The sequence below is a fragment of the Lacerta agilis genome, chromosome 1 (genome assembly GCF_009819535.1).
Source record: "Lacerta agilis isolate rLacAgi1 chromosome 1, rLacAgi1.pri, whole genome shotgun sequence".
Classification (NCBI taxonomy): Eukaryota; Metazoa; Chordata; class Lepidosauria; order Squamata; family Lacertidae; genus Lacerta; species Lacerta agilis.
In genome coordinates this window covers 9,541,217-9,685,395 of record NC_046312.1, presented here as the reverse complement: position 1 = coordinate 9,685,395, position 144,179 = coordinate 9,541,217, and the positions used below count along the sequence as shown (strand labels likewise).

The 144,179-nt window shown below is 44.1% G+C and overlaps 2 protein-coding genes across 10 annotated transcripts; both read left to right on the top strand.

Moving 5' to 3' along the window:
• The first annotated feature begins 17,437 nt into the window (after positions 1-17,437).
• Positions 17,438-33,136, top strand: WDR89 (WD repeat domain 89). 4 transcript variants are annotated; one of them, XM_033136196.1, is made up of 3 exons: positions 17,456-17,519; positions 23,883-23,993; positions 31,485-33,136. In XM_033136196.1, exon 3 carries the CDS (start codon positions 31,526-31,528, stop codon positions 32,687-32,689), a length of 1,164 nt encoding a protein of 387 aa, XP_032992087.1. In that variant the 5' UTR covers positions 17,456-17,519; positions 23,883-23,993; positions 31,485-31,525; the 3' UTR covers positions 32,690-33,136. The 4 variants fall into 4 exon arrangements, with proteins under 4 accessions (XP_032991939.1, XP_032992087.1, XP_032992006.1 ...); XM_033136048.1 differs by lacking the exon at positions 23,883-23,993 and having other exon boundaries at positions 17,438-17,519; XM_033136115.1 differs by lacking the exon at positions 23,883-23,993 and having other exon boundaries at positions 17,464-17,543.
• A 15,264-nt stretch (positions 33,137-48,400) lies between these two features.
• On the top strand, positions 48,401-137,886 carry PPP2R5E (protein phosphatase 2 regulatory subunit B'epsilon). 6 transcript variants are annotated; one of them, XM_033174876.1, is made up of 16 exons: positions 48,401-48,506; positions 51,002-51,104; positions 63,242-63,402; positions 102,360-102,556; positions 117,044-117,145; positions 120,650-120,742; positions 122,172-122,302; positions 122,553-122,612; positions 125,679-125,787; positions 127,677-127,730; positions 127,837-127,887; positions 128,959-129,078; positions 130,453-130,580; positions 133,302-133,403; positions 134,109-134,252; positions 136,694-137,886. In XM_033174876.1, the coding sequence occupies exons 2-16, from the start codon at positions 51,016-51,018 to the stop codon at positions 136,791-136,793; spliced, it is 1,641 nt and encodes a 546-aa protein (XP_033030767.1). In that variant the 5' UTR covers positions 48,401-48,506; positions 51,002-51,015; the 3' UTR covers positions 136,794-137,886. The 6 variants fall into 6 exon arrangements, with proteins under 6 accessions (XP_033030767.1, XP_033030695.1, XP_032991664.1 ...); XM_033174804.1 differs by having other exon boundaries at positions 63,239-63,402; XM_033135773.1 differs by lacking the exon at positions 134,109-134,252 and having other exon boundaries at positions 48,402-48,506; positions 63,239-63,402.
• The last annotated feature ends 6,293 nt before the right edge of the window (positions 137,887-144,179 follow it).

Below are 144,179 nucleotides of genomic sequence, written 5' to 3'. Positions count from 1 at the left end.
ATGTGTGTTGGAAGAAAACATTCAGAAGGCGTTCAAAAATTGTACAATTCTCTGCTTCACTTGACAGTTCCCAGCAATCAGTTGAGCAACAGATAAGCATTTGCTTGCATCCTTGAATACTGCATTTAATCTTAAATGAAAGCACAGCAGTGAGGGAAAATAATGTTTATAGACATCTTTTTTTTGTTACAGTCGCATTGACTTTTCTCCTCCAATAATGTTAATGTAAGTACAGTAGTTGAAAGGGCTAAACAGGGAAAGGACTGTTGCAAGTAAGACGCTTGCAATCTGTGGGATTACTTTTTCATGCTGTTTTAACAATTTAATGCAGAAAGAAATGGTTTTGCAGAAAGAGCTCATTTAATTGTGCATATACTAGTGTGCAAATCATGTTCTCCAAAGTTTAAAAAGCATGCACTGTAGTATATTCTACTGTTACTCTGTATATTTTTTTACACTGCCTGTAGTTCTCTTGAAATGAAATATCACGTCCAAATTTTAAATTTAGTCTGTATTATTACTCTGTTTAAGTTGGACTTGAAAGCACTAAACACAGATCACGAATCCATTTATATGATTTCAAAATAAAGTGAAGTTCCAGAATCTGTTTTTTTTTAAACAATATCATGTGATCTGCAACCCAGTTCTGTGGTTATTACTATTTTTTCCAAAGTTTCATAAAAAAATGTTTCCCTTTGAAAGCTTCTGTTGAACAATACATAAATGAATAAGATTAATAGCTTATATAATAAATACTGGCAGTAATAAAACTAATAATAATAATACAACAACAACAAATACAACAGCTTTTAAAAAGGTGGCAGGACAGTTCACACATGTTACTTTTAGGAGTGAAACTGAAGTTTTGGTTTCGCAGTGCTGAAATCCACGAGGCGAATTTCCTGCAGAAACTGGAATATATCCAGCACGTTCCGTTACAGGGACGGCTAACAAATGCAATATAAAGGCATAACAAATATGAAATGTTTTATTGGGGAAACAATACACCCACCCCACCTCCAAGCAAAAATGTCCATAAAGCTTCGTTGTGTAAAAGCATAAAATACATTTTGGAAAAAGAAAGTTGTCTTTACTTTTGTCTGCTTAAAACATCAAGAGCATGTGCCAGCCAACCTGTTGCACCTCAGAAGGTGAGGGCACGTGGATGAGAACCTTGAATTAAGACTGATCTCGGGGACTTTGAGTGGGCCTGAAGCTGTGTAGGCTCTTAAAGGTCCAAACAGCACTCTGATTAAGCCTGGCAATGAATGGGGAGCCCGGGAAGGTGCTTCAAAACAAATGTTATCTGGTCATCACCCGGCTTCCATTATGACTTGCACAAGCGGTAGCCTCAGGGCCAAGCTACTTGTGTGGTGGAATGAGCTGGCCACCTCAGGCTATTGATTTTGGGTGTCATGACAGGTCAGCAAGTGGTTGGCTAAGTGTTGTGTTTTTACTGACTGGGAGCAATGCTTGTCAGGTTTTCTGCCTAGGGTGCCAGAATAACTTCACTGGCCTTACTATGCCCCTTGACCTGGTAAGGAGGAAGTGGGACTTTTGGATGCTCTGCTGAAGGCAAACTAAACACCATTTTACTCTTAATACCCCTGCCCCCACAAGGTGATAGTCCTATGTTGACCTAAAAGACATTATTACCTATGGTTTGTTTGCTAGCCAAACACAATCCCAATAAACCTATAGGATAGAATGAAATAAAACGGCATTTTACTGTGCTTTGAGAGGGGGAAGGAATTGATGCAATCTCCGTGAACGTGTCCTGTCCTATAAAGAGATGGTCACAGCCCCAAATGTTTGTGCACCTGCTGAGGTAGACGATCCTGATCGTGTTCCCCTCCGCTGTAAAATAATTTGAAAGAAATTGACTTGGGCAGTCTCGCTGCCTGAGCTGACAGATCTGGTCTCGGAGGCGGTGCTGAGGACTCCCAAACTGCTGGTTCTGGAGGACTTCAACATCCATATCTGAAAGTGGGAGGTATTGACATCAGCCACTTGTCATGATCAGATTACCAGTACCCCCTGTTTAGATTTAGGCTCCAGCACCTTTTCCCCTCCGCAGAGGCAGGAGAACTATTAGGATGGCCCACCCTCGGAGGCTGATGGATCAAGTGGGTTTCCAGATGGCTGGGGGGGGGGGGTTCCGGCTGATGCAACTGGCACTCCTGTCAAAGCCCTGGCTGACCTCTGGAACATCTGAATGGCTGAGGCTGTTGACATGCTTGCTCCTGAATGCCCTCTCCCACTTCGTGGAGCCCTTTTGGTTCCCTAGTATACTCCAGAGCTTGGGTGAGGAAACAGGCTGCGAGATGGTTCAGGTGTGAGTAGAGGAAAACTTTGGTCGAATGCAACCGACCACTTGCACTCTGGACCCTTGCCCCTCTTGGCTGATAAAAACTAGCAGGGAAGGGACAGCTGGCTTGACCAGGGAGGTGATTAATGCCTCCTTGAGAGAGGGGACGGTCTCTGCCTTGTTGAAGGAGGCAGTCTTAAGGCCACTTCTCAAGAAACCCTCCCTGGATTCCCAAAATCTAAGCAACCTCTGGCCAGTTGCTAATCTCCCCTTCTTGGGCAAGACTCTTGAGCGGGTGGCTGCAGACCAGATCCAGGCACTCTTGGAGGAAACTGATTTTCTAGATCCATTTCCATTGGGGTTTAGGCCTGTTTTTGGCACAGAAACTGCTTTGGTCGCCCTCTGTTGCGAGAGCGACGGAAAATGTGTCCTTGTTAATTCTTCTCAACGTCTCAGCAACTTTCGATGCCATTGACCATGGTGTCTTTCTGGAGCGGGTGTCCGAGTTAGGTGTGATGGCACCGCTTTGCGGTGGCTCTGGTCCTATTTGGATGGTTGTTTCCAGAGGATGATGCTTGCAGGGCAGGTATGATCTTCGGGTTCTGTGGCGCTTTCAATGTGGGGATCCTCAGAGTTTGATTTTATCCCCTATGCTGTTTAACATCCACATGAAACCACTGAGTGGGGTCAGCTGGAGTTTTAGAATACATTGCCAGCAGTGTGCTGCTGACACACAACTCTACTCCTTTTCATCTGCAGGTGAGGCAGTGGAAGTGCTGGACGGTTGTCTTGCCTTGGTAGTGGACTGGATGTGAGCCAACAAACTGGAGCTCAGTCCACTATTAGTGATGGATGAGAAGTTGCCTGCTCTTAAGGGGGTTAAATTCCCTCTGAAGGAGCAGGGATGTAGCTTGGGGGTCCTCCTGGATCCTTTGCTGTATAGCTTGAGGCTCAGGTGGTCTCAGTGGCACAGAGTACCTTCTGTCATCTTTGCCCGGTGGCCCAGCTGTGCCTTTTAAACCAAGCCTTTGACTGATTAACATCCTATATGCCAGGCATGTTCAACAGGTAGATTGTGATCTACCGGTAGATCACTAGACATCTGCGGTAGATCACTGGTAGATCATTGGCTCCCCCCCAAGAAACTGAACAACTGTGGCTCCCCTTAAAAAAGCTCAACATTTTACCTCCTCCCTGAAAAAAGTGAACAACTTTGACCCCAACCCCCAAAAAGGGGGTAGATCACTGCCACTTTTTAACTCTGTGAGTAGATCACAGTCTTTTGGGAGTTGGCCACCCCTGCTATATCCTTTTAAATGTGTTTGTTTTGTTCTTGTTTTCATTCTGTATTTTGTGTTTTTTATCTTGTATGCTCCGAACTGCCCTGAGATCTTGGGAGCAAGGGCAGTATACAAATTTAATAAATAATATAAAATAAATACTTATTACAGTTTTAATGGCAATCAAAAACCTGCCACTTTATGCAATGGCACTGGCCACAAAGAACTCCATTGGACATTTTCCTTTCATATAAATGTTGGGAGTGTAGCCTTGCCTGCTAGCTGGAGTGCTTGCCAGCCAGGTTCTCCCCCAGGATATTAAAATCTACCAGAGGCTCAAGCTGGGTCCTCTTCCCTCACACACCCCTTGTACAATTCCCCATTTCCCCATTCTTATTTATTAACTTTGTCACTTTATATCACCCAAGGCAACCCAATGCGACCTACAACCAAACAACGGACCTCAATACTTTGCAGCTACAGAGAATACCCAATCCTCATTGGGCTGGTTTTTTTCCCCTTTTGCTCAAAAATTTAATATTAGTACCTCTGCAAAACTTGGTTGTGCCTCTTGCTTTGGCTGTCTGCTATCAGCACCCGCCACCTGAGTTTGCTGCTAGAGGGAGTTGTAACGCCAACCCCTTGGGTGGCATCCAGCCAAGTCATCCTCGCGAGAATATTAGATCTAGAGATCTAAGCGAGCCACATCCATCGATTTCAGTGGGTAATATACTCAGAGAATAACCTAGGTAGACGCACAAGCTGTTGTTTTGTGCCGGGTGCATTTTGTGTAAAGGAAGGAAGTGGAGCTCTTGGGGAAATGCTATATAAAATAAGGCCAGGAGCCGCGTGGGCCTGTTCGCAGCTAAAATAGAAGTTGGGTCTTTCCTGGTGCTAGAAGCCCTGACAGATTTATTGTGAAATGAGCTTCTGTCAGTTCGACTCGCAATGCATGAGAGCTGCTGCATACGTTCCCCTCCCTGTGCGGCACTGTATTATGTCTTCTGCCAACAGAGAACGCTTCCATGCATTTGACAAACAAGGCAGCTTACGCAACAGTCAAGATTGTTGATTGTTCCAAGTGCCACAAAACTTGCTGGTTTCGCCAGAGTAGGGAGTGGGCCCATTTCATTAAGACCTTCGCACCTGTGAGTTTACAGTAATTGAATGCAAATTTTTCATTATCGCCTGTGGAAGACTGGGTAGGATTTCTTCCTTCATGTAGAAATGAAGCCGATGATGAAATGCGCGCATAATATCAAGTTTTTCAATCTGCTGGGAGCCAAATAATTGTGAAACAGGTTCCGTGTGTCCTGGAGGGCTTTAGGGCTTGTCGTTCTGGAATGCCCACCCCTTCATGTCAATTTGGCATCCCTGTTTCCTTTTGAGATGGCTCGGCTCCCTAGCATTCAGAGAGCAGTAGCTGTTGTTACTTGTTGAAAACCCACTGGGAGCAACTGCGCCTTCCAGCATCTCCCATACAATCATCATCAGCAGCAGCATAATTTTATTATTTATGCCCCGCCCATCTGGCTGGGTTTCCCATTATAGATTTGCAAGGGACCTTAGGGTCATCTAGTCCAACCCCCTGCAATGCAGGAATAAAGAACCCCTGGCAGATGGCCCTCCAACCTGCTTTAAAACCTCCAGTGAAGGAACTCTCATGCCTCCTTCCAGGCCATTGGCCATACTTGTTGGGGCTGATGGGAGCTGGAGTTCTGTGACAGCTGGTGGGCCCAAAGGGAGGTCCTTACCTTTGGTCAAGTGCAGGGTGGTCCGACGCGCGGGCTGAGGGCCGCATGTGGCCCTCGAGGCATTTTTGGCAGCCCTCGGCAACATTTCATAGAATCATAGAATCATAGAATCATAGAGTTGGAAGAGGCAACCAGGGCCATCCAGTCCAACCCCCTGCCAAGCAGGAAACACCATCAAAGCATTCCTGACAGATGGCTGTCAAGCCTCTGCTTAAAGACCTCCAAAGAAGGAGACTCCACCACACTCCTTGGCAGCAAATTCCACTGCCGAACAGCTCTCACTGTCAGGAAGTTCTTCCTAATGTTTAGGTGGAATCTTCTTTCTTGTAGTTTGAATCCATTGCTCCGTGTCCGCTTCTCTGGAGCAGCAGAAAACAACCTTTCACCCTCCTCTATATGACATCCTTTGATATATTTGAACATGGCTATCATATCACCCCTTAGCCTTCTCTTCTCCAGGCTAAACATACCCAGCTCCCTAAGCCGTTCCTCATAAGGCATTGTTTCCAGGCCTTTGACCATTTTGGTTGCCCTCTTCTGGACACGTTCCAGCTTGTCAGTATCCTTGAACTGTGGTGCCCAGAACTGGACACAGTATTCCAGGTGAGGTCTGACCAGAGCAGAATATAGTGGTACTATTACCTCCCTTGATCTAGACGCTATACTCCTATTGATGCAGCCCAGAATTGCATTGGCTTTTTTAGCTGCTGCATCACACTGTTGACTCATGTCAAGTTTATGGTCTACCAAGACTCCTAGATCCTTTTCACATGTACTGCTCTCAAGCCAGGGGTCACCCATCCTGTATTTGTGCCTTTGACGCCCCCTCCAGCCCTGGCGCTGCTTTCCCAAACCCCGGTAAGTGAGGCACTAGGAAGCTGGTGCGAGGGCAGCAATTTCTGACTTCCGGGTTGGGTTTTTTGAAAGGGTTGGGGTAGGATAAAAAGATTGGACTTATTATATGGTATTTTAGTTATATATGGTTTTGACAAATGGATATGGACACTGTGACAATGGAAAATGTTAAAAAATAAAAATCAGCCAGGTTTTTGAGGCCGAAAGGAGGGAAGGGGGATAAAATTGCTTCAGGAATCAGGAAAGTGCAGAAGTACAATGAAGCTTAGGTAGAAAAGAAAATGTTAGTAATTAATTGCGGAATATAAATGTTTATAAAAGTGTTAAGGAGGAAAGAAACGTGGTTTAAATTAGATTTGGAAGATGAGAGGAAAACTGGAAATTATATGTTACTTTGAAGTCAATGGGGGGGGGGGAATCCGGGGAAGTCAGTTTAAAAGATGGATTTGTTGAATGAATACCTGGCCCAGGAAAGGGGTTGGGCTTAAGCAATGATTTTAGTACAATATGAGGTTAAACGTGGAATGGTTTTATGTACTCCTGTGAGAGGGGGGGTTTGGATGAAGAAGAAGAAGAAGAGTTTGGATTTGATATCCCGCTTTATCACTACCCGAAGGAGTCTCAAAGCGGCTAACATTCTCCTTTCCCTTCCTCCCCCACAACAAACACTCTGTGAGGTGAGTGGGGCTGAGAGACTTCAGAGAAGTGTGACTAGCCCAAGGTCACCCAGCAGCTGCATGTGGAGGAGCGGAGACACGAACCCGGTTCCCCAGATTACGAGTCTACCACTCTTAACCACTACACCACACTGGCTCTCAGTGGATATTTTGTTCCCCTCGGTGGGAGAGGGGGGAGTATGAAAAGTTTAACCATGAAATGATTTGTGCTTGTAATTGGAAAATCTTATACATTTTTAATAAAAAATAAAATAAAAATAGGAAGGTGGTGCGAGGGCTCTGACAGGGTCCTTAGACCGTCCCATAGCTGTCAAGTCTCCCTTTTTTTGCGGGAAACTCCCTTATTCCAAGCCGTTTTCCGCAGCTATCCCTTATTGTTGATATCCCTTAAATTTCCCTTATTTCTGGGAAGGAGAGTTGGAGTCCGGGGATTCCTTGGGTCCCTGCCTTTCTCAGCCCTGCCTGCCTACCTCACAGGACTGTTGTGGGGATTAAATGAGGACTAGGACCAGGGAGCTCCTTGGAGAAAAAGGTGGAATATAAATACCTAATAACAGACAGACCAATATATAAAGAAGATAAAATAGACGAATGTTTCTCGGCAACAGGTGCTCAGATTAAGCATTGCTGCCCCTAACTGGAGGCAGAGCAGAGCCAACCTGGCCAGAAGCCATCAGTGGTCCTCTCCTCCTGCATGAATTTGCCTAATCCTTTTCTAAAGCCATCCAAGTTGGTGGCCATCGCTGCTCCCTGTGGCAGGGAGTTCCAGAGGTTAACCGTGTGCTGCGTGAATAAGTGCTTTCTTTTCTCTGCCCTGATTTCTCTTTCCTGGGAGGTCTTTCCTGGTGTAAATTTATTTGTAGCCTGGGGGGATTACCGCGGCGTGGACGGTCCCCGAGAACTGTAGACTGTCCCCAGGACAGGTGAGGGTGCTGATCCCTTATTTTCAAATCCGAAACTTGACAGCTATGGACCGTCCTCCTGCCTCCTTCCCAAAGCCTAGTTAGCACTTGCCCAGCTTTGCGAAGGAGGTAGGAGGGCGCTAGGACCCTGCCAGAGCCTCATGCCTCCTTCGAAGGAGGAATGAGGCTAGGGGGGCTCTGGGAGGCGGCAGAAAGCCCCTTGTAGAGGCATGGCAGGCAGGTCTGCGCAGGTAGCTGGAAATCCCCCCCCCCCCCGCCTCCAAACAAAAACCCCCAGCCCCGCACAGACTGGCTTTCCTCTTGCGGTTGAGACCAGCTGTTCTTTGAATATCAAACCTAAACTTCACCTTCTGAATCAACTGCTGAAAACTTGTCGATAAAATCTTCTCAAGTCTTCCCTTTTTTCAGGACGTGCCTGGACGTCCTCACCGACCCACCCACCCCTTGCATAATCCCTGCGGGACAATTTAGCTGTTCACACCTGCCTTTCTATTTAAGATTATTCATTTAGCTCCCTTTCCTGCCCTAACCTAAGGGTTGCGAGTAGGCTGCGGTGAACCCTTATAGCCACTAACTCGCTGAGAGAGGCAGGAGAACGACTTGCCCCAAACCAGATGCTGAGCTTTGCGGCTAGCTTCCATGAGCTTCAGAAGGCTTGGCTCCTTTGCGCAATGAGACTGCTCCGCTACTGCAATTCATACTGTCTGTTTTATTTAATTGCCATTTTATCTTGTCTTTCCTCCAAGAACAGGGGTCCCCCAAACCAAGGCCCAGGGGCCGGATGCAGCCCAATCGCCTTCTAAATCCGGACTGTCCAGGAGTCAGCGTGTTTTTACATGAGTAGAATGTGTGCTTTTATTTAAAATGCATCTCTGGGTTATTTGTGGGGCAGGGGAATTCGTTCATATTTTTTTTCCAAAATATAGTCCGGTCCACCACAAGGCCTGAGGGACAGTGGACCAGCCCCCTGCTGAAAAAGTTTGCTGACCCCTGTCCAAAAACAACAACCTTTTGAGGTAGGCTGAGAGAGAGCGATTGAAGCAGGAGTTCAGCAGGATAAACTTTAAAGGTAAAGGTAAAGGGACCCCTGTGTGGTGTAGTGGTTAAGAGCAGTAGACTCGTAATCTGGGGAACCGGGTTCGTGTCTCCGCTCCTCCACATGCAGCTGCTGGGTGACCTTGGGCTAGTCACACTTCTCTGAAGTCTCTCAGCCCCACTCACCTCACAGAGTGTTTGTTGTGGGGGAGGAAGGGAAAGGAGAATGTTAGCCGCTTTGAGACTCCTTCGGGTAGTGAAAAGCGGGATATCAAATCCAAACTCTTCTTCTTCTTCTTCTTCTTCTTCTTCTTCTTCTTCTTCTTCTTCTTCCTCTTCTTTGGCTTCAGGAAGAAGGGTGGGATATCAGTTCTGTAAATATATCTGTAACTGAATCAGAGGGCAGCATCTAAACACCCCTTGGGAAGCCTTGGCTAACAACGACACCATGAGGTGGCTCCAGAGAGACATCAGATGCTCAGGTGAAGAGCGCACTTTTACTGTGGAAGCAAATAATGTGCAACTCTTCCGGGCTTATGAATGCAGGCCATTGCTACGAGCAGGAAAGGCGGGAGCTGGGAAGAGTTCTGCAGATGTAGGGCCCAAGTGCTACAGAAGGGGAAGGATGGAGAAGGTGTGTTGCGTCTGCTGAAACCAAGGGGAGAAAGAATCCCAGGGGGGAGCAGCAAAGAAGAAAGGAGGCATAGGAAGTGGCCTTACACCAACTCGGACCACTGGCCCACCTAACTTGTTAGTGCCTACACTGGCTGGCAGCAGCAGCTCTTCAGGGTTTCAAGTAGGGGACATTCCCAGCCCTACTGGGAGATGTCAGGGGCAGGACCGGTGCTAGGGCTTCTGGCGCCCTAGGCGAACCACCTTATGGCGCGCCCCCGCCCCCGCCCCCCCCTCGCCCAAGCCTGCTTTAGCGGGAGGTGGGGGTGGTGGAGAGGCAAGCAGCAGTTTCTCCGCTGTAGCAGAGGAGCTGCTGCTCGCCCGCCCCGCCCCCCGCCAAAGCCTGCTTTAGCGGGAGCCGGGGGGTGGTGTAGGGGGAAAGCAGCACCTCTCTGCTACAGCAGAGAAGCTGCTGCTAGCCCGTCCCGCCCAAGCCTGGCCAGTGCCCCCTCCATTTTGGCGCCCTAGGCAATTGCCTGTTGTTGTTGTTCAGTTGTTCAGTCGTGTCCGACTCTTCGTGACCCCATGGACCAGAGCACGCCAGGCACGCCTATCCTTCACTGCCTCTCGCAATTGCCTAGTTCGCCTAAATGGACATGCCGGCCCTGGTCAGGGGTTCAACTTGAGGCGTTCAACATGCAATGTAGATGCTCCAACTTTTTGTTTTTGTTTCCCTTAAGAATGATAGCAATATCCCAAACCCCTTTGCTGTGGAGAAAAGGCCGGTTGAAATAAGAGCGCAGGAAGCTGCATAAACTGAGCCGGACCACTGATCTATCTTGCTCTATATTGCCTACACTGACTGGCAGCAGCTCCTTAGGGTTTCAGATAGAGGAAGGACCCAGCACAACCTGGCGAAGCCGGGGATCAAACCTGGGACCTTCTGCACGAAAAGCAGGTGCTGTGCCCCTGAGCCGCAGTCCTTAACATAAGCTGCAGGCAGGAGTCTCTTTGTGTCTGAGAAGAAGCTGCCGCTTTAAGCCCCAGACGGGGTGCTGGAAGGAACGAGGGTGAGGTTCCACCTGCTGCAAAAGTTTGTTGTATCAATAAACTTCTCCTTGGAATCCGGCTGACACTGTCCTTTGTGGAGTAAAGGCAAGCAGACGTGCTTCTGGCTAGCTGGAAGATGACCCTGTGTTAGAGAGCCAGCGTGGTGTAGTGGTTAAGAGCGGTAGACTTGTAATCTGGTGAACTGGATTCGCTTCCCCGCTCCTCCACATGCAGCTGCTGGGTGCCCTTGGGCTAGTCACACTTCTCTGAAGTCTCTCAGCCCCACTCACCTCACAGAGTGTTTGTTGTGGGGGAGCAAGGGAAAGGAGAGGCCTTGCATAAAGCGCCATGGCATGGCATGGCAGGGTCGTCTCCAGGTTTGCCCACAGCATCTCTTTGTCAAGATGCAGGGAGCACTTCATCACCCCCACCTGACCCACGTTGGTGGTCTCCCAAACTTCTGTTTCTTCCCCACCCCCCTTCAGACCCCCCCTGCACATAACAAAAAAACCCCACTCTAACCCAGGAACTGTCGTTTAGGCAATGCATGCGGAAGTGAAGTCAAACCGCTGTGTTAGCAGTACCAAAGTGACCTCTCCAGGGCGCAAGACTGGGCAGTGTGTCTGGAGGTCCTGGGCTGCCCAAAACACACACACAAACCCCTTGGCTTCACTAATGTGGTCCAAAGGAAAGCAGAGCAATACATTTGGCACCAGTTTGGCTGCAGGAGCTGCTGGAAGGAGGGGTACAAGGCACCATCCAGCTGCCTTAGGGACTCCACTCTGGATTTGTTTAGGGTTTACTCCCTAGCCCTTTCTTCTCCCGAAGATAGCCTGCAAGGCAGTGGAAGTTTCAGATGAGTCTTCCTTCTAGATAGGCTACTTCCCTCTATAGCAGGCTTCCTCAATCCCGGCCCTCCAGATGTTTTTGGCCTACAACTCCCATGATCCCTAGCTAGCAGGACCAGTGGTCAGGCATGATGGGAATTGTAGTCTCAAAACATCTGGAGGGCCAAGTTTGAGGAAGCCTGCTCTACAGCCTGTGCAGAAACTGCCTTATTGACCATCCGACCCACTATTGTTTTCGTCCACTCAATCCGCCGGAGCCTGTCTTCACATGCAGGGGAAGTTCCTAACTCATCAAGGGTTCGAGAGCCATTGGCTACCCTCACCTGGTTAAGCTGGCCAGTAGATGCCATTACCTAGAGTGTGGCCTCTGTCACATGCTGACCGCTTCCCAGGTGGACGAGCCCCATCTGCCCCTCATGCAGAAACTACCTTCTTGACCGTTCGACCCATTATTGCTTTCGTCTGCTCAATCCACCAGAGCCTGTCTCCGCATGCAGGGAAGCCCCTAAATCCCTGAGGGTTTGAGACACATCGGCTGCCCTCTCCTGGTTTAGCCGCCCAGTCAAAGCCGTTCCCTGGGTGTGGCCAGTGCCAAATGCTGACATCTTCAAGGAGCCACACGTGACAGCTGAGCGCAGGGTGGGGACCAAAGGTGGGCAAACTACCCCAGAAGAAGCACAGTGTGTTCCCCTGCCAGCTCCCCCAAGAAGCTGTGATGGCTGCCATCTTGGATGGCTTTGAAAGAAGACTCACTAGAGAAATTCATGGGGGATTTGACTGTCGATGGGTACCAGCCACGATGGATGCGCTCTGCTTCCACAGTCAGAGGCAGGGATGCGTCTCATTGCCAGTCGCTGGAAACCACAGTGTGCTGGCCCCGGGGGTTTGTTTTGTCCGTGAAGCGAGGTCCAAGTCCAGTCCTGGGTCTAGGGGTCCAAAGGAGGTCAGTCCGGTGGGGAGTAAGGCAGGGAGCAGGTCAAGGTCCAAGGCAGGTTCAGGCACGAGGTTGCAGGTCAAGCATACATTTGCAACTAAGTTGCTCACGCAACTTGGGCTGGGTCTGGCTGGCTTTTATCTGGCCCTATGCTTAGGGCGGCCCCGATCCTCCAGAGACTCGCCTCTCCTCCGGGCCTGGAGGCAAGCACTCCTCCTGTAAGCACTTAGCTCTCTTCGCCTCTCTGCCCTGAGCCTCTGTAGCTCAGGAGAGGCTGGTGGGTTACAGGACCCAGGGGATGCCTCAGCTTCCTCTGAAGAGGCTGGGAGTGGAGCACCTGCAGGCAATGGGTCCTCCCTCCCATCAGGAGCCAGAGCAGACTCCGCTGATGCCTGCACCTGGGGATCCAGCACAGGTAGGGATCCTTCAGGCTCAAGCCCTGGTCCCCGGCTCAGCTGGTTCTGGAGGCGGGGAATCCTGTGCAGGCTGGGATCCCTCAGGTTCAGCATCAGAGTCTGACTCCCAGGCCATCACACACAGGAAGGGGCCTGGCAGTGCCACAGCAAAAGCCGCCGGGTCCTGCAGGGCTGCTCTCTTTGGCACACTGGCAGCACTTCTGGTTTCGCACGGCCTCCGTCCACCTGCCTGCCACCTGCATGGGGATCCCAAGCTTACGTTTTCCCATCACGAGCCTGTTGAGAACAGTCCTGCCAACTCCACTCTCGGAAAGCGTTGCGACACTGCTGCTGCAGGCACTCTGGGTCTTATTCATGCAGCGAGCCTGTGGCACCGGTTTGCTGTTGCTCAAGACATCCAAGGTGGATGGCAGCGGAGGACTTTCTTATCAGAAAGCAAAAAAGCCTTAACCTGCAGGGAGAGGTCCAGAGGTTTGGGGTTGTTGTTTATTTTAGCAGGAACTCGGGGAACTGAGTTCCCATACTTTAAAATAATAAATGATTGGTTTTTGTTTTTGGTCTAGGGGTGCTGGAACACCCAGTGCCTGAGCCAAACCTGTATCTGTAGTTGTGGCGATCCAGACCATTGTCTGCTTGAGTTTATTAACCACATCTTACATTCAGCTATTGCTGGGGGCGGGGGGGGGGGGCGGGGGCGGGTTGACACAGCGACTGGGCCTGCAACAAACAAACAAACAAACAAACTTTGTGGTGAGTTTCCCCACCTTTTTCACCCAGAAAAAAAATCACCGGACAGATCGGGAAGGAATAGTTCACACCCCACATTTCACGTGGGCGGGGGAATATATATTTAGAGGGGTTGGGTACACTACTTGGTTACGCCTGTGGGGATGTCTCAGTTGCCCAGAAGGCAGAACAATAAAATTAGAGCATAAGATAAAAGTCTGTGGCCAACCAGATGCCTGTGGGGAACCAGCAGGCAGGATTCGAACACAAGAGCCCTCTCTCCTCCTGTGACTTCCAGCAACTGGATTAGGAAAGAAGGAAACGAGGAAACTATTCAAATTAACCACACAATCATTCAATTTACGTACCACCCTTTATCAGATGTTCCCAGGATCAATGATAAAAATCATAATAATAAGCATACTGGCAGACAGCCGAATAATAAAATTGTCGTCATAATAACAGTCCTCTCCCCCACACTTTCACAGACCATAGATTATTTAATAGCCTGGGTAAAGGAGGAATGTTTTTGCCTGGCTCCTAAAAATTTGTAATGATGGCGCCAAGCAAGCCTCTCTGGGGAGAGGATTTGTCCTACTCACAAGAAGAACCTTGGCAGAGAACATGCCCGACTGGCATGTTCCCTTCCTCCTGGACAATTGTTCGGGAGCTTCAAAAGCGTGCCTCAGCCCGAACATCACAGCGACTGATGCCAGGAGACATCAGCACACTTAAGGATCTGCAGAGATTTGCGCAGTTGCGTAACAGAACTCAGCATTTGGGCTAATCTACTTTATTGACATATAAATACACATGGAGCACTGCAACATGGCTCCCCCTCTCTCTATCATCACACAGCAAAGAGAAAGAACAAAGGACAATAGTCCCGCTTCAGGAAACACAATAATACAAACATCCTGTATTCGTCACTTCCCATTCCTGTGGAATCAAAACACACACCGTCATATGATAGACAACAAACCCATGACTGCACACGGGGAATGAATCTCAACACCTTCCACAACTGCGGGGCCACCACAGAAAAGGCCCTGTTCTCGTGTTGCCACCCTCCGAACCTCTCTGGGATGGGGGGGCATAAAGGAGGGCCTTGGACGATAAGTGCAGGGTCCAGGTCACTTCGTATGGGTAGAGGCAGTGCTTAAGGTATTGAGGTCCTGAGCCCTGTAAGGCTTTCTAGGTCAACATCAGCACTTTGAATTGGGCCTGGAAACTAATCGGTAGCCAGTGCAGTTGTGCCAGGATTGGTGTTCTGTGCTCAAACCGTCTTATTCTGGTGAGCAATTTGGCCATTGCATTTTGTACCAAGCTGAATTTTCCAAACTGTCTTCAGAGGCAGCCCCCTCCCCCTGTATAATGTGTTGCAGTAACCTGACTCCATCAACGGTGTCTCCGAAAAATTTCACACATCACTTGGGAAGACAGACGAACTAATGCCAGTGTACTGGAAGAAGCAAAGATCACCAGCGTCGAAGCAATGATTCTTCAATATCAACTTTGTTGGACTGGTCATGTTGTGCGGATGCCTGATGGTCATCTTCGAAAGCAACTGCTCTATTCCGAACTTAAAAATGGAAAGCGTAATGCTGGCGGTCAACAAAAGGGGTTTAAAGACTGTCTGAAGGCAAATCTAACAAAATGTAGTATAAACACCCACAACGGGGGAACACTGGCCTGAGAGCGCTCCAGTTGGAGAACAGCCTTTAGCAAAGGTGTCATGGGCTTTGAAGACACTCGAACTCAGGACAAAAGAGAGAAACGTGCTAAGAGGAAGGCATGTTTGGCAAACCCTCACCGTGATCAACTCCCACCCGGAAACCTATGTCCCCACTGTGGAAGGACGTGTGGATCCAGAATTGGCCTCCACAGTCACTTGCGGACTGATTGTTAAAACCGTGTTCATGGAAGACAATCCTACTTGGCTACGAGGGACTCTGCACCACCGAGGCCACCTGGACCTCAAGCGACAGAAGTGGACCCAGGAGCAGCCCCAAGCTGCATACCTGTTCCTTAAGAGGTAGTGTAAACCGCCCCGCCCCCAGCAGTGCCTCTGTCTTAGCTGGTTTGAGCTTCTGCTTTTTGGCTCTCATCCAGTCCATTGCCGAGGAAAGACACTGGTCCAGCATTTCCACCGCCTCACCTGCAGATGTAAAGGAGAAACAGCTATATGAAGTGAAATGATAATTAAAAAGGGTTCACCAAGCACTAGATGTTCATCTAGTCTGATCTCAGCTGGGACGGAGTGCCACAGAAATGGACTCAAGCACGTAGCTCCTGGGAGGTGCGAGTTGTCTGTCAAAAGCATGTGGGAGACATTTGTCAGTTTCAGTTCTCCATCTCCACAGGGCCGTCTTAAGCATATCCGGCGCCGTGGTGCGAAGATCCCTCCGGCATCCCCCCCCCCCATTTCCCAGAATTGTCAACCTATTTTAGGCGGAGGGACCCCCAAAGTTGTTGACCATTTTTAGGAAAGGTTCCCCACGGGGGTGCATAGAGTGCAATGTGCATGTCCAAATGGCGAGAAGGCGTGTGTGCGGGGAGGGGGGGGAAGGAATACTTCTGGAGTCGTTCCTCTCCTGGCCTCCCCACAACTCTCTCGCAGAACCCTCCAAGCTCCTCCCCGCATCGCCTGTTGCTTCACAGTTGCAGCCATGCAAAGGCAGAGCGGGGATATGGATTCTCTCCCCCCCCCCCCCCGTTGCTGGCCAAATGCTCAGCCTGACTGCCCGGCCACAGTGCCTGGCTGGGGGAGGGCAAGGAGGGAGGGAGGCTGCCAAGGCAGCCAGCAATAGAGGCACCAGTCTCGCTCACTCTCTGCAGCCAGCCAGCCAGTCGAGCCCGGCACACAAGCACAAGGGAGGCACAGCAGAGCATGCAGTCAGGATCCCAGAAGGTTATGGATTCGCCGGGTCCTGCACCTCCTCATATTTGATGTTAGCCACCCTGAGCCCAGTCTCAGCTGGGGAGGGCGGGGTACAAATAAAAGTTTATTATTATTATTATTATTATTATTATTATTATTATCATCATCATCCTGAATTTGCTCTGCTTTGCCCTCCTCATTCCTTTTGTATCTTGTATTGGGAGCTTGTGCAGGTAAGGGCTATCTCTTCTTTTAAAAAGTGTAGGTGCCTTAATAAATACCACCACCACCTGGTTCTGTTATTATTGGGTCTGATGCCTGGTTCAAATTAAACCCCTCCTAATGATCCTCCCGTTTCTTCCACCCTTTCCAATTTGCATCTTCTTTCCATTTTCTTGCATATAAAATAAATAGACACAGTACTGCGGGCTGCACAATGAAATAATTCACGTCGTTAGGAAAAGCAGTACGGCAGCTCCCTCTGGCGGCCACGCTACGCAGCAGCAGGCCTCTCCATTTGCTCGCGCTGTCCGCTTGCATCCTTCCCCCTCTTGCCTCCAAGGGGGTGAGTCGTTGCAAAACCAATTGACGCTACACAAACTACATTTCCGGCTCCCCATCGAATATGTGGGGCAGAGTCAAGTCAGAACAAAAAGATAGGATCGGGGACGCCTGGCTGGATCTGGACAGGTCAAAGAAGCGATTCAATTAAACGCGTTGTAAACTCATACAGGGAAATAAGGTAGGGAAAGACAGGGCTCCACAGCGCCATCTGGTGTCACAGTGTCACATCGCATATACAACGCATATAAAACGCTCTTTTTTACCAATCTAGCTGAGAAACGGAGCAAAAGCAAGTTACAAATAAAAGCGCAGGAGCTGCAATGCTGCTGATAGCACACACGGAGGTCGGTGAGTAAATTCTATGCATTCTACTCGTGCGCCCCTCAAATGGCGGCGTTTTGGTGTAACCCGGAAGTACTGGCCGTCCGCTGCCCTTGCCTTTCTTAACTCAATAACCGATGTGGGCGAGGCGTTCGGAAAGTCACTCCCTCGCTGCTGCCTTGACCAATCTTATCAGCGCAGGAGTCTGTCGTCGTCGTTGCGTCGTGAGCAACCGACCAATGGGGCTGCGCTGAGAGGAGGCAGCTGCTGGAGCAGGAAGGAAAAGTAGAGCACGCGGGAAGGGAGTCGCTTCTTCTTTAACCCGCCTGCGCCAGGTAATACACGTGTCTTTCCGTTTGATACGTGTGAATTGTGCGTGTCTTGTTTATTGCTTGTTTGTTCCGCATAATTTCTCCCCCCCCTCTTTTCATTTGTAAATTACATTATTTATTTAAGTTGGGTTAGTAAAATAAAGTTATATACTCCCTGCTCAGTTAAATAATTTTGCACTACGAATTTCCAGAAATTCCTGGGCCGCCCTTGCATGTTCCTTCATGACCATCATCATTATTACTACTTTTTTGTTTTTGTTTTTAAAAAAAACATTTCTCACAACGGTATCTCTAAAACGATCCCTTCCTGAAATTACTTCGGTGGTGTAGGAAGTTGGGCCTTGGCTTGTGCACGTGTGAAAAGGATTAGGCAGTTGGTTTTGTTGTTCCCCATGTGTGCATGGGGGTCCATGGTGGGGGAGCGGGCTCAGTTGCCCTTCCTGTTGCCCCAAACTATAATTCTCAGATTCCCAGGTTTCATTTTTTTTTTAGAAAGTAACGTTCTCGTTTTAGTAGAACTTTTTTTCTTTTGAAATGTTTTAGATTTTTGTTTTTGTTAACTTTGCTGCGATAAATGTGCATTTAATTCCCTGTTAATTGTGTTGCTTTGAACGTAGACTTTCTATTTTAGGTTCTTCAGTAAGTTTTTATTCTGGCTTGTTTTATTTGATGTTTCAATGTGTTGAGAAGCGTGCTGACAATTTTTCTTAAAAATATAAAGCAGCATAGCAGAGACATGAATAATAATAATAATGATAACTTGAAATATGAAAAATGTAAGGCACTGTTCTCCTTTGTCTGTGTGTATCAGAAAATATCCTGGTCCCCCACTTTACTTTGTTCCTACCCCTTGGGAAAAATACCTGCAAATTCCCGTGTATTTTTTTATAATTTTACATATATAGATTTTGTATTTTAATAATTTAGCTATATACTGTCTTCCCCACATCTCTCTCTCATGTGTAAGACTCCATGCTCCGATTGTCTCAGCTACTGCTGTTACCCGAGCGATGTGAGTAGCAGCTCCTGTGAAATTGCAGACTGCAAAAGTGGTGGTTGAAGGTGTCCTAAGATGTATTGAATTCATCCAGGGGCACACACGTTCATGGCATGTGCGATTTGCAGTATCTCCCTACGTGGCCACAGTTTCCACGTAGAGAAAGCCTATCTGGGCCCTGCATTCCAGTCAAGGGTGTCACCACTAAGAAGGCCCTCTCCTTGGTAGCTGCCAACCTCGCTTAACTTGGCTACAGCACCTGAATCTGAGCCTGTGAAGAAACTCAAGATTTGGGTAGGTATATATGGTTTCCAGCAACTGGTTTTCAGAAGCATTGCTGCCTCTAACCACAGGGAAGTCACTTTGCCTCTCCTGATAAGTGAACTTAAGTAACATACTTTACAGGGTTTTCAGGAGGACAGCATAAAAAGAGCTTTGTACCCCTCCCCACAATTTCACTATATATAAGGGTCTGGTAACTTCTGTTTCAGTGTATCTGAAGAAGTGTGCATGCACACAAAAGCTCATACCAAGAACAAACTTAGTTGGTCTCTAAGGTGCTACTGGAAGGATTATTTTTTTTTGTTTCGACTATGGCAGACCAACACGGCTACCTACCTTTCTATGAATGATTATAGTAGCGTCATCTCTCCCGAAGCTCTTCAGCCAGATCTTTTGCTTCCTAGCGGTTTCATTCTGCTCTTATCACCCAGATCCATGTCCGTAGTGACAGGTCTTGAAACTGGTAAGATATTGTTAAACTAGTAAAATGACAACTGCAAAATTCAAACTTGAGCTTTGCAAACCGCTCCCGATTTACACAGGGATTATGTTCCAAGGCACCACACGTTTAAGTAAAATCATGTATATTTGGAACACCATGAGAAAAGCTTGCAGACACCCCGTTCCTGCCATGTTCTGCCCCTTTTTGTGACGTTGTTGGGTCACTCGTGGGTTTGGTGCAATGCACATATTGAATGCGCGTAAATGGCGCTTAGTGATTGTTGCATACAGCAGTGGCTCCTTATCCAAAATTAAGTATGATCATTTCTATACAGGGTCACAAAGGACACACAAGATACACATTTTTGCTTAAGCAAGTATTTTATAATTTATATCTTTTCCTTTTGGTCAATTTTGTTGCCTTCCAGTTGGTTTGGGGGTTGTATTCCAAGTATGTTGACAGTTACAGTCCTAACTGATCTGGGGATATCTCGGGAATCGTACACGCACGCTCAAGTTTCTTACTTACTGGTAGTTATTGAGGCTCTCCTTACTGCATTGCCGACAGAAAAAGTTGGAGGTCTTTTTTCAGCAGAGGGAATCTTTATCTGTGGCGGTGCTTAAATAAAGGAATACAGTAATCACCCAAGTGATTATTCATTTGATTGTGCCCAGCTCTCTTTCTTTTGCTTGTTTCTAAACAGGCTTTTACAAGTATTTTAGGCATTTCCCCTGTTGGAGTCCTTGTTAGTTATATAGGGCTGTACAAAACGCCGTTCATCTGCTAGTGCAAGACCTCTTGTGCTAGCGGACGGGCGAGTTTTATTATTGCACAGCCGACGAACCCAGCGTAACAGTTGCACCAGCAGAAGCTCGCCGTGCAACCGATTGCCGGGTCTTGTGTGCACCAAAGTTCACAGCAACGTTCCCCAGTGCAGGACGTTTTGCCAGTGGAACAAGCATGCTGTAGTTTAACACAGTGCTACGCTGGATAGCACCCTTAGTCTGCCTTTGCCGTTTCCTTTCTTATGATTCTGTTTTCGCTGTTCCTTTCGTTTATCTAGCTTCATCATTGCGGCCGTTTTAAAATTTTGCTTGGTTCTTTTTGTTTCTGGTGTTAAGGGACCTGGAGGTGCAGAGCGGTGGCTTAAAATGTCCGAGCTGTGAATCGGGAAGTCCCTGGTCTGAATCACACCTCTGCCAGGAACTTATTAGGTGGCCTTCAGTCAAGCCCCTGTCTCTCGGCCTCAGTCTGCCCATCAGAAGTATGGGGGTAATAATACTCACCTTGCAAGGCCCTATCTCTCGGCCTCAGTCTGCCCATCAGAAGTATGGGGGTAATAATACTTACCTTGCAGGGATTTAAGAATTGGGACTAGATAGTGCATGCAAAGCGCTTTGGAGAGAAAAAATAGAATTGTAGAATTGTTGGATGGGACCCTAAGGGTCATCTAGTCCAGCCCCCTGCAATTTAGCCAGGCTATCTTTTGGCAGACTATTCCGTTCCCCACCCCCGTCGTCGTCCTATTGTAATTTAACATTTCAGGACTACTAATCATTTTCAGTCCTCATTGGGCTTCTTGTCACCTTATGTTTGTTTTAAAAACGGGTGGTTTCTTTTAGCGCTTCTATAACCCTTGGGGTTACTTCCCTGCACGCCTTCCAAGTGTGCTGATGCCTCTCTCTTGATTTGCAGAGTCCCTATTTGTACTCCAAGCCGGTCAGTGCTCAGCAACTGCATTCATTATCAGAACAATTTATAATTTCACTCGTAAGTTGCTCTGAGTTCGAATTCAGCCTACAAAGGTGCGTGCCTGCAGTTAATGATACATTTGGTCTTAGCTGTCCTTCGGGCTGGAAGCTGTTACTGGACACAGCTCTGTTCTTCGAAGGCATAAAGATCTTCCTTTCCTCCAAGATAGATTCCAGAGGTGCCGAGCAAATGGGCTGCCAATTGCGTTGCTTCTCCAGGTCCTATTGCCTTGGAAACCTGGCTTCTAAAATAACACATGTGCATTAGTGTGGGAATCGCAAGAGAGATGGAAGGCCCAGCCAGAGAAATAATTAAATGCAGAAAATGAGTCACACTCAAGACTTATTTTTTAAATAAGAATTGTTTTCTTGTTCTGGAGTTTGCTTTGAGCTGTTGATTCCAACCTTGGGATTGTTTTACCTGTTGTTTTGGTGGCTCTTTCCTTGAAATAGCCCAGTGTTGAAATGCTTGGTGTCTGCATTTTTGCAAAGCGCTTAAAAAGCTTCAAAGTATTATTTTCCGTAGTCAGGATGTTCAGGCTTCCCTTCCGGGCTACCGTGGAAAAGCAGTGGCCTATTCTTCTGACTGCATGGCTTAGGTCAAAGGTGGGGTAAACTCTAGCCTGCAGGCCAAAGGTAGTCTGCCAAGACCTCTTGATTCGTCCTTGAGGCTGTTTTGAAGAAGCCAGGCCCTCTGCCCTACATGACATCAAGTGTGGGTGGGTGGGCTTCAACGGAACAGCCTGGATCTTAAGTGAGCTCCTGATTGTCCCTTTCCTTGGAGCAAGACACGCTCTCATCTGCCCCTTAGCCGTCAGGAGTAAACCAGCAGTAAATCACACTGTGCTGGTTTCAGTTAACTCCTTACTAGTCGAAACATGATATGCACAGACTTGGCAGGGCGTCAGGCCCAATGAGTACAGGAACACATCTCTTGCCCCCATGAATCAGTTGCTGAGACTGAAAGTCCCCACCTCCCCACAGCTGCCTGAGTCCTCTCCTCTCCAGGACTTTCCCCAGTCAATCAGAGACTGCGCCTGCATGCAGCCAACCTCTCCTCTGCCCTTTTCATGCCTCTTCTGGTTCTGGGCGACAAGTAGGGCAGGGAGCTTGTCACAGCAGGAGAAGGAGAGGCCCGTGACTCTTCCTCAGGCGGACTCATCTCTGCCTCTTGGCCTCCCTCCTCCCGCCCTCCTGCTTCTGCCTCTGTTTCTGGACTCCTCTCTGCCACAGACTCTCTCAGCTCACTAAACCCTGTTACCTCCTCAGCTTCCCAAACCTCCTCCTCCCTGTCTCCTCCCTCTGACCGCTCATTGTCATCCCACCACCAATTCCTAGGCTCTGAGCCATCTTCCCTTGGGGGTTCTCTAGCTGGTGCCCCCCACTGTTCCTCTGCAGCCAGCTGGTCCATAACATCGTCTGATGGGGGACATGGAGCTTCTCCCTCCCAGCATTGCTTTGTGAAGCCGCCCTGTGCTGCTCCTTCCAACCGCTGACTTTGAGGGTGGAAAGGAGCAGCGAGTGGGCTGGGCCCGTGAGGTTTGCCTGTGTCGGTGTCTCCATTTCCTTGTGGACGGAGATGCTGGCTTAGTCTTTATTAACTTACTGGTGCCTCCCTAGGCAGAAGCTCCTTTAACAGTGGCCCTTGAGGAGGTGCCTGATTAGAGGCATCCGATATCACAGACACCTCCCTGGTGATCTGCTCCCTGGTGAACAGGCACCCCCAACCTTTGGCCCTCCATAAGTTTTGGACTACAATTCCCATCATCCCTGACCACTGGTCCTGTTAGCTAGGGATCATGGGAGTTGTAGGCCAAAACATATGGAGGGCCGCAGGTTGGGGATGCCTGTGCTTGAGCCTTTCCCAGGATTTATTGCCTGGCTCTCTTGATTACAGGCCTCCTCCTCCGACGCTCCTTGAGGCTCCAGTTTCGCCTCCCTCATCCCCCTCTGCGAATCATTTTGAATCCCCTTTTGTCTTAATCTGCACAGCCTGCACAGTAGGATATATGCAGTGACTGCCTCCCCCACCCCAGGAGGAAAACATAGGTATTTTTTTTTCTTTTCCAACCAGATTTTAACAGCCAGATGAAAGTGGATGGGCAAGTTAGGCCTTTGCTTATGAACAGATCCAACACATGATGAAAAGGAGCCCAAAACACCTATTTGCTTTTAATGCTTATTTCTCTCTCTCTCTCTTTTTACATTTAAATCCCCACCTTTCCTCTGAGGAGCTCAAGGTAACCTACCTAGATCTGCTTTGTCCCCTTCATAACTCTTAAGATTTAGTGTCAGGAGACGCAGACTTTTCTGGAAGCTTCTGGCTGTTGTGAAATTGACTAGACAGCTCAACGCAGGAACTCAGCAACTCACTGGATAACTATATACAGTATTTATTGATTGAAGCAACTAGTTTCCATAAAGTTACTATTTACAGACTTTACAAATAAAAGAAACAAAACATAAAATCTTTCCTCTCTGTCTCTCTCTCTCTCTATACTGACCACGTTCTCTACACCAACCACACACTAACCACAAAGCTCTCACACAGAGCTCAGTTCTTTAGGAACTCAATTGACCAATCACAGGTCGTTGCTAAGGGTCTGAGAGAGAGCAGATCTGGGCTTTCTGCCAACTACTAATTGCTTGGAGATAGACAGCTGCAATTCTGCACGTAGGCAACTCTGAAATCTCCAACAATAACTGAGTGGGGATTTGATCCCTGGTCCCAGTCCAACACTTTAACCACAATAGTCCACCCATTTCAGATACGTGTATCCTCGTTTATAAATGGGGGAAATTGTATCCTCAACTACACTGAACAGTCCTGGGTTTCTTTTCCTGTCTGAAGGGCAACGTAGATGATGATCCAAGCCTGTTTTCTGCCTTTGCAGATGGGATGACCTGAACCAACGGATCCAAAAGACAAGAAAGGAGATTCCGACTGAGCATTTTAGGAAGATCTTTCCGCAAGTGTTCGACAGTGGAGAAGATCCCCTTGGGAGGTGATGGACTCTTCTTCCTTGGCGATATTTAAACAGGTTGGGTGGCCATCTGCCAGGGATGCTTCAGCGTCGCTTGGGGTTGGACTAGATGGCCCTTGGGGGTACCTTCCAGCTTTACAGCTTAGCGATTTATTCTGCAGCCTAAAGTTATGCCAACATTCGGATCTGCCTTGAAGTGGGAGCAAACAAGTAAAAATGCATGTTGAGAATCCAATCTTCATAGAGTTCCTTCATGGGGAGTTTGTTATTCTCTCTTCTTCTCTTTATCACTTTGCTTGAGCTACACTTAAAAAAAACCCCACCTGTGTACTTTGCCGCATCTTCCCTGGTGCCTCTGCCTCCTTCCCCTTTTCTGAGATCTTCCAGTTGCCTCATCCCTATAGCACATAAGCATTCAGGCTGTGGCTCGGCTAGGTTTTTGCATTTTTGGACATTGCTTGGTGTGACTTAAGCTGGATTCGGGAAGCTGTGGCCTTCCAGATGTTGTTGGATTGAAGCTCCCATTGGTCCTGCCGCCTGGGGCCGGTGGGAGTTGGAGTCCAGCCATGTCTGGAGGACCACAGGTTCCCCATACCTGCTCATAAAACAATTCAACAATATTAGATTGTTTGGTCTGGTTCCTTACTAAACTTGCATTGGCGATGCCAGTTTTCTAGAAAATGTTGAGCAGACCCTGTGCAAACTAGGGTCGTTTGCACAGGGAAATTGCTGGTTTGCATCCCTGCAGAGGGTTCAGCTTTAGTATTGTCAGGGAAAGAGGGACTACTCGGGAGGAGCAGGGAGAGAGAGAGGAGCAAGCTAGAGCTGGGAGGGAAGATAGCGATTCCTCCAGTGAAGGGGGGGTCACTGGGCTATAGAGAACAGCCACCCATAATCTCCACAGATTCATCTTCCTCCTCCAGCCCCTGTCAGGAAATGTCTCCGGAAGAGAGGGAGATGCCAGGCCTGGGGATGACAGAGCAGAGACCCAGCACCGTCAGGCACAGACAGGAAGATGAGCCGGGGGGGGGGTAGGAGGAGACGCAGACGTCATTTTAGGGTGCCGAGCCGTTGGTTGTGTTGGCGGGTGCACGAAAGCCCGCCACTCCGAGAAACTGAAACTGACTGAGCAGTCATGGCTGCAGAGACTCTGTAATTCCATTATGGACAATAAATAGTTTTAGCTTACCTAAAGGCTTGTTGTTTACTCATGAGCAACATCCAAGGGAAGGAGTAAATCCCTGACAGTATGTTTATTTTTACCTGCATTTACTAAGCAAAGCTGAACACACCGCAAACCACCAAGCTTGCCTCGTATTGTCCTAGCAACTGCTATTATCCCTGCATTCCAGGGAGTTGGAGCAGATGTCTCTTGGGGTCCCTCCCAACTCTAGGATTCTATGATCCATTCCTTGTTGCTAAGTGGCTTGAGGAAATGGACCCGTTTTCTGTGGAATAATAATAATAATATTTATTATTTGTACCCCGCCCATCTGGCTGGATTTCCCCAGCCACTCTGGGCGGCTTCCAACAGAAATCAAATACAAAAATATCAAACATTAAAAACTTCCCTAAAAAGGGCTGCCTTCAGATTTTTTCTGAATGTCAGGTAGTTAGTTATTTATTTATTTATTTATTTATTTATTTATTTATTATGGAAGGATAAGGCCCTGGGGATCTTTCATCCACATGTCTGGGGTGCATATGAGCAGAGCAATAGTCTCTAAGAAAAAGGCATGCTCTTTCATTTGGCATGAAGCGCAAGTGTTGCAGCAGCACCTTAGAAGAGGATGAAGAAGAGAAGAAGAAGAGTTTGGATTTGATATCCCACTTTATCACTACCCTAAGGAGTGGCTAACATTCTCCTTTCCCTTCCTCCCCCACAAGAAACACTCTGTGAGGTGAGTGGGGCTGAGAGACTTCAAAGAAGTGTGACTAGCCCAAGGTCACCCAGCAGCTGCATGTGGAGGAGCAGGGAAGCGAACCCGGTTCACCAGATTACGAGCCTACCGCTCTTAACCACTACACCACACTGGCTCTCTATAGGATGCTCGCTATTAGCAGATTTTATAAGGTCTTGCATTGAAAATAACTTGTGGGCCTTGCCTGATTAATTGGGGCAACATCGCTGTCAGAAGATTTTAAACTTTAACCAGCGACTTGATCTGCAGCTCATTGTTTTGTATGTTTACTCAGAAGAAGACTAGAATTCCAAATTCGCCAGGCTACCGGCCACTTGTGACCAAGTGCAGATGCCGGGGTGCTAGGATGGCGCCTGATACTTCCAAAATCTGGAGGTGCAAGCCGAGGGATCCTTGGGTCTGGACTGTTTTCACGCAGTAGCAACACATCCTGTGGAGAATTCTATCCATTATATTTTATCTGCACAATCACAATGGATTTCAGGAACCAAAATGCTTTTTCTGTGCAGCCTGAGCAGGAGAAGTGAACAATGTTAGAGCTAATTGTTGCAGCTTGTCTTCACTTAGCCCACCCCAGTGTCCTGCTCACAGCTGTGAGGATTATTCTGACGTTATGAATGGTCCGTGTCAACATTAAGAAAAAGAGGCAGGAATTGGCCAGATACCTTTGTGGACAGTCCGTAGATCAAGTGACTATTCTTCCTCAAGTTCTCAAGGTTCTTAACCTAGCTCAGGATTGTCATCTGAACTAGCCAGATGCTTAACGGATAACCAATCGCAGTCAGTCCATCATTTGGAAAATAAGACTTTAGAGCCGTCTTGCCCCCAAATGGCGACTAGACATTCCGTTTTGGCGACTGCAGCCCTGGTTTAAGGTGCCATTTGGCATCTAGCTTATATACCTGAGTTTCTAATGTGCTCTGAGCTTCGGGTGCCTGTTGTGGACAGAAGCAAATGAAGGTGATGTGTTTCCTTTACTTCTCAGCATCCTTGAACGGCCTGTGTCCTCCTTTCTGGGCTAAAAGCATCCTTCAGAGGCAGAGCAAATTGACACGCCTTGTTCTACCCCCTCCAGACGCATTGGCGTCTCTGCACCTGGAGATGGGCTGTAGCTTAGGGGGTAGAACATCTGCTTTGCATGCAGAAGGTCCTTGGTTTGATTCCCAGCACCTCCATTTTGGGGGGACGGACAGACGGAAATCCCTGCCTGAAACCCCAGGAAACTGCTTCTCAACATGGTAGACAACACTGAACTTGGTGAACTCATGGCTTGACTTTGCATCGGGTTCCTGTGTTCCTATGCGATACATGGGTGTCGTTAGTAGGTTGGGAGAGCCCTTAAGGACTAGAAACTTGGAAATGATGTGCCAAAAATAGTGAGATGCCCAGGGCAGGCACTAAAAAAGCCAGGACAAAGTGGTAGCAGTAGAAACAGGGAAGAGGTTTTTTTTAGCAGCAGTTCTGAGCCACCTGATGGTGAGGGAGGGTGAGAGACAGCAGGAGAGAGAAAGCAAAGAGATTGTGTGGTCTTGGTGGCTCAACGCAGGCAGACGCAAGCCGTGCTTGGCATAAATATGACGACACCGCTGCTTTGCGTGGGGTTTGCTCTCCAGCGGTTACTTGCCGCAGTGGCCTTGCTCTCGGGAGACAGCAACCATTGTGAAAACCGCTTCGTTGCCAAAAGATTCTCTGGTAGGAGGAAGAATGCAATTCATGAATCACCGGTCTATTTTTGAAAACCTTGTAGGATTTTAATGACTCACTGATCTCTCTTTAGCCTAAGAAATGCTGTTTATAACTAGTGTGTCAAAGACTGAACATCTATATCTATATTCCAGTAGCATTAAAAGTTATGCGGACCGATATTTCAAGCCTGCCATGGAAGGTTTTATGGTCCTTTAGCACCTCCAATATACTCTTGGAGAAAATGGTGTTTCAAATACTACTTTGCGATCAGTAATTAAATAATTGAATTCCAATTAATTCTCCTAGTCCCCCTGTGCAACATTTGGAGGTCTTGTACGGGTGCATCATCTTCTCCCTGTGAACCGTGGTTTGCAAACTGGAAGCTAAGCTTTGCATCTCTTTGGAGCAAATTTTACTTCCAGCCACGGTTTCACATGTCACGTCCATCCATTCAAACCATAGTTTCTTTGAATTGATGGCTTGAAGCAGTTTTGCAAGCCACGTTCGCTAGGAGAGTGCCGTGGTGGCTTTAGAGGCAAGGCTAGGGGGAGGATAGTTTGTTTATTTATTTCATAGTGACTTCAGGAGAGTAGAAAGGGATGTCCCCTCTCCCAAGACAAGAGGCCTGGCTGTGGTTTGACAGTACAGCTTGGCTCCTCTACCATGGTGGGAGTTCATTTGGGCTGTGGTGAGAGAGACAAGCCCCAAACTTGGGGGGAAGCATGGAAATTGGTTGTAGTTCCACACTTTGCAAGATGCAAGTAGAGATCTAGAGCAAACCTCTGCCACCTCTCTTTGGCTCCAGTGGATACATGGGGGCTTGTTTCTGTCCCTTCCAGGTCACTGTAGTTCCAGGCTGAAGGGAGAAAACGAGGCTGTTTCAGAGATGTAGCATAAGGGGAAGAAATGGAGGCAGTGAGAGATTTTACTTTCTTGGGCTCCATGGTCACTGCAGATGGTGACAGCAGTCACAAAATTAAAAGACGCCTGCTTCTTGGGAGGAAAGCAATGACAAACCTAGACAGCATCTTAAAAAGCAGAGACATCACCTTGCCAACAAAGGTCCGTATAGTTAAAGCTATGGTTTTCCCAGTAGTAATGTATGGAAGTGAGAGCTGGACCATAAAGAAGACTGATCGCCGAAGAATTGATGCTTTTGAATTATGGTGCTGGAGGAGACTCTTGAGAGTCCCATGGACTGCAAAAAGATCAGACTTATCCATCCTTAAAGAAATCAGCCCTGAGTGCTCACTAGAAGGACAGATCCTGAAGTTGAGGCTCCAGTACTTTGGCCACCTCATGAGAAGAGAAGACTCCCTGGAAAAGACCCTGATGTTGGGAAAGATGGAGGGCACAAGGAGAAGGGGACGACAGAGGATGAGATGGTTGGACAGTGTTCTCGAAGCGACTGGTATGAGTTTGGCCAAACTGCGGGAGGCAGTGGAGGATAGGGGTGCCTGGTGTGCTCTGGTCCATGGGGTCACGAAGAGTCGGACACGACTGAACGACTGAACAACAACAACAAGCACAAGATCAGGGGCATGTGCTGATGAAGACAAACCTTTTGTTGGTCACTAAGGCAACCCCAAATTTGTTGACCTCTGAACATGCCCCTGTCCGTGGCAGAGAGAGGCTCTGGTCCCACGGTTGAGTGCTGCAGGTGCCTTCCTTAACCTTGTGATGGATGACCTTTGAGTTCCCTCCTGATTCGATGACAGTCTGATTGAAACGGGGGGGGGGGGAGCAGGGGATGTGTGGAAAGCAGTATTTAAGCCAGTATTGTTGGGCTACAACTCCCATCATCCATGCCCATTGGCCATGCTGGGGCCTGTTGGGAATCGCAGTCCAACAACAGTGGGAGGGGCAGCTGGTTTCCGCCGCCCATGATTTACAGGGATAGAGGTTGCCGAAGCGAGTTGCTCAACTCAACGGCCGGACATTGCGCCAAAGGAACAGGACCCAGAGTTGGGACTCTGGGTGCAGTTTAACCCTGCCCTGTCTGGTCTGAGGACTGAACGTGAGCCCTGAGCCATTAACCCTTTGCCATGTATTCTTTCCCTGACACAGCCACCCACTCCCTCTCGCATAACATCCAGAAACTGCATTTTGCCCAGAAAAACTTGATGTATATGAAAGGGGGGGGAATGCAGGGAAAAAGGGGAGCCGAGCTATTAACAACCCTGGGATTAATCGCATTGGGATTAATAAGTGAAAACAGCAGCCACGGGCTAGATCCTGCATTTGTAGGCTTCCCATCTGCCCTGACAATGTCTGCAGCTGGCTGCCTCCCAGCTCTTTAATTTCCCATTGTGCATGGAAGATCACGACTTCCCCACTTCTCCCATAAATGTGACCCAGTGGGTAGAAGGGGGGAGGGAGGGCCTTCTCCTGCCTCCTATTGAAACTCTTCCCATCAAAGTCTCCCAGCGGCTTCCTCTTCCAAAGAGGAAGAACCTCTGGCTACACCCTGGACTCTCTGCCTGCTCTGTTTGTTTAACCTTCAGCCGGGCATTCCTAATGAGAGGTAGGGTTCCATTTTCGCCAGCTGACATTTCGCCACATGTCCGCGGCGCGACTTAATGAGATGTGGCAGTCGACAAAAATACACCCTCGTCGGTTATTACCCCATTGTGTGGGATGCTGCCCTTTCCTCTGGAAGGCGGTGCCCTCCGACGGCAAGGACATGTAAACATTGCCCCAGAAAATGTGGAAATGACTTTATTATTATCATTATTATTTTAAGGAACATAGATGCAGATTTATACAATAGTACCCTGGAAGAGCTCCAGGTCTGTTCTCCTTCCAGATCTCCACAATGTCTCTTGAGGAAGTCCAGGGAAATGCTCCTCAAATGTCTGATGGCTTCATTGCTTCTTTTTCTTCTGAATGGAAACTGGAGATTTGGCTGGAGGTGCCTTAGGGACGGGCAGGTGGGGCTACCCACCCACCTGTCAATCACCTAACATCACAGTGATGTCAGTTGGCTTGTCTTTGCCTGTGTGGTTTGCTAGTAGCACATCATCTTTTAATGAGTGATGGTGTTATGCTGATGATGATTTGGGTTGTATTGTGTTGCATTGCATTGGTTTTATTCATACCCGGGTCTTAGCAGTGTTTTCAAACTGGCCTTTAGGAGTATTTACTTCTATGCTGACTTGTAAACTAGGAATGGCCAATTTCATCTAGCCGAATAAAGACTCTGGATAATTTCTGGTTAAAGTTTGCCCCAAACCTCAAGCATAAGGGAAAAAAATGCTTGAAAATGTTGATATCTATCTCTGTTGGATTTTATTTGTAATGCCCTGGGTATGCCTCAACAGAGGACATACTCCAAACTGCTGGATGACACCAACTTTATTATGGCACTTGAAAAGGTCAGTTTCCAGAGCGCAATGCTTCCTCCATCCCCAAAACCACTGTCAGGATAGTAAGAACAGCTCTCAAGCATAAACACGCTGACTACCCTTGATTAAACCACAGAGCCTAGGGCTTGCCGATCAGAAGGTCAGCGGTTCAAATCCCCGCGACGGGGTGAGCTCCCGTTGTTCGGTCCCAGCTCCTGCCAACCTAGCAGTTCGAAAGCACATCAAAGTGCAAGTAGATAAATAGGTACTGCTCTGGCGGGAAGGTAAATGGCGTTTCCATGTGCTGCTCTGGTTCGCCAGAAGTGGCTTAGTCATGCTGGCCACATGACCCAGAAGCTGTACGCTGGCTCCCTCGGCCAATAAAGCGAGATCAGCGTCGCAACCCCAGAGTCGTCCACGACTGGACCTAACGGTCAGGTGTCCCTTTACTTTTATCCTTGATTTAAACCACTAGCGGAACCTTTCTTGTGCCGAAAACTGCTCTTGAAAGGATTAACAGTGGAGACTTTATTTAATTTGGCCTTATTTCTATTTTCCAGACCTCTACCTTCTTGAGGATGCAGTTTTAGTCGCAGTTGCTATGGAGAAGATCAAGGAGCAGTTTTCCAGTCTCCAAATAGCAAAACGGTGTGCACTGGCAAAAGACCCCACTTATCTGTTGGACTTGGATATTTCAAGAGGCGGAGGGAGGCAGCTGGTGGCCGTTTTGTGTTCCGATAAATCAATCAGGGTTTACGACAGAGAGGCGCTCACTTTGCTGCGGGAATATAGCAGCCGTCCCGGGCTGCTCAGCGGCGTCCGATTCGCACACACGTGTGAAAGTGTGTTGTTCTCCGCTTGCAGCGACGGAACAGTGAAATGCTGGGATACGCGCCTGGCGACTGCAGGGCCAGCGCAGTTGTTCTGTGGCTCCCTTTCAAATGTCTTCGTTAGCTTTGACATAAGCTGCAACGACCTCATAGTCTGCGCTGGAACAGAAAAAGTGGGGGACGATGTTTTCATGGCCTTCTGGGATGCCCGGAGCTGCACGGGGAGTGTAGCTTCCAGCAAAGAGCCTCTGGGCTTCTACTCGGAGACCCACAACGATGACATCACCAGAATTCGTTTCCACCCCATCAAGCAGAACCTGCTAGTTTCCGGGTCGACCGACGGGCTGGTGAACGTTTTCGACATCAACAAGGACAGCGAAGAAGATGCGCTGGTTGCTACCTGCAACTCCGACTCGTCGGTCAGTTCCGTCGGGTGGTCCGGGAAAGATTACCGGCAGGTCTACTGCACGACGCACGATGAAGGGTTTTGTCAGTGGGATCTCGCCCAGCTGGAGACCGAGGAGCCAGTCACATTGCTGCATGTTCCAGACGCCCGAGAAGCAGGACGTGGAGAAAGCACCAAGCTGGACTACTTAATCGGTGGCTTGTACCATGAAACGATGGACACGTTGCTTGTTGTCGGGGGAACGTCAACAGGAAGCATCTGCCTCCTGGACTGTGGGGTTGGTGGCCTGAGTTCTGTAGGGGTCCTTCAGGATGGGCACTCTGCTCCTGTCCGCTCATTCTGCTGGAACGTGGCAGATGACTCTTTGCTGACCGGTGGAGAGGATGCGCAGCTGTTGCTATGGAAACCTGGAGCCGTGGGGAAAGCCTTTGGAAAGAAGACTTCTATGAAGACTGCTTCCTCTGTTCACCAGCGGCTGAGAGTTCACCAGCACGCTTTCAAGAGCAAGAAAAAACAGGCGTCTTTGTAAAGAGGTGGCGGCGATGGGGAGTGAGGAGGCCTCTACCTGAAAGTGATTCCAGAAGGGTACCTGCCTTAGCCCGTTTCAGGGGGATTAACAAGTCTTGCAGCACCTTGAAGACTTAATTTATTATGGCATAATGTTTCGTGGACTAAGATCTGCTTCATCACACACGGAAGCTTATGCCATAATTAATTAGTTGGTCTTTAGGGTGCTGCAGTTTCCACTCGTAGAGAGTTGACCTTTCGAAAAGTTGCAACACTTTGGGAGTGTGTGTGCATGCATGTGCGAGTTCCTTGCAGGTATTTGACGTGTACGGCTCCACAGCCGTGGCCTTGTTTACTCGGAAAATATCCTCTCCGTGTCAGTGGGGACCCCAACTTCTAGCAAAGTTGGCACGGGACCGGTGCCTCGATACGAGAAGCCTGCCAAGCAAAATCAAAAGGTATCGTTCTTTTGTCTGAAGCTGCTTATGACAACCTTTCCTCTCTAGATTCCAGCAGCCCGAATTATATTTTGCTATAGATGGAATTTTCTTAAAACGATGCCTGAAGTCACGGGGAGTGGAGGAAGAGGGAGATAAGCCTACTAAAGGGGGCACAAGGGACAAACCGAGAATGGCAAGATCAGAAAGTTCCCTTCTGCACCCTCTCAGTTCTGTGAAACTTGATATTTGTCACACAAGTCCTCCTCTCCGATGTATGAACTGGATGCACACAGCATCTAATTTTGGGGTGGGGACTAGCCTGTGGTCTCCTACCATCCCTGACCATTTGCTATAGTAGCTGCAGCTGACAGATGTTGTAGTCCTTGCCTGCTTCCGATTTCATCCATTTTCTGCCGGTGGGAAGGGAACTGGTCTCCATTTGGAAATACTACAAGCTGAATACATGGTTCCCATGATTTGGGATGCACACACCCAGTTCCTTATTTGTTATCAGAGGCCATTGTGCATTTATGCGCATTGTGCAAACATGACTGTTATGACTGGAGACATTTATTGTGGATCTTGAAGGGGAGTCTTACCAGTCATGGAAGTTTCTGATTTTTTTGGTAGTTGAACCATTTTTTTGAGGTCTTGGGTGATGCCCAACTAAATCTTACTGAAAAGTAGACCCGCTGAAATTACTTAAGCCCATTGATTTTACTGGATCTACTCTGATCATAGCTAATTCGCTCATTCCCTTTAGTTCCTCTTCTGAATGAGTTGTTTTTCGAACTTTGGTCCAGATGAGGAACTGAAAACTGGGAACTGCTAGCTAACTTTAGCACCGCGTATCTCATAAAGACACAAGGTAGTTTCCTTCGATCTCTGCAGACTTTCAGTTCCCTGAAATCCATGGATATAAAAATGAAAGCCTGGAATTTGAAGCTATGCATCTTCAAAAACTGATTATTATTAGAGAAAACGTCTTACTTATTTTGTAAATGATACATGGATTCATGTGGCTGATTTTGTAGGCACACCGTTGCTTTGAAGTTGTGTACGATACCCAGATTTACCCAGATCTGTCAAGGCTGGAGACAGGCACTGATTGGTGTCTCTCCCTCACCCCCACCTCGAGAGCTGGCACCAGTTTGAAACCAGGACTGTGTCTTGTATGTTTCTCCCCATCACTTGGCAGTAAACAGGTGTTGCGGATTTTTTAAAAATATAGTTTCTTTTCTTTCTGGATTGATGCTGGCAGTAAGAATAACAGATTAAGTCTAGATAATAAAAACTTCCTTTTGTTTACTACAGTGTGGGCGGTTTCTGTAACCAACTCTTCGATTTCCCCCGACTTGCAAAAGCTTAGTTTTCAAAAACGAAAGTGGTTTTGTACATTTTGTATTCCATAAATATACTATGCAATATCCATCACAGTCATTCTGTTAGCACAAGGACCTTCAGCTGTGCAATGAGTCTTTCCTTCCCTCTTTTCTCCCCATGCACCCCCAACAAAATATTAAGAACACGATACAGCCTCAGCCACTTAAAACTTCCCTAAACAGGGCAGCCTTCAGATGTCTTCTAAAAGTCAGATACTGTATTTTTCGCTCCATAGGGCGCACCTCGTTTTTAGAGGAGGAAACAAGAAAATTTTTTTTTCTGGTTTTCCTCCTCTAAAAGCCCTGTTTTTTTGAGGATCAGCTAAAAGTTTTGCAGCTTTTTTTGCAAAGGGAAAAGCCCTGGGGTTTTTTTGAGGATCAGCTAAAGGTTTTGCAGCTTTGTTTGCAAAGGGAAAAGCCCTGGTTTTTTTGAGGATCAGCTAAAAGTTTTGCAGCTTTTTTGCAAAGGGAGAAAAGCAAAGCTCCTTTTGCAAAGGGGGAAAAGCAAAGAGGAAAAGCCTGATTTTTTATGGGGTTCAACTCACATTTCTGCAGCTTCTGAAGGAAAGGGAGCCATTTCTACAGTTTCCAGACATATAATCTAATCAGCCAGTCACATGTCGCTGGGGAAACAAACAACCTCCCTCTGCAGCGCATTCAACAATGGAGGGTGGGGCTGAAAGGGAGCTGGGACTCTTATCTCTCTCCCGATCTCTTGCTGATCAGCTGCTGAGCGGGGTCCATTCAACACCCCTTTTTCTCTTTGTAAAATAAAAAGCACTATCTGCTTTTGGCCCCAGGGACCACAATTCGCTCCATAAGACGCACATATATTTCCCCTTAATTTTTAGGAGGAAAAAAGTGCATCTTATGGAGCGAAAATTCTGGCAGTTCTTTATTTCCTTAACATCTGATGGGAGGGCGCCACCACCGAGAAGGCCCTCTGCCTGTTTCCCTGTAGCTTCACTTCTTGCAGTGAGGGAACTGCCAGAAGGACCTCGGAGCTGAACCTCGGTATGCGGGCTGAACGATGGAGGTGGAGACGCTCCTTTGTGGGTATAAAAGGCTGTGGCTGTTTAGGGCTTTAAAGGTCAAAGCTAGTGCCTGTCAACATCAAGAATACTCAGCTAGGTAGAACAGCGGTCTTGATTCATGCTTTTTCATCATCAGTACAGCAGTATCTTCTGCCTACAGCATTTCATGTTCTGGCTACAATTGACCTCCGAAGATTCTGGGTTGGAGAATGTTCCCTTCAGGGTACAGATCCAGGTTTGGCTTCCTGCAGACTTGAGCCAGCTCCAACCCCTTGGACAGAAATACTGCAATGCTTTTTGGCTATTGCTTGTGTCCCTGAACTTCTCTTTTATTTAAAGAAGATTGAAAAAGACGTGCAACCTAAATTTACCTCCCTTTTGGGATCTGTAGATCGGCACGGTGGTGGGTGGGATGAACTGACATTTTCCTTTCCTTATCCATATGGCGATGCCGTCACAAAACCTGGCATGTGGACGGTTGCTCGCTGTGCGATGAACTTTGCTACTGCCATACGTACAGCAGACACGATGTTGGCAGTTGTCAAGTACATGGGGGTGTCGGAGTTCGTCGCTCGCTGGACCTCTTCAGACAACTTCATCTGCTTGACTTGTCAGCTTTTAAGTGGCCTTGGGTTGGGCTCAGCATTTGAAGGATTCCACACGCCCCAACCGTGGGAAGACAAAGCATCACTTCTGGAAAATGGCCAGGTAAAATAGAAAGCCGTCAACCTTAGGTTTGCAATCCTGTACACATTTACCTGGGAGGACGTCCCACTGAACTCAATGGTGTTTAACCTCTGAACTTCTGGAGAAGGGCCATAGCTCAATGGCAGCGTGCAGGCAGAAGGGCCCTGGTTCAATTCTCGGCATCCCCAGGGAAGGTTGGGAGAGGCACCTGCTTGAAATCCTGGAGAGCTGCTGCCAGTCAGTGTAGGCAATACTGAGCTAGATGGACCTCTGGTTTGACTCTGCTGAAGCATATTTCTTCTTCCTCCTCCTCCTCCTCCCCTCTGACTGGGTGTCAAGTATGGGAGTTCCCCTCTTCCTTCTGGTAGCTCACCAATAACAATTAACAAGCATTTGGTAGAGTTATAGTCCTTTTATTACAGCATTATGTGTGCCAAAGGGAAGTCCCTCCCCCCACGTCTCTTTTGTTCTCTGACACGCTTGGACCTCCAAGTTCGAGGGGAGGGAGGGGGTTCCCCCCACTCTCTATTGATGTATCACCCAGCTGCTCCCTTCTGGTTGCTTAGCTACTATCTCCTAGCTGGGTAACTCCCTCAATTGTGCAGCTTCTGAGTTTGCCTGTCTCTCTGCTTCTGGAAATGCTGGAAGTGGGGGGGGGGGCATTCACCCTCCTCTTCTGTTAGGAGCTGATCTCCCTGCGATTGCATTGCCCAGTCTTCCAATCCAGCCCAGCCCCTGACACTGGGTTGCCCTAGCCACTCTGGGCAGCTTCCAGTGACATATAAAAACACAATCAAACTGCAAACATTAAAAACGTCCCAATACAGGGCTGCCTTCAGATGTTTGGACCTCAGTGTCCGAGCCAATTGATGTGGGTGGAGATGCTCCTTCAGGTATAAGGCAGCTTCCTATGTCACAGACATGTCTAGGATTGAAGCTAACCTGTCAAAAGTGTTGTGCCGAATCTGTCAAAGAACAAACGTGGCAATCACAGTGGACATAAACAAGTTTCAAGAACCATGCTATGTAGACACATGCATTGACAAATGATACCAGCCATTCTTTTATAGACAGTGAACTTAATGGTACTGTAAAGGTAAAGGTCCAGTTGCAGATGACTCTGGGGTTGCAGCGCTCATCTCGCATTACTGGCCGAGGGAGCCGGCGTACAGCTTCCGGGTCATGTGGCCAGCATGACTAAGCCGCTTCTAGCGAACCCGAGCAGCGCACGGAAATGCTGTTTACCTTCCCACTGGAGCGGTACCTATTTATTTACTTGCACTTCGTGCTTTCATACTGCTAGGTTGGCAGGAGCAAGGACCGAGCAATGGGAGCTCACCCCGTCGCGGGGATTCGAACCGCCGACCTTCCGATCAGCAAGCCCTGTGGGTTTAACCCACAGCACCACCCGGTACTGTAGCTGGAAACAATTCAGATCCGTGGAGAACAATAGAAGAAGCGCCTGCATGTTGTGTAGCGGAATTTTTAATGATTAAAAAAAAAAAATCGGCAAGGACTGATGTTTGCGGCAGACGTACAGGAGGACCCCCATATTTAGCAGTGTCACCCCCACCTCCCACGTTCCTTTCTCTATGCATGTAAAGGCTTTCCTTGCATTTCTCCAGGAAGTGCCTCACTTAGCAGGAAGGTGGCTGCAACCACAGACGGCTGCACCAACTACATTAGCATTTCCCCATGCAGCTTAGCATCTAGAACGTGACTGCGTGAAGAGCAAGCCATTGTTTAAAGATCTGAGCTGGCATAGAAACTGAACTGGCATAGAAACTGGCTCCCCTAACCCCTAGGAATAAAATCAATTACAGAAGTTCTTGGATTTTATTATCTTTATTTTAGTTTATTTATATGCAACTTACTAGCCGCTTGTCACCTGAAGGTCTCCAAGTGACTCACAGCAAATAAAAATATACAGTACATAATACCATAAGGAGAAAAACAGGAGGGGGGGATTATAGACTTGGAGGGTGCCCCCAAGGGCCATCCAGTCCACCCTCCTGAAATGCAGGAATCTTTTGCCCAAGGTGGGGCTTGAACCCCTGACCCTGAGATTTAAGTGTCTCTCACTCTACCGACTGAGCTATCCCTGCTGCCATGGGGAATCGTGTTAATATTTAATATCACATCCATGGAAAAGCAAAAGAAAAGAAAAGTGTACCAGCCGCATAAACAGTGGCAAACAATATTAACAATACTTAAATACCAAAGAAGGCAATACTTTATTTTATGTTACTGCAATGAATTGAAGGAACCCTCGGGGCAGATATAGGGGGCATGCAGAGAATGGAAGCAGAAAAAGTTACCCTAAAAGTTGAAAGTTTTAGCTAAAAGTTACAGCTAAAAGTTGTGCAAGGGTAACTGGCTGAATCCTGCCCCTTGATGCCATGCATGCTGTTGAGAGGCTGAACTTTCTTTGGCTTATAACAAGCCAGCCTTTGCCACAGTAGTAGGAGCCTGCCTGCTGCCTGCAGTGCTGTGTTTCGGGAAAGCCTACCTAGTGCCAAATTATTCATAGTAAGGCTCTGGTCTCTGATTAAAGCTCTGCATGCTGTGCTTATCCGAGTAGGAAAGGGGGGGGGGGGAAACCATCTTCTGGAATAATCCCACAACCTGTGTATCAAGGGGTTGTCATCCATTTATGGAAGCATTAATTTGCCAGTCTATTTTTAAAGTTTCGTTCTGAGCATGCTGGGGAATCTGCGCCGTGCCCAAACGATGCACCAGAGAAGCTGCAGGAAGGCCTTCCAGTTGCATTATCAAAACATCGAAACCCGTGTTAACGGGACAACTTATCAAAGCCCCCCAAAACTGGGTGGTCTTATATGGGATGGAATTTAAAGGGAAAAGTTAAAGGGAATTAGGAAGGTTGGAGGTTATCTCACCACCACCCAAATGCTACAGGCGTTCCGGTCACTGCAACAGTTTCTCTGTGATATAACATACCAATATTCCCAGTAGTTAGAGCAGGGGTAGTCAGCCTTTTTATACCTACTGCCCACTAATGCATCTTTCTTGATGGTAAAATTTCCTTACTGCCCACCAGTGCTCAATGGAAGGTGGATTCAGCTTGTGCCGTAGAACCCCCTACCGCCCACCTAGAATCCTGAAACGCCCACTAGTGGGCAGTAGGGACCAGGTTGACAACCCCCGAGTTAGAGTAAGGCAATTTCCTCTGTTCCTATGGAAAGGCAGGTTGGTTCAGGTGTGATGAAGAAGAGGCGTTACATTGAACGGAGCCTGCCTCTGCCTGATTGTTTTCGCAGCTGACCTCTGGAGTGTGTGCAGCATTCTCGATTGCATGTGCGTGCAACCAATTTTCTTTTCGGAAGCTGAGTGTGCACATTTGTATTTTGCTGAACTCTTGCCCTCTGCACGTTCATTCTCCCATCTTGTGAACACTGTTTTATAGGTTTCCCTTTACGAAATGATTGCTTTTATACCTCCTGTGACTGCTCACCCGCCGGGGGTTTCATTCCCATGGTACAGAATCTAGTAGATCTTGTATTTGCATGGATGGGAGCAAACCTTGATTACTCCAGTCTCTTGCAGCACAGTTAACCCCCCATGTTGCAGGTTTGCGAATCGGCAATGGATGGATGAGCCTCTTTAATGAACACAGTACTTTAACATTAATGGGATGTTTAAACACAAAATAAACCCCAGGCTCCTGGGAACTTCTCATCAGGCTACCAGCAATATTACTATTGATCTTGATTACAGAAGGACTAGATATGCAAGGAATATTGAAGCTGCAAGTTCCCTTTAAGCCAGGTAGAGAACAGGATGTGGCTGGCAGACCCCACGCCAGGCCGTGCTGACTGATGGGCCCACCCACCTGTCAATCTCCTGTGACATCACCATGCTATCAGGTGACCAGACTTCAAAGGAAAGGATTGGGAGGGCAACAGAATAAGGTGCCAAATTTAGGTTACGTTTAAAGCCATGGCTGGACGTTTCTGGCTCCTGACGTCTTAGATGACGTCAGGCATGGGAAAGGTGGACCACATCATACATGCAGGCAGGCTGGAGGTTCCTTCAAGCAAGTATAACACATCCTTTAAGTTGATTTTACTAATTGGGAAGTACAGAAAACAACATGGGTGAAATAGCTGCCATTTAACGATGGATATCAGAAATCTGTGAATCTGGCAGTCCGAGAGGACCCTAAGGCCTCTGCTTTCCCTTCTCCTTTATGCAGCTGTTTAAAGAGGAGGACATTGTATTGCGAGATTTGTTATTGAGAATATTTGGGTACAATTTTACCCAGAGCTAGCCAACATATATCGTTTTCCTAAGGTTTTGTCCTCATCAGCACAGAGCACAATAACTGCTTTTCAAAAAACTGAGTCATGCCTGTGGAAAGGGATACACGTTTTAATCAGCCTGGAGCAATGCCTATCACGCATCTTTCACAGCAACAGATTACCATTTTGCTAGAGACACCCCCACAATAGCCAGCTTCTTTTGACTGGGACTGCTTCCTACCTCCTTGTGACAATGACCTCTGTCTTTAGGTTGTTTCCCAAAATGCTGGCCCTGCCCTGCTGCAGGGTGAAGCTCAGACAGAACCATGAAGGCAGTAGGGGTGGAGGATGGGAATAGATGAAAGCAGGAATCGGTGTGTGGATGGTACAGCAAGACTTTAAAAAAGAGAGGAAGGGGTGGTTCTTGCTGGGTGGGTGTGCTAAAAGGTAAAGGTAAAGGACCCCTGACAGTTAAGTCCAGTTGCAAATGACTCTGGGGTTGCGGCGCTCACCTCACTCTATAGGCCAAGGGAGCCGGCGTTTCTCCGCAGGCAGTTTTTCCGGGTCATGTGGCCAGCATGACTAAGCCGCTTCTGGCGAAACCAGAGCAGCGCACGGAAACGCCGTTTACCTTACTGCTGGAGCGGTACCTATTTATCTACTTGCACTTTGACGTGCTTTCGAACTGCTAGGTTGGCAGGAGCTGGGACTGATCCCCGTCACGGGGATTCGAACCGCCGACCTTCTGATCGGCAGGCCCAAGAGGCTCAGTGGTTTAGACCGCAGCGCCACCCGCGTCCTGTGTGCGTGCTACTTGGGCACCACTCAAACAACATGTCATGGGCTGGTACTGAGGCTGGCACACATCATCAGATCTCTGGCAATTTCTTCCACCTGAAGACAGGTTATTCTCCAGTAAAGCATTTCCAGGATTGTTGGGGAAGACTTGGGTGGGTCAGATGTGGTTGGCTGGCTTCGCATTGCCTAGTGTCGGCTAAATAAACGAAACAAAGGTTCAAGAAGGGTGGGGTGGGGTAATAATTCTATGTTCAGCAAATGAGGAAATGCAAAAACAGGCTACTTGTGAAAGCAAACAAAATGACCACCATCAATTATCCCTGCAGAGTGAGAAGAGGAAGCTCTTTGACTCAGGAACTCTTGGGTTTGTGAATGGTAGAAGATTTCTACTGCAGGAGCAACACCGAAGGGCACCAGCCCTTTGATTCATTCTTTTGGAGAGCAGCAAGAGCAAAGATGTTATCAGCTGGTGGTCCCTGGAAGAACTAACTTGCCCTGGGAGTTGGTTACTTAGGTGGCAGTTTAATAACAACAACAACAACAACAACAACAACAACAACAACAACAACAACAACAACAACAATGTATTATTGATACCCCGCCCAACTGGCTGGGTTTCCCCAGCCACTCTGGGCGGCTTCCAACAAAACAAAACAAAACAAAACAAAACAAAACAAAACAAAACGCACAGATATTTAGTAGCATCTTTTGGAAGAAATGCTTTAGGCCTCTTGGGAATGGCTATTTTGAACATGTTTTAAAAATTCATTATGTATCATTTCCCAGAAGCCTATTGTATTTATAGATTTAGATTTTATTTTTATTTGCATTGCAAGAGATTAGGGAGTCCAGAGTTTGGTTGTTTGTGTTCGCTTGGTTGCTGTGTCGTTTGTTTGCATGTGTGAAGGGGTGTGTGTGTTGTTGGCTCAGATAAGCCATATTGATTCATATTCTGTTGGGGGGGGGGAATAGGTCATTGTCTTGTTGTGCTGTATATGTGATATAGGGGAGCCACACCAGGATGAAGGCATTCTCCTTTGTTTGTCCCCGTGCTAGTTAAAGTTGGTTAAATTCCCTAGTAGGGCAGTTTCCCATACATTTTTGTACAAGGGGGTCTATATTCACTCCTGATGGGTCCTTCCAGTGTCTAGTTCCAGTATGTAGCTGCTGAGAGTGTCTTATGAGCCATGTGATCCTTGAAACCAAATGTCCATCATCACACATGATGGACACTCAAGTCACACACCAAACAAGCCTTGCTGCTGCTTGTATATCGTAAACCGGATGTGATGTCACATGACAATTACAGTTACATACCCTCCAGCAGTTTGTTGTTGTTTAGTCGTTCAGTCGTGTCCGACTCTTTGTGACCCCATGGACCAGAGCACACCAGGCACGCCTATCCTTCACTGCCTCTCGCAGTTTGGCCAAACTCATGTTAGTAGCTTCGAGAACACTGTCCAACCATCTCATCCAACCATCCAGCAGTTACCCGATTAAAATAGGGACATCCTATTCCACACCCTCCAGCATTTCTTGGGTGAAAATAGGGACATCCTAAGGAAAAGCAGGTCATTCCAGGATCAAATCAGAAACCAGGACAGGTTCTGTAAATCTGGGAGTGTCCCTGTAAAATAGGGACCCTTGGAGGGTCTGCAAATTTCCCCATGTTATCTGTTCAGGAGATATAGTTGCATAGGAGTGTGAGGTGGCCCCGAATGTCTGTTCCTAGTAGGCAAATCTTTTATTCCTGACGTTCACACGAGGGAGGAACTCATTGTACATTGACTACTGCAAGTTTCACATTTCGCTTAGGCCACTTTGGAATTCTGAAATTGTCGTGCTGGTGTCACTGGAAGAGGGGGAACATGGAGAAACTGGAAAGTGTAGCCTCTGTTGCTGTGTACATGTTCCCTGTGGAGATGCAGAGGCAAGAAGGCAGGTTTGTGTTTTGTTGAAACTTGACAGAACTATGGAAACCCTCCAACCAGGTCTTCTTGGGTCAATGCAAGCTTAACTACATTTTGCTTCGTGTGCTGGAGGTACTGACAAGCCTTGAAAAATAACCCCCTTTGAAACAATGCCTGGGACCTGGAAAAAACAACAACCGTACACAGTTCCTGCTAACATAAAGACTGCGAAGGTGAGGGACATGGTAGCTGCTCTGAGGTAAAGATCGGCACAAACTGTTCTCGAGTCCTCATCACGTTGTGTATAAACACTGTTACTGTTCAGCCAAGAGCAGGACCTTGAGAACAGGATTCAATTGCAAGAGAAAAATCTGCGGCCAATTCCTGAATTTTTAAATTACGCAGTAACACATCACATCTAGATAACGTCTTTACTTTGCAAGATGTTGGGGAGCATCCAGACTGGATAATCAGAATATTGTGAGTGCTGCTATGCTAAATGCTTGCTAGATCATACAAAGAGTCCATCTAGTGTTCTCTGTCTTCAACAGGGATCAACTAGATGCAGATGGGAAGAGGTTGATAAGGAGACCCTGGTGGATATGACCTACCCTCTTCTTCTGCCACCATGCACTTCCGGATACTACATCCACTGCTGAATAGCTCTTGCAAGCAGAGAGTTATTGATATTTAGTCCAAATTTCCTTTCTTTTTTACTTGAATCCATTGGTTTAGGTTCTACCCTGTGGAGAGGCAGAGAACAAGCTTGCTCCATCCTCCATGTGACAGCCCTTTAGATATCCGAACATGGATATCAGATCTTCTCTCAGTCTCCTCTTTTCCACGCTAAACATACTCGGCTCCTTCAACTGTTCCTCATAAGGCTTGGTTCCAGAATGTTCCAGGTTGTCAATACCCTCCTTAAATTGATGTCACAGTACTCCAGGTACAGCCTGACCACACATTTTACCAGCTTCTCCTCAAGACTATCCTTGGGGAACTTTGTCAAAAGCCTTACTGAAACCAAGGTACGCTACGTTCCTGCATCCTGTTCTCACAGTGGCCAACCAGATGCATGTAGGAAACGCACAAGCAGGACCTGAGTACAAGAACACTCTCCCCTCTGCGGTTCCAGCAACTGGTACTGTCTCTTCTCTCACAACTCCTCATGTTGTAAATCTCTCCTTAAGAGTCACCTCTATGGACGCAGTTCCCATAGTAGCTTGGTCAGGGATAGTAGGCGCCTGTGCTTCCAAGCAAGGGCCAAGGAGACCCTTAATGGCGGCAGTGGGTGGGGGAACTGATGCTACGCTACCTGCCTCAGACACTAGTGATCAGCAAATGCTTTGGGGTGTGTGGAGCTAGGCCAGCGTTTCTCAAACTTTGGTCCCCCGATGTTGTTGGACTACAACTCCCAGTGATCCTACTAGCTGGCGACGATGGGAGTTGTAGTCCAACGAGAGCTGGAAGGTCACAGGTTAGCCACCCACTGAAATCAGAGAGATGCTGTATGTGTCCAGTTCTTCATACATCAGAAGCGAAGCCTTGTGAGCTAGGCCAGCTACTTCTTCCAAGTCTGTCTGATTCACTCCACTCCCTTGTCTAACACCAGCCTACGTTCCAAGTTCAGCAACCACAATGTAGTACCACCCGTTACAGCGTATAACCCCACCCGCCCTACCGGTTTTCTAGGGAAATAAGGAAACCAAAAGTCGGCAGCGCTAGTCCTGTTAAGAGCCTCTAAATCCCTACAAGATCTGTACATAGTAACATGAAGTTTGGTTGTAACATGCCGAGTTATGCATAAACTATGCAGGCCTGCAAATAGTTTCGTTGTGGGTTTTTGCAAATATTTAAAGTGGCTTCATAAAACAGCCCGTGTCACAACCACAAGTTCATTCAGCTTCTTATTTCTGGCCCTACCTGTTCTCACTGCATGCCTATGCGTTACGTAAGAAACAGCTCACAAGTTATCCTGGGAGAATGAAATTCTATGGGTGCTTTTGATTTGTGAAGTGAGCTATTAGGATACAGGCAACACTCAGCAGAGATCCCCCCCCCCAACTTTACCACTAGTGTTGGATTAGGAATTGCAAGTCCAGGGTGTAAATTCCCACTCAGCCACGAAGCTCATCGGACAACCTTGGGACAACAGCTGTTTTTCAGCCTGACCTACCTCACAGGGTTGTTTTGAGAGCACAATGGGGAGGGGGAGAAACAATGTACACAACCATGGAGGAAAGGTGGGATATAAATGAAATCATAGAATCATAGAGTTGGAAGAGACCACAAGGGCCATCCAGTCCAACCCCCTGCCAAGCAGGAAACACCATCAAAGCATTCCTGACATATGGCAGTTAAGCCTCTGCTTAAAGACCTCCAAAGAAGGAGACTCCACCACACTCCTTGGTAGCAAATTCCACTGCCGAACAGCTCTGTCAGGAAGTTCTTCCTAATGTTTAGGTGGAATCTTCTTTCTTGTAGTTTGAATCCATTGCCCCGTGTCCGCTTCTCTGGAGCAGCAGAAAACAACCTTTCTCCCTCCTCTATATGACATCCTTTTATATATTTGAACATGGCTATCATATCACCCCTTAAGCTTCTCTTCTCCAGGCTAAACATACCCAGCTCCCTAAGCCGTTCCTCATAAGGCATCGTTTCCAGGCCTTTGACCATTTTGGTTGCCCAAATCCTGTAGGCTGAAGAGAAGAAAGACTATTTCCTTCCCCACTCCAATGTGTATAGTTAGCATCATTCTCATTGAATGCACGATGTGACCATATTTTGTCCATCATCTAAAATCATCTACATGAGTGTTCCGGACACCACAACTGTTGTGAATTGGTTCATAATACAAAATCCATGCGATGACAACCAAAACTAAAACCCATGCACAATGCCTGCTGGAGATGTTACATGCTCTAGCAATAGCTGCAGTCATAGCCATTAGATGGCAATATTCTTAGTGATGCACTCATAATTCAGTGATAAACCATCTAGGTTCCTGTTCAGTCTGAAATGATTGAATAAAATAATTCTCACTAGAGGAACTAGGATCTTCCATAAAACTAATCTTAAGGTTCCTTGAGATTCCTGCCTTGCACGGGGTTGGACTAGATGACCCTTGGGTCCCTTCCAACTCTAAGATTCAAGGATATTGAATGCTATTGTTTTATTGAATTTAGGAACTTAATTGATGACGGGTGGTTTAAAAATGGATTAAATAAACAATTAAGAAGTTAAGTGACTGGATCTTACCATTTTAGATAACCGCTTCATCTATCATAACTTTAGCTATGAAGCTAACATATACAATAAAAAGTACAGGATATTTTATGAATAATTCAGCTTTGTATATATTTAACCAATGCTCCATGTTGCTCACACACTCTGAAAATATGACCAAAACCTAGCTACACATAAATGGTGTGCTCTTCCAAAAGTAATTGTAGCACTGCATTTTTCAAATGAAGGCCACAAAGCAATAACTATTGTGGGAGTTTGCAAATATTCATGAACTCAACAGTGCCCTTTGGGTTGGGTGATCACCTCTGTGCAACAGATAAAACAAAATCAACCAGGGAGGTGAGGTGTTTTTTTTTTTTTTAATCCTAAAGGCCACCCAATATGCTACAGGCAGGATTAAGATCAAGTATCGAGATTCCTTAAAACCCCAGTCTCCTAGGGTGGCATTCAGCTAAGTTTTACTCAGAAACTGAGTAACTGAAATTAACAAACCTAACCGCATTTTCGAATCTAAAAGAATCAGCAGTCCCGACCCGTCTCGATCCAGTTGTCTACAGAGATCATCTGTTAGGGCGACCAGAGCCGTCTCGGTCCCGAAACCAGGACGGAAACTGGACTGAAATGGATCTAAAGCCGATGTTTCCTCCAGAAACCTACCAAGCTGTTCAGCAACTGCTCTCTCAATTACCTTACCCAGATATGGAAGATTCGAAACTGGGCGGTAATTGGATAGATCTAAAGGATGTAATGAAAGGGACATGGGTGGCGCTGTGGGTTAAACCACAGAGCCTAGGGTTTGCCGATCAGAAGGTTGGTGGTTCGAATCCCCGCAACAGGGTGAGCTCCTGTTGCTCGGTCCCTGCTCCTGCCAACCTAGCAGTTCGAAAGCACGTCTAAGTGCAAGTAGATAAATAGGTACCGCTCTGGCGGGAAGGTAACGGCATTTCCGTGCGCTGCTCTGGTTCACCAGAAGCTGCTTAGTCATGCTGGCCACATGACCCGGAAGCTGTACATCGGCTCCCTTGCCAGTAAAGCGAGATGAGCGCCGCAACCCCAGAGTCATGTGCGACTGGACCTAATGGTCAGGGGCCCCTTTACCTTTTAAAGGATCTAATGGGAATGTCCTTGTGCCAAGGAAATATGAACATGTAGCTTAAGGAAAACTTATTCCAACTTGTCAGTGACATTTCTTTATATGCCTCATCAAAATCTATTAACAATCCAACAGGCATTGAATAGCTTTGAATATAGGAAGTGCCATTCTTAAATTAATGCATGCAATTAGCTGTTGGAGGCTCAGTGTTCTTAATGCCATCACGCCACTACACAGCATTTGGCATTTTGAAGACTGTAGGAGTGACTGGTACGTATTACAAAACATATAGGCTACATTATGAAGGCAAGGATCTTTTATGGTAGACTCAAATAATATCAATAAGAACCATTAAGTCTGCCTTATCCCAGAATTTTGCTGTAGCAAACGTGGGCATAAAATACTGCAGATTTTTAGTTGTCAGAATAAGGCTTTCCAGGTTGTTTTTTTTTTTTTTTTTTAAAGCACGAGTCCTGTCGAAGGATGGAAATTTGGCACCAAAGCAACATTTTAGACAGCTGACAATTTCTGGGATTTTTCCAGCCCTCTTCACAGGAGTTTAGTGGCACCATGGCAGGTCGAAATCTGGCTGACAGGCCGTTAAGTCCTCCATGGGGAGTGGATTCAGGTTCAACGGACAGGGCAAAATTTTAGTTTTGATGCTTGTGATTCCAGCTCAAGTGAAAATAATAATTCAGCACAGCGGCCGTATTTCAGCTCAACTCCCAGAACGGAAGTAATAAGAAAGCACAGCGAATGACGAGTAAGCAGCACATCTTCCTTTGCTTTTTGAACTCGAAAGGAACCTTTAGGGAGGTGGCTATCTCACACATTGGAGGGAGGGAGGGAGGCAGGAAAGGGCAGAACTCTGGACTCAAGTGTATTCTGAAGCAGTTGGCGATGACAGTTGGGACAGAAGAGAAAGCATTGTGAAGAAAGCATCACGGAGAAGAGCAGGAAACAAGGGGAAGGGGGGAAAATGAGCAGAGAGTGAGTGTTGGGAAGGGGCGAGGAACGGAAAAGTGAGCCAAAAGGGAACAAGCAAGGAATGGATGAAATGGAACAAAAGGAAGCAGGAGCAAAATGACATGACAGGGACACATGAGGCAAGACATGCAATTGAATGAAATGACAGCCCAGTTCTTTGCCGAAAAGCAATTCTGGACGCTAGTGATTTTGCAGAGCGGAAGCAACGGTTTGATTATATTTTTCCTACCAGTTGCTTCTCAGCTGTGAACTGCTCCCTCCTGCTGCTTTTCAGCAAACAAGCAAGAAACAAACAAACACAACCCAGGCCACCTGAGTTTTCTTAAACATGGTTGTGTATAAAAGTGCGGTTCTTTCACTTCAGAAAGGTATTTTTTACTCCACCGGTTTCTAACCAAAAGCAGGTTGATGCTGGGCCTGGCCTCAAACTCCACGATTCTTTTAGCAGCAGCAACTGTTTATTCACTGCATATGAAAGGATTATTTCAATGGTTTTCAACCAGTGTGCCGTAGCACCCTGGGGTGCTTTGAATGATGATCAGGGGTGCTGCGGGCAACTAACTAGCCTGTCCCTCTTTCCTCCCCTCCCTCCTCATGCCCTCTCTCATCTCTGCCTCCCAAAGGCTTGTGTGGCTGTCTGTTGAAGCAGCCCTGGCTACAACCTCCCCAGGCAAATGGTGCCTCTGGGGCTAGCCAGGGGGTGCTATTTGCCAGGAGCTGAGGTGGCCTCAACTGAGTTAGCTAGCAAGTGGGTGGGGGAACCCAGCCAGCCAGTCTACCAGCCCTTGCTGTTGGGAATGGACAGACTAGTGGGAGGCCGGGCAGGCAGGCACTGCACTGGCTTTTCTTGTGCTTGCTGTGTGCAAGGCATGCCTGGGAGCTGAGTGCCCGGTGTGAAGGGGAGTCTTTCTGCCATTTAGGCCAAGCAGTGCCCACAGCTGCCTCCAAGGTAAGGTGCTGGCCTCACATCCACCTTTGGCCAGTCTCCATCGGGCCAGTAAGGTTGGGGGCACCCTCTTCCCAGACGCCTGTGGGGCACCCCTATTTCCTTAATTAACTGTAGATCTGCCATGTACAGTGCTTCAACCACAGAAGCAAAGTGGCACATAAAAGCATTGGCTATGTTCTATTCTTGCAGTTTGTAACATTATATTTGTAATGCTTTAAGAGAGATGCTGCAAATCTCTTAATAGTCTTTTTTCTTCAAAAAATGTAAACCAGTACAGAAATGATCTCAGTAAATGAAATATTAAACCAAAATGAAATGCACAACTGACCCAAACATTAAAAAATAGGAAGGGAAGTCACAATTCCTGCAAAAACCTTAAAGTAGTCTTAGATGAGATCTTGATCACATACTTACTGATAGAAATAGGCAGTTGGTTCAGACATTAGGAGCATACATGCAGAACAGTTATGACTGTATTCTAAGAAATAGACTTGCAAATGAACACTTAAGTGATGAATATCACTTCCATTTTCAAGTTCACTAAAGATTTCACCCTGTGCCAATCATTTCACCCTGTGCCAATCTTACATATTGATTAGAAGCTGCACCATATTCCTAAGAATATACTTTTGTGGGGAAAAGGCCCCCCTTTTGCTTTCCTGATTGTGAATTCAGCACCATGGATAAAAGTATTAAGGGCTTTGTAGAGTTTTGTGAGCTTTTATTCTTTTCGTTTCTGTGCGCTGCTCTGGTTCGCCAGAAACGACTTAGTCATGCTGGCCACATGACCCGGAAGCTGTACGCTGGCTCCCTTGACCAGTAAAGCGAGATGAGCGCCGCAACCCCTGAGTCGTCCGCAACTGAACCTAATGGTCAGGGGTCCCTTCATTCTTCTATATGACACAGAAGATATGTCACAAACGAGGTCACAAATCCCAGAAAACACAAGTAGATGCTGGCAATGCACATATAGACTCATCTTGAGATATTTTGATTGGTAGGCACTCAAATCCCTCTCAATTATTTTTTAAAAGGAATTATCTAGACAAATATCTTAAAGATCCCTATAAATGATCATAACTGAAACATGAGTGCTTGCAATTTGTTGAGTTTTGAACAAGGGCATTTCTGAAAGATCTATTAATGGGACAGCTGTTATTATTCTTCAAATATATTCAGTGGGACTGTCTATGCTAAAGGGTAGTCGTGAAGCTTCACAGTCATATCAGCAGAAGACAACAATGAGCTGCATCATACTCTTGAGTAGACCAACTGAATTCAATGGACACCAGTCATGATTAACTGAGATCCCTCAAATTCAATGGGTCTTCTCAGAGAATGACTTTCTAATTTGAGAGGACTAAGATGCCTCAGGGCATAGAAAAGCCATTATATATGTTTGTATCATAATTATTTTTATATAAACCCAGATGTAAATCAAGCGTGCAATCGCAACACTTAAGCTGCTGCTGTTTGCAAATATGGCCATGAGGTGTACATTAGTTACACTACATAGTTAAAGACATTCTGACCTTTCTCAAAAATACAGAGAAGCAAGAATTCATGGGAAATGTCCAAGAAAGAAAAGGAAAGCCGACCAATAAGAAAAGGAAGCTAGGAGTAAGTTTGCTGATTGGAAGAAAAAGTACAATGTAAGTCTAATTTCAACGCTGTTGCAACTCCTCATACTGCTCCAGTTAAGGAAATCTGTTCCACTTAAAAATGTTTAGACCAGGAACTGTGGGTCAAATGCACATCCAGTTGCATGGAAAGTGGATGATGTGCCTGTTTTTCATGCTTTCCTTGGACTGTGTGTTCTCTTGCCCATTCCCATACACATACTGGCAAAACTAGTCATTTTTGTATACCTTCTAAAAGCATTAAGCTGAATTTGCTCAGGGTAATTTTGCTTCTGTGATACATAAAAACACAGTCACCAGCAGTTCAGCTGAGACATAGCAAACCATAGTTTGTGCTAATCATAGTATAGAACTGAAACTATGTTTTGAACTTCCAACATACAATCCATGGTTTTAGAGCTGCATTCCTACATTTTCCATCCTGTTAAGCACCTAGCATTGTAAATTCATGAGGTCACTGGTGCCTCTATGGGTCCGCAACCAAAGCAACTGCTGTATCAACTATTTGCCAGTTCAGACAGCATGCCAAACCAGTGTTTGTAAAATCATTATTTACAAGCTCACTTCAAAATACGGTTTTCAACTCTGGTTTACTGGCCTACTATAAACTGAGTTGCCAATGCATATACTACATCAAATAGGGTTGCTATATTTCAAACAGCGAAAATTCAGAGAGATAAGTGGTTGGTGGCAACCCTACATCAAATCTTGGCTAAGCTTCCTTTGTTGTGACGTTTGAATTCACAGAAACCTTAAATATGAGCTAGAAGTGATAATGGTGAATTGAACTACGGCAACACCAAAACCCTTGGTACACTTTTGGTTCTATTATAAAACACTTTCATTCCACACAGACTTTTAGACATATTATGAATAATAGCACAGTAAATTCATTGTGGCTGCAATCCCAGAATCACATGAATTCATTCCGAACAGATTCTTCTTGAGCTTTTTCTGGATGGCTTGCTCTTTGGACAAGCAGGCCTTATAGTTTGGAAGCTTTCCCTTTCCCTTTTTAGTTTAACCCCATTACATCTTATGTTTTGGATAAACAAGCGCCACCCCCTTTTTTACATTCTTTACTTGAAATAAAGTGCACATGCCACCTCTTTTTAGATGAAAACATTCTCAGTTCCTTCCCAGCCCTTTATCACTTTTTAAAAGTTCCCCTGAATTTTCCAAATTACCACTAACTTCTCGATACCAGAAGTTATTTTCAGCTAGCTGCCAAAAATAGTGTAGCTGCATGATCCTCAGAGAGGAAAAATGTGTCAGAAAATGGATTGAGGATTGAAATGACACTTGGGACTTTGAGGACAGAATAAGACCACAAGAAACCCCTTGCTGGATTTGAGCCAGGGGTCAACACGGCAGCCAACAGTGGCCAGTCAGGAAGTCCACAAGCAGGACACAAAGGCAAAAAATACTTCCCTGTGATTTCACCTCCCCACTTCCAGCAACTGGATAATTTGTTAAATCCCAATCATGTCTTCCCTTACTCAACACCTTTTTCTGAATCTCAAGACATTTTAATGTTTCTTCATATTGAAGGCATTTCAGCCCTTTATTTTAGATGGTTGCTATGTCCCACCCCTTTCCTACTCTCAAGATGATATAATTACACGGGGTTCTCCCCATTCAGGAACTGGCCAGACACAGACCTGCCTAGTTTCAGCTGCATTGTATGCCTTTATAATATACCTTGGAACCTACCAAGAAATTTGCTGTTCACCTCCAGCAAACAAGGGTTACTTTTTTCCTGTGCCACCCCAGGACTCCCAAGTTTTCCTTTCCAGTCACCACATATTTAGACTTCATCAGTCTATATATGAAGTTAGTAAATTTCTTGTTTTCTACAGAAGGGAATGTGACTGAACAATTATTGACAAAACAATCCTAAATTATGAGATTATATATAGACCTAATATGTAAGACCCCCCCCCCATTTAAATATATGCCAAAGCAGTATTGGGAAAATAATTGCCACTAATAATGCATTTCCATCAGCTGATAATTGTATCCTGGAGGTTACTCCTCCCACTTGCTCCAACAGGAAGGAATTATGCAAATTATCTTAGAATTTCTAGCTTTGACAGCTGGGAGGAGTAGCTGCTGTCTTTGAGTTTTCTGACTTGCCTACTCCACACTGACAGGTCCTCTGAGGAATTCTATCTTCATCTTTACTTAACATGTACTATCTTCAACTGAAATCTGCCTCACACAGTGTTGCTGGGCAGGGATTCTTAGCCAGAACAGTATGTCCCAAACACTACAGTTGTCAGGTATTCAGTCTTTCAACAGTTGATCTGTATTTTGTAAAAGCCATGTCCAGGGGCTTTTATCAGAATACAGTATCACTGAATGTTGAAAGCCAAGAGCCTCACAACTGTAATTTCTACCAGCAAGCACAGATATAATTATGTATTAAATAGCCAAAAGATATTCAAGCCACTACACACACACACACACACAGTTTCTTGGAATTGCAACTGTGATCTACTTTAATTGCAGAGTGTTTCGCAATCTTAGGTGCTTTATAATAATACTATTCAGTCAAACACACATAAATAAAGGTAGCATATTTAAAATGACTGAAAACAAGAACCACCTTAATTATTGCATAGCTTCCAGTGCTCAAATCTCTAAAGTTATAATAGCAGTCTGGAAAAAAGTTACAGGGAACGTTTTAGAGAAAATGATTAAGGGTCACCATAGAGAACTAGCAATGTTTGATGCTTTAAAGCATCAAGTAAGATGGTTAAAGACGAACTAATTTATTATTGTATGAGCTTCTGTAGACCAGAGTACACTTTATTAGATGCAGTCTATAGAGTTTATCAGGAATAGCTGTACAAGTGGTCAGAGCAAAAATGGTCAACATCAACTTTTAACATCACATTCATAAAATCGTATCACCATGCTCCACGTTAAATGCTACCTCCTTAGCACAAATATGCATTAAAAGGGTGGAAAAGCCCACCCCTTTCAACACAGTCCTTAAGTGTGTTTACTCTTAAATCCCATCCAGCTCAATGGGCCTTATTCACTAGTTAGTATGCTTAGGACAGCAACCTTTAATAATATTTATTCGTATCATTGTGAGCATGGTAGGCAATTAAAAGTGTTGAGATATAACTGCTTTCCTCCAGGTAACATACTTTATAAATATAATGCAATCAAATCAATAATTCTATAGAAAAATACTGTGAAACTCAGCGTATCACATACTGATCAGCATATAATTATATCTAGTTTCTCACTGAGGTTTACCACACTATAACCAAATATTTAAAATAAGCTACACGAAAAAGGAAGCTAAATACTTTCAAATGTGTTATACTTACTGTGCTTTTTACAAATTAATATTTCATTTGCTTCAAGGTAGTCATCTGTATGTCACATGAAAGGAGTTGGTAGCATGGTATTCTTCAACACAATCTTTTTACTATCAGATATAACATTGAGATAAAACACTCTATTTTTTAATTTATTGATATCTCAATACATATACTAAATGTTTACATAGTATGACATATACATTATATTTGTAAATTCACATTTTTTCATTTCATTATGTACCAACATTTAGTCATTTCTTACTTGCTTATTTCTTACCCTCCACCCATGCGTGACTTCCTAGTTTTTATTTTATAACTTTATTATTGTGATTGTATTCTTGTATCTTAAAAAATACCCTTTATTATTGGGTGTCCAACTTGAATCTAATGAAGGGGAGGCAATATTTTATTATTCCTATTTGCTATGCTCATGTAAACAAAAAAAGGATGGGTGGGAAACGGTGTATAATTTTTAGAAAAGGTGTATACAGGTATGAGGAAGCGGAGTCCTCCTATAGCTTATCTTTCTGTGTTCTGTTATTTCAGGCACTTTTCTTCTGGTCTGGTTGAAATGCCAGATGTCAGCCAGGCAATGAGAAAAGTGTCTGAAGTGATGGGGCATGGTAAGGTAAGATGTGTATGTTTATTTGTTAGGATGAACACAAGCAGCTGTTCTACATTGAATTACACTTTTAGTCCATCTAGTCTTGTCTACACCAGTTTCCCAACATCCACTGAGCCCTTGATGAGCTTATAAAGTTGTTGCTGATCCCAAACCAAATTCTTAGGAATGTAAATGAAGGCAAGTCAAGAAATATCAATATATAACCAATATTTATTAATCAATCACTATTACTATGAACCATTAGATAGTGAAAAAGTGCAAATAACAATACATACTTTTTAAACTTTTCTAATGAGCTTTAGCAAGTACATATGAATATTGGACTGTAGGTATCACTGTTCCTTGATGTTCAGCCCAATTCTCTGTTCAGAAGAGCACCAATATATATGAATCCAGCTTTAACTCTGTATGGACCTGAATATGCTTGCAATGGTTTGGGAATTTGACAGCAGTTCTCACTGCTTTAGCAACCACTGAAGCCCTTACCACTGAAATGTGTTTTTGCCTCAAAATCCATGCTCATTTAGATGAATTCCTGCTGTAGGTTAGGCTCCACATTTGCACTTTCTGTTTGCAAGTAGAACAGAGAGACATCCTAATCCAATCAGAAAACTACATTCTGTAATTTCAAAGTATTCAAAACAAAGCTTAAAATATTAGAATCATAGAGTTGGAAGGGTCCTCGAGGGTCATCTAGTCCAACCCCCTGCAAGGTGTGTTGTATAGATCAGTAGGTCATTGTCTGAAGTACTATTCTCAGCTCCCCATTATAGGTGCAGCAAGTTTGTGAAATAGTGGAAGTCTCTGTGTGCCAAAGGAGACTTGTACAAGCCAATCTTTGGAAACCCAGTATAATAGTTTGAGTTTGAATGGTAGTAATGCCTTTCCTTTGCAGGCTTTTTTGTACTTCATTAAATTTGCAACGTAAGTCATCAAAATAAGACATGATCTTTATAGTGCAACAACTCATTACCGTACCCAGTGATGGTTCCACATATTTCAGAAATTCTACAGCTGAACTGGCTAGTCTTTGTAAACAATCTTCCTTTGAGAGTCATTGTACTTTTGTATGCAGAAGCAGCTGGGTGAAATTTTTACTATTATTTTCACTTAACATTGCAAAAGGCCACCTGAGCCTCAAATGACTGCAAAGGATCCAGGAGCACCCACAAGCTACATACCCACTGCTCCAGGAGTGTAACCCCATCAAGAGAAGGCAAATGCCCATCCATTTGGTATAGGGAACTACCCACTAACAGTGCCTCAGTGAGCTTCAGTTTGTTGACTCTCATCCAGTCTATTACCAAGGCAAAACAATGGTCCTATACACCCATGTAAAGGAGAAGTAGAGCTGTGTGTCATCAGCATATTGCTGACAACATACTCCAACACTGGATGACCCAACTCAGTGTTTTTCATGTCTATGTTTAAACAGCAAAGGGGATAAATTTGAACACTGAGGAACCCCACAATGAAGGCTCCACAGGGCCAAAGAACATGCTAAAAGTATCAACCTCTGGAATAGACTATCCAAGTAGGACTGGAACCACTGAAAAGCAGTGCCACGCACCTACCCCAACTCATACAGCTGCTCCAGAAGGATACTATGGTCTATGGGACTGAAGGCCACTGAGAGGTTGAGAATTAACAGGGACACATTTCCCCTCTCTTCTGACAGAGGTCATCATACAGGGTGACCAAAGCAGTTTCTGTGCCCAAACCAGGCCTATACCCCAATTGAAATGGATCTAGAAAATCAGTTTCCTCTAAGAGTGCCTGAACCTGGTCTCCGATGATGCAATCAAGAACCTTACCAAGAAAAGGAGATTGGCAACTGGCTGGTAATTACTTAAGGTTTTCTGAATCCAGGGAAGGCTTCTTAAGGAATGGTCTTACCACTGCCTCCTTCAAGCAGGCAAGGACCATCCTGTCTCGCAGGGAAGCATTAACCACCTCCCTAGCCCAGCATGCTGTCCTCTGCCTGCTAGTTTTTATCAGCCATGGGAGCAAAGATCCAGAGGGGAAGCGGTCCCCCTGACTGATTCAAGCACCTTGTCCACATCCTTGAGCATTACCAATCATGAGAACTGGTTCTGCACCAGAGCTGCGTACAGCCCATCATCTGTATCTCTGTGGTAGTTCCAGAGTACGCTTCATGATCAAGAACTACAGGGACTGACAGCGCAATGTTGTGATTCCTAGTCACCTGGAGCTCCAAGAGTGCTCTAGGCTTTGGAGAGGCTCAAAATGGTGGAGAATGTCCAAGATGGAAGTTGCAAATTTACTCTTCAAGAGACAAAGATATCTGGACAGCTGGCAACTGAAAGCAAGAAACATTAACATGATATTTAGTTCAAAAATAAAGTTCTTTATTTACTGGGGGAGGGATCCACAGTACTTGCCAATCACTGCTGGTGTCCCACTGGAAGCAACTGCTGCAATATTACACGTGGATTGTCGTATTTCTCAAAATACTCCTTCAAGCACAGGAAGATCACCTCACTCTTCAAGTCAGCTTTAAATAATTTGGTGAACGGAAACACACTGAATGTGCACCTTTTGCTGGGACTATGATACCTTACATAAGCCAAAAGACCATTACAATTTCCAAACACTGACTTGCCCAGTTGGATAGGAAATTAAACTGTTGAAGTCACTGTTATTTGAACATCGTGGGCTACCTCATCAACAAGGTGTTGAGAGGAAGTGTTATTCAGTGCAATCCTCTTCAAAATAGGTCCTCCATTCAATTTCATAACCATTTGTATAACTACTTTTCTGGCTAGTAGAATGAGCTCCTTGCCAACAGTTCACAGCTTTCCTTTCTTTGCAATTATAATGGCAATATAGTATGGTCTGAAATACTGTTATTGTAAGATCATTTTAATTTAAAAGGATTCCTCATTGGCAAGGGAAGTGCACTCTGTACATGGTTGCACTATTTATTGGGAACTATTAAACTTCAAAAGCTCTACTACAAGAGCTACAGCCCTTCTCCAGTCTATTTCCTTCCGACACCTTTTGCAACCCCCACCTTCATATATGGCAAACAAACATGGCTGTCCCCAGGGCTTTTTTTTCAGTTAGAGCTCACCTGACCTCAGCTCTGGAACCTCTCAAGTAGGTGCCATTGCCATTCTAAGAGAACAAAGGAGAATTTCTTGGTGAGCTCCAGCATTTCTTTTTCTAGAAAAATTGCATTGACTGTCCCCATCATTATCTCACTGGGCCCCAGACGTGATCCCTAATTCTTTCTTAAGCAATGAAGAGGTGTGGCTGGTCTGGAACTTTGGGTGGGGGTTTTCATATGTTGCAACACTTCTCCATACAAAAACCGGCACCATCACTCCCTCTCTCCCTTCATGTGGAAACCTTATACAGAAGCTAGGACAGTGCCTTCTCCTTGGCAAGCTAATTTCCTTACACAGAGGAAATACTTTTGTACGGTGGAGTATTTCATCATACGAATTCCCATATGTAGTCAGGACACCACCCCAGTGAGGACAAATTCCGAGGGCATGTATACTGACTGGCCAAAGGAAGAGGCAAGGCAAGACCACGCTACATCCTGCAATCTGTCACAGCTGGCGCATCACTGCACCTGGAACACTAACCCACGCCTACTAAACGAGCTTCTTTTAGGCAACAAAACGGCCAAAAGTTATTTGGGCAGGGCAGAAGAGCATGTAACTTCTCCTCCTTCTCTTATGTCCAAGCTGCCATTCTCCAGCTGCCTCTCCCGGCTTGGAAGCAGCACCCAGATAGGCGCCAAGCCCTCACAGGCTCCAGGGGCTTCCTTGCTGCTGGGCTCCTCTCAGACGTCTCCGCCCCAGGCTTCCGTTTCCAGGCAGGTATGCACAGGATTGCACCTCAAACCAGGGCGCAAACCGCTCCGCGGGGTTTGCTTTGTGGGTTTTCTCTCCGAAACGTCGCGCCGGTAACTTCTCTTCCTCTTTTCCCCACAAGCCAGGCAGCTGCTCCGCAAAATAGTAATAATAAAATCCGCCTCACAGAGAAAAGGGGCGATCCCAGGATTAGTGCGCGCGCATCATCTGCGAAAAGGCGACACCGGCCACGGCCAGCGAGCTTCCGCTTCTTCCACGCGTCGAGAAACACGTCACGTGTGAATACTTACCTCAGTCTTCCCAGAAAAAAAATTAAGCGGCGGGACCACGAAACCGCGGGTCCTTAACCTCCCCGAACCCGCCCAAGTCCCTTAACTTCCAGAGCCCAGGCGGAAGTTGACCCCTCGCGAAAGCCCGGCGGCCGGCGCACAGCACCCCGCTTCCCTCAGGAGACCTCCGCCGGCCGTGGCGGGAGGCAAGAGGACCGCGTGACTCCGGGGGAGAACCAACCAACCCACCTTCGCCTCTCCCCGCGAGCCCGCCGGTCTCCCTTCCCTGACAGAAAACGCCCACTCGCTTCACTCCGTACCGCTCGGCTCCCGCCGCGGCCTTGTCCTCTTGCAGCTGCTGCCACTGAGGCGATACGAAACCGGGTGGGGGGGAGGGGCCGGAGGAGGAGGAACCGACTTCCTTCCGGCCCAATGAGGCTTCGCGTCGGATGTTCTGGCGTCGGGGCGTCGACAGACGTCAACGGCGTCAGCGCGCGCGCGCACGCCCAGCTTCGGCTCCTCCTCCTCCTCCCTCCATCGCCATCCTCCCGAGGGGCGTGGGCGCGAGGCGGGGCCTCGAGGGTCCCAGCATGTTCGGCTGCGAGCGGGGGCCTGAACGGCTGCCTCGGCTGACTGATTGACTGACGGTGTATGTGTGTGTGAGAGAGCGAGAGCGCGTGCGCGCGCCGGAGTAAGCGGGAGAGGGCGCGAGCGAGCGTGTGTGTGTGTGTGTTTGAGAGCGAGACGGGAGAGGGCCATGGCCGGAGCTCAGTGACTGACTGACTGACTGACTGACAATAGGGACGAGCGAGAGCTGCCGCAGCCGCAGCAACAGAAGGCGGGGAGAAAGGGAAAGAGGCCGCCCGAGAAAACCTTCCGCAGCAGCCGCCGCCACCGCTTCTCCTGCTCCCTCCTCCTCCTCCTCCTCCTCCTCCTCGCCGCACCCCGAACGAAGGCAGCTCGGGCCGCGCTCGCCCTCCTTCCCCGAGGCCGCCTCGCCGGGAATGTGAGAGAAGCAGCCGCCGCCTCGGTTACAACCGCAGGAGGAGGAGGAGGAGGAGGACGACGACGAGGCCTCTCGGGCGGCCGCCGCCGTGTCGTTGGGGGGAAAGGAGGGCGGGAGCGGGCCGAGGGCGGCAGCGCATGGGACCGGAGGGAAAGACGAGGAGAAGCCGCCGCCGCCGCCGCTCTCGCCGCTGATCCCCGAAGCCGCCGACGCCGCCCTGCGCTGGGGGAGGCCGCCGAGGCCTACCAGGCTGCCGCTGCTCCTGCGGCAGGAACCGCGCCGCGGCCAGAGAGAGGCGCAGGCACACGCGCGCCGGCCCGGCTCGTCCTCTCCGCCTCCGCCGGGGATCGGGGCCTTGCTCCTGCTCCTGCTGCTCCTCCTTTTTTCTCCTCCTCGTCTCTGGATTCTCTGCCGGGAGGGTTCAAGGTAACTTCCAGAGAGAGAGAGAGAAAGAGCAACCGCCCGGCCGCGCGTGTTGGGAGCGTTGTAGGGAAGGCGCGAGGGGATCGCCCCCGATCCACGGGGAGGAGGTCCCCCCCCCAGTCACCCGGTGTCACCGAGGGGGTCGCTTCCGTCCCTCTGTGCCCGCCGGTGTTTCCTCCCCGCATCGCCTCTGACAGCCGGTTGCTCCGCAGGCGCCCAAACGCCGCCTCCCCGCCGCCCCCCCCCCCCCGCTTAAAAATAATAACGGTAATCCCTGGCTTAAGCCTGCGCTAGCCCAAGGGGGTGAGAAGGAAAAGCTCGGGGGAAGCGGGTGGTGGGGAAGGGAAGGCCACGCTGGGATATTAATAACACGCCCCCCCCCACCCCCGTGCAAACGCAAATAAATAAGATCTCGGCCGCATGATTATGTCCAAGGAAGCAGCCGCCTGCCGCTGGGAGGGAGATCCGAAAGAAAGCGGGAAGGGCCGCTCTTGTCCTCTTCCGCGCCCCGCGTTGGCTGCCGACTGTCGCCGGGGCTCGTCGGGTTAGAATCAGACCCTTAACGAAGCGGGAGAGAGAGGAAAGGGGGGGGGGGCGTTGCTAAATTTACAGCTGAGAAGGGCCGCCAAAGCTTCTTGCTGACACAATGATCCCGCCGTCGAAAGGATCTGCTGGAGGGCTTGTCCATTAATACGGTTAGCCGTTCCATTTTGAGACGCCGCGAAAATATTCCAGGAGAGATGGAGACGTTCCTAAAGGGTTGTTGGCAATGCGAGGATAAACCCGTGCCTAGCAGGCCCGGAAACCTCTTAAGAGTGCAGCACCAGCCTTTGCATGCTTGTTAAAGAGTGAGAGCCAGGTTTCCCTCTTGAGTAAGCATGCTATGCATTGGGCTGTGAGTGCAGGGGTGTTTTTTGAGTTTCGGGTTCCCACCGGAGGACCAATAACATCCTTGTTGTTTGTGTGGAGCTTCTCTCTATTAAATATGGCTTACAGGCTAGTTTTATACACCTTCAGTTTGGAAAACTATAGCATCCTTTAGTAGAGGCCTCACATCTTCATGGCATATTTAATGTTAATTTTTTGATACTTAAATTGATAACCATCATAATAACACAGTATCATTAATCTTTTACGTGTGAGCTGTGTTATTCAGGATAACAATGCTGCAACGGACATGAGAACGATAAGTTGATAAAGTATGGATTGTTGTAGTAGATAAATCTCTGAATGACAATGACTTTCGATTCCTTGTAGAGGTTGAGAGTAGTTTTTGTATACACAGTTATGGACCCCCCTCCTGTTTTTTACACGGCAGTGGTCATCTTAAAAATCAACATGGAACTCTCATATATGAACTTTTAGACTGACACAGGGCAATAAACATTTAAATCAATATTCAATGATATTTTATAATTGCAGTAATGCCCTTTGTCTTGGAAAGGTCTTGTGTGTCCCATGGACTTGAGTAATGTGTCCTGTGTCGATTTCAGTGCCCACTGTTTGCAGTATGAGATCTTGCTATTATGTTTGCTGCTATTTTAAAATAGTAAATCATAAGTAAAAAACTTTATTATTTTAAAAGAATGTAATATGACATGTTTAAATAATCCATAATGGCAATATCTTGTGTTTCCTTACATGTAAGGAGAAGGTGATGGAAATTTTTAAAATTGATCTACTTAGTGAGGTTGTGAGTTCACAGGGGTTTGTTAGTTTTAGGGTTTCCTGGCTTAGGGCAAGGAATTGGAGTAAAGGGCTCCCAGCACTTCCCCCAATTTCAGTGACTCAAGAAATGGGAAGGAAAAGAAAAAGGGAATTGCAGGTTAGCACAATAGGTAATGGACATGATACCTCTTTGACTAACTGAACTCAGTGTCAGACTCACATTTCCATTAAAGTCATACCTCATGTTACGTTTGCTTCATGTTACGTTTTTTCAGGTTGTGTCCTGCGGCGACCCGGAAGTACTGGAAAGGGTTACTTCCGGGTTCCACCGTTCGTGCATGTGCAGCAGCAGTAAATTGCGCTTCACGCATGCGCACAAGCATCAAATCGCGCTGTGCACTTGCGCAGATACGGCACTTCAGGTTGCGGGCTTTTTACATTGCGAACGGGCCTCCAGAACGGACCCCATTCGCAACCAGAGGTACCACTGTACAAAACTTTCATTACATGTACATGCAATTATGCAATAAGGACTGAAAGGCTCATTATTTATTTCTAGAAACGATTCCTAATAGGAGAGTTCATGCCACCCATTTAAAGTTGTTATGAATTTGCTTTCCCTGTGTTGCTTGCATAATTGCTATGATGCATGAAGGAGTACTTAAAAATATCCTCAAAAAGAAAAAAAAGTGAATTGTAGCAAGAATGAGAAAAAGTCTGGTGCAGCTGCATATATGTATGTGCATCGCACTGGTCCCTTATTATTGAGGTACAGTATTCTCATTGCATGTAGGTTGTCATACTAGGACTGGATCAGGACCAATGGACAAATTTGATTGCCCTCTAAGTCAGTTTCCTAAACTAAACTCTGCAGTGAGTGACAGATTTCTTGGTAGTATGATCTTTAAGGGGCAGTGAAGTGTGTGTGTAATATTTATTGGAAAAATTCTTAAAGATCTTTGTTCCTTTCAGTAGGGATATGTCCTCAGCACCAACCACTCCTCCATCAGTGGATAAAGTAGACGGATTTTCTCGGAAGTCCGTCAGAAAAGCCAGGCAGAAGAGGTCGCAAAGTTCCTCCCAGTTTCGGTCTCAGGGCAAGCCTATAGAGTTAACTCCACTGCCTCTGCTAAAAGGTAAGGCTCTACCAATCGGAAAACAATGTTTTAATTATAAATCAGTTGTGGAAGAGGCAGATAAAAGTTGCTATTTGCAGACAAAAAGTTCACACTGGATTACAGTGAACTAATTAACCGCTCAATATGTGTGTAATATATGTGTAAATTCTATTGATGCTTATGTTGAATAACTGATTGCCAGTTCTGTTTATTGTTAATGTAGCTGCAATATTAGCAGACAGTGCATGTGCTGGGAGTTTAGTGGTTGATCACACAGCCTGATTATTTTCTGCAGCATTTAAGCTTTGACAATTTCTGCAGTTTCATTAGGAATCTGGACCATTGAAAAATCAGGGAAGCTTTTGTATATATTCTATACCTGACTCATTTTTATTGTTGGATCTTTTCAGCCTACCCAAAGTGTGCAAACATGGAAAATAGACGCTGTGTTTACTAACAGATAATTCTAGTAACTTGTAGTATGAAATGTTTAATTTTGGAGCTGCCAACTTTGTTTCCTTCTGCAGCTGCTTATATTTTCTGTTCCTTACACTTAGTCAACTTGCAATTAGCAATGTATGGAATATTCAGTAATTGAACAAAGATGATCTCATATATTGTTTGAAGGCACATAAGAATCTGGTTACATGGGTTTTCGCTGCCTTGGGTGCAGTGATGGAAGAAAGGCTGGCTATAAATGTAATAAAACAAAACAAAACCCCTATTTTATTTGAATAGCAAGTGGAATTTGTCAAGCATGTGCCAGAGCAGGCTTTATGAAGGACAGATGAACATATTCCATGTGACTGAGTTGAGGTCTTGTCCAGGCAAACTTTGTTGTGAACCTTCAGGCCAGGCTGCATTAAGAGGGACTGGGTGACAGAAGCTTGGTCATGCTATACTTATCTACATTTAAACAAACCTCACATAGGGTAGAGGAGGTTGCAGAACATGTAATCTTGGCTAATGCCATTTAGCTTGCCGGAGGCCTAATAAAACCAAGCGGGCTTCCCTCTTCTTCCTCTGAAAGTAGATTAACAATGAGAGAAGTTGGGAAGCACTTGACAAGTTAAATACACCTTGCATGTTTCTGAGTATGGTTGACACAGTGAGCTTGAATACTCATCTTCTCCATTGTGGTCATTCATTGATTCACCTTGTGAAGAACTACCATGTTAGACACATGACACTTGATTTCTTAAAAATGTCAGGTACCAATAACTCGAAAGTTAAGGCAACAGTTTGTATGGGCAAGGGAGGATATGGCTTGGCTAAATAGGCCAGGTATCCGATGGGAAACAGTTGTGGGAGGCCAAGAGCAGGAACGTAGAATGTTGATCATGTTCATTCTCAGAAATGAACTTAGCCCAGGCTAAGTTTGCGCAGGGTAGGCTTTTGTTGTTGTTCAGTCGTTCAGTCGTGTCCGACTCTTCGTGACCCCATGGACCAGAGCACGCCAGGCACGCCTATCCTTCACTGCCTCTCGCCGTTTGGCCAAACTCATGTTAGTAGCTTCGAGAACACTGTCCAACCATCTCATCCTCTATCGTCCCCTTCTCCTTGTGCCCTCCATCTTTCCCAACATCAGGGTCTTTTCCAGGGAGTCTTCTCTTCTCATGAGGTGGCCAAAGTACTGGAGCCTCAACTTCAGGATCTGTCCTTCTAGTGAGCACTCAGGGCTGATTTCATTGAGAATGGATAGGTTTGATCTTCTTGCAGTCCATGGGACTCTCAAGAGTCTCCTCCAGCACCATAATTCAAAACCAGGCTTTAGAGCTATATAATGCAAATTAATAATTTAAAAAATGGAGAGCAGGAATTGGAGTGGGATTGGCTCTCCTGTATCACTTGACACTCAAGCTCAGCAGTGCCTGTCAGCCTGATCTGAAATAATGAATTTCCTTGAGTGACAAGCAGCTATAGTGGCACAAGGGCTGGAGGAATTGGTTCCTGTTCCTGCAGGGCTCCTGATTTAAAGCCCCTCAGCACCTGATACAAGAAGTGCTTAGTTATGACTCCAGATTCCATCCAATCTGATGCTTCTTTCCAAAAATTCTCATCAAGAATCTGACACAAAAGCTTGAGTTTGCAATTCCAAAATTTCCTAATGATCTGAGTCCATCATCAGCCAGCACTGTTCTACCAAAACAAAAATGTTCTTCAGTGTGTTGAATTACCTGACTTTCCAAATATTTTTGTCGGCCTGTGTGGCATTTTGGTAAACAAATCAGTGTTGCATTTCAATATTAATAGAATCTTTTCAAAGCTCATGGGTCTGCAACTTCAGTTGCATTTTGCATGGTATGTGACAACATTGAAAGTGTATGATCACAGGGAGGTTGACTTGGCCGTTAGGTGGTTAGTAAAACTTTGGCAATTCACAGTTCAAATGGTGGTTAAACGTGTTAAAATTTTAGGTCAGTTGAACTACAGTTCAAAGGCAGATGGTAGTTCTAATTACAAAAACCCAGATTGTTTAGTTATTATGAATAGGGGAAACAATATTCTAAATCGGCTATTATTTATAGCTTGCTAAAGTTGACAGAAATTGAACTGCGTCCTTCTGCTTGCAAAGGATGTTATCACTGACAGATCTATGATCTCTCATTGTGCAGATATAAATTTATGTCAGTGATAAGAGATCAAATAATTACTTTCAGATTTAGCTAGGAACTTCAGGATAGCATGTATGTAAAGGCAATGGTTTTAAAACATGGATATAGTCCTGGCCAGGAGATTCCTTCTCATAACTGTGGAGTTCATGTGTGCTACGTAGGGCTGGGCAACAAGAAATACACAGCATTAGTTATTGGATACAATTTAAAAAGTTTGCTGCCCATCTACATAAAACATTATTGACATTGTGGAAAATCTGACCATGGTCAATTGACTAGCTTCTCAAACCTTTAAAGACATCAGAGGCGTGCAGGGGCTCTCAGGTGCTGGGCTGCCTCTACCTTCCCCGACCCCTGCCCCTTTCCCACCTGACTGCCTTCAGGTGGTGTAGGGGCTCTGATGCTGAGGTGGGGACTCCTTTAAACTTTTCCCTTGAGGGGAGCGGAGCCACGCACCCCTCAATGGAAAAGTGTGAAGGAGCCTGCACTTCCCCAGCTGAGCAGCCCCGATCCAGCTCCTGCTCCCATGCAAGGAGGAGCAGGATGGGGCTCTCTCAACTGGGAAGGAAGGAGAAAGCTGTCTCATCTCACTCCTTCTACAGTGGTACCTCTAGTTACAAACTTAATTCGTTCCGGAGGTCCATTCTTAACCTGAAACTGTTCTTAACTAGAGGCGTGCTCTCGCTAATGGGGCCTCTTGCTGGAGCTGCGCTGCCGGCACACAATTTCCGTTTACATCCTGGGGCAAAGTTCTCAACTCGGGGTAACTCTTCCAGGTTAGCGGAGTTTGAAACCTGAAACATTTGTAACCTGAGGCGTTTGTAACTCGAGGTACCACTGTACTTGCGTGCAAGCAGGAGCAGGGTTGGGGATCTCTCAGCTGGGAAGCAGTGGCTTCATGCTCCCCAGCTGAGCAGCCCCATCCCGCTTTCAGCCCTCCAGATGCTGGGCTGAAAGCGCCTCGGGTCCTGCCTGAGAACTGAGTCAATTTCTCCCAGCGCCCTGCCAACTGAGGCCAATGCAGCTTGTTTCAACATTGCAGTTTATCGCCAAACAGCGATGTTTTGCTGTTGATATATCACAGTGTTGAAAACCTAACATCGCCCAGCCCTACTCCGGAGCAACTTCTGAGCATATATGAGGGGCTGCAGCAGGGAGATGAGAGCTAGAAGTCCCATTGTGCAAGCAGGTGAACATCATTCAATGTCTCTCCTCATATTTAGTACAAAACAATGCAGCTCTTAAAGGTTATTATTATTATTGGAAGAAACTTGTAGTCTGAAATGGTAAACTTAATTATCTGTGTATGTATACGTTTCTGAGAATACTTTTAAAAAATAAATAAGTCCACAAAAGATTAACTAGTTGATAAAATAATTTGAAAATAAGCAGAAATTGGTCGCATCAGCCTTCAAGCTTGCAATGTATATGAAGAGCACATTGTCTGCAATTGGCCTTTGTTCTATTTAGAATACAGTATTATTCTTTGGTCATATAATAGGAATACTGAGTTTCATGTGGTGTATAATTTTTCACATGCCTGTAATGGAGGAACTCATTATACAGTTAAGGGACTGAGAAAATGTTTCAGATTTCTCGATACCAGCACTACATTGCACAAGGGTGAATGAATATTTAATAATTGTGTTTATATATTGTATTTCTTAAGTGTTATCTAGAGCATGTCACATACTTAACAGGGCTGCTGTAAGGGTTACTGAGATAATGTAGGTCTGTATTTGTATCCCCGTATTGCTTGGGGGGGACCTAGGCTAAGAGAATTGTGATTTGCTTAGTTTAAGGCAACCTAGCAAATTAATGGCTGTAGTAAGATTTGAATGGGGACTTCCTTAGTCATAGTTCTGTCCCTCTTAAGAATTTGAAAGTTAGTTTAACAAAGTGCCTAAGTACTAGCAAAACATTACCTGGAGGTCCGCCCCCCCTCCCCCGATTTCTTCAACTTGGTCTTTTAATTTTTTGTACGGAAACTCCCGATGGGCTAAATATAGGTCAATTCAGGGCTTTTTCCAGCTGGAACTCACTGGAACTCAATTCTGGAATGAAACATTTTGTTATGTAAAATGAAAATAGTATGTTCATATTAGACAGGTTTTAGATGCAGACGTGGGAGGTGCTGTGGATGGGGTGGATTTAAGATTACCTCATGAATGGGAAGATTTGAAGTGGGGATTTCTGATTTGTAGTTCAGTTTGTGTAGCCACTGTGGTACATGAATTTTTAAAAAAAGTTTCTGAGTTTTGGCCGTTTGCTTCCCTTCTGTGAGATGGTGATGTTTGAACCCATATCCCTGGAGGCGTAAAGTAAGAAAGATGTCTGGAAATTTATTGTTCTCAGATTGCATATTGGCTCGATTTGGACACAGCATTACATACTTCAGCAAACTGCGAATGAAAGTGTTGCCCATATGTCTTCTCCCATGCCACTTCCCTTTGTGGGCCAGCTTTACAGCACTGATCCCAGTTATCTGAATTACAGTTCCCCGTTACATCTGAAATGAGAAACGGTGGTTTAATGATGGTTTATTAGAGTGGATCTGTCTGAACCCAGTCTGCAAAGGCCCTTATTCATGTATTTCCAAGGTTTCAAGAATCTTTGATTTAATACCTTGTTAACTACTTTGATTTGCATTTTAGCAGACTTAAACCTAGGTGCTCATGATGGCTGGTAGTTTCTGTAGCTGCGAATTTGTAAAAATACACTTCGGTGGTCTTACTCCTTCAAATGTTTTATCCAATTTATATTACTCTTGTTCATAGCTTCTGGCTATAGTCTTGCTTCAGTACTTGTATTATTGATCTATACATTAGAGAGAGGTATGAATTACTATAAAGATTTATAAATATTATAGGTCTTACCCAAACTGTTGTTTGCCTTCTGAAGCTGCTTTAGAATTGGTCTAGGGTAGGGTTGAGACAGTCAAATTGCCAACAGTTATTTACCATGATCTTAGCAAATAATTCCCTTGTGTTAGTGACAGCCTTTTTATTAAAAACAAACAAACCCTAAGATCTATATTGTAAGGTAGGCTGCCAGGCTCATAAGGGCATTATTGACTGCATACAAATATATGGCCATGGTAAATACTGCCCACACACACACATACACACACACACCCCAACATATCTGAAGTTAGCTTTTAATAATGGTTTTTGACAGTTTCTGAAAGCTTGCCTTTTGCTGTGAAAAGACTGCTTTCATCATAAAATTACCTTTGATAATGTTACTGTGAGATGCATTAATCATGTTTGTTGCCATAGTGAACAAGTATTAAGCGCTATAGAAGTTATCTGATAGAGGCAGTGGAAGGTTTTATGAAACATGGCATTAAACCATAGTTTAAAACAAGCTATGGAGGAAACAAACCATGAACTTGGGTTTTGGGTAACAGATCTTTGATAAAAATTATTTTTTAAAAAACAAATACATAAAAGAACAGACTGGCTTATTTTGTCTGCAGTGGGAATGTCTTGAGCAGCCTGCATCAGCATGCTCTTTGTTCACATCAAACCATAGTTCAGGGCTAGCTAAGCAGTGGCACTGCGTATGTTGTCTGATTCAGTTTCCATCAGCCCTGCCAGCATGATGGGTGATAGTTTAGGGGATTATGATAGTTGAGGAGCAGCAAAATCTGGAGTTTAGCTATCCCTGATTATTCTGACTTGTGGACCAGGCCAATACCTGCCATGTGCTTGTTTGTGATTAATTATAAGTGAGACCTGCATTGAAATGGTTCTGTGTGGTGTGCTCCTTTTCAGGGTTCTAGCTATGCCTTTTAGGCTGCATCATTGAATTTCCTCAAGTTTTCTGCTAACCACCCCAACTGGTCTTTTTGCCCCTTTCCTTTTTAGGGCTCCCTCCAGTTTTTAATTACTTATGAAAACAATTGAGTTCCCCAAACTTGCGGATATCTGGCTCTTTTGCATTGATGTGGCTCTTCTGGCTACATAAGGCTCAGCACTCAATTCTCCAATTGAGTCTACCATTATTTATTTATAAAAGTATTTCTGTAATGCCATATCATAAACTATCAGGGCAGTGTACAGCATTAAAACATAAACACCATTAAAAACAATACAGATAATTAGGAATTAAACAGCTACACATGCATGCCATTATAAAAAGGTCCAGAGATTCCTAAAAGTGAAATGCCTGTTGATTCTGTGCTGGAATTAGATGCTAATTGGACTTCTGCAACACAGGTGGCAATTATATTTGTATATATGGTGATATTGTATTAGTATATATGGTGATATTTGTAGGCTAATTCAAGAGCAAAATTGCAGAGTTAAAACCGTCAGTAATAATTCTCCCCAGGGTCAATGAAAGGCTGAAGACATAACTCAATTAAAAGGGCATGGTGGAAGTGATTAATGTTAGTTTCATCACTTTAGATCAGGGGTCAGCAAACTTTTTCAGCAGGGGGCTGGTCCATTGTCCCTCAGACCTTTTGGGGGCCGGACTGTATTTTGAAAAAAAAATTGAACGAATTCCTATGCCCCACAAATAACCCAGAGATGCATTTTAAATAGAAGCACACATTCTACTCAAGTAAAGACACACTGATTCCCAGACTGTCTGCGGGCTGGATACCCATGCTTTAGATAAAGGATTTTGCACTAAATGTGCAAATGTAGAGGGAGGTGAACTTGATACATATAGGAAGAAATCGAGGGAAGAGACAAATGCTTAGGAAGTAATCACTTGTGTAAAGCAACCTTATTTGTAATGGATTATCTGAGTAACATGAAGAGCAGGAGTTTGCAACTTGGAGGGTTGGTGGAGAAGGCAGACAGATGACATTGGATAATGACAAGAAGAAAGAATGGGCAGGCTGCAAGAGGGCTCTAGGAATATTTGTCCTATTTTCAGAAACAACCCGTGATTCCATGAATCCCCAGGTTACAATGCAAAAGTGAGCCTTGGATTCATTTGGGCATTAGTGCTGTGGGTTAAACCACAGAGCCTAGGGCTTGCTGATCAGAAGGTCGGTGGTTCGAATCCCCACGATGGAGTGAGCTCCCGTTGCTCGGTCCCAGCTCCTGCCCACCTAGCTGTTCGAAAGCATGTCAAAGTGCAAGTAGATAAATAGGTACCGCTCTGGCGGGAAGGTAAACGGCGTTTCCGTGTGCTGCTCTGCTTCACCAGAAGTGGCTTAGTCATGCTAGCCGCATAACTCGGAAGCTGTACGCCGGCTCCCTCGGCCAGTAAAGCAAGATGAGCGCCGCAACCCCAGAGTCGGACACGATTGGACCTAATGGTCAGGGGTACCTTTACCTTTATCACATATTTAGATGTCTACACTCACTAGTAGATGCATGGAATGCCTGCTTGCCTTTCATCTGACCAGAGCAGATTGTAAACTTCACCTTGTTAATAAAAACCATTTTTCTTTTCTCTCTTAACAATTGTAGTGCATTGTAATAGATTTAAACTTTAACAAGATATTTAAAGGGGATTGGTAAATACATGATAAAAGGTGATGGCGAGAGGGTCGTGATGGAAATGTATTGTTGGTCTGCAGGTCTGGAAGGAGAGTCTGTGTGCCAAAGTTTGAGAACCACAGATTAAGGCACAGGAAACTTTCCAAAGCAGAATGTTGTATAGGTAGACCGTTTGTTAAGGGGGAACCTGCAGGGAGCAGTTAAGAGTGGCATTCAAGCAGCTCTTGAAGTTAGGGCTGTGATTTACTCACTAGGTAAGTTGTACAACTACTCAGGGGGGTGGTAGTAATTTGCCTCTTAATGCTATCATGCTAGTCTGAATATGGATCGGCACAGGTGGCGCTTTTGACCTCCTGCCAGAACATCATTGATTTAGGTGGAACTCTGGGTAATTAAAGGACTAATAATTGTGTCAGGAACAGGAATTATTATGTAGACTGAAAAGTTAATGTCAGAGGTAGTTTATTGAACTGGGGGATTCATCCCTATTTGAACCTTGTATTCCAAAAAAATAATGCAATGCTTCAGGATGTTCTCTCATCTTGTGGAGAAATAGTTCATATTCTTGTAGCTATCTTTTATGCATTTCTGAATTTGTCTATTATGAAATATCTGTTCACTAATGCTAAAATTCCTGAACAAATGCTACTAAAATATTTTCTTAAATATACTTTACATTAGTTTTTCACATAGGTTCTGTGCATGTACACTTACTTTAGTAAGTCCTACTGAGTTCAGTGGGACATATTCCCAGTTAAGTGTGTATAGGATTGCAACTGCGTATCTTTTCTGCCTGCTTGGTTGGAACCAGAGAAGTACAGACAGAACTCTGCTTGCATAGTGAGACTTTTCCACAACTCTCCTTGGTGCAACTTCTATTGCCCCTTGAAAGACTAAGCATGAGTCCCAGAACTTGAATTGGGCCCAGATGGATACAGACAACCATCATCATTTTTGAAGAATTGGACTAATAATTCCTTTATTAAATTTCTATCCTTTCCTTCCTCCCATTGGAGCCCAGGGCGACAGTGCTTCATATATCCACATCAGACAATTATTGTAGCCAAATTCTCACTGCAAGTGTTCCAGATTATTTTCAAGGGCAACTTCATGTTCAACAACATTATCACAGTAATTCAAATGGAAATTACCAGATTATGAAGCACTGTAACAAATCTATCCCCATCCAGGAACCTCTAGCTCTCTCATGGTGGGTGCAACCTGTCCGGTATAGGATTCAGTTTCATCTATTTTGGTTACCGAATCCAGACAATGGTTCAGTACCTGCCCCATTCTCAGCAGACTGATGCCGGGGAGAAATAGAGCTGAGTGTCATCAGCATACTGATAGCACCACACTCCAAACCCTTGGATGACTTTCCGGAGTTGCTTCATAAAAGCATTGGGTTTGGGGGAAGGAACCTTGCAAAACTACACAACACTTATGCTCAAATCCTACAGTGAGCTTTCTGCAACTGACCCTGCAGGTATGAGCAGAACCACCTTGACAGTATGCTTCTTGCTCCCAACCTGCGGAGCCAGTCCAGCAAGATGCCATGATCAATGGTACCCAAAGCCACCGAGTAATCAAGGAGAATCACACTCCCCCATGTCTCTCCTTTCAAAGGTCGCCCACCAGCGTTCTTTCAGTGACAAACTCTGGCCTGAAGCCAGATTGAGATGGGTCCAGATAACAAGGTATCTTCCAACTCTGTCATTCTGCCTGGTGGGTTACAGGTGGTTGCCATCCTGCTCCTGCGGTGAAGCTGAAACAAACCACACAATAGAATACCATATCGTACCATATCAATAGTACCTAAATAATGCATCTATTAAGGGCAGTTTCACAGCAATAGAAGACAATGTGTTCTGCACCCCTGCTGATTTTTTCAAATTTGAGCAGAGGGAAGTGTACATTTGGGCCCCACCTGATGGTCTTAGAAGTTGGCAGGATGGGCATAAAGGGGAATACTTTCCCTCAAGTATTCTGGGCTTGATGGCTCACATTATTAGCTCATTAATGTCCCACATTTATGGGCCATTTTTTACATTATATTTCATTAATGCACAATTTTATTTTTATTACTATTGTTATTATTTAATTAAATTTATAAACCACCCTTCATCCAGAGATCACAGGGCAGTTTACAATATAAAAAGGGTGATTTACAGAATATGTCAAAGAGTACAGAAATGGTCTAATAAATGACATAATAACAATCTCAACAGCACAAAAAGAAAACATAGTGGAATTAAGGCAAAAATATCACATAGACAAGAGCTGTTAAAATGATTGCTTAAAATAGGTGGGAATAAAGGTAAAAATGAGAATAACTACCAGGGATTAATCAACTTTCAATTGTGCTATAATGGTGTTTTCTCCTTGCAGATTAAACCCAACTGGTGTTTAGGAACATCTAGGGCAGATAAAAGTCATATAGAAGCCATACTAAGGCTAAACATTAAATTTCATTAAAGTTCACCTTGCCGTCGGCGTGCTTGGGAATATAGCCAATTGGTACATAGAATAATAGAATTATAGAGCTGGAAGGGACCCCAAGGGTCATCTAGTCCAACCCCCTGCAATGCAAGAATCTCAGCAAAAGCATCCATGACAGAAGGCCACACAACCTCTGCTTAAAAACCTCCAAGGAAGGAGAGTCCACAACCATATTTTGAAATTTCCTGTTCAAAACTTTTTGTGAAGAATTTGATGCTCTTGAGGTATAAAAGAGTTCAGTGATGTAAGGCCCCTGAAATATGCCTTCTGGCTGCCCTAATTTGGAAACCAAAGGAGTAAAGGGGAATCTGTGGCTGGTCAGTCTGGAGGATACTTACAAGTATGTTACTGGCTACCTTTTGATGATGAATTCCACAAGCATTGTGGGAAGAAATACTTTTTGTGCGTGTGTATCCTTAATCTATTCAACATCTATATTCATTGGATGTGTGAATTTTCTGGTGTTAGAAGTTCATTTATCCTTTCAGTTTTGCCAAAACTAATTGTATAAGCCCCTCTTATGAATCCTTTAACCTTTCTAAATGAAAAAGTCTTAACCCTTTCAGCCCTTCTTTGGAGGAAGGTTATGATTTCTTTTCCCGTGTTTTATACTTTGAATCTCATCTGCCATTCTTTTGCCTTTTCACATGGTTTGAAGTATCCACTGCAAGTGTCTCACTTATGAATATTAAGTTACACTGGTTCCAATGGAAACAGCCCAGTTTTTGCAGTTCTCTGCTGCTTGTTTTTAAACCAGTTTACTGATTCACACAATTCATATCACAACTTGCCATCTTCTTCCAGGCATACCTCATTTTATTGTGCCCCGCTTTATTGTGCTTCACAGATATTGCCCCTTACAAAGATGTGGGTGCAGGGGCAGGCAGCCCAGCCCCCTGCAGCCTCACTGTCCCTCTTCTGGCCACAAGGGTGGAGCTGGTTAGGGCTGAAGCTGGATTTCCCCCCCTCCTGCCCCTGCAGCCAGGGAGGTGGGACTGTTTTAATAGACTGCAATATAGTGTAAACAAAAGCAGAGACATCACCTTGCCGACAAAGGTCCGTATAGTTAAAGCTATGGTTTCCCCAGTAGTAATGTGTGGAAGTGAGAGCTGGACCATAAAGAAGACTGATCACTGGAGAATTGATGCTTTTGAATTATGGTGCTGGAGGAGACTCTTGCATGGACTGCAAGAAGATCAAACCTATCCATTCTGAAGGAAATCAGCCTCGAGTGCTCACTGAAAGAACAGATCCTGAAGCTGAGGCTCCAATACTTTGGCCACCTCATGAGAAGAGAAGACTCCCTGGAAAAGACCCTGATGTTGGGAAAGATTGAGGGCACAAGGAGAAGGGGACGACAGAGGATGAGATGGTTGGACAGTGTTCTTGAAGCTACCAAACTGCGGGAGGCAGTGGAAGACAGGAGTGCCTGGAGTGCTCTGGTCCATGGGGCCACGAAGAGTCAGACACGACTAAACGACAACAACATAGTATAAACATAACTTTTAGATGCACTGGCAAACAAACAAACAAACAAACAAACAAACAAACAAGGTGTGACTTGCTGTATTGCAATATTTGCTTTATTGCAGTGTTCTGGAACTGAACCTGCAATATCTTCAAGCTATGGCAATACAAAGTTTCTTAGGTGCCTTTGGGGAGGGATTTTGTCAAAAACCATTTGAAAACCCAAATATATAATGTCTACCACTCACCACATCTAAAAGTTTGTTGACACTCTCAACAAATTCTAAAAGGTTGGTGAGGCAAAACATCCCTTTCCAGAAGCCATGCTGATCCTTTCTTTAGTCTTAATAATGCTTCCCAGCAATTTAACTGGAACATCACTAGGCTCACAGTTTCCTAGATTCATCTGGATTTAAAAAACAAAACAAAAACAAATCAGTGTTGTGTTGGCTGCCTTCCAATCACTTCTGATAAGGACTTTGCCAGCCTTTTAACTGAAATATGTAAATCAATTTCATTTTTGAGTTTAAGAACTCTTGGGTGAATGCCACCTGGAGTAAGAGACTTACTACTTTTTAATTTGTCAATCATTTCTAAAATGGCATCCTCTCACCTCCATTTAACATAGTTCTTCAAATGTACTCCCTGAAAACGATTCAGGAATGTGTATGTCTCTAACATTTTCTGCAGTGACTTGTGCAAAAGAATTCATTTAGTTTCTCTGCAGTTTCCTTTTCTTTCAGCATTCCTATTTAAACCTTGTCATCCAACAGTTCTACTGCTTCTCTGGCTGGTTTTTTGATTCATTCTGTGTGGCTCACAGACCCTGTTAGAATCCTGGGAATCCCAGCTTTCATTTAAAAGCTGTCATGCTTGCAAAGATAAGCTTTAAAATGTGATGATGGCATATCCTTTGAAAACTGCAAGCCAAATAAAAAACCACCACAAATGATCCTTTCAGACCTTGCTGTTTATAAGATCATATATGTTTTGAAGATTTGAAATTCCTATAATACCATAGTTGGCTCATGGTTTTCTCATACGCCTGAGTTGGGTAACTGTAGTAATTGCTAAGCAGGTTTGCCAATGCATGATTTCACATTGCGGTTTGTGAGTTTGCAGAATATGGTTGTTGTATACTATGGAAGTAAGTGGAGAGTAGGAAATGTGATGCCTGAATTGGGCTCATACATATGGGTAATTAGAGTACAGTTTGTGGAGGACTTGTTCAATACATTCATCTGTCTTGAGAGACAATGAGATGCACCTCCGGAGCGTTAGCAGCACTGAAGTTATTTAAAATGCCACACCTCATAGCCACAGCGCTCCTGCTTTACTCTGCTGTTTGAGTGTGCATATATCTTTGAATATGTGTCGCTGCTGCATGCCGGGCCTGAAGATTTATGAACGTCCTGTGCTGCGCTCCACAGGGAAAGCGCCCGGGGAGGTTTGTCTCAGTCTGGGGGCTGTGGGTGCCCCCCAGGAGTGTTCCGACAGTGACTTCCCTGGGGCACATTCCTCAGTAGTGTGTATTGATGTCCTGGGCTGTGTAGAGTACAAGACTCCACTCTTGGCTTCACTAATGTGGTCCAAAGGAAAGCAGAGCAATACATTTGGCACCAGCTTGGCTGCAGGAGCTGCTGGAAGGAGGTGTACAAGGCACCATCCAACTACCTTAGGGACTCCACTCTGGATTTGTGTAGAGTTTACTCCCTAGCCCTTTCTTCTCCCGAAGATAGCCTGCAAGGCAGTGGAAGTTTCAGATCAGTCTTCCTTCTAGATAGGCTACTTTCCCAGGTTGACACACCTCACCTGTCGCTCACTTCCCTCTACAACAGGCTTCCTCAAACTCGGCCCTCCAGATGTTTTTGGCCCACAACTCCCATGATTCCTAGCTAGCAGGACCAGTGGTCATGGATGATGGGAATTGTAGTCTCAAAACATCTGAAGGGCCAAGTTTGAGGAAGCCTGCTCTACAGCCGGTGCAGAAACTGCCTTATTGACCATCCGACCCACTATTGTTTTCGTCCACTCAATCCGCCGGAGCCTGTCTTCACATGCAGGGGAAGTTCCTAACTCATCAAGGGTTCGAGAGCCATTGGCTACCCTCACCTGGTTAAGCTGGCCAGTAGATGCCATTACCTAGGGTCTGGCCTCTGTCGCATGCTGACCGCTTCTAGGAACCTGAGTGTAGGGGAGGGACCAAACGTGGGCAGACTACTCCAGAAGGAGCATGACACATCCCTCACCAGAGGTAGTACTCCTCACCTAACACCCTGTACACCCCAGTAGGGGACTTAGGAGTAAGATAAATGGATGGGGAACCATATAATCAGTAGGCTGTGTTTCATTTCTGCCTCTCTTAAGTCCAGAAAGAGATGATGTTAGGAACGTAGAAAGCTACCTTATACTGAGTCAGACTATTGGATCCATCCAGCTCAGTAGTGCCTACATGGACTAGCTGCGACTCTCCAGGATTTCAAACAGCCGTTCCTCCCAGCCCAACCTGGAGATGCTGGGGATTTAATCTTGGACCTTCTGCATGCAAGGTGGGTGCTCAACCACTGGGCTGTGTCCCTTCCGCTACCCTTGATTATTTTTGGGGAGGTGGATTGTAGCAGTTCCCAGTTGTACATCAAGCAGAAGGCAGGAACTGAATCAGATTTTTTCAAGAATGTTTTAAATATTGGGGTAAGAATAGTAGCTGATTTCTGTACCCATAACCTGATGTTCAGGCATGCATGAAGCTGTTGTTTGTTTGTTTGTTTGTTTGTTTGTTGTTGTTTGTTGTTGTTGATTTTCTGACAAAGGTTGAGTTGTGTCACAGTGGCTGGCAAGATAAAAACATTTAAAGGTATAGGTATATAGCTCATCTAGCTTTACTGGCCGAGGGAGCCTGAGTACAACTTCTGGGTCATGTGGCCAGCATGACAAAGCCGCTTCTGGCGAACCAGAGCAGCGCACAGAAACGCTGTTTACCTTCCCACTGGAGCAGTACCTACCCTGTTTCTCCTAAAATAAGACATAGCCATAAAATAAGCCATAGCAGGATTTCTATGCATTTGCGAAATATAAGCCGTTCCCCAAAAATAAGCCATACCCCGAAAATAAGCCATAGTGACATGGTACCTCCCATTAAAACAGCCTGGAGAGGCGTGGCTATGCAGCGTACCGATGCGACGCGGTTAAAATAAGACATCCCCTGAAAATAAGCCATACTGTGTTTTGTTGAGCGAAAAAAAAATATAAGACGGTGTCTTATTTTAGGAGAAACACGGTATTTATCTATTTGCACTTTGATGTGCTTTCAAAGTGCTAGGTGGGCAGGAGCTGGGACCGAGCAACGGGAGCTCACCCCGTCATGGGGATTCGAATCGCCGACCTTCTGATCAGCAAGACCTAGGCTCTGTGGTTTAACCCACAGCGCCACCCGCATCCCATAAACATTTAGTCCCAAAAACATTTAATCATTGGGAATCAGCTAACACTGTGTGAGTGGTTGACAAATTGGGGCAACAAACCTTTACATTCTTCCCAAGTCCTCTCCAGAGGATTGGTGAGGTGGGGAGGGGGAGGGGAAAACACACTTAATCATGCATAGTTGGCTGAGTTGTATAGGACAACAGTAGAACCACACAATACACTGTCTTGCAAGAGAAATCTATTAATCATATTCGACGGCTAATTTAGAGACAGCAATTGGACATTCCTACATTTCAGTTTATGCTATCTTGTTCAGACGGTAATTATTATTTAGGATTATGGCATTAGATGTAATCCCTTTTTATTTTACTCTTTCCCCATTACCTCTTACCACTTTTCTTTCTTAATTTCATAACCTTTGCCCCTTTCAAGGTTTTTAAATCATCTCCTTCAGTTGTAGTGATTAAATGCAGCCACTAGAGTGTGACATGTTTTTTTTACCTTTGAATCATGCCTAAAACCATGAGGTTAGTATTTTCAAATTAGTCAGGAAGTACCGGTATATATGTTGGAGAAATGTACAGTATACTCCCTTTGTTGACTTCTTAATGATGAAGCAAATGTTGATTACTATGAAAAATGTACAGCTCTTTAGATATAATATTTAAGTCTTAACATTATTTCATCTTATGAAATTGTTGTGAGTGAAAAGGGTTATAGAAAAGGGTTATGTGTTGACATGTTTGAAATAATTGGTTCATGCATTTTCAGGAAAAGGGCTTGCCTATTTTTCTTCCTTTATGCAGAATAATACTTTTAAGTAACAACAGACCATTCTTTGGAATTATGACGTGAATAGCAGACCTAGAAATGTGTATGTTGCCATTAATTGCCAAAGGGAATGGGGAGCCTTTCTGCAGTCAGGGTGTCCAAACCTTGTAGAACAGCCTTCTGTGATACAGTGTTTTGGACTACAACTCCCATCATCCCTGACCATTGACTATGGTGGCTCAGACTGAATTGCAGTCCAAAACAACTCAAGGGCTCTAGGTTGAGGAAGGTTGTTGTGGACAAACTTGAAAAAGGTGAGTAAATCTCTAACCCTGTTACAACTTCTGTTGAGGAATCTTTCATAATAATCAGCTGGCAGAATCTGCTATATGTGGGAATCATGCTTGTTCTTCAGGCGTGGAATCAGGTGCCTTTGATGAGTTGGAGCTGTGGCCATAAAGGGACATCATGTATAAGAATGGCTCTGAACACAGATGAGACATATGTTGAAATTAGATTAAAAACTTGAAAATGATAAAAGAAAATGCAGCAGGATCAACTTCTCCCACAATCATCCTTCTATTCAGGTTTGTGTCTAAGGACTGTTTCACATGTCTGGTTGTGCTCATTGAGGAATCATGGGAAAGCCTAGGTTGTGATTGATATTCCTATTTGTTAACACTGTTTTTTATAAAAATGTTTTCCAAAGAAGTAATGTATGTCAAAGCCATTAACCTTTTATTTTTGTAAGAAAATGCTGCCCATTTGGCAATACAGCCATGTTGTTGTTTTTTAATGAGAGAACTGAGTTGGAGATGAGGAAGGGAGAAAAGTAGGATTTGCAATTAGGAGGGAAGATGGAAGAATAAGATATATTCACAGGCTTTGCAGACACCTGAAAGACTGGACTGTTTTGGAAGCTTAGGAGGGCATGATAATTTTTTCCTTAATGAGGATTTTTTTTTAAAGCCAGGTAAAGCGTAGGAAGCAGAAAATCCAGTTGGAACACATAGGTTAGTAGGAGTGAATGAAAATGTCAAGGCTGAACTGATGGGGAAAAGGAGGAATGAAGTGGGGGTAAAAACTGGGGAATTCCAGCAGCTACAATGTGACCAGGGCATAGGTAGTGTTTTAATGCAGAAAATATAGTTTATTCTTTTTTAATGTGTTCCAGGGATTGGTCATTGACATTGAAAACAGGTGTCAGGAGTGAGCTCTAGTATGAATTAAACCCTGCCCATAATCGAGGATTATAGAGGGTGTTCTGGAGCTTTCTGTTTGCTATGGCATTCGGCCAGAGCAGAGGCAGTCTGACCAGCTCTCTGAGTGAACTGAAGGTTTCAGTGGCTGCAGCAGGTTGAGAGAGAAAGAGCCAGAGCTTTGTCTCTTTCCACCTGCCTTTGCTGCTCATTGGGCTCTCCTCCTCCTCCCCCCCCCACCTGTTTCTCTTGTGCTTCTGCTTCTCCTTATTAAGCAGCTCATGCTGTGGAATTATTTATATCATCACATCTTCTGAATTATTTTCCAAGGTGGATTTGATTGAAATCAAATCGGTTTAAATCACAATTTAAATCACTAGTCAGTAAGACTTGATTTAAATCATTTTTTTTTAACAGAAAGACTAATTCTTGCTGGTATCATCTTAATATTTACAACCAGATGAAGGTTTCATTTTTGGAATAATAACTTTTCAGACTAGTTTTTACAGTTATATCAAAAATTACTGATTTGGTTATACTATTAGAACTACATAGACGAGCAATTATGAAATTATTGTGAGGTTTAATAAGTTAAATGTTTATAATTTGACAACATTTCTGCTGTATTGGAAGGAGAAAAATAAATAATCATTTCCCTAATAACGATTTAAACAATTTATTTAACTAAAACAACAACATAATAGCATATGTATGCATGCTTGTTAACTGATGTGGTTAGAGACTTTATTGTTTGGGCAATATCAGGCGAGCCCTGGGAAGAAGGGCCTGGAACCTGTGAAGTCTTATTAGTTGACTGGCAGGTACTTGAAGGTCTCTCCAAGGACTTACAGATCCCAGTTATTTTTTCTACCACCCCCCCTTTGGATTTGCTTCTACATTCATGTGCCTATTCTGTACAGTTAAGTGTTAGTGCAGTTGTTGGAACCCAGTGGGATTGGGAAGAGGTTGCCAGCCCTGAAGTGCCTTCAGCACTTGCCTCAAGTCTGAGTTGCACAGGCATGCAACTGATTTGCACAATTATTATTACACGAAGATCTCAAGACTTGTGGAGTATTCTGCTCAAAAGGCTGCACTTTCATTTTTACTGTTTCATACTTAGCTACTTGTGCAGCTCTATTCCACTCCAAACAATCTACAGTATTCATTGAACCTCTTAGAACTAAGCATTTCAGAGGTATGGGGTTGATTCTGTATATATAAATTTGCAAAGGAACAATGGGACTAAGGTTCCCCCCCCCCTCAACTCTGTATGTTTATTTTATAACATTTTTCCTGTGAAGAAAAGGGTTGTTATCTCTGCAGACACAAATTTACACTTTTGAGAACTGTAAAGGCAAGCATCTGTGGTAATAACTTCTCATTAGAAAAACTGCCCCAAATAATCTTACAGAACGGATTAATGGAATTCATTTACCAAATTTTTTAAACATTGCATATAAAGCCACATGCTACATAATTAAAAACAAATCCTTATTTCCTCATGAACAGCCTTTGGACTATAATGTTACTTAAATAGGAAACTATCTTTAGATAGATTTTTCCTCCAAAGCATTTTATATTAAAACATCTGATTTAAATAATATAAAACCCAACAGATTTATTTATTTATTTTAAAAAACATTGATTTTTATCCACCCTGTTATTTTCACATGTTGCTAATTTCAGTGTAATCATTCATAAGTAATAGTTCTCACTATTGTGCTGATATGATCTGAAGTTGTAAGATAATGTTAACCCCCAACACGTTGTTTCTCAGAGCAGGTAAATGGGGTAGACCGGCAGGAGAACTGAAGCACTTCCTCCTTTCTGTCTATCTTGGATAAGGAAAACGGATTCCTTTCCTTGGGCGCTGGGTGGCTAATCCTTTTCAGCCTGAGAGCCACCTTGAGGGTGAACCATTCTGGCAGATGGTCAGCCAACCTTGCCGTGCTCATATACATACCAAATTCCCTCCTCGCTACCCCACAAACACTGGGCTAGGAAGAGGTACTTCTGCTCCTAGCCAACTGGTGCAGTGAGGAAGAAAAGCAGCCAGCCCAGCGTTCTCCTCTTCATCCAGTAATGCAAGAGAAGTACTCCATTTATATTGGAAAAGCACACCTCCTTCTGGTGTGTCATGATTGCAAGAAGCTCTTAGAACATGGGGAAAAGAAAGGAGCTCTCCTTCCTATTTCCTGAACCTCTAAGACCAATGACACCGCACCAGAGGGGGAAGCAGGACTTTTCCAAGGTACGAAGAAGTGCCTGATTTTGGCAGAGGGCTGGCAGGCCTCTAGAAGCAGCTTTGCAGGCTGGATCAAGTCTGTAGGCTTATCAGCCCATCCATATGCTATAGAAAACATGTAGCTGCAAACATCTGAGAATAAAAAATGATAAATGTAAATAAAATAACAGAAACCTTTAAAAGGGTTGAGCAGATCCCAGAAGAATTCCATTTGTGTCATTTTTTCTTTGTCTTTTAAAAAAAAATGTGTTTTCAGTTAGTACCATATTTTCCGGCTTATAAGACGACTGGGCGTATAAGACGACCCCCAACTTTTCCAGTTAAAATACAGAGTTTGAGATATACTCAACCGCAGATTCTCCACCCGGCGTATAAGACGACCCCCGACTTTTGAGAAGATTTTCCTGGATTAAAAAGTAGTCTTATACGCCAGAATATACAGTATATTTGGAAGTTTAAATACGTAACACATTTATGATTTTGTTGCTCTTGGAAACCAGAGGCCAGAACTTACAGTATTCATCTTACTCATCTCTTGTCATCTTTTGTTACTTAATTGTTTGGTTTAGCACCTCCCCTTAGTTTAATATGCTGAAATGTAGACCTTAGAATGAATTATGTGTTGTACACGTGTGAGGGTGACAAGGGTTGAAGATGTTGTGACAAAGACAAATGGTATTTGACATGGGTTTGTTCTGAAAATTTGATGAAGATGGCAACATAACATGCCCATGATTCTCCAGCATGAAGCCATGTCTGTTTTCTTCCCTGTGGCTAGCTGTGTTAAGAACTCTTCACAGGTAATTAAAAAAAAAATTGTGACTGTATTTGTTCAGGCTAAGTGGAATTATAAAATAAGCTTTTTGAACCTAAACATTGATGCGTTAGGTTATGTGTGGTGTGGTGTTGCTGGGTTTTTCCTTTCTAGAACATGTCTAATGTAACAAAAGTACAGAAAATTGTTAACAGCTGTTTCCCCACTTCATTTCTAATACATTTGCCTTTATAAATTTATGTTTGGATTAGGCATTTCTGTTTCAAAATAGGCGAAAGATTTCACAATTGTTTTCAAGATTTCAGACGTAAAGCGGGGAGAAGGAAGGAGGCAGAATGAGACAGAGATGTAAAACAAAGATTAATTTTGATTTACTTAGGGGTGTATTTCTGGACCCACATTAAAGCTACACACATATTGAAAATAACGTAATTTGCACTCCCATATGAGAATCTTTGTATTAATAATTCACAGACATACCTTGTTCTTGCTGCCACTGTGTTCTCCTTGTCTTCCCAAGAGAGGGAAAAGTATGCTTTGGAACAAGTGATTCTGTCCAGAGGATGAAATAATGGTTGTAGATGGAACAGTATTTTCCCCAAATTCTTCCCGAGGTTCTAGTACTCCCACAATTCAGACTTTGAACAGTTGTTGTTGGGTTTCTTTTCTACAAGAAACTTAAGACATGCTGTTACTGTTTGAATAACAAACTTTGTAAGTAAAATGGATGGGCAGGAAGTCAAGGTTGCATATGATTATGAAACATAAGCCATTTCTGTTGAATGATTGGTTAATTGAAGTGTTGTATGTCATCCTGTTTGTGTGACAGGTTATTTTTTTTATTAGTCATTGCTTAATTATGAATTTATGCATGCAAGTACTGTGTTCTCCTCCAATACAAGTATATACTCGGGAGAGGAAGGGATGGTGTTAACAGACATATTGGCTATTGGAGCCTAGCCTTATGAGCATCTTTGGTGAAATATCATATGATTCTTCTTTCATAATGGCATTTTTTAAAAATGGATGTGACAGCTGGAATCATCAGTGGAGTAGGTGAGCTGTTTACTCAGCCCTTCTTGCCTTCTCATCTGAGAACATAGGCTTTACATTTTTGGCAGGTGAGAGCATGCCCCGTTGATTTGACTGACAGCCGTGTTGGGCGTGACTTCCGGGGGGGGGGGCCTAACAACCAGCTACCGTAACCTTCCTGATACTTGGGATTAAGGGTATTGTGTATGTGTGTTCCCCCCCATTCTCTCTTGTCGAGCAGGTTCTTGCCTAATTAGGAACTTAGCTTGTTGCTTATATTGTTAAGTTCTTGGGAGGAAGGCAAGTGATGTGCCTCAGTAGAGATCAACTGGGGAGAGTGGGATGGGGGGCAGTTGCAGTGCTTCTGGGTAAGGGGAGGTATGGTGTGGGAGGAGGGGCAAGCCAGGTAAAAACGTAAAGGTAAAGGACCTGGATGGTTAAATCCAGTCAAAGGTGACTATAGGGTGCGGCGCTCATATTGCTTTTCATGCCAAGGGAGCCAGCGTTTGTCCACAGACAGCTTTCCGGGTCGTGTAGCCAACATGACTTCTGCCTCAACGGGGCACCATGACGGAAGCCAGAGTGCACGGAAATGCTGTTTGCTTTCCTGCCATGGCAGTACCTATTTATCTGCTTGCACTGGTATGCTTTTGAACTACTAGGTTGGCAGAAGCTGGGCTAGAGCAATGGGAGCTCACTCCATTGCACGGATTCAAACTGCCGACCTTTCAATCAGCAAGCCCAAGAGGCTTAGTGGTTTAGACCACAGCGCCACCTGTGTCCCATCAGGTAAGGGGCACGCAGCACAGACAATTAGTGGCAATGTGTAGGCCTCCTCTCCAACCTGAAGGATTGCCGTTGTCACATCAGCCAACTCTCAGGTTTGTGGGTGCTGCTGTTGGATGCCAGGTTGGCTTTGAATAAGATTTCCCTTATCCATTTGATCGTGGATGAGGAGGCCGACCTGGTGTTCGTTGCTGAGCACTGGGTGGGCTAGTAGGGAGGAGTTGGTCTCACTCAGCTGTGCACATCTGGGTACTCTCTGTGGCTTCATGGCAAACTTGAGGGTCAGGGAGGAGGAGTTGCAGTATCTGTAGGAAGTCTATCTCCTGGCTTCTGTCTGCTGGAGTGCACATCCTTAGTGTAGATCTGAACCTGATGTTGGGTAATCAGGACAGATGAGAGATTCTGCTAGTTTACCACCTGCTTTGCTGCCCAGCAGTCTCCATGGGCGAACTAATAGAGATGGTCTTGAGAACCCCTATACTGTTGGTTCTGGGAGACTTGAACATCCATGCTGAGGCTGTCAATTCTGCAGCATGTGGCCTGCCACACTCTGGATCTGGTTTTCTGAACCAGGCAGGAAGAAGGTAATCTGAGAGCGAGGGATATTAATACCAGGAGCTTGTCATGCATGGATCATCTATTGAGATTTAGGATTTCAACTGCTTTCCCCCTCTGCAGAGGTGTACAACTGATCAGGGAGGTCGGCCCCCGGTGTCTGATGGATCCAGTTGGTTTCCAAACTACTCTTGGGGATTTTCTAGCTGATAATGGATGTTATTATTGCTGCAGCCCTGGCAGATTTTTGGAATATACAGATGAGCCAGCATGTTGACATGATCACTTGTTAGAGCCAAAGTGACTTTTCCTTACGCTCCAGAGCTTAGGGTAGTGAAACAAGTTGAGCTGTTGTTTAAACCAGTATGGCCCAACTTTTTATACCAAGTGGGCAGCAAAAGTAGTTTGACATGGAACCCATGGGCCTCACACTGCCTTGTCATGTGGGGGTGGGGGGAGTGAGGCCAAAATGTGACACCCCCCCTTAGGCCTTCTGCTGCCTTCCCAAAGCTGGGTAGGCGAGGTGCTGGGCTTTGGGAAGGAGATGTGAGGCTCTGGCAGGTTCCTAGAGCCCTCCTTCCTCCAGGAAAAGGTATGTCACATAAAGCACTAGCTAGGCTTTGGGAAGGAGACAGGACTCTGGGACCCTGTCAGGGCCCAAATACTGCCAAGGGCTGCCCAAAAAAGGCCTTGAGGGTCACATGCGGACCACCCTGGCTTAAACACAAGTGGAGACAAATGCAGTCAAAATGAGTGTTCATCAGGCCCAATCAGTGGCACAGGTCTGCACTTTAAAACTCTCTCTCTTTGTTTCGTTCTAGAGCTTTGCCTGCGAAAACCTCTTCTGAATTGCCGTTTATTGCACTTCAGCTTTAAAGAGTGGGATTTCACAGGCAAAGCTCTGGGGTGAAAAAAAAAGAGTGCTCGCACCTCGAGCTTGAAATCATGGATCTGTGCCTGGAAAGCATGGCAGTTGGTATTTTTAAAGCTGTAGCTTCTATACTAAGCCCTGCTATGGGGTTGTCTAGGTACAGTGGGTTGTAGTTTTGAGAGTTCTGTGAGGATTCTTGTATATGTTCTGTATTTAATGCTATTTCTCCAAGTTTTTGCTTGAATCAGTGAAGAGGCTATTGGTGAGCTACTGTACTGTGGAGAAAGGAAGTTATGGGCCAGATGGAAAATCTGCATTCCAGTCATTGCTAATTCGAGGGTGTGTATTTGCACATCCAAGAGAGGAGGAAGTCATCAATCTAATTAATGAAAAGAAATCCTCTTTCAAATAGTGCCTTCAAAGAGAGAACACCTTTTAAAAGTCACTTGACAAAGCTAGCAGAGAGATTATCTTGTCTTATTGCAAAACTCCAAATGCACACATTTGTTTGTTCCTTCTTCAAAAGAACATATGGGGATAGTAGTCAAGGAGGATCATCTCTGGCTTGCTTTCTGTCCTGCCTTTGTGGCACAAATTTATATAGCTCAATAAGTTGATGTATTTTAGCTCCTTAGCCTTAGAGAGCTCTTTATGAGGTTCTTTGTGATTTATGTAGAATAGGTGCACTTTCCCTTCAGATACTGTGTGCTCAATCATAATTAAATTAATTTCTTTTAACATGCTGCCTAATAATCAAGAGCTGCCATGATTGTGGTTAAGGCATTTGACCACTTCGCTGATTGCAGATTTCAGCCTCCCTGTATCTCCTTACGCTGGATGGATACTACTAATGCACTTGTGTCACCAGACTGGAAAAGTTATCCATAGCACTAAGCCATAAATATTTGGTGCCTTAATCATTCCAGTACCTTAATCAGGTGGTGTGTGATTCAAACCAAGAAATTTGGGGCCTGATATTTCTTCTAGGCTTCTTCAGAATGTTGATGAATTGAAAACATAACTTTATATCGGAATAGCTTCTGATTGGCACCTTAATGGCTACTCAGAAGAGTTGTGTGTGGTGATAAAGTCTCTGAAGGCTTTGGCTAGGATGGGTAAGTGTGGAGCAAGGCAGGCAGCAGTAAGAAACAGCCTTTGTGGCTAGATTTACCTCCAAATATACGAGAGGTTTCACTGGTCCCATCACCTCCTGGCAAATAGAAGGGGAAGAAATGGATGCAGTGAGAGATTTTACTTTCTTGGGCTCCATGATCACTGCAGATGGTGACAGCAGTCATGAAATTAAAAGACGCCTGCTCCTTTCGAGGAAAGCAATGACAAACCTAGACAGCATCTTAAAAAGCAGAGACATCACCTTGCCCGACAAAGGTCTGTATAGTTAAAGCTATGGTTTTCCCAGTAGTAATGTATGGAAGTGAGAGCTGGACCATAAAGAAGACTGATCGCCGAAAAATTGATGCTTTTGAATTATGGTGCTGGAGGAGACTCTTGAGAGTCCCATGGACTGCAAAAAGATCAAAATTATCCATCCTTAAAGAAATCAGCCCCGAGTGCTCAGTGGAAGGGCAGATCCTGAAGTTGAGGCTCCAGTACTTTGGCCACCTCATGAGAAGAGAAGACTCCCTGGAAAAGACCCTGATGTTGGGAAAGATGGAGGGCACAAGGAGAAGGGGATGACAGAGGATGAAATGGTTGGACAGTGTTCTTGAAGTGACTGTCATGAGTTTGGCCAAACTGCGGGAGGCAGTGGAGGATAGGGGTGCCTAGCGTGCTCTGGTCCATGGGGTCACGAAGAGTTGGACACGACTGAACGACTGAACAACAACAACATACGAGAGGTTTTATGCTTCTGAACGCCAGCTGCTGGGAATCATAAGCTGGAGAGTGCTACTGTGCTCGTGTTCTGTTTGTGGGATCCCTGTAGGCATCTGGTTGGCCACAGTGAGAACAGGATGCTGGAATAGAGATAGGCTATTGGCCTGATCCAGCAGGACTCTTGCTCAGCAGGAGCAAGTTTGACCTGTTCGTTTCTTCTGGGTAGCTCCTGAAGGTTTTGCTGATCATCTTGCAGTTCCTTCCTGTGGATATTGGAGATGATGTGTCTGTATGAGATTTAAAAGGAACTCCAGGTTCGTCCTTTTGAAAGTTTAAAATATATGCACTTAATTTTTTTTTATAAACGTGGTTAAAATTTGTGGTATTTTTTATTTTTTCAAAATTTTAAGTTCTATAGCTTCTGTCTTGAAAAGAAATTTCAATTAGAACATTTAAAGCACATTTCAGGAAGATGCATCTTCAAGTATCTTGTCTGGCTTGCTGACTTCTGCAGAGCTTTCTTGGATTATTCAGTTCTCTTAGACTGTTGTTTTGTCCTCCCAAGTACAGCTCACTCAGCCTGTCTTTCCTGCTTATGATGATTTTTCCATTCTTATGAAGGCGTCCTGTGTTTGCTGCTAATCACAAAGAAAATATAGTCAAGCTGGTAGATGATCCAGTTCATCTGATCCAGGCTTAGAAACAAACTTATGAGGTTGTAAAAGCTCACTCAAACAGAAGGTGAACTTTTAAAGCTCCTGAATTCTTCTCTGATTTGTGATCAAAGTCTGATCTGGAGAAGAATTCCTGCCTTCTGCCATTTTCTCAAGCCCACAAAACACCTAATTTTTAGGGCTAGGAGATAGATCAATATATCGTCCAAAACTGGTTTGAAGTCTATATCATGATATCAGTTTCATAATTTTTGACCTGACTACATAATGCAAATCATGGTGTGTGGCAGGGTGGATTTGATTTAAATCGCTAGTCAGTAAGGCTTGATTTAAATCACAGTTTTCTACATAAAGACTAATGTATATTTAATATACTTTAATGTATATTAAAGTATAACTTTAATATGCAAGTAGATGAAGATTTTTAGAATAACAACTTTTCATATTAGTTTTTTATCTCCAGTTTAATAGGTTAATCATTCATATTTGGACAACTTTTCTGTTGTACTTAGGAAGGAGAAAAATAATCATTACCTTAATAATAACAATTTAAATAGATTTATTAGATCCATTCCACTCCAAGCAACCAGAAAAATATTGTTTCTATTGTATTCACTGAATTTCTTGAAACTTAACACTGAAGGGGTTGATTCTGCATTCATAGGTTTGTAGAACAATAGGATTGAGTTCTTTTTCTCAACTCTGTTCATGTTATAACATTTTTGCTGTGAAGAAGAGATATGTGATCTCTGCTGAGTCAAATTCAGTTTTGAGAACTGCAAAAGTAAACCAAGCATCTGTGATAATATCTTGTAGGCAGAGAAACTGCCCAATAATCTTACAAAAACCTCTGGAAGAGCATAAATGACATTGTGAATGGATTAATGGAATTTATTTACCAAAAAAATTAAACATATACAGCCTTATTCTACATAATTAAAAAAACTAATCTTTATTTCATGATTGAATAACCTTTGGATGGTAATATATTTTCCCCAAAAAGCATTTTATTTTTTAAAAATCCGATTTAAATCAACAAAATCCGTTTAAAAAAAAATAAAAATCATTGATTTTTATCCACACTGGTGTGTGGGTGTGTGGGTGTGTGCGCGCACAAACACACACACACGCTAAAAATCACAATGTGGGAAATACCATGAAGCCAGCCAGTGCCTCTATATACCATATTTTCCCATTTATACACGCCCCCTGTGTATAACACAACCCCTATTTTTTGGGACTCCAAATAAAGAAATCCCCCATATGCACTATCCGTGTATGAGACGACCCCCCAATTTTAAACTTGAAAAAATATAGTCTTATACATGGAAAAATACGTTAGCTCAACCCTTATCTCAGGCATTGTGATATATCACTATATTGCGATGTTTAGCTGGTGATATATCACAACGTTGGCAACTAGATATTGCCCAGCCCTACTGTTAGTCTCCACATAGTTCCATCCTTATTTCAGGCATTATGATATATTGAGATATCACTATGTTAGCTGGTAATATATTGCAATGTGGAAAACTAGGTATTTCCCAACCCTATCACTTTACTTTTTCATTTGTAGTAGAAGCTACAGTGGAGGTGAGAAGGAGGAGGGTAGTCTCCCTTCTTCCACCCTGCCCTTTTGCCTATCACCTTGATATGCTAAGTAACCTGTGCTTGGGGGAATTTTGGATCATGTGAATTTTCTAAGCACTGCTATAAACACCCTCCTCTCAACACCTGCACCAGCTGTTGCTGCCAGTTTAAAGTTAAGAAAATGGAAGATGGAGATTGTGTTTTTGTGGGTACGGTTTTTAGGGGATGCAACATGGTAAATCCGAGGTGAATTTGGAAGAGCTCACTCACCCATGTATAAAGTATAGACTTTCTCCATAACTATTAGGGGAAATGCCGTTATTTTAGTCACTAATTATGAATGCCATAGTAATGCAGACTTTCTAGATTTTCATGTGAAACTAATAGAAAGATTGCATAAACACTCATTGGCCATTTAAGGAGTATTATTATTGTAGCTAAAATTCAGCAAGAAGTTACTCTTTTCCTCCAGGGCTTAGCCCAAGAGCATGCGCAGCAATAGATTGCTTTTATTTTGAAAATTAATTTAAAATTCCTCATAAAAAATAAATGGTAAACCAGAAAAAAATAATCACTATCATCATCTTTATTGCTATTCTGGTGGAGGGAGAAAACTGTACAACATCCTGCCATTGTATGGCTAGACTTCAAATGCTTTTAATACTGAACACATAACTTGTCTTGTGTCAAAAGTACTATTCTCGAATTTTGGTTGTGCATTCAGTCACGTAAGTGTTACCTAGTAATATAGTGCATCTGTCTGCAGTTTATTTGATGATACATTTAAAAAAAGGCAATATAGGTTAGGTGTATATTGATAAATACATACCCGTCTTCTCAGAGATTATTGAAAAGCATATGCCTGTCCAGCATCAAAGAAAATTTTGTGTTGCTCCTGTAGTCCAAAGGTTGCTATTTATCTGAATCTATTTTTAGGTCCTGTGTGTGCAAGCTTCATTGAATTTGAAGAAGTACAGAGCAGTATTGGTTATTAGATTTTTTTAAATAAACCTTTAAATATTTAGGAGTGTGATTGTGGCATGGGCATAACCAGTGAGTATATAGACTTTTGGGAAGGCCTGCAGAAATATGTATACACGTGTGTGTTACGACAAAAAGTACAGATCCTTGATGCTTAACTGACTTTATGAGCAGATCTCTGGCACGTGTGATTCCACAAGGAGTGTCCCCCTTCGGGTAACCTGGTCCTGAGTAGTTGCTTCGTATACTACTACTGCTACTACTACTTTATTATTTGTACCCCGCCCATCTGGCCGGGTCTCCCCAGCCACTCTGGGCGGCTTCCACCAAACATTAAAATACATTTAAAATATCACAGTTTAAAAACTTCCCTAAAAAGGGCTGCCTTCAGGTATTTTCTGAATGTCAGGTAGTTGTTTATTCCCTTGACTTCTGATGGGAGGGCGTTCCACAGGGCGGGCGCCACTACCGAGAAGGCCCTCTGCCTGGTTCCCTGTAGTTTTGCTTCTCGCAGTGAGGGAACCGACAGAAGGCCCTCGGCGCTGGATCACAGTGTAACAGCAAAACCTTAAGCCTGTTCTGTCAGAGGGAGTGTAACCCAAATAACTGGCCTGTATATTAGACAGTAGAACCACTCACCTATAAGGCCTCTGTCCTACGTGCCACTCAGCTCCAGTTTATTGGCTTTCGTCCAGCCCTACACTATGTACAGACACTGGTCTGTGCTTGTGCAGCCACACCTGGCTCGGATGTCATAGAGTTGAGCGTCATCAGCTTACTGATGACTTTTTTCTCCAAATCTCCTAATGACCACACCCGCCGGCCTCATATCAATCTTAAACAGTATGAGGGACAAGATGAAACCCTGTGGGTACCTTAGCACAATTGCCAGGCAGTCCCCTAATGCTGCTCTCTGAAGCCAAACCCACAGATGGGACACAGAGCCCAATTCCCATCCTACAGAGCTGGTCCAGGAAGATTCTATGGCCAGTAGTGTTAAAAGCTGCTGACATTGAGTAAAAGCCCCTCACAATACAGGTATGAAATGCATCACTGTTCAGAATGTAGGGTGCTCTGGTTTCATTTTTCCGAAGGTAAGATTTTAATCCCTATGGTTATGGAAACGTTTTAGACCATTGTAGTATGGGCTTCTTAAAAGCAGAGGAGGATATTGGAGTTTTCCAGTGATCTGTGCTTATGCGTGGACTTACTATCCTGTTTTTATGCTGCTTCTTTATTTGCCCCCGTGACTCTTGTCATTAAAATAGAATGTCAGTTGGGCAATCTGATTCCATTTGGGACTTTAGCTCTTGCATCAGAACAACACCGAACATCCCTCTATTAAAATCTCTATAAATTAAGTTGCTAGCTAAATTTACCTTGGACCCTTTACAAACACTAAAAAACCAGTTCACTTTAGTGTTCTTTTGTGCTTTCAGTAGGAAAGTATGGTCTCCCTTGCAAGCCTATGTGCGCGTGCTTGTGTGCCGTTGTGTTGGAATATCAGAATTGGAGGGCTGTGTGTGCTCTTTGCTAGAAACAAAACCAACCACATCAAATTGACTGAAAAGTTGTGAAGAAAAGTTGAATTCTCTGATTGTATACATATACACATGGGAGTAGATCCACTGGGGTGGGTGGAAGGTGACTTCTTCATCCTCTTTTCTCCCTGCCAACCCCAGAGGACCTCCCACCCCAATGCTTACCTGAGGGATATGGGGTCATGTTGAATAGAATGGGGCTGACAGGGAAGGGGCATATCTCACTTAATAGTATGTGGGGGTGGGTTGTCAATCCTCAGGGGAGCATTTTCAAGGGGCTTTTTCCACTGTAAGGTGGATTAGGAAAGTCACTTTTTGGCCACTGACTCCAGTCCATGTAAGTAAAGAAAAATAATTTGCATAGCCCAGTAGTAGAACATATGCCTTGCGTGCAGAAGGTCCATATCTAAATCTCTGATGTCTCCAGGTGGGGGTGGGAAAGTCTCTTGCCTGAACCCCCCATGGAGCTGATGCCACTCAGAGTAGACAATACTTAGCTAGGTAGACAAATAAGGTGACTTGGTATAAGGCAGCTCCCTATATTCCTATGCAAAATAGTCATTGTTCAGTTGTGAATGATCTCTTATTCCGTGATCTTATTAAAGTTGGTTATTTTTAATAGAGGGGGGAATTAATTTCAGGACAAGTGAAACTATTAATAACTTAAAAAGACAATTGTGCAGTTTTTCTTCTCTCCCTCTTTAGGGAACGGGAAGGGAAATACTCTGTAAATCCTGCCCAACTCACACCCTTCCTGGCTCCCCTCCCCATTCTGAGATTTTACCAGGTGTTGTCCACACACTTTTAGCATATTTTTATGGCCACAACAAGGGCTGCAAAACCTAAGTTTTTCGAAAGAGTGACTTTTGTGCTAATTTTTCTTATTTCATGGAACAACAGAATAACCATAGTCAATACTCTAAAGAGAAGTGACTAGTTTTTAAAAAAACAATTTTGCTTTCAATGATGAGACTGTCTGATTTGTCACTGAGGGTCAAGATAAGGAGTAGAATCACATTTTCATTATGTTAAGGGTGATAAAAATTGTTGCATGCCCCCAGTTATTTTGGACAGACAAGCGATGAGCAAGAGCCAAGTTGAGTTCCTTGGATCTAGCAAGTTACTTCTGCATTCCTGTGCCTTGCAATTTAAGACTTATTTCCAGATATTTAAAATTGTTCTTGATGGGGAAACTGTTGAAAAGGTTCAGATTTTGAACTGCCATCTATACACAAGGCATGTTCTTATGCCATTGATGTGGTGAGACTACTCTATATTTCAAATAGTACCGTAAATGCCATTAAACTGCTGTGTGAGAGAAGAAACACATTGTATACAGTAGGGTGAGTCAGATTTTAAAGCAACAGTGGATTTGCAGTGTTATTTCACCTGAATGAAGGAAGGAAATAAGATACCAGAAAAGGACACAAGTGGTTCTAGGAATTGAAGCGGGAGTGTGTTGGTAGAGTGTCAAGTTTCAAGGCCAGCATCAAAACCTTGGATTTAAAAAATATATATCCCTAAACTGAGAAAGCAGAATGTGCTAATCTGGTTCCCTTGGTGACCGATAACATCAAAACAGAACATAAAACAAAGCTAACCTGGGCGCCTTAATGAGAAAGATCCCTACTGCAAACAGTCATATATTTGAAGTGAATGTTTTGCGTTACTTTCTACTTGGTGACCCAGGAAAATACTTGTGGGGAGGGAAATAAATTTAAAGTGGAATTAGCAATCCCAAAGCCGTATTGTGCCTCTGCTACAAAAAATATAAATAAAAATGCATATGTTGACTGCAGTTGAAAAGGAATTAGAATTGCTTTTGAGATGGGGTAAAAAAAAAAACAAACACCCCAAGAATGGGAAAGGATGGAGGAAATGCTGTAGTGACATGAAAGGTCAAACGTTTCTGGTATCTCTTCCACTAGATTTATAATGCCCTAACTGCAGAATGTATGGCAGCTTTTTAATCTTGTCTCATGACAGTCTATTAATACCTGGGTTTGGAGCTTCTTCATGTTGTTGTCTAAAAACCTTTGGCTCTACTCTAACCACAGTCTTGAAAAAAATGGAAACCTTTCCTTTGATCCATTCTCCTGTGAAGATTTGAGAGATATCCTCTTAATGGGAGACAAAAAAGACCCTGTGAAAGGAAAAGTGAATATAGGAATGTATGTGATCTAAAAAAATAGAAAGAAGAAAGATCTAAAATATTAAGCAGACTACAACAAATAGTATTTATTCTAAATATTCATGTACGCTTTTTGAACTGCTCAAATGAGCTTGCAGCCAAAATTAAAAATAATAGTCCGCAATAAAAATGTATAATTAATGGCACAACCAATGAAGCAGCATAACAACAAAGGAGGAAGGAAAAAAGATGACTGAATAATCATTCTCCCTATGATAGAATATACAAGAGTATATTCAACTCTTGAAGTTGCATTCCATCATGAGTTCCTTTGGTGCCTCCAAAACTCTGTAACTGTGTTAAACGTTGTAACTTTGAGCATTCTGTGGCTCATTTCGGAGGATTTAAGTTTCTGATGAGCAAGACTGGCAGGTGCAGGGTGTTTTTCTTGCGTAGACTTTTCTGGGGCGGTTCTTCTGGAAACATTTTTCAGTTTTTGCTGTGGTTTTTAGGAAACTATCAGGTCAAGGGGAACACCTAGTATCTTCATCTAAGTGTAGTGCAACATATTTGTAGTTTGGGTTTTTGTTGGTTTTTTTAGAGGCATTTTTGTGACCAATATTATTCAATAGAATTTCATAATGGTGTGGACCTGCGCATGCTCAGCACAAATCTGTTGCAAATGAAGTTTAAATGGAGGGAGCGAGCCTTGAATGGAATATTGAGTGGAGTGAGAATGAGAATCAGACTATATGAGAGACAGAAAAGGGTGGCAACAGGGCAATATATATGAAATAGTATATTCTGTTTATTTTGGGGGCAATAATAGTAACCCTCTTGTTACGAGTAAATGGGCTAAATCGCATCAGTGACAATAGGTTCTACAGCAGGGGTCAGCAACCTTTTTCAGCCGTGGGCCGGTCCACCGTCCCTCAGACCATGTGGTGGGCAGATAATTAGGAATTAAACAGCTACACAGGCCTGCCATTATAAAAAGGTCCAGAGATGCCTGAAAGTGAAATGCCTGTTGATTCTGTGCTGGAATTAGATGCTAGTTGGACTTCTGCAACACAGGTGGCAATTATATTTGTATATATGGTGATATTGTATTAGTATATATGGTGACATTCGTAGGCTAATTCCAGAGCAAAATTGCAGAGTTAAAACCGTCAGTAATAATTCTCCCCAGGGTCAATGAAAGGCTGAAGACATAACTCAATTAAAAGGGCATGGTAGAAGTGATTAATGTTAGTTTCATCACTTTAGATCAGGGGTCAGCAAACTTTTTCAGCAGGGGGCTGGTCCATTGTCCCTCAGACCTTTTGGGGGGCCGGACTAGAAGAATATGAACAAATTTCTATGCCCCACAAATAACCCAGAGATGCATTTTAAATAAAAGGGCACATTCTACTCTTGTAAAAACATGCTGATTCCCGGACCGTCTGTGGGCCGGATTTAGAAGGTGATTGGGCCGGATCTGGCCCCCGGGCCTTAGGTTGCCTACCCCCTACAGCTTACAGTCTGAAAATGGTTTAATGGATTGATTTGCATGATGGTCCATGCAACATTTGGGGTACAGAGGATAAGAATGGCTTGATCCTGTGTGCTGGGAGTGAGCCTGCTGGGAAAGAGAGTCTGGGAAACTTTCCTTCCACAAACGACTTTAATTTATCTTGGTATCCAAGCCATTATCGGCTTTATCTATTTTTGCATCTGTTGATTCTTGAGAGCTATAGGACTGCCATGTTACACGAGTGATATCTACTCATTCTTTGTGTTTGAACGTCCCCTATGGGTAATCTCAGCTTCTCCAGAACTCAGACCTGCTACAGTTGGAGTGGAGATTGCTGTACAAACATGAGCTTCAGAAGCCTCAGTCTGCATTGCCTCTTTTGACCCAGAGATAGAGGTTGAAGGACTTATGAAGTGTCTTGCAGAAATTGAGATCCAGCTGAATGCCAGCTGACTTAAGCTCTGCTATTTCAGCTCACAGAGAAAGCACTTCAGGATTATGAAGGAGCCTAAACTGCTTTAGGTATGTTTTGGATGGGAACACATGTCAAAGCCCGATAGCAATCTTTCTGTGCACTAAGTTCTGTTTGACACTCTGTTCCAGGTACCTTATTTATCTGAGGTATGCTTCTAAACAATAAGAGACTTGTAAAATAGGCCTGTCTGGTGTCTACCTTTATAACATTTTTGGTACCAGACAAAAAAGTTCTTAATCACCCAGGCTTCTTAAATTGTTGTAAATTTAAGTTTTCTGTTTTAAGGATTTTATCCTTTGTCATTTTGTATTGTGACATAATGGTTGTACAACAGATGCAGGTGGTGCTGTGGTCTAAACCACCAAATCTCTTGAGCGTGCCGGTTGTAAGGTTGGCAGTTCGAATCCACGCGACAGGGAGAGCCCCCGTTTCTGTGTCTCAGCTCCTGCCAACCTAGCAGTTTGAAAGCATACCAGCGCAAGTAGATAAAGCGCTCTGGCTTCCGTCATGGTGTCCTGTTGTGCCAGAAGCAGTTTAGTCATGCTGGCCACATGACCTGGAAAAGCCCTCTGCGGACAAACGCCGGCTCCCTCGGTCTGAAAGTGGAGATGAGCGTTGCACCCCATAGTCAAATTTGACTGGACTTAACCGTCCAGGGGTCCTTTGCCTACCTTTACCAATGGTTGTACAACACCCTAAAGTACTAATAGAAAGAAAAGTAGTATATTTATGTTTTAATTAAATAATATTTTACTGAGCTCATGCATTCAGAAGAGAAAAGACGTTCTTGCATTACAGGATTTGGACTAGATGACGCTTGGGTCCCCTCCAACTGTGCAGTCTATGATTCTGTGACACTTTTTCTGGATATCGTATTTTTAGCAGCCTTAAGCTTGAAAACCCGTTAGTAAATAAGGATATAGAACCCACCCAAAGAGGCAGCACACTTATAAGGTAGGCATGTCCAACCAGTAGATCAACTCTGGGCAACCTTTCGCAAAAAAGCTCAACAACTCTGGGCAATCCACCCACCCCACGAACGCTTCTCCTCCCTCCAATGACAATAGGTAGATCACTGCCAGGTTTTTTTATACTGTGAGTAGATCAGTCTCTTGGGAGTTTGACATGCCTGTCATAAGGGTTCCCAGAATTCCAGATGCATCCAACTGAAAAGGCCTTAGATGTGCCAGAGAGGAAGCAGTATCAGTTCCAGTGGCGAAGGAAGCCGCTTAGCCACCCAGAGCGGCACACCCGGGGGCAGGGTGTCGCTCCATAGTGTGCATGCGTATGATGCGTGTGTCGCTACGTAGCGACGCTGCGCATGCGTGCTACGGAACTGCGGCAAACCACGAGCAAGCCTTGCTCCACAGCTTGCTTGGAAACCTGCTCGGTGTGCGCTTTCCTTCTTCTGGCTTGGATGGAGGCGAGAGGTGGGCCAGGGAGGCTGACTCCCCTCCCTGGCCCACCCCTTGCCTCTGCCCAAGCTGGAAAAAGGAAAGCGCGCGCCGAGCAGATTTGCGAGCAAGCCGTTGGTGCACGCTTTTTACCGGGTGGCAGGGCTCGGCTCGGGCATCGCGGGGGGGCGCGCCGAGTGTCACCCCCTCCAGGGTGGCACCCGGGGAGGACTGTCCCCACCGTCCCCCTTGCTCCACCCCTGATCAGTCCCAGGCTGAAGTCTAGCGGATGGCTTTCTTTGGGGGCTCACTAGTGCTGAAACATGCTGCTCTTTTTATTGAAAATTCTTTCTAGTAGCACCTTAGAGACCAACTGAGTTTGTTCCTGGTATGAGCTTTCGTGTGCATGCACACTTCTTCAGATACACTGAAACAGAAGTCACCAGATCCTTAAATATAGTGGGGGAGTGCTCTTTTTATTGTTTTGCTTTTTTTGTTAGTCACTCAAAGTGCTCAGTGAGCAGAAGAGCAGGATATAAATATCAATGATTATAATAATTAAGGCATCCAATGATAAATGACTTTCTGCAGTTTTGCAGGCGACAACTGCTAGGCAGGACAGAGTTACCCATGGACCAGCTTTGATGTGCTGCATTTATCTTTTGATTATAATATTTGAAAATGTGGAAGCAGCTATTGTTGTTTGTGCGAGTAGCCTTGAAATTTGTTTTGCACCTAGCTTGGTTTAATCCAGGGGTGGGGAACCTTTTCTGGGCAGTGTCTGTGGAGAAGCTGAGACAGTGATAGCTGTCATATCTTGCAGCTGAAGCACAGACAGGCAGTGGAAAGCAGTTACTGTATATACTGTAGCTCTGTAATGTGTGGGGTAAAGAAATGCCCTCTTCTATCCCATTCAGACAGCAGCATGTGAATTGTGGAGTCTGACATAAATGTAAGCCTACCAATCAGTGTGGGTCAGTCTGGAGTGGGTGTGCTGCCTGTGTCCAGTCAGGGAAGAAATTGGAGCATGCAAGGGGAGGAAGGAGCATGCAAAGCCAAGGCTTGGAGCAGACATTCGGGTTTTGGTTTGGCTATTATTAGATACATGATGTTGAATGGAAAAATATACCATGCCACAAAACTCCTATATATTTTAATTTTGTTTCCAATTAAAATTTGGAATCCAGAACTTCCTACTAGAAAGCGAAAATTGTCATCTTGTTTTATATGCAGCAGGTGAGAGTCTGAAGATAAACAGCCTTGTTTAAGACTGCAAAATGTGTACCCATTGAAGCATTGCTTTAAAATACAATTTTGGGTTTTTTTGTCTTGTTTTGTGATGCTGTTTAAACATTGGGAATAAAGCTGCTGCTCCTAATCAAACTGCAGGGTAGAGGAAAAATCTTTTTCCTTTGCATGGTGTCTGCTGTTCAAATAAAGCTCTGTGTTTGTTCTTGTGACTTGCCCATTATTATTAGCCCCCTGGGTACTTGAGATTAATCTACATTTTATGCATTTCCTTTGAAAATGTGTAACAGCGTAACTAACTTGCCACTGTGAATAAAATGGAAACCGTCAACTGTTCTGAGGAGATTTATGATGACTTGCCACATTCATGGTTACCTTCATACGATATTTTGAGTCAAACATTGATTCAGTATGAAGCAATAAATCCAAAAGGCTTGTGTACAGGTTACGTTACGGGCCCCTGTAACGTAAAATTGCCTAAGTCGAGAGCACCCTCTAAAAAGCCTCTAAACACCTGTCTTTTCCTGCTCTCTAGCTCTCTCCCCCCTCTCTGGAGCAGCTGGAGGCTGGGGGACGTGCAGAAAAGTGGCTGCTGCGCTGCTGTGTGTGTCAGCTGCTAGGCGGGGAGGCTGAACAGCCTAAACAAAGCCCTGCTGCACCCCCAATCTCTTTTGGGCTTCCTTCACCCTCTTTGGGCTCAAGGAGGGGTCTCCTCGCGAGCCACAAGGACTCTCCTGCCATTTCCTGGTTGAAATCTATTTATTTCCCAGTTCTGCACATATATGCAGACATGCACAAATTGATCATGTGCAAGGGGAGGGGGAGAGACACAGCTGTATATGGTTTAAAGCATTATAAATTATACATATTACTTACACTGAGGTCCTCTTCCATGTGTCTTCTGGTGGTTCCCTCAAGTGAAGTTACAGGGAACCAGGCAGAGGGCCTTCTTAGTAGTGGCAGCCTCCCTGTGGAACGCCCTCCCATCAGATATCAAGTAGATAAAGAGCTATACAACTTTTAGAAGGCACTTGAAGGCAGCCCTGTTTAGGGAAGTTTTTAATGTTTGATGTTTTATAATGTTTTTAATATTCTGTTGGGAGCCGCCCAGTGTGGCCGGGTAAACCCAGCCAGATGGGCAGGGTATAAATATAACCACCACCACCACCACCACCACCACCACCTAAACACTCACACATGTATAGTGAGGAGAGCATTGAGTGGTGTATTATACTTTTAAAACTGAAGAAGTGTGCATGCACACGAAAGCTCATACCAATAACTAACTTAGTTGGTCTCTAAGGTGCTACTGCAAGGATTTTTTTTTATTTTGTTTATACTTTTAAAAGATTTACTTGTGCATCCGATATACTGCTAGGAAAGTAAAATGTTGGTTTTTTAGCATTTTCTCATCCAGAATAAACTCAAATATATGCAATATTTTTTTTAAAAAAACTTGCCCAACTGCCCATCCCTAGATTTCTTTGCAGACTTTGGAGATATTATAATGTTATTAGTTGAAAATACAGGTGACAACTGTTGTAATAAAATTTGAGCCAGTTTCTTGGTCCCACTCTTAATATGCCTGTAAATAAATAAAAAGTGCTGTTTTATTATTTGAGCTGTTTGTGATGTTCTACTGGCGCTAGATGGAAATTAAAGATCTTGGTTCTATTGAAGGACTAAGGCTGCCATATTGCCTTTTGCCTGCTTGGGCTTATTTATGAAACCATGGATGTATTACTAGTTGATGATTTAGTATCCAAAATACCAATCTCTGAAAAGCATAATTGTTCGTATGGGTATTGCTGCTTTTGTTGTCCTTTTGAAGCGTGATTTGTTTTTTGCATGAATGTTAAGACTAACACAGGCTTTCTTTCCCCCCCTTCCAGACGTTCCAACTACAGAGCAACCTGAGTTGTTCCTAAAGAAACTTCAGCAGTGCTGTGTCATTTTTGACTTCATGGACACACTTTCTGATCTTAAAATGAAAGAATACAAGCGCTCAACTCTTAATGAACTTGTGGATTACATTACAATAAGCAGAGGCTGTTTGACGGAGCAGACTTACCCTGAAGTAGTTAGAATGGTAAGTTTTATCACAAACACTTTATAAATCAAAATAGTGCTAGTTAGTATGTGTGCTCAACAGAACATTGGAGTTTGCATGACAGATATTGTGTATTGCTGTAAAGCCTTTCAAATGCAAAATGGGGAAGACAACTTTACACCTGGTAATTCACAATATGAGATGCAGCCAAATTTATTATGTCTGCTCAAAATGCAGTGGGTGGGTTGGGATCACAGAAGACTCATAGGAGGTTTGGTATTCCTTATTTTGTTTAAATACAGGTCTTTCAAATGTTGGGCTTCTTAGCTGTGGTTCAGAACACTTCTATACAATGTTCAAAAGTTGTTGTGCAGCGTTTTGATGTTATGGGAAATACCATCTTACATATGCGACATTAAAATGCTTTAAAGTGATGGATTTTAAATAGATATTTGGATTGCACCTAGCACTGTATCACTAATTGTATTGATTTTTCAAAGGGCGAGGGGCCTTTTACAACTTGGCATGCAGTGGAAGTTGGAGGAGCCATCAGAGTCTATGCAAAGCACTTTGTGAATAAAAATGTTCACATCTGTTCAGACTTGAACTGCAGTTGTGTGTGGAGTGTGCTGAATGTGTCTTTAACACAGTCTTTATCAGGTTTCTATGCCTACTTTTATTTGTTTGACTAGAGGAAATGGATGGAATTCTTTGAGAGATATGCTTGATCCTTTCCCTTTCCTGGCTGACAAAGACAGGAAGGCTGAGATTATGTGTCTGGGCAACCTTGAGAGAGTGTTCCATACCTACTGTTCTCAAGAAGGCAGTGATGTGCCCTTTGATGAAGCTATCTTTTTACTCAAGCAGACTGGGAAATTGTCTAGTCTTGAGTATCGGAGTCTTAGGCTAGAAAGTTGTGTGTTGTGTTTACCCAGCATCAAATTTACCTGGATGGAGCTTATTGTCTAGATCCCTTTCAGTCTGGTTTTATGCAGAATTTTGCAACAGAAATGGTTTTGGGTTGCTGTAATGGACATCTTGCACTGAGAAACACAAATCTGCCTTAATTTTAATTTAAAGTCACCCCGTTTAGTCGTCATGATTACAATTTGTGGTTTTGAAATCCATAGTTTAACAGCACACAGTGTGAAGTACTTCCTTTCGTCTTCCAACATTAAGCTTGCATTGGCTGTACTCAGCTTCTGGTGTTCTGAGATAGAGAGAAAAACCTCACTCTGTTAATTTTCTCTACAGCTTACATAATTGTATACACATCTGTCATTTCCCTCCTTACTGTTTTTTTTAACTAAAAAGCCTAATGATCCCTAACATGGAATTTGCCTTTTTCAGAGCTCCTGCACAGTGGGGTCCATATCTTCATTGAGCTATCTACTTTGACCCCAAGGTTTTTCCCTGCTTCGTCACTTGTCAGTTCAAACTCTATTAATATATGAGGATTTATTGGCGCCTTGTGCATCACTTTACACTTGCTTATTCTCCAGGTTCTCTCTCAGTTTCTTAGCCCAGGACACCAGGACTAGTGGTATATCATGCCAGGAGGGTTTTTTTTGTCATTCCAAAGCATTGGGTCTCAGAAAGTGTTGCTCACAGATTATTACTCTGCTCCACGGCCATTTGCCACTCTGTTCCATTTTGCGGCTCTGCTTGTTCGTTTGTTTTTGAAGAGTTGGTTGTGGGGTTGTTATTGTTTTTTAACATTAAAAAGTAAAGAATCACAGACCCCAGTAGTATTTGAGTCAATATTTTGTTAAAACACAGAGCCTAGGGCTTGCTGATCAGAAGGTTGGCCCGTTGCTCGGTCCCAGCTCCTGCCCGGCCTAGCAGTTTGAAAGCACGTCCAAGTGCAAGTAGATAAATAGGTACCACTCCGGCGGGAAGGTAAACGGCATTTCCGTGCGCTGCTCTGGTTTGCCAGAAGCAGCTTTGTCATGCTGGCCACATGACTCGGAAGCTGTACACTGGCTCCCTCGGCCAGTAACGCGAGATGAGCACCGCAACCCCAGAGTCGGACACGACTGGACCTAATGGTCAGGGGTCCCCTTTACCTTTACCTTGGTAAAATATTAATTTGTACTGATATGCTCTGGAACCATGCTATGTCTGTACTCTGTGCAGAAATCTGTGAACTGTTCAACAGTGTAAACTTTTATGAAATGTTTGTTTGCAAAATTGTTTGCTGTACTACTTGGACACTGAGTGTATACAGCCTGTCCCCATTCTACATTTTAGCATACATTTGAAGTGGCATTTAGTCTTGGAAATTCAGTTTAGGATTTATACTGGTCAGTGGTATAAGTCTGATTTATAGGACAATACTGGATGCAGGTGGCACTGTGGGTTAAACCACAGAGCCTAGGGCTTGCCGATCAGATGGTCGGCGGTTCGAATCCCTGTGACGGGATGAGCTCCTGTTGCCCGGTCCCTGTTCCTGCCAACCTAGCAGTTCGAAAGTACGTCAAAGTGCAAGTAGATAAATAGGTACCGCTCCGGCGGGAAGGTAAACGGTGTTTCCATGCGCTGCTCTGGTTTGCCAGAAGCGGCTTAGTCATGCTAGCCGCATGACTCGGAAGCTGTACGCCGGCTCCCTCGGCCAGTAAAGCGAGATGAGCGCCACAACCCCAGAGTCGTCTGCGACTGGACCTAATGGTCAGGGGTCCCTTTACCTTACTGTACATACATTACTTGCTTGGATGCAAGACCCATTGATTTCACTGGGACCTACTCTCAGGTAAGTGTGTGTAGAATTGCAGCTTAAGTCAACGCATTAATATGTTGCAGTAATTTTTCCCATCTCCATTATAAGACACTGAACAAATTTTAAGCACCCGGCACTCATTGAAAGGCTGATCCAATTTGTGGAATTTCCTTCCTCTATAGATTCACCACTGTTCTTTTGTAAGGCAGTACAGTGGTGCCTCGCAAGACGAAATTAATTCGTTCCACAAGTCTTTTCGTCTTGCGGAAATTTCGTCTTGCGAAGCACGGTTTCCCATAGGAATGCATTGAAACTTAATTAATGCGTTCCTATGGGGAAAAACCAGTCGGGGCCGGGTGTCGGGAAAGCGAGCGGGGAGAGCGGTTACTTACAGTACTGTAGTGAGCGGCGGTGGCGGGAGGAAGCCGGGTGTGGGGAGGGCGATGGGGAGCGCGGGGAAGGCGAGCAGGAGGAAGCCAGGTGTCGGGACTGCGATGGGGCAGCGCGCGGAGGGCGAGCAGGAGGAAGCCAGGTGTCGGGACTGCGATGGGGCAGCGCGCGGAGGGCGAGCAGGAGGAAGCCAGGTGTCGGGACTGCGATGGGGCAGCGCGCGGAGGGCGAGCAGGAGGATCCAGGCGTGGGGAAGGCGATGGGGAGCGCGGGGAAGGCAAGCAGGAGGAAGCCAGGTGTCGGGACTGCGATGGGGCAGCACGCGGAGGGCGAGCAGGAGGAAGCCAGGTGTCGGGACTGCGATGGGGCAGCGCGCGGAGGGCGAGCAGGAGGAAGCCAGGTGTCGGGACTGCGATGGGGCAGCGCGCGGAGGGCGAGCAGGAGGATCCAGGCGTGGGGAAGGCGATGGGGAGCGCGGGGAAGGCAAGCAGGAGGAAGCCAGGTGTCGGGACTGCGATGGGGCAGCGCGCGGAGGGCGAGCAGGAGGAAGCCAGGTGTCGGGACTGCGATGGGGCAGCGCGCGGAGGGCGAGCAGGAGGATCCAGGCGTGGGGAAGGCGATGGGGAGCGCGGGGAAGGCAAGCAGGAGGAAGCCAGGTGTCGGGACTGCGATGGGGCAGCGCGCGGAGGGCGAGCAGGAGGATCCAGGCGTGGGGAAGGCGATGGGGAGCGCGGGGAAGGCAAGCAGGAGGAAGCCAGGTGTCGGGACTGCGATGGGGCAGCGCGCGGAGGGCGAGCAGGAGGAAGCCAGGTGTCGGGACTGCGATGGGGCAGCGCGCGGAGGGCGAGCAGGAGGATCCAGGCGTGGGGAAGGCGATGGGGAGCGCGGGGAAGGCAAGCAGGAGGAAGCCAGGTGTCGGGACTGCGATGGGGCAGCGCGCGGAGGGCGAGCAGGAGGAAGCCGCGTGTAGGGAGTTCGATCGGGGAGCGCGGGGAGGGCGATCGTTAGTGAGCGGCAAGCAGGGAGGGCCAGCGCAAGCGGGAGGGTTCTTCTTACAGTGGTACCGCGCAAGACGAATGCCTCGTCTTGCGAAGCACGACCATAGAGAAATTCGTCTTGCGGGTCAACCAAAAAATCGCAAAACCCTTTCGTCTTGCGAGTTTTTCGTTGTGCGAGGCATTCGTCTTGCGGGGTACCACTGTATAAAGATTACTTTTTTATGGACTGACATTTGTTGGACACTTAGGGTTAAGCAAGTAGGGAGTTGATATTCAGGGATGGATGGCGGGTAGTGAGGATTGCAGACTACTACTACTACTACTACTAATAATAATTTATTTGTACCCCGCCCATTTGTACTTGGAGTCAGAGTTTGTATTGCAGAGTTTGGGGGATAGGTAATAATGACAAACATGCAGCATTTGCTCAGTGTCAAGCATCAGAACCTAGGTTGGAAAGGAGGAAACCTGTACTGTTGCTTCAGTAATGGCCTGAAACCTCCAAAGGGCTAAAATACACAGGTGTGTGTTGTTCCAGTTCCCACCTCCCTGGTGGGAGATCAACTTGCATTTAAGGGGCAATGCTTCCATATTGGGGCTTGCACGCCGTTGTTACTGGGAAATAGGTGAATGAATTTCTGAAGAGGGATGATTGATATCCGAGGATGTTGGCAAACAAACCTCCTCAGAAGCAATGGATCAAAGAAGCAGAGTTCGAACTGGTGGTTCTTTGTTGGTAGAAGTATCTGCCAAAAAGACTGCCGCAGTTGCTGCTTCTTAAAGATGATCCCGGGAAAGGGAATTTCCCCTTCTGAAGCAGAGGTGCCCATGTCTTGGTCCTGGGTCACAGTATTATTATTTTTAATGCTTCAGGATAACATAGATGGGAAACATTTGTTTATCCTTAGCTGCTGCGACTGAACAGTATAAAAATGATAAAATAAAGTTGAAAAGGTTGTGAGGAATATTTGTTTAAGTTGCTCGTTTGTGAAGGGGCTGTTTGGATTGAAGTTGCATTAATAAGATATGTGTATTGCATCCCAGCAACATCCAATTTCCCTGTACCATGCTTATGGGCAGCATAAAATGTTCATGCTCTAGTGCTTGATATATATGCATCCTTAGGTGTACAGGTTTAACTAAAAATCCGACAGAGCTGATTTTATTAATGAGATATGTGTAGGCAAAATGTAATGTATGATTCAGTTAACTAATTGACAGCTTTATCTCAGGGGTTGTGCTGTAAGTGGAGGAAAAAAGTGATGCCGGTTTGGTGGTATAATTTCTATGGTACTCGTGAATCCCGCTGTTCTTAAAAGTGAAGTAGACAGACTGCTGTGGAAAACCCTGCATTGCCAATGCTAGCCAGCTACCACATGTTGCAGTTTTGATTTCGTTTCCCCTTCAGATCTTATCTGTCCTCTCTGCTGCTTTACCTTTCTAGCTGAGCAGTCCCTGTCTTTCATTATGACACCAGTGGCAATTTTTATCCTTGGAAAGGCACCATCCTTTCAGTTTAACACTCACTAGATTCATTGTCACAGTTGTGCATTGTAAAAAAATATAATTGGTAGGCTCCCATAATTTAAAGAAGTGGGGCTCAGCCCTTGGGAAAATCTTGATCTTTCCATAACGTCTGATATGCAGGGCTGTGTATAGTCTGCATTCACTTCTTCTGTTCTAAAGAGCCTCAGAATGTACAATAAGAATTAATATATAATATGTACATATTTGTGGCACATTTGCAGTATATCTCCTTATTCTGCACATTTCCATCTCCTTGCAATATTCACAGAATCAGTGGCATTGGCTCTCTTGCAGCAGTGAGCCATATGGTGGTGGAAGACTGCTGCATGGAAATAGGGTTTAAATGGCTAGTATGATCAGGACAGCAGGATATTTTGGCATTATGGAAGGATAGAGGGCTATCTTTAGTGCCTAGAGTTGTTACCCATGAGGGACCACCTGAGACCAGGCATTGCCTGCATATTTCCAAGCTTTTATCTGCATCCATAAAGACTAGAAATTTTGTTTAATTTTTCTTACTTGGATTCAGATACCTACTGCTGAATTATGCGTCAGGTACTACTTAACAGGGATGCGGGTGGTGCTGTGGTCTAAACCACGGAGCCTAGGGCTTGCCGATCAGAAGGTCGGCGGTTCAGATCCCCGCGATGGAGTGAGCTCCCGTTGTTTGGTCCCAGCTCCTGCCCACCTAGCAGTTCGAAAGCACGTCAAAGTGCAAGTAGATAAATAGGTACCGCTCTGGCGGGAAGGCAAACGGCGTTTCCATGCGCTGCTCTGGTTCACCAGAAGCGATTTAGTCATGCTGGCCACATGACCTGGAAAAACTGCAGACAAATGCCAGCTCCCTCGGTATATAGAGCGAGATGAGTGCCGCAACCCCAGAGTCGTCCGCGACTGGACCTAACGGTCAGGGGTACCTTTACTACTTACATAGTGCGCTTGCAGGTGTAACCTTGCTGTTAGCGATCATTGATGTTTTAATAATAAAGAACTGAAATCTAGAAAAGCTGCTTCCATTCTAGGTAGACTGTGCTCCAGTAGAAGAGCAGTTGGTCTAGTTTGTTATAAAGCATTTGATGACAAAGCAAGTATAGAAATTTAATAAATAAAACAATTACTATCTATGGCCCTTTAAACTGTGTGCGTGTGGAGGTACTCCTTTTGTTTGTCACTATGTTAGGTATTTTTGTTTTTTTTATTGTAAACCTCTCTGTGATCCTTGGATGGAGGGTGGCATAGAAGTTGAATAAACAACATTCTGCTAAATCATATTAGACGCTTGGACTTAATTTTGCACTGTCATTGCTGGTTCTGCTGCTGGCCTTCATGTAACCTCACCCCTGTTGAGAGCATAGTGGTGCTGCCCTAGTGTGGGATCATGAATCTGCTCACAGCGCCACAGGATGAGATGTTCTGCTGCACAGTGTATTCATTGCATTGTCTCATTCTGATCCAGTGACACAATGACTTATTGTCCTAAGCTTGCCTATGTGATGTACCACTATGATGGGAAAGCTCTCTTGCTGATTTGTTTGCTGTTGATTATATAAGCCCCCTGATGAAACTCCAAGCTTTCTCTATGAACCTGGGGAAATAGTGGCATTAATTAATGGAGGGGTTGTAAGCTCTAGGAAATGTATATTCCTTTGATATGGAAACTTCTTGGTGAGGAGCTTGCCCCAGGTTTTTAGCTTTTTGACTGTCTTACTCACCTTTGAAAGAATAGGGAGGAGGTCTGAGGCTGCACCAATGTCCTGCTCTCCTTGAACACTCTTGCAAGGGTGCCATTTATCCTTAAGGGAAAATTAATTTTGTATGTTGAATAAATATGTTGAAGACTGTTGACAGTGTAAGAACCTGAGGAGCTGAACACTTAAGAGAATAGAGAAAGTGGTGTGTGTATGAGTATGAGAGAGAGAGAGAGAGAGAGAGAGAATATGAACAAACATACAGTGGTACCCCGCTAGACGAATGCCTCGCTAGACGAAAAACTCGCTAGACGAAAGCATTCGTCTAGCGGGAGGCAGCCCCGCTAGACGAAAAAGTCTATGGGGCTGCCTCGCAAGACGAAAAAATTTCGTCTTTTTTTTTCCGTTTTGCGGAGCGCGGCTCCCATTGCCGCTCCGCAAGACGAAAACCCCGCTAGACGAAAATTTTCGCGGGACGAATTATTTTCGTCTAGCGGGGTACCACTGTATTTGGAAACAGGTTACAGATCTCAATGAATATAGGAATATTTATGGTTCTGTTTTTGAAAAAACTACTGTTTGCACAGAACCACTTAAAACATAGTTTAGAATTAAACCTTTCAGAGTTCTGGAAACTTGACACAAGTATTGATTATCAATAGTTGTAAGTGTGACTGTCACTGATATCATCACAGCTACCTGCATATTGCTATCACTTCCCCTTGTAGAGCAGAACAAGTAAAATATTGTGTTTCCCACACTGAACCAGTCCCCTGTAACAGCTGAAGTGAAGCAGGTCTGAGCAGGTTGGCTGTTTCATTTAAAGTATAAATATTTTGCAAGGTTTAAGGACATTAGCAGACGATAGCTCTAAAACAGCACCCTTATGTTGTATTTTTGCTTGTTGCTTACTCTGGAATAAATTATATTACAGTGGTTGATGACTGTTATTGCAGTGTGCAGTATGCTTTTTAACTTGTTGAAAACAATGCAGAGTTAGGAGTTACAGGTGGGTAGCCGTGTTGGTCTGCCATAGTCGAAACAAAATAGAAAATTCTTTCCAGTAGCACCTTAGAGACCAACTGAATTTGTTCTTGGTATGAGCTTTCGTGTGCATGCACACTTCTTCAGATACACCGAAACAGAAGTCACCAGATCCTTAAATAGTTAAATAGTTAGGAGTGAGCAGTGAGATGGCCAAGTTTTGTGATAGTACTAAATTGTTAAAAAAAGATTGTGCAGAACTTGCAAAGGACCTCTCCAAACTAAGTGAATGGGTGGTAAAATGACAAATACAATTCACTGTCTACAGTGTATGTGTGAGAGCAATAATCTTAAATTCACATAGACGCTTATGCGGTCTGAACTGGAGGTGACTGACCAGGAACAAGATCATGGGGCCATAGTGAATGAAGATGTCAACCCCATGTGCATCAGCTGTGAAAAGGGCAAATTCCATACTAAAGATAATTAGGAAAGGAATTGAAAACAAAACTGCTGATACAACATTTCTCTTATACAAACCTGTGGTGTGACCTCATTTGGAATAATGTGTAAAGTTCTGGTTGCCTCACATGCAAAAGGAAATTGTAGGGTTAGAAAAGATCTAATTATGGGCAACCAAAATGATTAAGGGACTTTTTAGCTTAGGAAAAAGGGGAGTAAGAGGTGACACAGGAGCAGTTTATAAAATCCATGTGTGGTGTGGAGAAAGCGGATAGATAAATGCTGCTAAATACTAGTTGCTGGGAATGGCAGGAGGAGAGAGTGCTATTACACTCACGCCCTATATAATAAATATTTAATTTATGAATCACATGAGGCATCTTGAAACAATTTTACAATACAATGAAAGGTAAAGGGACCCCTGACCATTAGGTCCAGTCGTGTCCGACTCTGGGGTTGCGGCGCTCCTCTCGCGTTAATGGCCGAGGGAGCCGGTGTACAGCTTCCAGGTCATGTGGCCAGCATGACTATGCCGCTTCTGGTGAACCAGAGCAGTGCACGGAAACGCCGTTTACCTTCCCGCCGGAGCGGTACCTATTTATCTACATGCACTTTGATGTGCTTTCAAACTGCTAGGTGGGCAGGAGCTGGGACCGAGCGACGGGAGCTCACCCCATCATGGGGATTCAAACCGCTGGCCTTCTGATCAGCAAGTCCTAGGCTCTGTGGTTTAACCCACAGCGCCACCTGTGTCAATGAAAGATACAGAACATTTAAAAGCAAGTGCACATAAAAACAGTTTTAAAAAGCAGCTATTAAAAATATGGGGTCTAAAAGCCAAGAGAAGAGGCAGTTAGTTGTCTGATAGCAATGGGAAGGTGTTCCAGAGGTTTGGTTCTGCCAGACTAAAGGGCTGATTCTGGAACGGACCTACAGATAGACTGATATCTGCCAGACCTCTACTACAGAACACAGTGATCAATTAGGTATGTAGGGGATCAGACGATCTTTTAGGTATCCCGGTACCCAGCTGTATAGGGCTTAGTACACCAATACCAGCATCTTGAACCTAGCCAATTGGCAGCCAGCGCTGTTCCTTTATTAGTGGCACAACGCAGTGGTGATATTCTGCCCCAGTGAGCAACCCAGCCACTGGGTTTTGTTCTGGCTGCAGCTTCTGGGTCAGCTTGAAGGACCTCTCTACCTATAACATGTTGCAATAATGCAGTCTGGAGGTTACCAGTCCATGGGCCGGCAGCGCTGAGACAATCCAGAAACACCTGCAGCAGCCTGACCAAGTGAAGTTGGTAGAAGGCACTCCTAAATATATATAAATATCATAATGTTCCCCCAAAAAGGCAATAGCTACCCTGTTTCTCCTAAAATAAGACATAGCCATAAAATAAGCCATAGCAGGATTTCTATGCATTTGCGAAATATAAGCCGTTCCCCAAAAATAAGCCATACCCCAAAAATAAGCCATAGTGACGTGGTACCTCCCATTAAAACAGCCTGGAGAGGCGTGGCTATGCAGTGTATCGATGCGACACGGTTAAAATAAGACATCCCCTGAAAATAAGCCATACTGTGTTTTGTTGAGCGAAAAAAATATATAAGACGGTGTCTTATTTTAGGAGAAACACGGTAGTTCCTAATAGCCTCTTTCTCAGGTTCGATTGTTTACCATTGAGTTCTGTAGGACAAATACCGGTAAGTGACCTGTAGTTGGCAGCACTGTTACAGGAGGGGCGATTTTGCTGGTGCTCATAAATAAATTTCCACACCTCCTTTCTACCATATAAGTGAATCCCTGGCGTTCATTCATGTGGAAAAGGTAGTTTTAGAGCTGCAAATAGCTTCTTGCACTTCCGCCCCCTTCAGCTATGTACATGCAACACAACTTCGCTTCAGTTTTGATTAAGGGGTCTGTTAGAAAGCCACTGCACAAGTAATACTAAAAACAGCCTTGCAGATAAGCTTGCAAAAATTAGTAGCTTGCTGGGGACTAGCCAAGGAGCCTTAAGGGGCTGTGTGGGAGGGAGCAGCCCATTTAGTTTCTCGCCTAGATGTTACCCATCCCTCTTGCCTGCCTGCAGTTTCTCATTGGCTACCAGGCTGGTGCTTAGATAAGACTGCACTGTGATTTTTACACACACTCACTTTTAAAAGAAATCAACCACTTGTTGCTGTGCGGCACATAACATGGGAGTGGCCCCCTTCAGTTAAAATTACAGTCTTCAGAAATGTGGTGTTACTAGGTGTATGTCTGAAGCCACATACATGTTCACCCCAGTGTTTGACATTCCCCAGGCACGTTTTGCTATTGGCACAGTTCCAGTTGCGTCTACATGGAGATTTCTGGGCACCCAGTTGACTACCACAGTTTAAAAACATCTGCCTTTTTGTCCACGGTTAATAACATTTCCATTTTCGCTGTTTCTCCTTCTTGCATACTGAGACAAGTGAATTGTTGTAAAAGCAAGCTACAGTCAAGCAATGTAGTCAAGATCATAGAATCGTAGAGTTAGGAAGGGACCCCCCCCCCCAGGGCCATCTTGTTCAACCCCCTGGCAAATAGACATTCCATTGTGGCGAGCGTAAACTGTAGACCCACACTGAAAGGAATGGAACCTTCTGCATGGAGTCAGGACGTGTGTCTGTTAAGAATGTGTGTATATACTTTTAACTCTGATGCCTGCTAAACAACTTGTCACACCAGGAAATAGGTGAAATTACTGCTTATAAGACAGAAATGGAAGAGATTATGAATTTTCATTACGGCTGTTCTTTCAAGGATAAGATGGAATGAAGTATAAATCAGATAAGTAAAGATAGGTTTCGGATAGCTACTTTGCCATACAACTATTTCATTGCCAGCCTACTTCTACAAGTACAGTGGTACCTTGGTTTAAGAACAGCTTAGTTTATGAACAACTTGGATTAAGAACGCTGCAAACCCCAGAAGTAGGTGTTTTGGTTTGTGAACTTTGCCTTGGAAGCAGAACATGTTCTGCTTTCTGTTGAGTGTGTTTCATTTGTAAATTGAGTCCCCGCTGCTATGGGAAAGCACACCTTGGTTTAAGAGCGCTTTGGTTTAAGAACGGACTTCCGGAATGGATTAAGTTTGTAAACCAAGGTACCATTATATTTCCTCAGAAGAGATTGGGTTCAATCCTAAGAAAGGATGCACAGGGTCGTATCTTTTGTGCATACAGTGATGATGCACTATTGAAAAGTCATTGTTGTGATAAAGTGTAACTGAACATCCCAATGTGCTGCTGCTGTTCTGTAATTACACTGCAGAAGAGTTGGTGCTAGTAAAGGAGATCCCTCCAATGCAAATAGCAGCTTCAAAGAACCAATTTTCATCAGGAACAAAGCAGGGGATGAAAGAGTTTTACTCCGCCTTTCTGCCAGCTGGATGCCTTCGTAATGATCAGCCCCCACTCTGTGACTTCTCTTTGCGTTTTGACTTGTAGGAAGGACTCTATGAATTGAAAACAGAGACGTCATATGTACCTTTGTTATCCATGAAAATCTTTCAATAAAAACAAATTAATAATAATAAATAATAAAAATAAAAAATCCATGCATGGCTACTTTGGCTTTCCAGTCACTTTCAGGTATACAGGTGAAACTTGAAAAATTAGAATATCATGGAAAGGTTCATTTTTTTCAGTAATTCAACTTAAAAGGTGAAACTAATATATGAGATAGACTCATGACGTGCAAAGCGAGATATGTCAAGCCTTTATTTGTTATAATTGTGATGATTATGGCATACAGCTGATGAGAACCCCAAATTAACAATTTCAACTTTGGGGTTTTCAACAGCTGTACACCACAATCATCACTATTATAACAAATAAAGGCTTGACATATCTCACTTTGCATGCCATGAGTCTATCTCATATATTAAACTCCAGTAGCTAATGAAAACAATTGCTCCAGTAGCTAATGAAAACATAAATGGACTTTTCCACAATATTCTAATTTTTCGAGTTTCACCTATATTGTTCTTCAGTCCCAGCACAAGTGATCAATTTCCTCTTTGTGTGGCCAGATGGAATAATGGATTTTCTTGAAGTTATTTATGTATCTGCCACAATATGTACAGCGTTCTTCTCTACTATTATACAGCAAAATGTGTGAAATCCGAAGTATCTTTGGAGGAACTAACACTTGGCATAACTGCATAACTGTTAAGAGTGGCGGAAGTCCTTTATGTACATTATTGTCACATTCACACCATACGTCTAAAGCACTTATAACACTTTAACAGTCATGGCTTCCCCTAAAGAATCATGGGAACCGTGGTTCATTTAGGGTGCTGGGAATTATAGCTCTGTGGGGGGGGGGTCTCGTAACAAGTCTCCATCACCCTTAATAAACTACAGTTCCCAGGATTTTTTTTAAAAGGGAAGCCCATGGTGGTTAAAGTGGTATAAGAGTGCATTAAACGTGTGGATGTGACCTACCTTCGCCCTTACAAGATAATTGTAAGTCAGTGTCTACCTATTGTAGTATGTGCTGGGGAGGAACTGGGGGTGAGGGGACTGGGTTTGAGAGATGGTGTCTTGTATAAAAGGCACTCAATGAGTTTGTGGAAGAAGTGAGATTTAAACTGTGAGGGATCTTTGCCACTTCACCTAAATTAGATTGCTTAGGTCAACACTTTGATCTATTGCTCAAATTAGATGAATACCATAAATAGATTCTCTGAATGAACTCTGCTACAAGGTGTTAATTTTAGAACAAAATATAAACAGATAATCTCTTAGGAATCCTGCACCAAAGGCAAGTTTAAATCAGTTGTTTGGTATCTGTTGCTAATAGACTGATCTCTCACTATGAAACACTGTGTGACGCATATTGGTGCGTAACAAAGATTTTAGTAAAAGTCAGCATCCTTTTTCTAGGATTATATCAAAATGCACCCTCTTGTGGCGAGAAAAGAAAACACTAAGTACAAAACCTCTTTACCATTTCCTGCTTACTCTTTCTCAGCAATTTAAAAGTCTAGTCTAATATGTGAGAGAAAGCTCCAATTATTGAAATGCTTCTGTTTCATCTAAGTTAACTGGAATATTGAAATGCATTAGGAGGAGATGACAATTAGACAGTGTTGTGTAAAGTTTCAGACTTGGGCTATGGATGACTTGAGTTCATTTCCCTTCTTAATTGTGAGCCTTAATGACCTTGGACAAGGTGCTGTTTTTTTTGGTGTTTTTTTGGGCTATCATCTAACAAGGTGGTTGTGAGAATAAAATGCTCCTGCAGATTGCTCTGTTAGGCTTGATCTGAGCACTGTAAAGAAAGGGAGCAGGATGAGACTGCATTGTCACTTTATGTGGGCCTCGTGAGGTGTAGCCATAGCATTGCACATTTTCATTTCTGGGAATATGAGCTATGCTTTGTGTCCAAGTATTCTCAGAGGAAGATGCTAGTCAGCTTAGAGGAGTCACATAGTTTTTTCTTCTCTCTAGAGCTGGTAGTAGGTGCTCCCTGCTTTCATTACAAGGATAAAACGGAGGTAAGAAATGATTAGTGCAATTTGGAAACCATAAAGTGTTCTTATCTAAGAATAACCATACATTGTTCTTATCTAAGAATAATCTGCTAGTGAAATGCATTATATCAATTTATGGATTCATTGGGCAAATTTTTAGCAATTTGTGAATGCACTCTAATTCTTCTGATTGCCTTGCTCTGTAATCTTGACGAGAGAGCAGCCTTTAATTATGTTTGTTCAATTTCCTAGGTTTCTTGCAATATATTCCGAACACTTCCTCCTAGCGATAGCAATGAGTTTGATCCAGAAGAAGATGAACCCACCCTTGAGGCGTCATGGCCACATTTACAGGTGATTTCATTCTTTTAATTTTTTTATTTTAGAATTAAAAACAAGCACACCAACTTACTTGCTAGAAGGACCCTGAAATGGAACAGAACACAAAGTATTTTAAAAATCAACAAAAATACAATTTATTATGATTAGATGGACCGGGGGCGGGGATGGTTTGTGACAGTGTCCAGTTAAGATTAATGTGATGCACCCTCCTAGGTTATGTCTTATAACTCCCCAGAAACCCAGCTTGGTGACTGTGGGGCGGAATTGAGCTTTTTAGCTCTGCAGCCACATATAAAAAGAGGCCCAGTGGACTAGACCTAAGGCCAATGTATTCCAGTATTCTGTTTTTACAGTGGCTATCTCGATGCCTATAAGGGGGCTTCAAGCAGGACAGAAACTCACCAGCACTCTCCCCACAGGATAGTAGGTTGTTACAGGCTGCAGCAAAGTTCTTTCCGGGGGAGAAGGAAGCAAACTCCCTTTAACTGATGGGCCCCTTTCCAAAATGGCAGGACCTGATAACCTCCCTTTGCTGTGCCTAGAAGCCTCTGTTTTGCAACCTTCCAGTAGCCCATGACCCTCTGGCTGGTTCAGGGGACCAAAGTTTACTTCTCCTTTCTGCTGCAGGTCCAGTGCAACATTTAAGGATTCAATAGTCAGTGCTTAACTTCAAAGCACCCCCCTTCGTACACCACCTCATTTTTGCTGCTTTGTAAACAGGCATGCTATTGCATTTTGTTCACACAAAATAAAGTTAGAAACCAGGAAGTCTTAGCAGTATCTAATTTACAATGCCTTAGTCTCAAATGACTTTAAACTTCTATTTCTCAGCTGTCACCTGATGTGCACTTTTCCGTATATAGCTTGGCCGGAATGCCCTGGCCACATGAGGACAGCAGAAATCTTTAGTTTGACACTATCATAATAGCTGTTGCAATTTATTTTGGGCACTGTATACCCACATGACAGGTTCTGTGCTCACGTTTGTGTTCACTGGACCTTTTCTTTGCAAATTGCACACCCACGGAGATTTCTTGGGCATAGTTCCTGACTCCTCCTCCTCTGAGTATCTCATCTTTGTCCAGTACTCTAGTGGTTCTATAGTTATCATTCTGTTGTGGCCATTGGGTCTATTGTCAGTCTCTGCCTCCAATTGTTTAGTCTCTTTCAGGACAGGTTCTGTGATGCTAGTTTTGATAAACTTCAGGTCTCTTTCACTTTCTGGTTCCCTTTGATAATTTTGTTCAGATTCTCTATGCAGAATAGTAACAGTGTGCCATATTACAGATGAATGTATGTAGATAAATACAGATTTAGTGATTTTAAATTCTATATTTAGCTTGGCATTCTGTTCAGTATGGATATTGATTTTTAGGAATCGCCATTTTAAATAGTTTCCTAGGAAATACAAAGGCGCATTGAGGAGAAGCAGCTGTAGGCTCCAGCTTTCAGTCCTCAAGCAGCTTATATTTAGCTAGGCAGAATACATTGAGCCACACCTTATGATGGTCTTGCAACTTCTAAAACCAGTTTCACACAGATTTTAATAAATACCAGTGTTATCGCTTCCTTTCCACTCTTGCATTCATGGAACTAATGGCCCTGGTCACTTGCTTTCCCCTAAAAAGATGATGATAATAATAATAATTTTATTTGTATCCCGCCCTCCCTGGCCAAAGCCAGGCTCAGAGCAACTAACAAGTAAAAATAGCATAGTGTACATAAAATCACACAGTCAGTTAATAAAAATACATTCTAAAATCAATTCAGAATGAAATTAATGGCAACCATTTGGTTAGAGTTCTGTGAGGATTACAGAAGGAGAGGGGGTGGGGGTGGTGTCAGACTGTGCCTTGGCCAAAGGCCTGGTGGAACAGCTCCGTCTTGCAGGCCCTGCGGAAAGATGTCAAATCCCAAAGGGCCCTAGTCTCTTGTGACAGAGCATTCCACCAGATTGGGGCCATGGCTGAAAAAGTCCTGGCTCTAGTCACGGCCAGCCTAACCTCCCTGTGGCCCGGGATCTCCAATATGTTTTTATTTGAAGACCGTAATGTCCTCTGTGGGACATACCAGGAGAGGCGGTTACGTAGATAGGAGCGTCCTAGGGCGTATAGGGTTTTAAAGGTTAAAAACAGCACCTTAAACCTGATCCTGTACTCCACTGGTAGCCAGTGCAGCTGGTATGGCACCGGGCTTTGTGTACAAAGTGCCCTGGGTTCAATCCAGGTAGGACTTGGAATGCCCCTTTCTGAAACCTAGGAGAGCCAGTGCCTGCTGGGGTAAACCCGTGATGAGACTTTGTGGAAGGAAGCTTCATGTGTTCCTGCTTACATGCAAGCATGGGCAATGATAGCCTAGTAGCACACCCACCCCAGTTCTTCAGGAGAGAACAATTAATTGCGAAGTAGCAGGGTGTATAATCCTTTCCTTGTCCTAAGTGGTACTGCACAGTGACTTTTCATCCTGCGAGGTTATAAATGCACAACATTTTAAACCTCACCGGGGGGGGGGCGAGTTGCCTGGCATGGTGACTTGAAGTGAGGAAACAGGGCAGAGAAATACTTAAGTGCCCTTTCTGTCCATTGATTCCCTCCCTATCAGTTCTACAAAGTGGAAAGAAGGGCTGTTGGGCATGTATACGCTTTAACCTGCGGTCTGGCCCTGTGGGGTGGAGAGGGAGAGAGTGCGGGCACACATGCCTTCCATGCAGGAGGCAGTCATCCCCCCCCCCAACAAGTTTGGAGAATCCAGATTAAAACACATTATTCTGCATCAGACATCTGTGTTGTAGTTGAATGCTCCCAAACGCTTTCTAATTACCATTAAATGTTTCACCAACATAATAATTGCTTTATTTTATATGATTTCAAGAGTCTGGAGGGCAGAGGAATGCTGATTATACCCCTGGGAGCTTTGGCAAGCCAGTGCAAAAGAGTTTGTGATGCCTGCTCTTAGAATGAGCTGCAGTTCTTCTGATGGCAGCTAAATAAAAAGAATTAATGGGCGCTAGGCTTATGCCACTCTAGGCTATATGAACACAGGAAAGTAGCACATTATTGATGAAGTTAAATTGGATTTATATCCCACCCTATCGTGAGTAGGTGTTAGTGGCAGTGGTAATATTTATATGTGTGGGTCTGTGTCTCTGAAAAGGGCCTATGGGGGGAAATACCATATAAATAAGCCAAGGAAGGGTGGGATGGGAGATGGGGAAACAGTTTTATCAAGGTGGTCGTGAACATAACTATTTTTTTTAAAAAAAATATATGTTTGATTCAGCAACAGTCTCCCCACACATGCAGAACAATGAACTCCTCTGTGCAGTGGGAGGGAGGGCAGCAGATTGGAAAACACTCACTTGAACCAGGGGTAGGCACATAGACGATGTCTTTACCTACCTTTGCCCCTCTCTTGCCTTTCTTTAAATACAGAAGCAGAATAATAATTTACTGTTTCATTCTGTAGAAATGCAGCACACATTAACACATTACTAAATTGTGTTGTGATTTATTGCAGCTTGTATATGAATTTTTCATACGATTTTTGGAAAGCCAAGAATTCCAGCCCAGCATTGCCAAAAAATACATAGATCAGAAATTTGTACTACAGGTAAGGATATATGCTTTCTTCGACAGTATTTGTAATGTTAACTTAAAAAAAAAAAGGTTGGTGACTGGTGTTTCAGTAAGTCTGAGGGACTTAAAAAAACAAGCTGCATTCAGAAGCTGTCACTGGGTTGTGTGAAGGCAATTACGAAATACTGTAACTCAAATTTGGTAGAAGATGACATTAAATGTTTGGCACTAAGAAGTAGCTAACTTCACATGAGAGAGAATGCCACACAGCCATCTCCTGAAACAATTCTCAATCTGCCTCTACCTTATGAATAGAATTCCGTGGTGCAAAAGGCTTCAACCTGCCCCTCCCTGTTAGATCTTGCCAAGGATTAAGCAATGGACTGGTCCATCAGTGCTTGGGAAGTAAGGCTTATATGCAATTTGGTCCTTCTGTTCATGGGCAGACTCTTTGATCCAGCAAAGGCTTCTGTAAAGAGGAGGAAGAGAGAGGTGATTGCCATACATTCTCCCTTCTCTTTGCAAGCCCTTGCGTCCACACAAGATCTGCTTCAGAGAGTTCAGATACCCTTTGGAACAGTGTTTGAAAATAGCCAGGCGCATTTTGCACCTGGCTATCGGCCACTTGCGACCAAGCGCAGATGCCTGAGCTCCAGGATGACACCTGATATCTCCACCATCTGGAGGTGCATACCTGAGGATCCTTGGATCTGGACTGTTTTCACACACTAATGCCCCTTCCTGTAGAATTCTATCAGTTATATTTTCTCTGCGCAGTCGGAATGAATTTCAGGAACCAAAATGTTTTTTTTTCCTGTGCCGCCGGAGCAGTGAACAACAGTATGGTTAATTGCTGTAGCTTGTCTTCACTTACCCCACTCCACTGCCATGCTCACAGTTGTGGAGATTATTCTTACGTTATGAATGTGTTACCATTAAGAAAAACAGGTAGAAATAGGCCAGTATATATGTGGACAGTCCCTGGATCAAGTGACTTTTTTTCTTTAAGTTCTCAAAGCTCTTAACGTAGCTCAAGGGTGTCATCTGAACTAGCCAGAGAATCAATCACATCAGCCCATCATTTGAAAAACAAGACTTTAGAACCATCTTGCCCCAAAATGACAACTAGACATTCTGGTTTGGCGACTGCAGCCTTGGTTTAAGTAGCCATTTGGCCCCTAACTTATATGTCCGAATTTCTAGCACTGCTCTGGAACAGTGCTGGGAGCTGTATGGAGGAAGGGGGCATTTGCGACAACATCCCCCCATGGAAGCTTCCACTGGATCAAAGAGCCTCCTGTGAAGGTTATTGGTAGGGATCCATTGTAAAAATTCACGATGGACAATTTGGCTGTGGAATGAAGAAGTATGGTCAGATAAAGCCAATTCAGAAATGCAGGTGTTAGAGACAGGCTCCATTCCTGAGCTGTTGGTTTTGTTTTTTGATTTTCCCTCCAAAATAGCTTCTGGAACTGTTTGACAGCGAAGATCCTCGTGAGCGGGACTACTTAAAGACAGTCTTACACAGAATTTATGGCAAGTTCCTTGGTCTTAGAGCATTTATCAGGAAACAGATTAACAATATTTTTCTACGGTAAGTGTGGTTTTTTAAAAAAAATTTTTTAAAGAAAGCTGTTTATGTAATTTTCTATTTTCATTCTTGTAGGTTTTGTATGCCCGTAATATATTTTTTTAATGTGTTTTTAAACTGTAAACCACCCTGGTTGGTCCATGCACACTAGAAGGGCAGGCTAGAAATTTCCAAGTAAATAAATACTTAATCTGTGTAATTTGTGTCTGTGCAATTTGCTTAATTATTTAACGTATGTAATTTGTTTGGGCAGGTTTGTTTATGAAACTGAACACTTCAATGGTGTAGCTGAACTGCTGGAAATATTAGGAAGGTAAATAAAGTCTCATTTTAATGGCTGACCTCACCTATGACACTCCTTCTACATGATGACAAACGTGATGTGCGAAAAAGGTTATCTTAAATTTGCTGACGGCCCAAAATGTTTCTGTGGAAGAAACCTCACTAGCAGTTCAACTGGCTTCCAAATAAGAGTGCTTGTGATAGTAAACACATGGCCCAACTTTCAATTTCCCGAAATGAGAGGTGTTAAAAAGTTGTAACATGACTTAAGAATTCAAAAGGTATTTTAATTAAATTAATATAATTTAGGTTTGCCTGGTAAGTTAAATGTTTGTAAAATTGCATAGAATCCATTAAAAACCATTGTCAAATACTTGTGGCATATTATTATTATTATTATTATTATTATTATTCATTACTATAATCACTACTACTATTTAGCATTATCTGACATTTTCTTTTTTTAAAAATAATAATATTTATTATAAGATTTTTACCATTTAAAACCAAATACAAAACATGATTAAATTTTCCATACTCCCCTTTCTCTCACCAAGGGGAGCAAAAAAAGAAATCAAGCCCCCCTCTCACTGGAGCAATTACCAATTCTTTCCCAATTTAACCAATTAACTTGCACAAATCATCTTTTAAAAGACTTCCTCGATCCCCCCTGTTGAATTCCAAATTAACACCTAATTCACAGTTATCTAAATTCATTCTCCATATTACTTTATACAATCTAACATTCTTCCCTAACACCTTTACAAATATTTATTCATCTGACATATTTTACTTATAAATTTGACATATCCTCTGCCTCATAGTATTTCTGAACTCTTCCATAGCCTAATTTAAATTTTCCACAAATAAACAAATTTTGTTTAACTAATTTTTGCTCTTCTCCACCCCTTTCCTCCCATTATCTGACATTTTCATAAGGTAAAATTAATTTCTGTTTTGTTTTCCGAAAGCAGTTTATGTGCTTCTCCATCAACACAGACTTACCAAGCTAACTGTTGTCCAATCACAAAAATAATACCAGATTTGAATTCCTCACACTCAAAAACATATTTTTAAGATCCCTTACTGAAGAAATTGGCAAAAAAATTCACCTCCTAAAATGACATGCCCTAATGGCCCAATGTGAGTGGCTGCCTTGCCATGGAGGCTCATAAGATGCATTAGTGCCGAACCAACTCTCAGCCCTGTCCTGTGCCCCACTCCCCCACTCACTTGTGCTGCTCACAGTGGTTCAAATGGAACTGCAGTTATGCAGGGGGGAGTGAAGCTGTAGAAGGCCCTCTTTGAAATTCAGGAAAGATGTCATGACTCTTGACTGCTGTGTTTCTGAGAGCACAAGGAAGCATACATACATATACTTTATTCCAGTGTTTTTCAACCTTTTTTGGGCAAAGGCACACTTGTTTCAAGAAAAAAATAACGAGGCACACCACCATTAGAAAATGTTAAAAAATTTAACTCTGTGCCTATATTGACTATATATAAAGTAATTCTCTTGAATAGGAATCAAATAAACAAATTTTTCCCACGGCACACCAGGCAACATCTCGCGGCACACTAGTGTGCCGCGGAACAGTGGTTGAAAAACACTGCTTTATTCGACCGATAGTCAGAAAGGGGGGAAAAACATTTCTCAATACAAAATTATAGAACTAAAAAAAACATCAGAGGGATACACAATTAAAATAGGGCAGCACTAGTAAACCTCATACAGATAACCCACATCGAGTCATTTGATTTTGCGCTTCCGACACTTGAGCGCCAGGAAGAGGAATTTAGCCACAGATAAGGCTATTTTCCCAGTGGGCTTATTCAGCAGATATGCTACCTGCCTTTCTCTTAATCGAGAGCTAAACTGAGATAAATACGGGGCTATGAGATATTGCCTTAAATCGTTATAAAAGGGACAACTCAGTAGAATGTGTTCTGTGGATTCTACCTCTCCTAAAGTACAATGGCACGTTCTCTGATCATATGGAACTCCCCTAAATCTTCCCCTCAAAACCGCCGAGTCACGAATGTTCAGTCTGGCCGCAGTGAGCAGTCTGCGGTATTACACATAGTGGATACCCGCCAGGTAACGGGCTGGTGCAGCCCGATACACCTGCTCCCCCAGAAACATCCCAGGTTTCACATGGGCTATGTCCTCGTGTCTGGCGATATCCCCCAATCTCTGAGCGATCATTGCTTTAGCATGTCTATAAGTCATGGACTATATATAACGGGAGGACAGTCAGGAAGCTAAACATGTGTCTTCCTGAGGTTTGACAGAGTCACTTGCCCAGGGCTGGGATGCTGCTTTATCTGAGTTCATTTAAGCTGTTCCTTATAATATTGGTTCTGAATTGGATTGGGTTGCTGGTGGCGATTGCCAGGCAATCTATGCTTTATTGGGCATCCGATTTTGGCAAGGTAGCTCTTACTGACATTTAAAGCGGCGTTCAAATGTTATGGGGCCCTGTATCCTTAGTTGCTTGGCATATGCTTAACTTTAGTTTAGAGGCAAGGTCAGGCTCTTAAGCTTTTCTGTGCTCCATTTTAGATTTTCTGATGGCCCACGCGTTGGGCTTGTTCATTTGATCCCCAGAATTTTATTTGCATTGAGGTAAGGAGCAGACCTTGAGCTCATGTACTTTCTCTTTGTGGACTTACAGCCCATATGCTTCCTTGTCTGCTCGCTTTGATCCTGAAAGAGAAATCCTTGGCCTTTTCGCTTGCAGGATCTGGCAGATTCCACCCTGAAGTGAATGTAGTTTATTCAGTCACTTCTACCCACAGTGAGAAAGGACAAGAGACCCAAACTTGCTCATGATAACAAAATTCTCAGGGGTCAGATAATGAAAGGAAATCTGTATGGACAATTTTATAACATGCACTGTTTGCACTTATTGGTAAAGGAATGCTTTTGTGCTTATAAATAAAATTTGCAAGATTACTTTTGTTCTCATGCAAATTTAGACCATGTTTCATGTGTGCCAGTTTCAAACACTTGTTCTAGCTGTGTTTCGATACATCTCAGTTCATTCTGTGTTAAGGAATACCTTGATACTAATAATGCTTCTTTTCTCCCTTCTAGTATTATCAATGGCTTTGCTTTACCTCTTAAAGCCGAGCATAAACAGTTTTTGGTGAAAGTACTGATTCCTCTACATACCGTTAGAAGTTTATCACTCTTCCATGCACAGGTAAAAACTTCCATACAAATGTTTTTTTTGTTTTTTTGTTTTGTTTCTTGCTTTTGTTAGAACCGGTGCGGCACTTCTGTATGTGCTGAGTTGGAAATAGATTTAATCAAACCCCTTCAGAAAACGGAAACATTTAGAGTCCAGTAGACATACTTTTGCATGCCCCTTGTGTTCACCAGAGACCGCCTGCAATTGGGCAAGAATCTCCAGCAACCCATCCACTTCTGTCAGTCTGTTCTTGATGCCTTACAAGCTTATTTGGCTAGGTGAGCGGGATGTTTTCTCTAGTTCAGCCCTGAGCCCACAATGCAGTGCTAGGTAAGCTAAGGAGGTACAAGACTATTGGCTGTTTTGCTGAAACGGAGCTACTGCTAATTGTATCTTAATTGTTTAGTGATGCCTTAGGAGGGGCGCGCACACAAGGTTTGAAAGCTAAAATTGAAAGCTTACACCAGCTTGCACTTTGTGCAGCACTGGGATGGGGGCAGAACTAGAACAAGTGTCTGTCTTGAGTGGTGATGAATACAAACAATCCCTGTTTTAGGCGCAACCTAAATGTGCTTGATTGTGCACATGCACACAGTGGCAAACCTGGAAGGGACCAGGAAACGTCCTAAAAGGGATGGACGGGTCAGGGTGTTTTAATTGCACACAATTTCACGCAAGCGTGCAACGCCCTGGAATGCAAGACCCATGCACATCGGGGGCTGCCTGTATAACTTCCCTATTTTATTTACTTTTTTTGGTTTAGGTGCTTTATTGCACTCTGTAATTGGGGTTTGGCAGCTAGATATGCCCGCCAGCTAACTTGGGGAGGAGCACTACAGCCCGAGTCAGACACCTCCTCCCCATCCCTCCCCCCCCTCTTACTTTTGCCACTCCAGTGAATCTGTGGTCAGCTGACACAAAGCACCTAAGGGTAGCATCTTCCACTGTTTTTGATGGGAGAGGAGACTGCAGGGAATAATAAGCGTGGAGTGTTGCTGTGTGTTTCTGAAAGTGCTTGCTCCTTCCAAAAGCCAGTTGTTGAGCAGGTTGGCTGGAATGAAAAGGGCCTTCCTTTGCTGCAAGGTGATGGTGAAGCAACCGTGGTGTCAGATTTAGCCCGCAGGCTGCCATTCTGCACACCACTGCTTTGAATTCCTGGCACAAATTCTGAACCAGCACCTATACTCTTTAGTATTCTTGCTTTCCTAAGTTTGACTACAAAATCTTCTCATTGAGCAGCAGCATATCCTCCCCTTTCCTGCTCTCCAAACCTTTGCCTCTGAAATCCCTGCAGAGGGGGCCTTGCTAGCTTAATCTTTCTGTATGCCGTTCCTTCAGCTGTGCGAACTCATCTCATGTGCCCTAGTGCTGCCAGATACGTAGAAGAAAAACACCCACAGCACAATGAGACATTCAGTGCCGAAATTCAGATATTTTCAGACTCACATTTATCTAGTTGCTTTAGTATACTGAGGAGCTTGGTGGTGTGTTGGTCAACGTTGCAGTTTGATGGAACTCCACATCTTTCAATCTTCATTTGTAATGGAAACTGCTAGCAGAATAAGATTTGGATACAAACCTGCCCCTGTGTAATTTGAGGGTTGTTGCATTATTATTATTATTATTATTATTATTAGGGTAGGACCACTGATTTATCTACTCCTGCTACAGCCCCCTGCATTACTTCCTAATATTTTCCAGTGGGCACCATTAATAGTTGCTCTTTGTAGTTGCAGGAGGATGCAGCAGGTCAGGGAAAATCCAGTGCCATAAAGGAAGTCCGTTCGCGGCAGTTAGGATTCAGGATGTATATCTGGATTAGCCACCTTAATGATATTTTTATTCTTTTTGCCTTTTCAAGAAAATATTTTAATGCAACGTTTTTCTTACATATTTTGCAGTTGGCATATTGCATAGTGCAGTTTCTGGAGAAAGACCCTTCACTCACAGAGCCTGTAAGTAATGATATATGCATGTCTCTTTTTATCTTGAGAGTTTGCTTCAGATACCTGTCTATTTCTGTATCTAAATGGACTGTTCATTGTCTCTTCTTCAATACAGGTCATTAGAGGTTTAATGAAATTCTGGCCGAAAACTTGCAGTCAAAAAGAAGTAAGTAATGGGCCGTGATCCTCTTCCTGTTGAAAACAGAATCTGTAGAAAAAGGAAACACTGGGCCATCTCTTATTATATGGCAAATGCCGTTTAATGTAAGCAAGTGTAAAGGGATGCACATTTCAGACAAAAATATCTTAATCTCATATATAATATGCTCATGGGGTCTGAACTGCTGGTGGCTGATGAGGAAAGAGACCTTGGAAATAGCTAGATGAAGATGGCAGCCCAGGGTATGCAGCAGCTGGGGGGAAAGGCAAATTCCATGCTTGGGATGCTTAGAGTGTTCAACTAGGGGGACTCGGGTTCAAATCTCCACTCAGCCATGAAGCTAACTGGGGGAGACTTTGGTCAACCATGGTCTCTCAGGCCGATCTATCACACAGGGCAACTTTGAGGATAAAATGGTGAGGACCCAGCCATGTGTGCTGTTTAGAGCTCTTTAGAGAAATGGTAGGATAGAAACCTTACAAGTAACCCAATAGTATTTTGTAGTACAATGGAAAATGTAGGTGTCTTTGAGGAATCAAAAAGTTAAACGATTCTATTAAATGATTTTAGATGCAGATCTTTTTTGACATTCGTCATTGACTACTCAGAAGCCACAGGCTTATTGCTTTGCACAAAGGTTGACAGCAGCCCAATTAGCAACCATTGTATGCTGCATATTCTTGTAGGAGTAAAATAATGGCTACCCTCCTTAGTGCCATCTGTAAAAAGTTAGCTGTCCACCCTACTTAGCTGTTAATAGTGAAAATTTTTAAGAGCGGTTGGAAATGTTAGCACGTCCTCTTTAATTGTGACATTTGGAAGTTTATTTTGGTGCAGAGTCTTACTGACTTGATTGAAGTGTGCTTGTTCCTATGCCAATAAATGGTGCTGGGTTTTGCATTTACTTCCTAAGAAGTATATGCATGGTTGCAGCCAGTTTCTGCAAATGAAGGGTATATTGTTCTTGTGCATTATCTCTACTGGCATAACTAGAAACTGAGTTAACGCTTCCTTCAACATTTATTTCCAAACGCAAACAGAAGACCTCTGAATTTAATACTTGCTTTCTCACTGTAGGTCATGTTCCTTGGAGAGCTGGAGGAGATATTGGATGTGATTGAACCCTCACAGTTTGTCAAAATTCAAGAACCCTTGTTTAAACAAATAGCTAAGTGTGTGTCTAGCCCTCACTTTCAGGTCAGTATTGGCAGCCAGAAACTCAGAAGCAAATTGTATGTTGCATGTGTATAAACCGTGGGGCCATTTTTTAATATGAAAAGTCACTTCAGAAGAGGGCGATTCTGAGCAATGAAGCAAGTTTTGGAGGATGCTTAGCCTTTTCCCAGTGGAGTACAGGATCAGGTTTAAGGTGCTGGTTTTAACCGTTAAAGCCCGGCCTATACAGGTGAAACTCGAAAAATTAGAATATTTTGGAAAAGTCCATTTATGTAAGCAATTGTTTTCATTAGCTACTGGAGTGTAATATATGAGATAGACTCATGACATGCAAAGTGAAATATGTCAAGCCTTTATTTGTTATAATTGTGATGATTATGGCGTGCAGCTGATGAAAACCCCAAAGTTGAAATTGTTAATTTGGGGTTCTCATCAGCTGTACGCCATAATCATCACAATTAAAACAAATAAAGGCTTGACATATCTCGCTTTGCATGTCACGAGTCTATCTCATATATTAGTTTCACCTTTTAAGTTGAATTACTGAAAGAAATGAACCTTTCCATGATATTCTAATTTTTCGAGTTTCACCTGTACAGCCTAGGACCCTCGTACCTACGGGACCGCCTCTCCTGGTATGCCCCATGGAGGACCTTATGGTCTGCAAATAATAACATCTTGGAGGTCCTGGGCCTCAAGGAGATTAGACTGGCCTTGACCAGAGCCAAGGCCTTTTCGGCCGTGGCCCGACCTGGTGGAACGCTCTGCCACAAGAGACCAGGGCCCTGCGGGATCTGACATCTTTCCGCAGGGCCTGCAAGACGGAGCTGTTCCACCAGGCCTTTGGTCGGGGTCCAGTCTGACCCCCTCCCTTATAAGAACTTGTATGAAAGTGGCCCCGCAACTTTTCTCACAGGCCCATATAAGATCAGTACAAACAGGCCAGTGAACATTTAAGGTCCCCAACCCTAATCTGTGGGTTGCCATCTGATTGGATTTCACTTTGGTTCTGATTTGATTTTAGGATGTGTTTTAATTGATTGCCTGATTTTATGTTAATATGTTATATATTTGATGTTAGCAGCTCTGAGCCTGGTTTTGGCCGGGGAGGGCAGGGTATAAATAAAATTTATCATTATCATTATCATTCCCTGTCCTACCACTTTGCCATGCAATATTGTTTCCTCTCAATAGATGGAATACCACATGTGTATTTACTTGCTGGCCCCAATATCTTTAGGGCTTTCAAGGTTAATTCCAGCACTTTTAAGTTGGGCCCATAAACAATCTGGAAAACAGTACAGATGGCAAAGCACTGGCATAATATGGTTGTACTTACTGGAATTGTTACCTGATCTAGGAAATAAAAAAATACCATTTCCCTCTTTTTCCAAGGTGGCTGAAAGAGCACTTTACTATTGGAATAATGAATACATCATGAGTTTGATAGAGGAAAATTCCAATGTAATACTTCCCATAATGTTTTCCAGTCTGTACAGGATTTCCAAAGAACACTGGAACCCGTAAGTGTTTTTCTTTGTTTTATTTTTAAGAAGACCCATTGTTGTATATTTGCAACACATTGAAAATCTTAAATTTGCACCTTTCACAGAGCTGTTTTCTAAGCAATGAAATACTGGTTATCTGACCTGTCTTGACATTTCACCACTTGCAGGGTTTTACAGCATAGACTTGACACCAAATGCACTTAACTCTAGAGTTGCACAATGAGAGTGGTGCTTTTGCAAGCACTTAGGATATTTACCTGAAGTGTATGCATGAAACTTGTTTCTGGGATACCATACAATTGAGAAAGTTGCAGTGTTTCTCGTATATAGTGCTAGCTGACCAGTATGGTGCTTGCAGTATGATGGAACAAGCTTGTAGGTGCTCCTCAGAGATCCTTGGAGGGAGAAGTTAAGAAGAGGAGAAAACTCTGGAATTGCAGAGATAATAAATCCCTGTACATAGTTGTAATGTGGCCCTGCCTCGTTGTATACTTGGTCACTTAGGAAAATAGATAAGGTTAAAACTTTTGGAAATTAGAGGAGACTTGGTTGGCTCCCCAAAGCAACTCTCATTATGATCTGGCTTATTTACTTGAAAAGTGATATTGGAACCTCTTCATAGATATTTGGTGCACAGCCATATTGTGAGCAAAAGTATGATGATTTCCAAGTTGGGACTATTACAGATCTTTGAACAGAAACATTTCATCTAGAGACTGGCAGAACCTGGAAAAGTTTTCACCCATTTGAAGGGTCCGTTTCTCAGAAATGGAAAGTTGTTTATTATTATTATTATTATTATTATTATTATTATTATTATTATTATTATTATTATTTTAAATTGCATTGATCATTGTTCAAACCAAGTTTCACAAAGCTGTTCACAATGCCATACCAACAGTTAAGACATAATATAATTTTGAAACTAAATGAAAACAAAAAAAATCATTTCATTTTTTTCAAAACAGCACAGAAACCCGCTGAAACAAGCAGCACCAGTTAGTAGTACCCAGCATGATATATCCATATTAAATACTGAATTGGGGGAAGCGCAAAGTTCATTCCACATCTTGAGCTAGCATATTGGCAGATGCTCTGATTCTGGTATTCCCTCCCCTCCCCCCCAAAAAAGTCTGAACTGTATTATTAAAAATCTAGCCGAAAGAATGAGAAGAATTTGCAGTTCACTGGGAGCAGGGAGGTTGGTTTACTGTGCTTCCTCAGACCGGTTGTGTGGAGGATTGTGTCACAGTTGAGTGATGTTGATGTCACTAGTACTTTGTGTATCAGGAACTTTGAAACAAAGGCTGTGCTAAGCATCAGTTAGGCAAGAGCAGCGCGGAATCTATCATAGAATCAGAGTTGGAAGGAACTGCTGAGGGCATAGCTGTCAACCTTTCCCCTTTTTTGCGGGAAATTCCCTTATTATAGCATTGGGAAACAGCAGGGAGGGTTGACAGCTATGGCTGAGGGTCATCTAGTCCAACCACCTGCAATGCAGGACTCCTGTCCACAGCTGTCCCGGGGGGGGGGGGCTGAACCGCCAACCTTCTGGCCAACAGCCAGATGCACTGACCTATTGCGCCGCAGAGATGTGCATCCCGTATTTTTAAAAGGTGCCTTTTGCTGCTCTGCAGCTATAACATTGCCACTTTACAGCAATATCCTCCAGATAAAACCTTAATACGATTTACTTTTGCCCTAGTCTTCAGAGCACTGCATTGATAAGCCCTGTTGTATTCTGTGGGGTCTGCAGTAGGAGACAGCATTGAGGTACACAGACAGGTCATCAAAAGCTTACTCAAGAGGGCTTATGGGAGATGAGTCCCTGATTTTCGTACACTTTCTTCTTCTGGGTCTCCTTAACAAGGACATGTAGTAAATTCAATAGGACTTACTTCTACGTGCATATATTGCACTGAGCTTCCACGGGGTAATAAAGGAAAAATGTAAACATAGTAGTCCTTTTTTAAATGGAATATGAGGTTCTCTGCTCCTCCTTAGTGCTTCTCTCATTCGATTTCCTTTTTCTAATTCTAGTCTTCCTTTCCCCCAGTCCTTTTTCTTATGGTTTCTTATGCCATTGTCCCAGCTTGTTAACCGCATAGTTGAAACCAAGGACTAGAGTTGACTAGAGAGAATCTTGAGGTTCCCAGTTCTTGGAGAATTTAGCTCTAGGCTGCACATATGAAAGGAAAGAAAAAGTTGGGATCACCTGCCTGGGTATTATACTATGGTGCCGTGCTAAGTTTAAATCTTCCTGCATTCTCTCCCTGTTTTCATATGTTTCTGCAAAACTTGAGTTCTAAACTTCAGTTGCCCCCTCTGCTCTTTCCCCACAAAGTAATGGCATCTTGAGTTTGGCTTATCGCTGTTTCTTCTACATTGAAACAAAATAGGAAATTCTTTCCAGTAGCACCTTAGAGACCAACTGAGTTTGTTCTTGGTATGAGCTTTCGTGTGCATGCACACTTCTTCAGATACATGAAACACTGCAGAATTTGAAAAGGCTCCACACACTATATTCAGCTGTGGTTGCTGACACTTCCCAGCACAATATTTATTGATGTAGGATCATGGATTTGGGGAAGACTGGAAGGGGGACACACCTTAGATGATGCCAGAGCTGTGTCTCCTATGACACAAATACATCAAATCAGAATGGTGTTGTTGACATGAAAAGATCTGTCCTGTTTGAACAGCAAATTAATGAACTCTTTCTTTCACAATCCACAGGGCTATTGTGGCTTTAGTATACAACGTGCTGAAGGCATTTATGGAAATGAACAGCGCCATGTTTGACGAGCTGACGGCCACTTACAAGTCAGATCGCCAGCGGTAACTTTCTACAGCCTTTTTTATTTTATTTTGTCAGCTGTGCATAAAGCCTGCTGTTTTTAGTTTTGGTTCTTTTTTTATTTAAACACTTTGCAGTAATTGCATAATTCCCACACATGATTGATTGCAATGCCTCATTCCCCCCCTCCCCGCATGCTCATTAGCCTGGCCCCTGCAAGACGTATAGATGGTTGTTTTTTTCCCTCCCCTTTATGAGATACAGTACCCATTGCGTAGCTTGTGAACTTGCATTCCTCACAGAACTTCTTTTGGCTCTATGTTCTTAAAGACTTAATTGTATCAAGAATTTCAGTAGTAAAAAATAAAACTAATTTCTTTTTTATTAAAAAAACAACAACAACCCCAAACTCATCAGTTCGCCTTCACTTTGCTTTGAAGATGGTGTCCAGAATGCATACAGGAACTCTTTGCGAGTCAAGAAAGCTTTCAGCAATTAACTCTCATAACTCGCGCCTGAACTTTATTGGAATCTCTAAGCAAAGTGACCCCCCCTTTTCTTCCCCAGCCTTCCTTGCTTTCCTTCTCCATAATATCTTGATACATTTAAGGCTTTGACATTGGTGGATCTAGAAGAAGTGCCATCCATACGATCATTAGTTGCACCTTAGTTTAAAATGTTTCTCTGTCTTTCCCTTAATCACCCTTCTCCAATTATAGTGCATCATCTTTTGTCTGAAATTTCAGCTTATCCAAAGCAGCAGGTGAAACTAATGAGGAAACTTCGGGAACTCCGGGCAGTTTGCGACTTGGTGAAAGTCGTGCCTTTTGTGAGACTCGGGGTTCCCACAAGCAAAGCGAAGGGTACTGTATGTCATCAAGCCTTGTTAGGTTAGTATAGCCTCTCACACGTTCTTGGAGGCCCTAATGTTGTTCAGTTCCGTCACCAGGCTGACAGCTCTCTGCTTAACATTAAAAAGAAAAGAAAACTCAAAGAAATGTGAATAGAGTACCCCTTAGCTTTTATGGACTTTATGCCTGTACACATAGCAAGTCAGTTATGCTTGATTTGTTAATGTTTTGTTTAAGCTAGGCTAGGCTTCTTACATAGTGCCCCAGGGTATCACTGGGATGCTGCTGTCTGGATGTGGCGCGCACCTTTTTGCAAACGTCACACAAGTTTCATCAAGAAACTGGTTAGACGCTTAACAATTGTTAGTGAAGTATTGATTGTGCTTCTGGCCATGGTTATTGGCGTTTGGTCACCTCAGAAGGTCAAAGCTGAGGCTTCCATCTACGTGCAGGAAACACATTGTTAAAATCATGACATCTTGGAGGCAAGGATCTGGAAAGCTATTTCATTCATGGAGAATCTCCGGCATGGTTTTCGACCTTTTTGTCTTTGAACAGCAGGGTCCCATGTCACACCATGATCAGCTTTGAACATTCACCTGGTCTCAAAAATGGTTTTCCGTGTGGCATTGCGGGGTGTTTGAGAAACACAAACCTTAAAGGCTCCCTCCTTCCAACTTTATGATTCTATGAGAGCCAGTGTGGTGTAGTGGTTAAGAGCGGTAGACTCGTAATCTGGGGAACCGGGTTCGCTTCCCCGCTCCTCCACATGCAGCTGCTGGGTGACCTTGGGCTAGTCACACTTCTCTGAAGTCTCTCAGCCCCACTCACCTCACAGAGTGTTTGTTGTGGGGGAGGAAGGGAAAGGAAAATGTTAGCCACTTTGAGACACCTTTGGGTAGTGATAAAGCGGGATATCAAATCCAAACTCTTCTTCTTCCCTGGCTACTATCACAGAACTCGATGCACTGTTATTTGGATTCCAGCAGTAAAAAAGACAAGGCATTGCTCAAGTAGAGGATACACTTTGCTAGGGAGTAAGCAGTATTGTTTTCACTGGTGCCTCCTCCATAATGAATAATGGTAGGATAGTAGTCCAGGATTGTTTTAACACAGTGTTTTTCAACCTTTTTTGGGCAAAGGCACACTTGTTTCATGAAAAAAATCACGAGGCACACCACCATTAGAAAATGTTAAAAAAATTAACTCTGTGCCTATATTGACTATATATAAAGTAATTCTCTTGAATAGGAATCAAATAAACACAATTTTCCCCACGGCACACCAGGCAACATCTCGTGGCACACTAGTGTGCCGCGGAACAGTGGTTGAAAAACACTGTTTTAACATACAGAACTTTGCCATTTTTAATTATGTACACTATGTATAGTTGATGATTGTGACATTATTTATTGCCTGCCAAGTCAATATATGGCATTTTTAAAAAGTTAAATAGCTATATTTTAATGTATTTTTAATCTTTTGCTGGAAGCCGCCCAGAGATGGATGGGGGTATAAATAATATATTATTATTATTATTATTATTATTATTATTATTATTATTATTATTATTATTAATTTCTACAATAGACTTGGGTATAATTCATTAGGTCTCCAGCAACTTGAAAGTTATGCACATATTCATTTTATGATCCTGAGAAATATAAAGGTTAAGTAGCAGTTTCTGTTTTGTGAAAGGTTGGACCTGGAATTTTGGTCACTTGTCTGGCTGCAGTTCCAGTGGTTTCATTGAAAAGAAGCTTAGGACAGTTTTCTGTAAATAATGATGAAGATAAGAGTGTATGGGGAAGGAGAGAACAAGAAATGGAATAATAATGTTTTTAAATTAAATAACTGATGCAATCCGATAAATAAAGAGAGATTCAATGAGTTCACTAGAAAGAAAAATAAAACTACTCGTCACGGATGACATGCATTGCCAAATGAAGCTCCACTGGCTTCCCATCTCCATAGTACTTGAAGGAACATAATAGGGCAATGTGGGTTTGTAATGGCTTCAAATACAGGAACACAATTCCTTATCCTCCAAAACGTCTGCAGTAGTGCATTTGGTATGTAATTGTTTTTATTCTACCTTTGTTTTGCTCTAGAAGGCAGGTTTTCATTAACTTGGATAACGAAATCCCAGTAAGTTCAGGACAAGACCAGCCGGCAAATAGAACAAGCGGTGTGATTCCGAAGTCTTGCCAGAGTGGGTAGCATCGGATGTTGAAAGGCACCCCCAGCTTGGGGTTGTTCCTGTGAATGCCTGGCACTGTTCAGTTGCGGGGTTCTTGTGTGTGTGCAGTCTTAAGAGGTTTCAGAGAAAATGCAAAACGTTGGGACACCCCAGCTCATGGTTGTATCTCTAGCGCCGTTTTCTTTCTCTAGCTGTACTCATGTAAGAAACAAGGTGAAACAAGACTCGTGAAAACCTGGCTTTTCTCTAATGCTGCTCCCCCCCCCCTTTAATTTAACAGCGAGAAGAAAAAGGAGAAGGAACGTGAAGAACTATGGAAGAAACTGGAGGATTTGGAACTAAAGCGGGGTCTTAGACGGGATGGAATAATTCCAACTTAACAAAAAGCAGCAAAGCAGCATTTAAATAACCTGTGGAGTCACACATGTATGTAGTAGAAGATGGAGCAACAGTTTTCTGTATTGTGCAACTTTACAGTAGATTTCACATTTGTTTCATTATTACAACAGCACTGTATATATCTGTCTCTAAGTAAAGGAAAACAAACAAACAAACAAAAAGAACTTCAATCCAAAGTTTGGACAACAGATGGACTTCTCAGAACTTTGCAAAAATAATCATTGTTTTAACCCTTCTTTAAACCAGTCTTCAAAAGATCTGTCGAAATTGCTATGTCCAAATTCCATTGTCAGGACCTCTTCCTTATTTATCATTAGCAGAGAGTGATACAACTTCAAATGTGAACAATCTTAAATTTAGCTTGTCTTTCTGCTAAACTGTTAAATGTATTTATAGTAAAAGAGAGGAAAAAAAAAGATTGTCATTTTCTTATGAGTTTGTGTAACATCTTTCTCCTCCGGATTACTATGCTGTAATTTGACTTGGATTCTTTTGTTTTTGTTTTTTCCCTTTTTTTTGCACATCTTCATGAGTTGAATGTTTATACAGATCAGGGCCGTTAAAAAAAAAATAGAGGTCCTTAAAATGCTAAGAGTTTGTTCTGGTATACGCAAGTTTTGAGTACCAGACGTGCTTTGGTGCTCCTTCAGTGTGAACATTACGAGTAACTATAATGTGGTTATGGACGGACTGGGGAGGTGTACATTGGGAATTTGTCAATGAATCAGTTGCTTGCGAATCCCAGCTCACCTCCCCAATCCTTATCAAAGTGTGCAGTGGCCACAACGCAGACTTCAGTATCCGACCAGTATTAAGCTGTACACGGTTGATAAAATGGCCAGATTTGTCTTAGAAATACTGAGGATAAATTATTGCATTGCTATACATTTTCTTTAGGCTATTTGGAAATAATAAAAAAAGAGTACATCTTTAAAAAAAATTGATCGTGTATGGTCATCATGGAGCTAATATGGGGGTGCGGTGGGGGGTGGGGAGTTGAGCAGACAGGTTGGATTGTTTGAAGTTGTTGCCTTACCTTTCTAAATATTTATTAAACATTCCAGCCAAAAAAGGGGGGGGGGGAAAGATTCTGTGGTGGTTTTTGCAACTCGTGTTTCTCATCACAGCAACATCTTTGTGTTTTGAGCTGGAATGGATTATGGATAACACACTTCAGCATTCTGAACTTGGGTGCTCATTTCCTAATTACTGTATTTGTTACCAAAAGTGGTTCTACAAAAATACTATTGGGGGGGGGGAGAGAGAATATTCCAATTCTGGCAAACCTAATGTCTTGAGTATTAATAATAAAATTTTAAATGATTTTATATCAAAGGTGCATTGTGACCAAATTGTTTAAGGTTAAAAACAAAGCAAAAAAATATATATATGGAAAAAAAGAGAGGGCTGTATAATAAATATACATTACTGGCTATCTGCTTTGTATTTAAAAGTGGAATCTCACATCTTTGGTAGATAAAATGCTGATAAGACTTGTGTACAGTATATATTTAGCTAATGCAGGTACATTATTATATACCGTAAGGTATGTGTTTTTCAGGATTTTTCTCCAGGATGCTTTTGAACTGTTATAGACAACATATGACAACAATGATTGATAATCCTAAACCATTGATCCAGCAGTATTTACAGTATAAAGCTGAATTGGTGTTCATAAGTCTTTTGTGATAGTTGCAAACATGAATTTACAACCTGTTGCCATTGATAGAAGTACAGTATAAATACGAGCTTGTATATTTTTCTTCCTGCCATTTAAATATTTGGTAGAATTGGGGGTTTCTTGTTTCCAGGCCAAATAAATAAATAAATAAAATGAGAGAGCAGGGAGATTTCCCCCCTCTCTGTCAGACGGACTACTGTTTCGGGGTTATCAGGTCACAGTTTGTACATGTGAGTCTTTGCACATGGATATTGTAAACTCGAGAGCTTTGTAAAAACTTGACACTGCTAATACATTGGGAGGGGTGGGGGAGGGCGGGTGGAAACCAGAAGTAAACTAGTCATATGCAACACCAAACACAACATGGTTTAATGGGATTAAGCTAAACCTCTTTTAAGAACATTGACTGGGACTCAATGTATACATTGGCAGATGCTGCCATAGGTGAAACGTTCTATTTAAAAAAAAAAAAGTGCTGGAGCAAAAGGTGCAAGCTGAAATACTGAAGATGAAATAAATTTATAACAAATCATATCCCTTAGACCTCCTTGATTTTGACCAGTCTTTTGTTTCTGCTACAGATTTTGAAGTTAACCCGTGCCTAAAATAGGCTTAGAACATTACACACCTGACTAAAACATTTTACAGTAGTGAAAAGCATACTAAAGCAGCAGTGTAAATGTTATGATGATGGTATTAAAACACACACATGCGTAATTAGGAAAAAAGTGGAAGGTCAGTTGATGACTTGGGTCAGGGTAGGTGCTGTGGATATAATTCCTGTTCCGTTAACACGGCCTTAACCTCTAGTTTGAAGAGATGGGGAGGGATTTGAAGTTCACGGGTCATTTCCCATTCCCCCAAAGGAGCAACGTGCTGGCCACATGACTCCCGGATATTTGCAGTCATCTTGCAACGGGGGACACATTCCAGGCCGTTTGTCCCATAGTCACCTAGGTGCTGAACACTCTTCATGAACCCAGGGCCTGTTTCTTAGAAGGTATGGAAATTCAGCCTGAGAACCAGCCTTCCTTTGAGCAAAGAAATAAATACAACAAAGAGACTAGAACGCAGCTCCCAGGGTCAACAAATGATCCTCCTGGACTGTATGTAAGTAAAAAAAGAGTCAGGCGGGAGATAGTTTGGGGCAGACTGAGAAAGGGCCTCATCTAGGGCCGGCGCACCCATGAGGCAAGGTGGTGGGACCGCCTCAGGCAGCAGCATCCCCAGGGGCAGCAGATCCCAAGGTCAGTTTTCCTCCCTCCTCTGTTCCTGATGTAGACCTCCTATGGTGGGGAGTGGGGCGTCATTTTGTGGTTCCGCCTCAGGTGCAAAAACCTATGTGGCTGGCCCTGGCCCAGCCCGCCTTAATGAAGCAGCCTACACTGGGAAAACAAAACGCTTTTCAAGCACAGATATTTTAATCTGCCTTTTAAAACACATGAAATGCTTGAGGCACCAGGAAACGCAGCATTGTGTCTGTGCACCGAGCTTAAATTATGTTTACATCCGCAGGATCTCTTACTATTATAGGGGAGCCACAGTCATGCACTTTAAAAAATATTATTTATTTTTTCATATTACATTGCACTACACGTGTATCACAGCCACCACCCTTTCCCCCCATATCTTTATATATCGTCAATCAATCATATTTATTCCTTTCTCCCTCCTCCCACTTCCCTCCGCCCCAACTCGATTTCCTTCCTGTTATATTAGTCACAGTAATCTTTGCATCCTATAATCTTCCCAAATTTTCTATGTATTCTTATTTTCCATCTTTACAAATTTTTCTTCTAGCGCTTCACATTTTAATCTAGGCATGTTAGCATATCTTTTTTTTTTGAGCAATACTTTACCATATAATCATCAAAACATTTCCACTCCCTTTTAAATTTTTGATTTGGCTGATTTCTAATAATAGCCGTTAATTTTGCCAAAACGAAATATTCATTTAATTTACAAATCCATTCCTCCTTTGTGGGTATAGTTTGTGATTTCCATTTAGTAGCTATCACTACTCTAGCAGCTACTCTATCACTACTCTAGCAGCTGTACTTGCTTATAGGGGGAACCCCCCCCCCCCCGTGTTATCATCTAACAGTCCAAGAAGGTGTGCTTTGTTAATGATATTTTCAACATCTTCCTTAATTCTTCATGTACTTTATTTAATTTATTTAATTCTTCATGTACTTCATGTACTTTTGGGTTCATGTCCATGCACTTTAAAAGCCTTTTGTATGTGGGGCATGGAAATCAAGTCAATAGCTGTGATCCCCCAGTCCAAGGGTAGCCTGTGTTCTGCTGCAGTTGGACTCCATCTCCCATCAGCCTCAGCCAGGAAGGCCCCAAGGCCAGGGATAATGGCAGTTGTATTCCAGTAACCTCTGGAGGGCTGAACTTTGGCTATGCCTGCAGGCATGGGGAACCTGTGGTTTTCCAGGTATGGCTGAACTACAACTCCCATCTTCCCTAGCAGTTCGCCCTGCATGCTGGGGCTGATGGGAGATTTGATTCAATTTTTTTAAAAAAACAACATTTCTATGTCACTTCTCATTCAGATGAGTCGTAAAGCGGCTCACAAATGGCAAATACAGTGGTAGCTCGGGTTACAAACACTTCGGGTTACAGACTCTCCTAACCCAGAAGTAGGGCCTCAGGTTAAGAACTTTACCTCAGGATGAGAACAGGAACCACATGGCGGCAGCGGGAGGCCCCATTAGCTAAAGTGGTTGTTGTTGTTGTTGTTCAGTCGTTCAGTCGTGTCCGACTCTTCGTGACCCCATGGACCAGAGCACGCCAGGCACGCCTATCCTTCACTGCCTCCCGCAGTTTGGCCAAACTCATGTTAGTAGCTTCAAGAATACTGTCCAACCATCTCATCCTTTGTCGTCCCCTTCTCCTTGTGCCCTCCATCTTTCCCAACATCAGGGTCTTTTCCAGGGAGTCTTCTCTTCTCATGAGGTGGCCAAAGTACTGGAGCCTCAACTTCAGGATCTGTCCTTCTAGTGAGCACTCAGGGCCGATTTCCTTGAGAATGGATAGGTTTGACCTTCTTGCAGTCCATGGGACTCTCAAGAGTCTCCTCCAGCACCATAATTCAAAAGCATCAATTCTTCGGCGATCAGCCTTCTTGATGGTCCAGCTCTCACTTCCGTACATTACTACTGGGAAGACCATAGCTTTAACTATACGGACCTTTGTTGGCAAGGTGATGTCTTTGCTTTTTAAGATGCTGTCTAGGTTTGTCATTGCTTTTCTCCCAAGAAGCAGGCGTCTTCTAATTTCGTGACTGCTGTCACCATCTGCAGTGATCATGGAACCCAAGAAAGTGAAATCTCTCACTGCCTCCATTTCTTCCCCTTCTATTTGCCAGGAGGTGATGGGACCAGTGCCCAGGATCTTAGTTTTTTTGATGTTGAGCTTCAGACCATATTTTGCGCTTTCCTCTTTCACCCTCATTAAAAGGTTCTTCAATTCCTCCTCACTTTCTGCCATCAAGGTTGTATCATCAGCATATCTGAGGTTGTTGATATTTTTTCCGGCAATCTTAATTCCGGTTTGGGATTCATCCAGCCCAGCCTTTCGCATGATGAATTCTGCATATAAGTTAAATAAGCAGGGAGACAATATACAGCCTTGTCGTACTCCTTTCCCAATTTTGAACCAATCAGTTATTCCATATCCAGTTCTAACTGTAGCTTCTTGTCCCACATACAGATTTCTCAGGAGACGGATGAGGTGATCAGGCACTCCCATTTCTTTAAGAACTTTCCATAGTTTGCTGTGGTCGACACAGTCAAATGCTTTTGCGTAGTCAATGAAGCAGAAGTAGATGTTTTTCTGGAACTCTCTAGCTTTCTCTATAATCCAGCGCATGTTTGCAATTTGGTCTCTGGTTCCTCTGCCCCTTCGAAATCCAGCTTGCACTTCTGGGAGTTCTCGGTCCACGTACTGCTTAAGCCTGCCTTGTAGAATTTTAAGCATAACCTTGCTAGCGTGTGAAATGAGTGCAATTGTGCGGTAGTTAGAGCATTCTTTGGCACTGCCCTTCTTTGGGATTGGGATGTAAACTGATCTTCTCCAATCCTCTGGCCACTGCTGAGTTTTCCAAACTTGCTGGCATATTGAGTGTAGCACCTTAACAGCATCATCTTTTAGGATTTTAAATAGTTCAGCTGGAATATCATCACTTCCACTGGCCTTGTTGTTAGCAAGGCTTTCTAAGGCCCATTTGACTTCACTCTCCAGGATGTCTGGCTCAAGGTCAGCAACCACACTACCTGGGGTGTATGAGACCTCTATATCTTTCTGGTATAGTTCCTCTGTGTATTCTTGCCACCTCTTCTTGATGTCTTCTGCTTCTGTTAGGTCCTTTCCACTTTTGTCCTTAATTGTGGTAATCTTTGTATGAAATGTTCCTTTCATATCTCCAATTTTCTTGAACAGATCTCTGGTTTTTCCCATTCTGTTATTTTCCTCTATTTCTTTGCATTGCTCGTTTAGAAAGGCCCTCTTGTCTCTCCTTGCTATTCTTTGGAAATCTGCATTCAATTTCCTGTATCTTTCACTGTCTCCCTCGCATTTTGCTTGCCTTCTCTCCCCCGCTATTTTTAAAGCCTCATTGGACAGCCACTTTGCTCTCTTGCATTTCTTTTTCATTGGGATGGTTTTCGTTGCTGCCTCCTGTATAATGTTACGAGCCTCCATCCACAGTTCTTCAGGCACTCTATCCACCAAATCTAAGTCCTTAAACCTGTTTTTCACTTCAACTGTGTATTCATAAGGAACTCCATGGACAAAGACAACAGGCTAAAGTGGTACCTCAGGTTAAGAATGGATCTCCGGAACGAATTAAGTTCGTAACCAGAGGTACCACTGTAATAACCATAGAACAAATCGTACAGAGCAATTAACAACTCGTCAGTTTAAATGACTACAATCCACAAAATGCTGCCTGTGCAACAACTAAAAAACCCCCAACTAGCTTAACGGCACAATTGCAACAAAGGCCATATGATAGGATTCACAAAGTACAGCATTCGCAATCTATAAAATGTTAACAAAATGGCAACCAAAAAAGATAACCCCAAGACTCAGCCAGGAAGGCCCTGGCTTTAAGCGGAGGCTTGACAGCCACCTGTCAGGAATGCTTTGATGGTGTTTCCTGCTTGGCAGGGGGTTGGACTGGATGGCCCTTGGGGTCTCTTCCATCTCTAGGATTCTATGGGACTCATAATCTTTCGATCGATTGAACCCAGCCGCCTCATGATTGTAGACAAAGTCTCTCTCCTTTCACAGTTCTTCCTCTGGAAATGGCTCCCTTATGAAGGATTGCCCCTCGTGGGGTTTTGGATCACGCTTTGCTGCTGCTGCTGCTGCTGCTGCTGCTGCTGCTGCTGCTGCTTAAAAAAAAACTTATTACATATAGGATAAGGTTGCATTTTATGATTTAGCCGGGAGAGGGCAGCAGAAGCTCAGTTTCTCCTCAGGAATGCTGTCGCCCATAATAATATATATATACAGTGGTACCTCAGGTTACATAGGCTACAGATTACATACGCTTCAGGTTACATACTCCGATAACCCAGAAATAACGCTTCAGGTTAAGAACTTTGCTTCAGGATACGAACAGAAATTGTGCTCTGGCGGCGCAGCGGGAGGCCCCATTAGCTAAAGCGGTGCT

Excerpts from the sequence above, each read along its gene's own strand:
- WDR89 (XM_033136048.1), top strand. The coding sequence starts at position 31,526 with ATGGAGAAGATCAAGGAGCAGTTTTCCAGTCTCCAAATAGCAAAACGG.
- PPP2R5E (XM_033174804.1), top strand. The coding sequence starts at position 51,016 with ATGGGAAATGTCCAAGAAAGAAAAGGAAAGCCGACCAATAAGAAAAGG. Across the intron at positions 130,581-133,301 it reads TCCAAAGAACACTGGAACCC|GGCTATTGTGGCTTTAGTAT; the intron begins GTAAGTGTTTTT and ends CACAATCCACAG. Across the intron at positions 133,404-134,108 it reads TACAAGTCAGATCGCCAGCG|CTTATCCAAAGCAGCAGGTG; the intron begins GTAACTTTCTAC and ends CTGAAATTTCAG.